Source organism: Plecotus auritus (assembly GCF_963455305.1).
Source record: "Plecotus auritus genome assembly, chromosome: 2".
Classification (NCBI taxonomy): Eukaryota; Metazoa; Chordata; class Mammalia; order Chiroptera; family Vespertilionidae; genus Plecotus; species Plecotus auritus.
This window is the reverse complement of record NC_137771.1, coordinates 88,638,272-88,765,953: the sequence shown is the minus strand read 5'-3', so window position 1 is coordinate 88,765,953 and position 127,682 is coordinate 88,638,272. Positions and strand designations below refer to the sequence as shown.

General features: G+C 41.7%; 2 protein-coding genes and 1 long non-coding RNA gene across 3 annotated transcripts in view; 2 read left to right on the top strand and 1 right to left on the bottom strand.

Annotated features, from left to right (window-relative positions):
* Positions 1-35,470: 35,470 nt before the first annotated feature.
* On the bottom strand, positions 35,471-44,215 carry GCM2 (glial cells missing transcription factor 2; the record flags this gene model as incomplete). The annotated part of the gene is made up of 5 exons (XM_080656046.1): positions 35,471-36,409; positions 37,605-37,730; positions 40,213-40,325; positions 40,458-40,710; positions 44,126-44,215. The coding sequence occupies 5 exons, from the start codon at positions 44,213-44,215 to the stop codon at positions 35,471-35,473; spliced, it is 1,521 nt and encodes a 506-aa protein (XP_080512172.1).
* A 5,475-nt stretch (positions 44,216-49,690) lies between these two features.
* SYCP2L (synaptonemal complex protein 2 like) lies at positions 49,691-116,977 on the top strand (the record flags this gene model as incomplete). Its single annotated transcript, XM_080654656.1, has 29 exons — positions 49,691-49,777; positions 51,268-51,405; positions 51,719-51,842; positions 55,270-55,430; positions 55,824-55,848; positions 59,873-59,958; positions 60,124-60,209; positions 63,400-63,434; positions 64,293-64,435; positions 65,976-66,028; positions 66,658-66,703; positions 72,542-72,634; positions 72,736-72,796; positions 74,821-74,963; positions 83,876-83,969; positions 84,441-84,538; positions 85,804-85,861; positions 85,962-86,046; positions 94,742-94,769; positions 96,345-96,474; positions 97,692-97,765; positions 97,917-97,986; positions 107,050-107,151; positions 108,150-108,256; positions 110,192-110,283; positions 112,245-112,344; positions 112,446-112,504; positions 115,591-115,653; positions 116,871-116,977. 28 exons carry the CDS (start codon positions 49,691-49,693, stop codon positions 115,613-115,615), a joined length of 2,403 nt encoding a protein of 800 aa, XP_080510782.1. The 3' UTR covers positions 115,616-115,653; positions 116,871-116,977.
* A 7,696-nt stretch (positions 116,978-124,673) lies between these two features.
* LOC308241576 overlaps positions 124,674-127,682 on the top strand; it is a 9,909-nt gene continuing 6,900 nt past the window's right edge. The window contains exon 1 of the long non-coding RNA XR_013959869.1: positions 124,674-124,989. This is a non-coding gene — a long non-coding RNA (uncharacterized lncRNA). The remainder of the gene's footprint in view (positions 124,990-127,682) is intronic.

Here is a 127,682-nt window from a genome sequence, read left to right as displayed (position 1 = left end):
TGTGGCTTAGATGAGTGGTAGATAGCGGTATCCACAACTAAGTTGGAAAATACTGGAAGACAAGCAGATTTGAAGAGAGAGGGTGGGGGAGAGAATAGGCCTAGTTTTAAAAATTTTGAGTTTGAGAAAAATCCAAATGGATTTTTGCAAATGGAACATGGTTTTTACCATGTTCACAGCTTATAGCTTTCTACCAGAGCAATGATGTTGGTGCCACTCAATGATATACAATGTCATCTTAGCTAAGTGCCACCCCAGTACTGCAGCCCTCTGCACCTACCTCAGTGATGTCCAGAGGTTGCAGGCAGAAGAGTGTTGTCTCTATAACATGTAGAAGAATGCCTGGTATATAGTAGGTGCTCAATAAACATTTTTAAAAAAATATATTTTATTGATTTTTTACAGAGAGGAAAGGAGAGGTATAGAGAGTTAGAAACATCGATGAGAGAGAAACATTGATTCAGCTGCCTCCTGCACACTCCCTACTGGGGATGTGCCCACAACCAAGGTACATGCCCTTGACCAGAATTGAACCAGGGACCCTTGAGTCTGCAGGCCAACGCTCTATCCACTGAGCCAAACCAGTTAGGGCTCAATAAACATTTGATGAATGAATGATACAGATTATTTCCTCTAGCAGTTCATGTTCTAGAACAGGAACTTGCATTTTACAGTCTGGTAGGAGCTGACTTTTAGGCTTGGTTGACTTTTGTTTTTACAGAGATATTCTTATCAAATTATTCCTTGGATTTGTTTTATTGTGCCACTGCTTTGCATTAGAAGCACTTAAATTTTATTTATTTTTTAAAAATAAATCTTTATTCAGATTATTACAATTATTTCTCCTTCCCCCCCCCCCATAGCTCCCCTCCACCCAGTTCCCACCCCACCTTCTGCCCTTACCTCCCCCACACTGTCCTCATCCATAGGTGTATGATTTTTGTCCAGTCACTTTATGAACCCCCCATATCCCTTTCCCCCTGAGAATTATCAGTCCACTCCCTTTCTATGCCCCTGATTCTATTATATTCACCAGATTATTCTGTTCCTCAGGTTTTTAATTCACTTGATTTTTAGGTTCGCTTGTTGATAGATATGTATTTGTTGTTCATAATTTTTCTCTTTACTTTTTTCTTCTTCCTCTTCTTTAAGAATACCTTTCAGCATTTCATATAATACTGGTTTGGTGGTGGTGAACTCCTTTAGCTTTTTCTTATCTGTGAAGCTCTTTATCTGCCCTTCAATTCTGAATGATAGCTTTGCTGGGTAGAGTAATCTTGGTTGTAGGTTCTTGCTATTCATCACATTGAAAATTTCTTGCCACTCCCGTCTGGCCTGCATAGTTTCTGTTGAGAAATCAGCTGACAGTCGTATGGGTGCTCCCTTGTAGGTAACTAACTGTTTTTCTCTTGCTGCTTTTAATATTCTCTCTTTGTCTTTTGCTCTTGGCATTTTAATTATGATGTGTCTTGGTGTGGTCCTCTTTGGATTCCTTTTGTTTGGGGTTCTGTGCGCTTCCTGGACTTTTAAGTCTATTTCTTTCACCAGGTGGGGGAACTTTTCTGTCATTATTTCTTCAAATAAGTTTTCAGTATCTTGCTCTCTCTCCTCTTCTGGCACCCCCATAATTCTGATGTTGGTACGCTTGAAGTTGTCCCAGAGTCTTCTTACACTATCTTCAACTTTTTGGATTTTTATTTTTGCTTTTTGCTTTTTCGGTTGAGTGTTTTTTGCTTCTTTGTATTTCAATTCTTTGACTTGATTTTTGTGTTCCTCTAGTCTGTTGTTGGGTCTCTGTATAATATTTTTTATTTCAGTCAGTGTATGTTTAATTTCTAGTTGGTCCTTTTTCATATCTTCGAGGGTCACGTTATATTTATCGGCCTTTTCTAGGATATTCTTAAAAAGCCTTATAACCGTGGTTTTGAATTCTATATCCAGTCGTTTGTTTTCCTCCATTTCTTTCGTTTGTGATCTGATTCTTTGACGCCACATTTTCACTACTTCCCTGAGTTGGTAAAGTAGATTTGTGTGCTAGGTTTCCAATATGGCCCAGTGGGTCTGCCTCCCCAGTTAACCTGAGGTGGACACTCTTGGTGCACCCCTTTGTGGACTGTGTGTACAGCCTTGTTGTAATTAAGTCTTTATTGTTGTTGGTATCACTGGGAAGAATTGACCTCAAGGCCAGTTGGCTGTAAGGATCAGCTGTGTCTATGCTGGGAGAAGTTCGGTGCTGGAGACAGACTTATAGGATTAGACTTGCCAAATTGCAATAGCCTCTGTGCTCAGCTTGGATGGGGTGGAGTCTCAGTCTTGGCTTCCCATCAGCCTTGCCCTTGCGCGCACGTGCGCGCCTTCAGACCTCTGCCTTCCCGGCTCCCGAGTCTCCGCCCGAGAGTCCCGACTCCCCCCACAAGAGCGTGGGTCCCCAGGGGCTCGCCTGGAACCGGGGTTCAGTGCAGTCAGAACTGGGGCTTAGTGCAGTCAGGAGCCTCCAACTCCCTTCCACTAGGGAAAGCCTGTGGCAACCTCCACAGCCTTTGTGCGCACTGGCATGCGAGCTCCTTCAGACTTCTGCCTTTCCCAGCTCCCGAGTCTCCGCCCGAGAGTCCAGACTCCCCCCACAAGAGCGTGGGTCCCCAGGGGCTCACCCGGAACTGGGGTTCAGTGCAGTCAGAACTGGGGTTCAGTGCGGTCGGGGGCTTCCTTCCCCCTTCCGCCAGAGAAAGTCAGCCAGGCTCTCAGCCGCCCTTCCTCTCTGCCGCACAAAGACCCTTTGCCGTACCTCCAATTCTCTGTGAGCTTTTTTCTTTCCTTCTAGTTGTAGAATTTTCACTCAGCCAGCTTTCCTGTGGTTCTGGATGGTGTCCATTCTGTCTTTTAGTTGTAGTTTTGAAATTGTTGTGCGAGGCAGCAGTTTAGGTGCTTACCTATGCCGCCATCTTGGTTTCTCTTAAATTTTATTTTAAACATAGAACAATTTATTTTCATTTTTTCAAATATAAATTATTGGAAAAATAAAAAACAGCCAAATTTAAAATGAGAAAATGAATATTATCTCCCTCTGTTTATTGTTTAATAATTTGCTATATTTTCCCAGTTTATTTTTAAACCAAAAATTTTATTAAACATAAAAGCTGGTATCACTTAAGAAGCCAGTCCTCTAAACAAATAAATGATTTTCACACTAAACAAGGAAAACCATTTATCACCATATAAATAGATTTTCCACTAAAGCAAGAATATGTGTGGATGTGTTGGTTTTTACCATGTTCACAGCTTGTAGCTTTGTACCAGAGCAAGTATGTCTGTGCTACTCAATGATACACAACATTATCTTGGCTAAGTGCTGAAGCCCTCTAGACCTACATCAGAGACTGTCCCAAAAGTTCCAGGCAGAAGCCAGGGAGGGGCTCAGATCCAAAGGCATTAAACCCAAAACACTTGATTGGAACTTTAGGCACAAAACATCCCTGTGGAGAACCATGACCATCTTGAAGGGGCAGGGTTGGGAAGCTGAGATCAGGCTTATTTATCTGTCAAGAAGCAACTACTTTACTGCATTATGTTTAAACAGACTATTCAGTTGACTTCATTCCTGTCACAAATAAGTCGAAAGCCTGTCCTGCTCAGGAGGAAGTAATAAATTATATCACCTCGAGTATGTTCGCTTCTGTCAAATGAATTTGTGGAACTGATCTTTATCTATATGTTTCTAGGTCCAGCAACTTTGTTTATATGGTACATTCACTGACTTAGGAGATTTTATTGTAATATGATATATCATCAAGTTCCTGTCCAAAATGAAGCTCAAAAGTTGAAATAAAAATTTAAAAATACTAGAGGGACATCATAAAGACAAGTGACTATTGAAATTCCAATTTTCATTCCCAGCTTTTTTGATTTCTTAAAATGCATATTTCTTGATTAGAGTAAAAAATGGAACATTTGGGGGAAGTTATGTTATAGAAGAAACCACTTCAGGAAATCAAGGAAGCTTTTTAAGAATAGGAGGTACATGTCAGGAGGTACATGTAAGCTTCCGATTTTTAAAACACCACACAAGTCTTTCAGTGTGGTTTTTAATCTGCTTCATACAGAGATTTTAGAGATATTTACTTAGATGTGATTTTATAATGTCAAGATGTATAGTTTTGTTTTTTTTAAATAAAAAGATTTTCTTTTGCCTGGCCAGTGTGGCTCAGTGGTTGAGCATTGACCTATAAACCAGGAAGTCATGGTTCAATTCCTGGTCAGGGCACATGCCCAGGTTTCTGGCTCAATCCCCAGGGTGGGGTGTGCAGGAGGCAGGCAATCGATAATTCTCTCTCCAATTGATGTTTCTCTTTCTCCTCTCCCTTCCTCTCTGAAAGTGATAAAAATACATATTTTTAAAAAGGTAGTAGTTTTAGGAAAAAATAAAATTAGCATGTAATGGTTCCCTGATCATATGTATTGCCTATGTCAATGAGAATTCTGTTATATCAAAACTAGAGGCCCAGTACACGGATTTGTGCACATTGAAAGGAAATTAATTGGAAGAAATATTTTAGAGGCCAGGGAGGGACCAAGGGAGGGCTCCAGGGTGTGTCCGGCCCATCTTGCCCAGTCCAGCTGGACCCGAGCAGCAAGCTAACCTACCGGTCAGAGCGTCTACCCCCTGGTGGTCAGTGCATGTCATAGCGACTGGTTGAGTGGTCGAATGAACAGTCAGGCACTTAGCATATTAGGTTTTTATTATGTGGGATACTGATTCTGAGGAATTCTTTGGTGTCTGGCTTTTTAGTGAATCATCTTAGAGCTGAAATATATTTAGAATTTGAATACGGTAAATATTTGCAGCTGAGATGACTCCAGCTTAAATGGCTTCTGCTGGCAAAAGATAATTTATACAGTAGAGCAAAAATAGTCCATAGTCCATAATTATTTGTGAAAAAAATGACAGTTCTGGAAACTTGCTGCTTTTTTTTAATTTTTTTTTTAGTTAGAAATGAGGAGGCTAGAAAATTCAATAGCTCTCCACTCCCCCACCTCAACAAACACAATTCCAGACTTAATCTTTTAGCCATCTGAATTGCCTCAATTTTTGTGTTCACTTTGTAGGTATGGATTTAACTTATGTTGAAGCCAAATGATAAATGCTGGAGGAGGAACATCATTGAATTTGATCAGTGGGTTTCACTGTCTTTCTGATCATTTTAGTAGAAAGTTGCAACATCAACACGTGCAGGATCTCTACATCCTTCCCTTCTCTTTGCCTCACCAAGATGTGGTGGTATGCTAAGTGATCCACAATGTGTAATCCTCACGAATACTCCTTCCATAAATCTAAAAAAATCTTTAAGTGTCTTGGAGCAACTCCAAAGTGGATACACATCTTCAACTGTTGTATTGTAAATCAGCGGGTGAGATAAAAGATGCCTTAATGAGCCAATTAATTAGGAGTCATTTATTGCGCATGGCCCAGTGGGAGGTGTCTCTTCCAAATCTCTGAGCAACACATACAGGAAGTTTCCATATTTATACTTTTCGAGCCTCTTTGTTTGCAGATATTACAAAGAGCTCTGTGTGAGTTATTGTTACAGACAGTTGTAACCTTGAATACATAATGAGTTAGTACTTGGCATAAGAATATGGGAATTATTATCAGTATTAGTCTATATTAGTCTATTACATTGGATGGCTAGCTTGCAAGGTCAGACAGTTAAGTTTATCTTTTTCTATTATTTGAACTAAAAACAAAGTCATCTTATAGAATAAGAGACTGTCTTAAAGTGACAGAGTTTACAATGACAGAGTTTACAGGACTAGGAATTATCTAACAATAGGAGAGAATTTCAAACAGCAGTTTTTTATACAAGATGGAGGTTACTATGCTTCACAAGAACATAGCAGTTTCTCATGAAAACACAGTAGAAATAAAGGACTTTCTTTAGACTATTCTTCTTATTCTGAAGTTATTTCCTTTCTAGAGGAATATTTATATAGAAGCTCATATTTTAATTTGGGAAATGCAAGGGTTTCACTTTATAAAAATTTAGGTAAGATTTATATACCAGACCTTAAGTGTATAATTCATTGGGTTTTTATAAATATATATCCCTGTGTTATCACCACCCTGATTAAGAGATAGAACATTTCCTTTACTCCAGAAAGATCCCTCATGTCCCTAACCCGCCAATCCCTACGCTTCTTCCCTATGGGCCATCTTCATTAATTTTTATTATTATAGATTAGTTTTGTCTGTTCTTTAGCTTCATTTAAATGGAATCATAAGAGGATGTACTCTTTTTATGCCCTGCTCCTTTTGTTCAACATAATGTTTTGAAATTCATCTATTTTATTGTGTTTATCTATAGTTTACTTTTGAAATTACAGAACAGCGTTCCATTGTATGAATTTACCATAATTTGTAATGACCTTCCTGTTCATTGACATTTGGTTAATATAGAGAAAACTGCTATAATAATTCTTATGTAAATCTTTTTTGTGGAAATATGCTTTCATTTCTTTGGAGTCAATATCTAGGAGTGAAATTGCTGGGAAGTGTACATTAAACTTTAAAAGAAACTGCCAAATAGTTTTCTAAAGTAGTTGTACCATTTAATGATTCTACCAGCCATGTATGACAATTCAAGTTTGCTCCACATCCTTGCTAACATTTGGCATTATGCTTTAAAAAAGAAAATTAGCCATTCTACTAATTGCACAATCTCTTACATAGTTTTTTAAAATTATCTTTATTTTTGAAAGTATTACAGATGTCCCCTTTTTCCTCCCATTGACCCCTTCCACACTCCCCCTCCCCTGCCTACTGCATTATGGTCTGTGTCCATGGGTTATACATATATGCATATAAGTTCTTTGGTGAATCTTTTCCCTCTGAGATTCCACAGTCTGTTCCATGCTTCCATGTCTCTGGATCTATTTTGTTCATTAGTTTATTTTGTTCATTAGATTCCACATATAAGTGAGATCATGTGATACTTGTATTTCTCTGACTGGCTTATTTCTCTTAGCATAATATTCTCCAGATCCATCCATGCTGTCTCAAAGGGTAAGAGATCCTTCTTTTTTACTGCTGCATAGTATTCCATGATGTAAATGTACCACAGCATTTTTATCTACTCAGCTATTGATGGGCTCTTGGGCTGTTTCCAGAGCTTAGCCATTATAAATTATGCTGCTATGAACATGGGAGTGCATACATTCTTTCTGACTGGTGTTTTGGGTTTCTTCAGATATATTCCTAGAAGTAGGACCACTGGGTCAAATAGCAGTTCCATTTTTAAGTTTTTGAGGAAACTCCATACTGTTTTCCATAATGGCTGCACCAGTCTGCATTCTCACCAGCAGTGTACTAGGGTTCCCTTTTCTCCACATCCTCACCAACACTTGTCATTTGTTGATTTATTGATGGTAGCTATTCTGGCAAGTATATGGTGATACCTCATTGTCAGTTTAATTTGCATCTCTCTGATGATTAGTGACTTTTAGCATTTTTTAATGAGTCTCTTGGCCATCTGTATGTCCTTTTTGGAGAAGTGTCTATTCAGGTCCTTTGCCCATTTTTAAATTGGATTGTTTGTCTTCCTTGTTAGTTGTATTAGTAAAAGACTGTACTCGGAAAACTATAGGACATTGAAAAAATAAATAGAGGATGACACAAACAAATGGAAGAATATGCCATATTCATGTATTGGAAGAATTAACATCATTAAAATGTCCATACTACCCAAAGCAATCTATAAATACAACACTATCCCTATTAAAATACCAATAGCATATTTCACTGATCTAGAACAAATACCCCAAAATTTATATGGAATAAAAAAAAGACTCTGAATAGCCACAGCAATCTTGAGAAAGAAGAACAAAGTAGAAGGACTCACATTACTGGATATCAAATTATACTACAAAGCCATTGTAAGTAAAACAGCCTGGTATTGGCACAAGAGCAGGCAATAGATCAATGGAATGGAACAGAGAACCCAGAAATCTACCCAAGCCATTATGTTCAATTAATATTTGACAAGGAGGCAAGAGCATACAATGGAGTAAAGACAGTCTTTTCAATAAATGATGTTGGGAAAATTGGATAGGTACATGCAAAAAAATGAAACTAGACCACCAACTTACACCATACACAAAAATAAACTCAAAATGGATAAAAGACTTAGATGTAAGTCATGAAACCATAAAAGTCCTAGAAGAAACCATAGGCAGCAAAATCTCAGACATCTCTTTTAGCAATATTCTTGCCGATACATCTCCTCGAGCAAGGGAAACAGAGGAAAAAATAAAGAAATAGGGCTACATCAAAGTAAAAAGCATCTGCACAGCAAAGCAAACCATCAACAAAATGAAAAGGGATTCCACTGTGTGGGAGAACATATTTGCCAAGGATATATGTGATAAGAGGTTAATATCCAAAATATATAAAGATCTCATTTAGTTTTAATTTTCATTTCCCTGATGACTAACAACATTGAGCATTTTTTCATGTATTTATTAGCTATTCATACATTTTCTTTTGTGAAGAACCTGTTCAAGTGTTTTGGCAATTGTTTATTGGGTTTTTGGTTTTCTTGTTACTGATTAACTTGAGTTTTAATGTATTCTGCATACAGTTGTGTGTTTTTTTGTCAGATACTAAATTTTGCAAATATTTTCTTTTTGTAGCTTGTTTTTCTTTTTCTTAGTGGTCTAATTTGCTAAGCAGAAGTTTTACATCTTGATAATGTCCTACTTATCATCTTTTCTTTAACAGTTAGTGCCTCTGTGTTCTCTCTAAGAAATCTTTACCTACCACAAGATTGCAAAGACATTCTCCTATGTTTTCTTGAAGCTTTATAGTTTTAGCTTTTACATTTAGGTCTATGATCTATCACAAACTATTTTTGTGTGTAGTGTGGTGTAGGGGTTGAGGTTCATTTTTTACCCCAGGTGGATAGCTAGTGTATTAACTTCTTGATATTAACTTCTTTTTTTTTTAAAAAAAAATATTTTATTGATTTTTTACAGAGAGGAAGGGAGAGGGAGAGAGAGTTAGAAACATCGATGAGAGAGAAACATCAATCAGCTGCCTCCTGTACACCTCCTGCTGGGGATGTGCCCACAACCAAGGTACATGCCCTTGACCAGAATCGAACCTGGGACCTTTCAGTCCACAGGCTGACGCTCTATCCACTGAGCCAAACTGGTTAGGGCGATATTAACTTCTTAAATGTTAAATCAAACTTAACCTGGGATAAACTCCACATGAAAGTGCTGTATCTTTTTAAATGAGTTGTTTGAATTTAAATTAATATTATTTTGGTAGGGATTTTTCAATTGTGTTCATGAGGGACATTGATCTGAAAATTTTTTTCTTACTATATTTTGTAAAATTTTCCTTTTAGCACTGTGCTAGACTCATGAAACAGCTAGAAAGTGTTCCTTTTACTTCCTGAAAGAATTTGGATAGATTGATATTACTTCTTTAAAAGTTTGGTAGCATTCAACAGTGAAATAATCTAAGCCAAGTATTTTCTTTGTAGAAAAGTTTTTAATTACAAATTCATCTTCTTTAGTAATCAGAGATTTATTCATAATTTTTATTTTGTGTCAGTCTTAGTAAGTCTTTTTTCAAGGAATTTTCTTATTTTGTCTCAGTTGTCTAATTCACTGGCTTCCAGTTATTCATAATATTTCCTTATTGTCCTTTTGATGCCTGTAGGATGTGTCTTCATTGTGCCTTCATTTTTGAAAAACACTTCTGCTGGATATGGAACTCTGGGTTGACATATTTTATTTTCTTTCGGAACTTTTAAGATGCTATTCTGTCCTCCATTATTTCTAACTAGTGGTCCAGTGCACAAAATTCGTGCAGGGGGCGCTTCCCTCAGCCTAGCCTGCACCCTCTCCAATCAGGGACCCCTTGAGGGATGTTTGACTGCCAGGTTAGGCCCAATCCCTGTGCTACAAAAAGAAAAACCAGCAGTCGGACATCCCTCTTGCAATCTGGGACTGCTGGCTCCTTAACTGCTCACCTGCCTGTCTGCCTGATTGCCCCTAACCTCTCTGCCTGCCTGATTGCCCCTAAATGCCTCTGCCTGCCTGATCACCTCTAACTGCCCTCCCCTGCTGGCCTGGTTGCCCCCCCAACGGCCCTCTCCTGCTGGCCTGATCTCACCCCTAACTGCTCTCCCCTGCTGGCCTGATTTCCCCTAACTGCCCACCCCTACAGGCCTGATCTCATCCCCAACTGCCCTCCCCTGCTGGCCTGGTTGCCCCCAACTTTCTGCCGGCCTGATCTCGCCCCAAACTGCCCTCTCCTGCCAGCCTGATTGCCCCTAACTGCCTCTGCCTCGGCCCCCACCACCATGGCTTTGTCTGGAAGGAAGTTGGACATCCGGAAGATGGCTGGTTGACCCAGTCTAATTAGCATATTACCCTTTTATTAGTATTGGTAGATTATATAGGATAAGATTGCTTAAATGGGGAGGGGGGAGCCTTTTTCAGCAGGAGGAGATACTCTTGGCAGACAAAAATACATAATCCCTATATCTGGACTGATAGCCAGCCATATGCACTATACTGTCAAACCAGTCATTAAAAAATTGAATACTTTCTTACACCTTACACCAAACAGCTGTTGCCCTTAAAACCCCTCCTCAGCCCCCACCTTAGGTTCTGCCTTCGCAGTTCACCCAGATTAGGTTCTGATTGGTCAGTTTCTATGCCAGTCAGCATCTCTGGGCCTATCTTCGGGCCTGATCAGAGAGGCGGGGCTGATTAACAGCCACTCCAGGCTGCTGGTGAGCAGGCTGAACTGCTGATCTCTTGGAGAGAGAGAGGCGCGGCTGTTGGTGAGACCCAGCGAGAGAGAGAGAAGCAGATCAGACCCTTCTTCTCTCTCTCTCCAGGCCTCGCCAGCAGCTGCAGTAGTTGCTGATCAGCCCTGCCTCTCTCCCCAAGAGGTCAGCAGTTCAGCCTGCTCACCAGTCCCTGCCCATCAGAGCCTGCTGCATGTACAGCCTGGTGTTCAATGGAGCCTTCGTTCATTTTGGATGTTACAGAACCTGGGTTTTTATATATTAGAATGGGAAGTCAGATTTACTCATATCATTTTCCCTCATTTTATCTAAAGATTTTAAGCTTTTTCTCTTTATTTTTCAGGTGTCTGAAAATGATGAGCCAAGGTATGATTCTCTGTGTATTTCTCTTTTTGAGATGCACTGAGCATTTTGGATCTGTCTGTTGATATTTTTCAGCTATTATTGTAAATTTAAGAGTGTTGACTTTATTTTCAGTAGTCAGTTACCAACTCATCACTTGGAACTTATGGATGCTTGGTATTACACTTTTAAAGATAGGTTTGTTTTAGTTTTGCTATTAGTTTTAGGGTAAATTCTTTTAGACCTAAGATATAACCTTTACTCTCTGTGGCCATTTTAGAGTTTTGATGGAAAGGCTATGGCCTTTACCAGACCCTTCTAACTGGGTGAGATTCAAACTCCAAATTCGGTCTCCTTTACAGTGGGCAGCAGGGGAGACTGTTGCTCAGCTTTTGCAGCTTTCCAGCTGTTGCTTGGCACTGTTCTCCTTGCAGTCTTGTCTATGCAAGTAGAGTTCAGGGGTCAGGCAAGAATTTAAAGTGAATCTATACACAGATTTTGGGGGTTACTCTCTGTGGCTTCCTCTATTCCATGATTTCCCCTCTGTTTCCAGCTACTTTGACAGCTCAGATTCCATCCTCTCACAAGCCAGCCACTGCGGTGGTAGGCTCCTGTTCTAGCAGCTGCATGTCGTGTGGACCCTTCTCTCAAAGGTCCAATCACCTCCAGTTTCTAGCTAACATGGTGATTTTTCCAGGGCCTTTAGATGGTTAAACTTTATATTTCTCCAGAGTTTATTTCTGTTAACTGAAGGAGAATTAGTCCAATATAAGCCACTCTACCATTTCCAGAACCGAAAATTTAAGAATTTACTTTTGTGTTGATACTCAAAATATTTCAGAAAAATATTGTATTTTATGACCCCAAATATTGGTAGCTTCATGGATTGATATGCAGATATGTAACAGCTAAATGACAATACATATATTCTGATTTTCACTATAACATCAAGATTTGCAGTGGCTTAATAAAATCATTATTCTTGGGATTCCTCCCTATAAACCCCTATCGTTATGTTTCCCACAAATTGTTTCATCCTCAAAATATCAAATTTTCTTTCTTTTTTAAAAAATAAATCTTTATTGTTCAGATTATTACAGTTGTTCCTCTTTTTTCCCCCCATAGCTCCCCTCCACCCGGTTCCCACCTCCCCTCTGCCTTTACCCCTCCCCCCCCACACACACTGTACTCATCTATAGGTGTATGATTTTTGTCCAGTCTCTTCCCGCACCCTCCACACCCCTTTCCCCCTGAGGATTGTCAGTCCACTCCCTTTCTATGCCCCTGATTCTATTATATTCACCAGTTTATTCTGTTCATCAGATTTTTTATTCACTTGATTTTTAGATTCACTTGTTGATAGATATGTATTTGTTGTTCATAATTTTTACCTTTACCTTTTTCTTCTTCTTCCTCTTCTTAAAGAATACCTTTCAGCTTTTCATATAATACTGGTTTGGTGGTGATGAACTACTTTAGCTTTTTCTTATCTGTGAAGCTCTTTATCTGCCCTTCAATTCTGAATGATAGCTTTGCTGGGTAGAGTAATCTTGGTTGTAGGTTCTTGCTATTCATCACTTTGAATATTTCTTGCCACTCCCATCTGACCTGCATAGTTTCTGTTGAGAAATCAGCTGACAATCATATGGATGCTCCCTTGTAGGTAATTAACTGTTTTTCACTTGCTGCTTTTAATATTCTCTCTTTGTCTTTTGCTCTTGGCATTTTAATTATGATGTGTCTTGGTGAGGTCCTTTTTGGATTCCTTTTGTTTGGGGTTCTGTGCACTTCCTGGACTTGTAAGTCTATTTCTTTCACCAGGTGGGGGAACTTTTCTGTCATTATTTCTTCAAATAGGTTTTCAGTATCTTGCTCTCTCTCTTCTTCTGGCACCCCCATAATTCTGATGTTGGTACGCTAGAAGTTGTCCCAGAGGCTCCTTACACTATCTTCATATTTTTGGATTCTTTTTTCTTTTTGCTTTTCCGGTTGGGTGTTTTTTGCTTCTTTGTATTTCAAATCTTTGACTTGATTATTGCAATCCTCTAGTCTGCTGTTGGGTCTCTGTATATTATTCTTTATTTCAGTCAATGTATGCTTAAATTCTAGTTGGTTCTTTTTCATGTCCTCGAGGGTCTCACTAAATTTATCGGCCTTTTCTAGAAAATTCTTGAAAAACCTTATAACCGTGGTTTTGAACTCTATATCCAGTCATTTGCTTTCCTCCATTTCTTTCATTTGTGACCTTTTTCTTTGTCTCCACATTTTGGCTGCTTCCCTGAGTTGATAGAGTGGCTTTGTGTTCTAGGTGTCCTATAGGGCCCAGTGTCTCAGTCTCCCCAGTTACCTGAGGTGGACACTCTTGGTGCACCCCTTTGTGGGCTGTGTGCACAATCTTTTTTTAAAAAAATATATTTTATTGATCTTTTACAGAGAGGAAGGGAGAGGGATAGAGAGTTAGAAACATTGATCAACTGCCTCCTGCACACCCCCCACTGGGGATGTACCCACAACCAAGGTAAATGCCCATGACTGGACTTAAACCCGGGACCTTTCAGTTCATAGTCTGACGCTCTATCCACTGAGCCAAACTGGTCAGGGCTGTGTGCACAGTCTTGTTGTAGTTAAGCCTTGATTGTTGTTGGTATCACTGGGAGGAACTGACCTCCAGGCCAATTGGCTGTGAGGATCAGCTGTGTCTGCAATGGGAGAACTTCTGTGCTGGAGACACCCTTATGGGGCAAGACTTGCTTCAGTGGGGCTTTGGTGCTCACTGAGTCTGCCCCTGAGTGTGTCCCTTATGGATCTGAGGAGTTGTAATCTGGATGGTCCCACTCTGACCCCTGGGTACACTGGCTCTTGGATCTCCAAGGAGGTGCTAATTTAGCCTCTGCCTGAGGCCACCCAGCAGGAGCTACAGAGAGATCTGCAGATTCCTCTTCTTTGTTTGGTGTTTGGAGGTGCCCAGATGAGGCCCAGCTGTGAAGCAATGCAAGCTGCTGTGGGGCCTTGGGCCTTCCTTTGTATGTTCAGGGTCTCTCTGACTCAGCTGTAGTTTGTTAGGTAATTTTAGATTTCAAAGGACCAGGCCATTCATATGCAAAAGCCTCTGTGCACAGCTTGGGTGGGGCGGGGTCTCAGGGTGGAGCAAACAGCAATGGCTGACCGTCAGCCCTGTTCTAAGAGGCCCCCAGGTCTCAGTGTCCCACGGTAATTGCTGCAAACACCTCTGAGAGAAAGTCGCCCTCGAGTTCCGCCCAAAGCCAGACATTCCAGTTTCTCCCCGTATGAGTCTGAGTCCCCACAGTCTGGCCCAGAACTGGAGTTCAGAGCAGTTGGGAGCTTTTCTCTCCCTCCTGATTGAAAAAGACAGCCGGGTACTCGGTTGCCAGCCCTTTCCATGTGCGAGCCTCTGTACCTCTGCACTTTACTTCTGCACCTCCTTTGAGTCTCAGTGTGCTTTTCTCTTCCCTTCTAGCTGTAGAATTTCCACTCAGGCAGCCTTCCTGTGGTTCTGGATGATGTCCATTTTGTCTTTTAGTTGTAGTTTTGAAGTGGTTGTGCGAGGCAGCAAGTTCAGGTGTTTACCTATGCTGCCATCTTGGTTTCCGAACCTCAAAATATCAAATTTTCAATGGTTAATCTTAGTAGAGGCTACTTTAAATTCTCCTAACAGGATGGAGTGTTCAAAAGTATGTATATTTTTAAACTACCAGCATATTTCTTATCAAAGATTGGCCAAATATCATTCAGTACTTGATTGTTATCAAGACAATGGCTGACCTTGCAGCTTCATGCTTCTTTAAGACTGTGCATTTCACATTCAAGCTTTTCTGTTCCTAGGAAGATAAGCCTTCTCAAAGAAGATGTCATTACAGGGCCTTCTCAGAACTTCCGACTTGATAATACTTTGTAAGCCTAAAATCAGTTAAGAACCTCTGAACTTCTTAGTATTTAAGATCAGCAATAAAATAGTTGAGAAGTAGAATAAGAAGTTAACACTTGCATATGTCTTATTTTCCAAAAACAATTGTGTACTATTAAGGATATTTTTTCAAGTATCTTTGGTGTTCTAGAGTTGTTAGTAAGCCAATGGTTGTTGCTGTATTATATGCATGAATAATTAATTACTAGATAAGATACTTTATATTTGAATAGCATTTTACAATCTACAAATGCCAAATATTCTATGATAATTTCCAAATTTGTATCTTCAAGTCTGTGTCTCTAACCTAAACTCATAAATCCAACTGCCTACTCAACACTTCACTTAGAAATCTAATAGTTTGAACTTAACATGTTAAAAACTGAGTTCTTAATACTCTCTTCTTCCTCTACTTCCCCAAAGTGCTTCTCCTTCAGCCTTCCCCATCTCAGTTGATGGCAGCTCCATGATTTCAGCTGTGAGATCTTCTCTCTCTTATTCTCCACCTTAGCAGAACCCATAAATTTGCCTTTATAATATCCTGAAGTTGACCATGTCTCACCATCCCTGCTGCTCACAACTCTGGTTCAAGCTGCCATCATATCTCATGTGCATTATTGCAATAACTTTCTAACTAGCCTCCCCACTTCCACACTTACTCTTCCTCAGTCTATTTCCAACAAACCAGAGTGATTCTGTTACAACACACACACACACACACACACACACACACACACACACACACACACACACACCAGATCAGAAACCTCCAATGTTTTCCTGTGTCACTCCAATAAAAGGCATAGTGCTTATTAAGACTTACAAGTCCACTAGTCTCCCCTCACTTACCCAGCTAGAGCAAACTGGAGCTTCCAAACATGCTGAACGTTTGATGTACCCTCTGCCTGGAATACTCTGATACCATGTAGCCACATGGCCAGCTCTGGCATTTTCTTCAGATTGTTACCCAAAGGCCACATTCTTAGTGACTCTCTAAATTTGAATACTACCTTGCAACATATGCTTTCGAATTCCTTTTGTCTGCTTTATTTTCTTTCTTATCACTTATCACTATATGCCATACTATATATGTCCTCATTGAGATCTTGTGTGCTGTCAATCTCCATAACTAGAATGTAAACTCAGTGGGGGCAGGGACTTGAGTAGGTTGTTCTCTGCTCTATCTCCAGTGCCTAGACAGGGTCTAGCACACAGTAGAAGCTCCAAACACATTTGTTGAATGATTCCACCTTCCTCCTCTCTCCTTCTCCCCGCCCTCCTCCTCCTCCTCCTCCTCCCCCTTCCCCTTTCCCTTTTCCTTCCCCTCCTCCTCCTCCTCCTCCTCCTCCTCCTCCTCCTCCTCCTCCTTGTTTTAATCCTCACCTGAGGATTAAAATATGTTTTTTACTGATTTTTTAGCACATGTGCAAACATTAATCAGATCGAACCCGCAACCTAGGTATGTGTTCTGACCGAGAATCAAACCCTCAACTTTTTTGGGTTTTGGTGTACAGACGATGCTTCAACTGACTGAGCCAACCAGCCAGGGTTACACTGCTCCACCTTAAAGTCGAGATCAGTGTAGCTTGTGAATCATCTGAAACCAAGTAAAAGCAGATGTTTTTATAAACCAAGAAGAAGGGGATTTTCAGGTGTTGCTATTTCTATATTATTATAATACTTCCACCAAACTAATAAGATTTTTAAAATTGAGGTGGGATTTACATAATATAAATTTAACTATTTGGAAGTGACCAATTCACGGGCTTCTAATAAATTCACAATGTTGTGCAAGCACCGCCTCTAGTAATACAGAATTTTAATGATAGGTTTCCTTTCTTCCTTCCCTCTTTTCTTCCTTCTTTTGTTCCTTCTTTCTCTCTCTTCCTTTTTTGTTTTCTTCAAATCATGCTATGACAAATGTAGAGAGCAGGTCAGAAGAAAACTTAGAGAATTCATATTCCTTTTCATGAATCAGTTCCTTCTTTTCTAAACACTGATGTTTTTTCTACTATGTTCATTAGACTATTTCTAGGCTTTAGTACTTTGGAAGTACTCAGAGGGCTTTGGAAGAAAAATAGCTTATAAATAGCATGGTGATATATGCATCTTTTTGATGTCTGGTTAGTTATTACTAGTCACAGCATGTTCTTGATACTTACATGAGCATTATCCATAAATTATGTGGTGTCTGTTAAGAGCTCACCTTTGTCTGTAGGCTTTCTGTAAAACTGTAGTTTTACATTTACAAAGTTTATTATTATTTTATTTTATTTATTTTTAAATATATTTTTATTGATTTCAGAGAGGAAGAGAGAGAGAGAGAGAGAGAGAGAGTGAGAGAGAGAGAAAGAGAAAGAGAGAAACATCAGAGAGAGAATCATTGATCGGCTGCCTCCTGCATGCCCCTTGCTGGGGATCGAGTCCACAACCCGGGCATGTGCCCTTGACTGGAATCAAACCCGGGACCCTTCAGTCCGCAGGCCTTAGCTCTATCCTCTGAGCCAAACCGGCTAGGGCTATTTACTATTATTTTAGTAACTACATATTATATAACTTATGGGTAATTTATATAAATGCCATTTATTCTTGTGAGTTTGTCTCAAGAACATACCAGGCTCTGTCCTGTCTTGAGTCCACTCAGCGTGTTCACTTTTCTCAAATGCCATTTCTGTTCTCTACATACCAAATTCTCTACACACCCAACGACTCAGGCTGCTTCTTCTGTGAGGTTCTCACCAGCACCTCAAAGTGTCACTGGTTTTCTTCCCCCCACTGAATTTGTTCTTCTGCTCTTATTGTCTGCACCCATGATAATCACTCCATTACATTGTCTCCTTTCTTGTTCATTATCATTTCATCACTTGCTACTCTGGGCCCCATTGCATTTTCCATAAACTGAAAAGATGAAACTAGATGCCCTTTAAAGTTTCTTCCTTTGCTGAAAAAATCTCATTATGTGAAATAGTTTTTTCTTCTTGGATTCTAGACTTCTTGAGACAGATACTAACCTAGATGTGCTATGAGGGTAGATACATAAACTTTTTAATCCCATAAGGTCTCTGTTCAGCATAGACAGGTGTTTAGTAAATGATTAGTCACTATAAGCATGCATATTGATCTGTGTGTAGAAGTGTGATCTGACTCCTAGAAATGATAATGATGTGTTAGATCAAATTAACAGACGTATAGTGTTCAGGTCTTGGAAGTGTCAGTCTTGCTACTTGTGCTGGTTACAACACACAGGGTGATGTATTCCACTCTGGCAGGCCCATGTTAGGGTAGAGATCTTTCAATTGGATACCAAATTGGATAGGCTCTGGAAACCACTAAAGGTATTTAGCCTGGATAACAAATGATTAATAGGAGACAAGAACACTGTATCCAAATGTTTACAGATATAGAATGAGAAACAATTATTCCGGGAGGTCTAGAAAATAAATCTAGGACAAACGGATGGTCTTTCATTCAGGGATGATTTCAGCTTAGCATAGTAACAACTTTCTCATAATTTGAGCTATTTAAAAATAGAGTCAGTCGTGCTCAGCTGGTGTGGCCGAGTGGTTGAGCATCGACCTATGAACCAGGAGGTCACAGTTTGATTCCCAGTCAGGGCACATGCCCGGGTTGCAGGCTCCATCCCCAGTGTGGGGAGATTCTCTCTCATCATTGATGTTTCTATCTCTCTCTCCCTCTTCCTTCCTCTCTGAAATCAATAAAAATATATTTAAAATAAAATAAAATAAAATAAAATAAAATAAAAGTAGAATGAGCTACCTGCCTCATTGGATCTATTAATTGTACAAATATTTATTAAATGTCTACTATATGCCAGACACTGCTTTTGATGTGAACAAGTAATGATAGTCATGGACCTGCTGTAATAGAACTTACATTCTAGTGGGAGAGATAAATATGTGTTTTTTTTCCACAAAGCAAATAAAATTTCCATGACAAAAATAAAACAAAGAACTGTGATAGAGAAAATGGGGCAGAAAGGGTTGCTGGGCAAGAATAGATAAGTGGCCAGGGAAAGTGCCTGTGAGGATGACATTTGAGCTGATACCTAAATGGCCAGAAGAACTAGCCATGTAATAACTCAGGGAAAGGCATTCCAGGCAGTCAGGTGCAGTAAGGGTAGATGTTGGAGGGCCCTCAGCCAATGAACCTGAGGGTTTAAATCTGACGCCCAGTTGTTTGGTCAAACACTAACCTAGATGTGCTATGATGATAGTTTATAGATGTGATTAACATTTACAACCCATTGGATTTAAGTAAAGGAGCTTACCCTCCATACTATGGGTGGGTCTCCTCTAATCTGTTGAAGGCCTTAAGAGGAAAAATTGAGGTTTTCAGGGAAAAAATAATTTTGCTTCAAGACTGCAGAATCAAATCCTGCTGAATTACCAGTCTGCCAGCCTGCTCCTCCGATTGCAGACTTACCAGTCTCTACAACCGTCAGAGGCAATTCCTTAAAATAAACCTTATATACTGTGTTTATACATATATACACTATACATGTATAAACACAAATACACACATACACGTTATAGTATTGGTGTGTGTGTGTGTGTGTGTGTGTGTGTGTCCTATTTGGTCTGTGTCTCTGGAGAACTCTGACTGATACATATATCTTCTGGGGAGTTTCTGTACTACCTGGAATGAAGTGTCTATGAGTCCACAGCCAATTGAGTGAGTATGGAGAGTAGACATTAATGGATTATGGTACCAGAATTATTTAGGGACCAAAAAAGCTATGGGTGAGACTTTTAGAAAGTATTCCTATTTCACAAGTATTTCTGCTGTCTATTGAATCCTACAGTGTAGTGGGGTGGCCTACCAGAGCAAATCTATATTATAAAAAGCCAGTGGCCATAATGCCATAACGACCAAACAACCTGTCACCAGGAGGTGCATTGATGGGTCCCACGGCAGTGGTGGGAAGGACTCTGGGTCCTGCAGCATGGCGGGACTCTGGGTCTCCCGTAATTTCATGTGCTGGCCCTCTAGTGTTTAATAAAAAATGGAGAATTCATCCCTTACTCCATTTCTGCATTTAAAAATATATATTCTTGATTTCAGAGAGGAGGGAGAGGGAGAGATAGAAAGAGACAGAAACATCAATGATGAGAGAGAATCATTGATCAGCTGCCTCCTGCACATCCCCTACTGGGGATTAAGCCTGCAATCTAGGCATGTGCCCTTGACCAGACTGGAACTGGGACCCTTCATTCTGTAGGCCAATGTTCTATCCACTGAACCAAACCAGCTAGGGCTCCATTTCTACAATTTAAAATTGATTTATACTTAAGAATTTCCCTCAGAGAACATTCAGAGAGTAAGAGGTAATTGTGGGAGTTCAAATTAGATCTGTCTTTTCTTTGCTGGATCATTTAAAGTAGACATACTTATATTTTTGAGAACAATTTTTATATTTACAGTCCAGGGGATACTCTAGAAATTCAAGGTGGAATACATGATGATAGAAGCCAGCAACCATTTTGATTTATGATCTATTACAAATACCTGTGAAATCACCTGGAAATTATTTTCCTGGCATTTGTACAACTGCTGCAGGTCACTGATAACATTTGTTATTCTGTCACCACTTGCTACTCCCTTCAAATTTAGCAAATGCCTGGTATAACATTTCACAGATTCAAGGCAACTTGTCCTCATCAGAGAACTGAATCTCCAGGGTCTCCTGGCCATAGCTGACTATCATGGGTATATCTTCAATATTTTCCACCAACAGTGCAAAATGTAGAAGAATGTCATTAGCTACCAAATAGCTGGTAGCAGAGTAAAAATTACAGATTACTATGCTAAACAAAAAATCTTACATTAGCTTGGCATATTATTAGTTTTCTTTTCCATACAAAATACATTTTATTTTTTAATGAATAATCTTGTCTAATATTAAATTGTGCTAGTTAAAATTTGTCAAAATAAATTAAGTCAGTATTCTAAGCTGTGTGTTTATGGATAGGCAGTTTGTAAGCCTGACTTTTAACTTTTGTTCTGTACAAATGCTGAAAGAATGCATAACAAGAGATGTGTGATGGAAGTCAGTATTTGAAGTTGTGGGGAGCTGGCACGGCCATGGCATACTCAGCTCTAGGGCACCTTATGTGCTGTGCCAGCTCAGCCAGGTTCAGTGAACCCGAGTGGGGCGATGAAGGATTGAGAAAAGACAGACAAGAGAATGAAAGCTGGGACTCGGTGGGACGCTGCTTCCCTGATGGGGAGCCAGCAGCGCCACGAACTACAAGCCGTGTCTTTATTTTATAGCCAGATGCCATGAGGCAAAGTAAGGGCGTGGTCAAGATGTTTACAACATTCTCGTGGGTTTCGACTCAATTACATGCACCTGATCAAGCTTTGTTTACTTGCAGCCTATATCACTTAGACTCGTGGGGCCACGTGTTCAGACCATAGGTTCAAGCTCACAACTACAGCTGTTGGCTATAATTGTGCTGGGAGGCTCTGCCCTCCAAGCTGGGACTTGCATGTGGCCACGAGAGGACTGTGCCTTCTCATCAGTCCAAGGCTTGAACCTGTCCAAACTCTGTAGCTGCGTCCCACATGAAGTGTTGGAGTGTCACCTTTTATCTTCCTCCTAAGGATGTACTAGTCCCATTTTGAGAGGGCTTAGCTTGATTCAAGAATTCCAAGGTCCAGGGAAAAGGTTCTATGATAACAAAATGCTTTTGCTTAACTGGATGCATTATTTTTCCCAGTCTTCTTTGCACCTTAAATGGGTTGATTTTGAGGAAACTTCTTAACATCCTGTTTTCTGGTTCACCTTCATCCTTAATTATCTCAGATTGTAAAGCACATATTTCCCATGAAAGTCTTTCAAGGTATTTAGAACTCCTGAATAAGGAGACATTTCAGGTACTCTGAGGGGAAGAAATACAGCCTTTAAACCACCCCCAAAAGGAACTGCTTACCTGACCTTCACAGAGCACAAAATCTCTGAGTTCAAATCCCCACTCTCACTAAATAGCTGTGTGAGTTCTGCAAAATCCATTCTCATACTCACTATTTTCAGTTTTGACTGAAGACCATGTCCCTAAACTCTACACTATACTACTTAACCCTATCTCTGTACAAGGTTACTGCAAATATTTCTAGACTTTATCATGAACCATCTGTGTCTGTCCTTATAGCTAAATATCCCCGATCCCTTTCATTTACCTTTATTAAGTATAATGGTTAATTTTATAAGGTCACATGGCTAAGTCAAGCATTATAGTTGTTTGGTCAAGCATTATAGTTGTTTGGTCAAACTTATTTTAGAAGTTTGTGAAGGTATTTAAAGACAGGAATAAACATTTAAATCAGTAGACAATGAGTAGAACAGATTACCCTCTATCATTCCATTAAGTGGATGGGCCTCCTTCAATCAGTTGAAGGCCTTAAGAGGAAAGACAGGTTGTCCAAAGAAAAAACAATTTTACCTCAAGACTGCAACAGAGAAATTCTGCCTGAGTTTTCAGCCTGCTCCCCTGCAGAATTTGGACTCAAGATTGCAAATTAACTTTCACCAGAATTTCCAGCCTATAGGCCTTCCCTACAGATTTCTAACTTCATAGGCCCCCACAATTGTATGAGCCAATTCCTTAAATCTCTCTCTCTCTCTTTCTCTTTGCCTCTGTCTCTATCTCTATATATCTTCATCTCTTCATCAAGATACTTACCTATACCTATGTATCTCTTCCTCTGGCAAGCCCTAACTCAGTGGTCGGCAAACTGCGGCTCGCGAGCCATATGCGGTTCTTTGGCCCCTTGAGTGTGGCTCTTCCACAAAATACCACGGCCTGGGCGAGTCTATTTTGAAGAAGTGGCATTAGAAGAAGTTTAAGTTTAAAAAATTTGGCTCTCAAAAGAAATTTCAATCGTTGTACTGTTGATATTTGGCTCTGTTGACTAATGTGTTTGCCGACCCCTGCCCTAACTAAAACATAAAGCAACAATTTTTTTTCACTTTTTTCAACCTCTTTATTGTTTTCTGAATATGTTCTAGGTTGCTAATACCTCACCTATACATAAGGTATGATAAGTACAAGGTGGGGCAATATTACGGTATTCCCATCTCATCCTAGCCCCGTATAATTTACAGCTTAAGAAAAAAGGCTTGTATAGAGAGAGAGAGCCACATTTAAGTCCCCATGTTACTAATTTGTGACTTAAACCAGTTACTTAATTCAATCTCAGTTTCTTCAAATCTCTACCTGAGGAAAATAATAGTAACTACATTATAGGGTTTCAGGACGTGATAATAAAAAGATACTCCACTCCAAGGAAAGAACCAGTTCTTTGGCTTTAGCAACAAGTAATTATCAGAATTAGGTTTAAACCCATCTGGATTGATCAATGACACCCTACCACAGTAACCAGTAAGCCAACCAGTGGCAGCTCACATTTAAAAACAGTTGATTAGCAGTAGCCTCACTATACTTCTAAAGGGCACCCTATCAACAACTGTCTTACTCAAATCACTATGTTTCCAGAGCTAAATACAACCAGTGCATCCCCAATACCTCTACTACATTTGAAAAAGCACCAGTCCCTGAACTCCATGCTTGCCTAAACCCTATGTAAGTGCAGCTCTTTGCTCTGCTCAGAGACGCTGCTGCTTATAAGCACAGCTCTCCCGCATTTAGCGATGCTTCCAGCTTCTTGTTTCAGGCATTTGGTCGTGGCCACATCTTTTGACAGAGAATAAAATAGAATCATATATGAAAAATATTTAGCATAATGCCTGGCATAGAATAATCAATCACTCAATACATGTTAGCTACTCTCTTAACATATAATCCTGTTGCTGTCCTCTAAAGTTACTTTGGCTTTTTTGCTAGCAAAGGCTGTCAGCCTGCGAACGAGGTTGAGGTAAACACACACACACACACAAAATGGGCATGAAGCCAACATCAAATTGGGCCTAGAGGTGACTAGACCAAGGGATGGCTGATCAGGGAGGATGATCAAGACAATAGCAGTTCACTGGGAAGGCCTGTGACCATGGCCACATCTTGCCTAGCCATGCTCCTGTCTGCTTCCTGAGTTGCTGTTTGAGAGTAATCCTATTACACTGTTGAATCCCAGCGTCAGCTAAATCCCAGAGTTCTTTCCCTCGGGGCTGCTGATGACCCATCAGTCCCAAGCTGCATTTGTATGTTTGTTAGACCCCAAACTAGCAGGATGGGACACTTATCCCATTAAGTTTTATCTTGCTAAATTTGGTTCAATGCACTAATATGATTAAAATCCAATATAAGAAAATGCCTTCAAACATATGTGGATGCAGGATATAACAAGGTTTTTTTAGACACATAGACAAAGATATGTTTGCCCTTCTAGTGAAAGGCTCTGCTCTGTTATTCTTTGTGTATGGGATCCTGCTGACAAAGATGGGACCCAGGAAGATAGAATATTTATTTTGTACTTTAAATAGACTTTTTTTTTTAAAACAGTTTTAGATTTACAAAATAATTGAGAACATAGTACAGAGTTTACCTATGTTCTGCACCCAGGTTCCTGTTATTAACATCTTAATAATGTGATGTGTGGTACATTTGTTATAATTAATTGATACATTATTATTAAAGTTCTTATTTTATCCTGACTTCCTCAGTTTTTACCTACTGTCCTTTCTCTTTTCCAGGATTCCACCCCGGATACCATATTACATGTGGTTTTCAGGTAAGCCTCTTTAGGGTCCTCTACACTGTGAGCCTCTCAGGCTTTCCTTGTTTTGATGACCTTGACAGTTTTGAGGAACACTCTTCTGTAGAATGGTCCTCAACTGGAATTCATCTGTTGTTTTACTCTGTGTAGGTTGGGATTCTGGTTTTGGGGGGAGGAAAAGCACAGAGGCGAAGTGCCATTTTCATCACATGATATCAAGGGTACATACTACCAGTATGACTTATCACTGTTGATGTTGACCTTGATCACCTGGCTGAGGTAGTGTTTGTCAGATATTCTACTATAAAGTTACTCTTTTTTCCCTTTCCCTACAGTACTCTGGAAGGAAGTCGCTATGCATAGCCCAACATAAGGAGTGGGGAATTATGCTCCATCCCTTGAAGGTGGGGTATTCCACATCAATTATTTGGAATTATTCTGTACAGAATATTTTCCTATTCTCCCTCATTTGTTTAATCATCCTAATATATAAAGAGCCAGGTGCCATCACAACCGAATGGATGACTGGTCACCATAAAGTGCATGGAGCACCTCTCGGTCCCCCCCTCCCTCTGGCCCCCGAGCCGCTCGCCATGAGGGGGGGTGGCGGTGGGCAGGATTGGGGACTGTTAAGCGGTGGTGGCGGCGGTGGGCTGCTTCATAGGGCGGCAGCGAGCTTAGAGGAGCAGTCACCAGGTGGCAGCAGTTGTGCGGCGGGGAGTTTCACGGAGCAGTGGCGGGGTGAGGGAAGCCTTGCAGAGCAGTTGTGGGGTAGGAGGAGTTTCACAGAGCAGTCAAAGGGTGGGGGGAGCCTCATGGAGCAGTGGCGGGGTCGGGGGAGCCTTGCAGAGCAGTGGCAGGTTTGGGGGAGCCTTGCGGATCAGTGGTGGGGCAGGGGAAGCCTCCTGGAGCAGTCAAGGGGCTGCGAGCATAGCGAAGCATCCCGGGGTGGGGAGCTTCATGTAGTATTGCAGGGTGGCAGAGGCCAGCGACGGAGGCCAGGCTGATTTTGTGCACGCTGGGCCTCTAGTGTATTTATATCAGGATGGACTCATGGATTTTTTTTATATCTTGGTTTATAATCCAGTACAATTTTTTTCTTAACTTTTTCCAGCTTTGGCCATTGGGGGCTCTTTCATATAACTTCTGTGTCCTTTTGACATGACCTCTGTCACTGTGGGGGTTTGTTGTTGTTGGGTTTGTTTGTTTGTTTGTTTGTTTAGCACTCCCTTCCTTTCCAGTGCTACAAGATGCTCCAGACACATCCTGTTCACCTGGAAGTAGAGGAGAACTGTTCCACTGAAGCCAGATAAGGCATTGACACACAGAAGCAGGCTTGGTGATGTCTATCTTACCAAGTCCCACACTGGAGGCTCTCCTCTACTTCCAGACTGAACCCAGGCAGCCTTCAGGGTTCTCCCCTTCTCTGTTTCAACACAAGGTCTCAAGTCTCTCAGCTTCAGCAGAGGATGGTGTACCATCTGGCAGGGGGTGCCCAATGAATAGCCAGGGGAAGACAGCAGGATGATAGGAGTGAATTTCTTGATGAAAGACATTTATTGGAAGCCAATTTTCTAAGCAGCCATTTCTCTGACTTAAAACAAAAACAAAAAGACAAAACAAAACAAACAAAAAAACAACTTATAAGGTTTATAGCAATTACTATTGGGTGGGATGGTTTTTTGTTTTTTCGTTTTAAAGTTTCGAGGACTTCTGCAAAATTTTGGGTTCCTAACAGCATCTTGAAGAATATTTAATTTGTTCCTGCCTCAAATATCTACTGCTGTGTTAGAGGGAATTAGGCAGAAAGAAGATTTTTTGCTGGGGGAAAGACAGGGAGCAGAGGTGGAGAAAATTAGGACATTAAGTGACATTCCTTACTAATATTTCCTAGTTATAAGAATATACATAATGTCCTGGCTGGTCTGGCTCAGGGGTTAGAGGATCAGCCTGCGCACTGAAAGGTCTCAGGTTTCATTCCCAATCAAGGGCATGTACTTGGGCTGCAGGTTTGATCCCTGACCCCTGTCGGGACTTGTGCAGGAGGCAACCAATCAATCAATGTGATCTCTCACAGTGATATTTCTCTCTCTCCCCCATTACCCCACTGCTGCTGCCACTGACAGCCCGAGCCTGGGCCCTTCACAGCCACACCTCGGCCCTTGCAGCCACTGCGGCTTTGTCCAGAAGGTCGTCGGGAAGATGTCTGCCCTAATTAGCATATTACCCTTCTATTAATATATTGTTTTTAAAAAATATATATTTTATTGATTTTTTTACAGAGAGGAAGGGAGAGGGATAGAGAGTTAGAAACATTGATGAGAGAGAAACATTGATCAGCTGCATCCTGCACACTCCCCACTGGGGATGTGCCCGCAACCAAGGTACATGCCCTTGACCAGAATCAAACCTTGGACCCTCCAGTCCACAGGCTGACGCTCTATCCACTGAACCAAACTGGTTAGGGCTCTATAGATATTCTTCACAAAAAAATGTAAACTCCATGGGAACAAGGACCAGGCATGGTGTCCATCACTTTATTGTAGGACCTAAAACAGCATCCTGCACATTGTAAGTGTTCAAATATTTGCTTGAATAAATGATCATACATATGTTCATTATGAATATGGACATATATAATGCCTATCTTTAAAAATTGACTCTTTAGCCCAGCTGATGGGGCTCAGTGGTTGAGCATCAACCTATGAACCAGGAGGTCACGGTTCAATCACAGGTCAGGGCACATGCCTGTGTTTTGGACTTGATCCTTAGTAGGGGGCATGCAGGAGGCAGTCAATCCATGATTCTTTCTTATCATTGATGTTTCTATCTCTCTCTTCCTCTCCATTTCTCTCTGAACTAAATAAAAATATATTTTAAAAAATAGGTTCTTTAAACATGGGAACAATATCATATTTATTCATTTTAAGTATGTTCTTATGAATGTATTAAAATATTTATAATCAAGAACATATTAATGAATATAGTCACTGAATATATTCATAATCATGAAGAATTCTTCCATAAAGAATATTTCATGAGCCGAAACCGGTTTGGCTCAATGGATAGAGTGTCAGCCTGCGGACTGAAAGGTCCCAGGTTCGATTCCGGTCAAGGGCATGTACCTTGGTTGCGGGCACGTCCCCAGTAGGGGGTGTGCAGGAGGCAGCTGATGGATGTTTCTCTCTCATCGATGTTTCTAACTTTCTATCCCTCTCCCTTCCTCTCTGTAAAAAATCAATAAAATATATTTTAGAAAAAGAAGAAAAAAAAAGAATATTTCATGAGAAAATTATTTTTGAGGTAATTTGAAGAATCTGTACAAGAAGAATTTTAGAAGAACATCTTAATAAGAAAAACACTAATGAGGAAAATATCTTAATAAAAAATGATTAATCCTATATAATAAAACAGTAATATGCAAATCAATCGAATGGCAGAATGACCGGTTGCTATGACACCCACTGACCACCAGGGGGCTGATGCTCAATGCAGGAGCTGCCCCCTGGTGGTCAGTGCACTCCCACAGCGGGAGCACTGCTCAGCCAAAAGCTGGGCTCATGGCTGGCGAGCCCAGCAGTGGTAGCGGAGCCTCTTCCACCTCAGCTGCAGGCAGGCGGTAAGGAGTGAGGGGTCCTAGACTGTAAGAGCCCCAGACTGCGAGAGGGATGTCCGCCTACCTGCTTAGGCCCAATCCCATCCCCCGAGGGGTCCCAGACTGCGAGAGGGCGCAGGCCTGGCTGAGGGACTCCCCCTCCCCCTATGCATGAATCTCGTGCACTGGTCCTCTAGTGTGAAGATAAGAAAATGTTGCTTATCTTCCCTCTCCCTTCCTCTCAGGTTGGACTCCCTTCCCTTCATCATTTCTTTGGCAGAAGGTTGCTTTGCCCAGCTCCTCCAGCTGCTGTCAAATTCCACATTCACAGCTTAATGTTTTCAACAACTCTAAATTAGAAAGGAAAGATTCTTAGTAATACTTAAAAAATATTACAGTGCACATGATAATGTAGCCTTACCTGCTATTTAACATGCTGTTTGGCATGTATCATTTCTCTTGCTTACTAGAAATTTCTTGAAGGCAGAGACCCCATATAATGCTTCTCTGTAATTCCTAGAGTGAACACTTTGCATATGACTGGTGAATGAACATACTCTGTTGAATAGGTCACAATTTTTCAGTCATTTTTGCAGATATTGTTTGAGGTAAACTTGGATTTTTCTTTTTCATTCATAAAACCAAAACAGTTTTACAGGCTCTTGTTAGAGTTCTATGATGACTGTGATATTTGTGCAATAAGGATAATAACACCCAAAGCAGAAATGGTTGGGCCTGAAGGAGCACCAGAGCCTGAAGGCAGAGACTGGAATGAATGATTTCTGCATGCTCCTTTCTGGTGTCTCATTTCAGGGTGCACTTGAATTAATGTGGTTTTTTTTTGCTACATATTGGCCAAAGCCAGAAAATGTCTTTAAGGGTGTAGTGCTTAGAGTGGTTAAAAGAAGGAATTCAGGTAGTTTATGGAAACCTGAATAAATAATAGGGTCTATTAAATAGGCCATCTTCAGGCAGAAGGCTTATTCAATTTTTTTTTTAACTATCCCTTAAGAAGCTTTAGAGCACAGCCAGCATGGCTCAGTGGGTTGAGCATCAACCTATGAACCAGGAGGTCACAGTTCAGTTCCCAGTTAGGGCACATGCCTGGGTTGTGGGTTCAATCCCCAGTGTGGGGTGTGCAGGAGGCAGCTGATCAATGATTCTCTTTCATCATTGATATTTATCTCTCTCTACCTCTCTCCCTTTGAAATCCTATCTAATAAAGAGGGAATATGCTAATTGACCCTCACACCATCACAAAGATGGTGGCGCACACAGCCAATAAGGAGGGAATATGCTAATTGATTGCCCCGCCCTCAAAGATGGTGGCGCCCACAGCCAATAAGGAGGGAATATGCTAATTGACTGTCACGCCCTCAAAGATGGTGGTGCCCACAGCCACAAGATGGCGGTGCCCAGTCCACTCAGCCTCCCAGGGCCAGCCTGAGGTGCAGGCAAGCCTTGGATGGCAGCTGCCCAGCTGCCCAGGGCCGCCTGGGGCTCAGGTAACCAGGGCTGGCCAAGGCTTGCACTGCCAGCAGTGGCAGCAGCAGAGGTGTGATGGGGCATCACCTTTCCCTGATTGCCGGGTCGCCTCCCACCCCTGAGGGCTGTGAGAGGGGGCAGGCTGGGCTGAGGGACCCCTCCCTCCAGTGCATGAATTTTCATGCACCAGGCCTCTAATATATATATATATATATATACACACACACACATACACACATATATATACACTGAGTGGCCAGATTATTATGATCTGAATGCATAATAATTTGGCCACTCAGAATATACACACACACACACACACACACACACATATATATATATAGATACATATATATATATGGCATTAGAAAAGAGAACGTTTATCATTCATAGGCAGAAACCTTCATAGGCAGCCAGTGGCATTTTTACTCAGTAATGTCTTTCTGGTATATGAGTCAGGACAGCCACAGGTGGCTGAGGTCTGAGAGTAGTTTCTTAAATCTCTTCTCTCCATGCCCCATCCCCAGAAGAACTCATCTTTAAAAAGATTTATCAAACTGTAAAACGCAATGTTATGTGGGTAGCTTAGCTATGAGAGGATCAGAAGACCAAGCTCTAATGGACTAATTAATGGGCAATCCATTACTGATATATGATATGAAGAACTCTCTTTTGCTTTAACCAAGTGATATAGAAATATGAATAAATAGAGTGACTATTAGCTGAAGAGGTTAGTATTAGAGAATCTGGTTGACTGTTCAATGTGGTTTGTAAGTAAAAATATTAAAGGGTGATTTTTGGCTGTTAAAAATCTTTATTAAGTTTATGATGTTTATACTTTAAAGGGTGATAAAATATATTCTCTCTTGTTAGGTAGACTATACAGTTAAAATAAATACTATTTCCTTGGAAAAGCTCAACAACCAAATTGTTTTATGTAAAGACATTTTTAGTCTTAGTTCATCAAATGTCGTTCACCATATTTTGAACAAGAATGAAATTGTTATATGCATGCATATAAGAATAACCAACGGATGCAAAACATTGGGGGGTGAGGGCATGTATGGGAGTGGGGGGGGCAATGGTAAGATATGTACACATATAATACCTTAATAAAAAATTTAAAAAAACCCAAAAGTAAGATAAACAATCCAACCAAAAAATGGGCAAAGGACCTAAATAGACCCCTTTTGAAAGAGGACATACAGAAGGCCAAGGGACATATGAAAACATGCTCAAAGTCACTAATCATCTGAGAGATACAAATCAAAACAACAGTGAGGTACCATCTCACACCTGTCAGAATGGCTATCATCAACAAATCAACAAACGACATGCTGGAGAGGATGCGGAGAAAAAGAAACCCTCGTGCACTGTTGGTGGGAATGCAGACTGGTGCAGCCACTATGGAGAAGGGTATGGAGTTTCCTCAAAAAACTAAAAATGGAACTTCCATTTGACCCAGTAATTCTACTTCTAGGAACATATCCCAAGAAACCAGAAACACCAATCAGAAAGGATATATGCACCCCTATGTTCATAGCAGCACAATTTACAATAGCTAAGATTTGGAAACAGCCTAAGTGCCCATCAGCAGATGAGTGGATTAGAAAACTGTGGTACATCTACACAATGGAATAATGCACTGCTGTAAAAAGGAAGGAACTCCTCCCATTTGCAACAGCAAGGATGGACCTGGAGAGCATTATGCTAAGCAAAATAAGTCAGTCAGAGAAAGATAAATATCACATGATCTCACTCATTTGTGGAATATAATGAACAACATAAACTGATGAGCAAAAATAGATCCAGAGACAGTGAAGCATCGAACAGACGATCCAACCTCAGAGGGAAGATGGGGTGGAGGTTGTGAGTGGGAGATGAGAGATCAACCAAAGGATTGTATGCATGCATATAAGCATAACCCATGGACACAGACAGTAGGGGGATGAGGGCATGTCCTGGGCGGAGGAGGGGGGGCGGCGGGGAACAACCGGGGAGAGGTCAAAGAGGGGAAAGAGAGACATATGTAATACTTTAAACAATAAAGAATTAAAAAAAGAAAAAAAAAGAATGAAATTGAATTATAATATTTTTACCAAGTAAAAGTGCCAGGTAAAATACAGGACATCCAATTAAATTTGAATTTAAGATAAACAATGAATAGTTTTTGTATGTCCATGCAATATTTGGGATCTACTTATACTCAAAAATTATTTATCTTAATTCTAATTTAACAGGACATCCTGTATATTTATTTGCTAACTCTGGCAACTGTATCACCAAGGCAGATATAACCTCCCACCTGTTAGAATGTCTATTGTAATAAAGCAATATACAGAACACACTGGAATCTCAGAGGGAAGGTAGGGGAGGGTGGGTGGGTGGGTGGGAAGGGATCAACCAAAGAACTTGTATGCATATATGCATAACCCATGGACACAGACAATAGGGTGGTGAAGGCCTGGGTTGGGGTGGGGGCAGGCTAGAAGGGGTCAATGGGGGAGGAAAGGGGGACATATGTAATACTTTCAACAATAAAGATTCAATTAAAAATAAAAACAATATAACGTCCCTGGCTGGTATGGCTAAGTGGTTAGAGTGTCAGCCTGAGCACCAAAAGGTCACTGCAGGTTCAATCCTGCCTCAGTCAGGGAGCCTTCAGGAGGCTACCAATTGATGTATCTCTCTCCCCCTCTCCCCCTCTCCCCTCACCCTTTTCTTCTACTCGCTCTAAAAATCAATGCAAAAATATCCTTCTGTTATCAGATTAACAACAACAAGAAAGCAATTGTGGGTGAGGATGTGGAGAAAAGAGAACACTTGTGCATTGGTGGGAATGAAAATTGGTAAAACCACTATGGAAACAGTATGCAAGTTCTTCAAAAAAATTTTAAATAGAAGTACCACATGATACAGCAATTCTACTTCTGGCTATTTATTTAAAGAAAATGAAAACACTAATTTGAAAGTATATATGCACCCCATGTTCATTATAGCATTGTTTACAATAGCCAAGTCAACAGATGAATGGATAAAGAAAATGTGGCATCTCTATCTATCATCTATCTATCTATCTATCTGCCACTATATATATATATATATATATATATATATATATATATATATATATATACATACACATACATGTACACACACATATACTCATATATACATACACACATATATACACATATATAAAGTATATATAACTAAATTCGTGCACAGGGGGGTGTGTCCCTCAGCCCAGCCTGCACCCTCTCCAATCTGGGACCCTTTGAGGGATGTCCGACTGCCCGTTTAGGCCTGATCCTGGTAGGCAGCCGGACATCCTCTCACAATCCAGGACTGCTGGCTCCCAACTGCTCACCTGCCTGCCTTCCTGATTGCCCCTAACTGCTTCTGCCTGCCAGTCTGATCACCCCCTAACCACTCCCCTGCCAGCCTGATTGATGCCTAACTGCTTCCCTGCCAGCCTGTTTGCCCCTAACTGCCCTCCCCTGCAGGCCTGGTCACCCCTAACTGCCCTCCCCTGGTCACCCCCAACTTCCCTCCTCTGCCAGCCTGGTCATCCCTAACTGCCCTCCCCTGCAGGCCTGATCCCTCCCAACTGCCCTCCCCTGCTGGCCATCTTGTGGTGGCCATCTTGTGTCCACATGGGGGCAACCATCTTTGACCACATGGGGGCAGCCATCTTGTGTTGGAGTGATGGTCAATTTGCATATTACTCTTTTATTAGATAGGATAATGGAATATTATTCAGCTATATAAAAGAATGAAATTTTGCTATATGTGACAATACTGATGAGCCTTGGAAGCATTTTGCTAAGTGAGTTTAGACAGGAAAAGACAAATACCATATGATTTCACCTATATGTGTAATTTAAAAAACAAAACAAACAATAGAATTGAGTTCATATATACAGAGAACAGATTGGTAGTTGTCAGAGGTAGGGGGTGGTGGTGGGTAAAATGGATGAAGGGGGTGTAAACCAAAATTAAATTTACATTGTAATAAAGAATATTTGAGTGAAAGGAGCTGTAGCTCCAGAGACACAGAGTCAAGTAACAACCTAAACTGTGCTCCAGAGAGAACAAACAAAGGCAGGGCTTATAAAAGCAAAACCCAGAAAATGTAATTCTTTCATGCAAATAAAGTATTGTAGGCTAGGTTAACAGGGATTGGTTAGTTCCAATATGTAAATGAGGGAGGTGAAACAATACTGTTAAAGAAGGTAATATGTTCTCATCTATTATAACAACTGTTTCTCAGGTCATAATATGAACAATATTTTTTTCTATTTGTTTTGAAATAACTTAAGCATCAGCTACATTACTCTAAAGCTTCTTTATTACATTTAATTGAACATTATCAATTATATTTATGAGAAGTAACAAAGGTATGGTAAGCTATTTTTGACTAAAATATCTCAATTCTAATTTTAAAACCTAATCAGAAATACTATAATTAGTATAATAATCCTATCTAATAAAGAGGGAATATTCAAATTGACCATCACACCATCACAAAGAAGGCAGCACCCATAGCCACAAGATGGCAGTGCCCAGTCCCCTCAGCCCCACCAGAGTCCCCCAGTCCTTTCAGCCCCACTTGGGGAGGGGGTGGCAGGTGCATGGAGTGGCCTGAGGGCAGGTCCGGCTGCTCCTTGCGCCTGCTGCTACCAGAGTCCCACAGTCCTTTCAGCCCAGCCGGGGAGCTGGGGGGTGGGGGGGTGGCAGGCACATGGTGAGGCTGGACCTGCCCTCAGTCCCCCAGCCACCCAGGGCCGGCCTGAGGCACAGGCAAGCCTCAGATGGCGGCTGCCCAGCCGCTCAGGGCCGCCCGAGGCTCAGGTAACCAGGGCCGGCCGAGGCTTGCACTGCCGGCAGTGGCAGCAGCAGAGGTGTGATGGGGCATCACCTTCCCCTGATCGCCAGGTCGCCTCCTGCCCCTGAGGGCTCCCGGACTGTGAGAGGGGACAGGCTGGGCTGAGGGACCCCCCTCCAGTGCATGAATTTTCATGCACCAGGCCTCTAGTAATTAGTATATTGGATTAATAGTATAATAATAATCCATTAAGTACACATCATCATTAGGCTGTCTCAGTTATGAAGACATTTGTCAATGCTAATAAAAGCTATTGAGCTGACAAAGGAAAACAAATTATCTTAAAAATAACTGCATTTTATCATTGCAATGGTGTAAATATTTTAAAAAGCTGTAGACAAAAAATTTGGAAGTTATCAAAATTACTACCTGAAACTATTTTAATATGTTTTAAATGATAAATAAAAATCCAGAGATAAGATTGTAAAGATTTCTTCCTGAAGCTGTTTGACAACCTCAAAGTGCCAAATAAAGATTCTCTAATACGGCCTAATGGGAAAAGTCTTAGAATGAGAACCAGGTTTAACTTGTATTCAGTCTTCGTGGTCTCCAGTTTGCTCATTTGTTCATTTAACAAAGTCACATTCCAGACCTTATTCTGTGTAGTATAGTGGGTTTAAAAGTGTTGTACTACATAAATTTCCCAACTCAACATGAAAGAGTTGCCATTTCTTGTTCCATTGCCAGCATGGACACCAATATTATGTTGTGAACAGGTTTGCTGTTTAAAAGTCCTCATTGTCATAGCTAAAGAATGGACTAACTCTGTCTGAATAAGTGATTCTAGACCCCAGTCCGGATGCACACAAATCCCAGGTCTCTCCTCGGTCTGTCCTAGAAGGAGCTGACTCCTGAGGAAAAGCCACAGTGGGTCTGATGGCCCTGCAATCTCCTGGAATTTTCAAGGGAAGTGACATTGATGGAGAGGCTGCCCTGGTGACCGTAGCTGGAAGGTCCAAGGCTTCTGGATAGATGGGCATCGGGGTGTTTTCAGAAGCATAGTTACAGCCTAAAAGACTCCTAGCTTCCCGCACGTTGTCACAGTATTTCAGAGCTGGCGGCTGGTAAGCCTGGTAGGACACTTTGGTGGTGGTAGTGATCACCGTCTGTAGGGCTGGAGCACCTGGTGGGGGTGTGGTGAGGTACCTACCAGGAAGCTCTGCGTTATAAGAGGGGCGAGTGGCCATGGCCTGGAACTGTCCAGGGTCAGTCCTCTCCCCAAGGCCAGGTTTTCCAAGAGCTGGTTTCCAGCCATATTGTTTACTGGTGAAATCACAGCTGCTTTGGAAGCTACTGTATGACTTGATGTTATACTGTAGCGCATTCAGGTGGATCCAGTCTGTGTCATTAGCGTTGCTGGTGGAATCTTTATACAGGGTGGAATATGCATTCGAATTTATATAACCAGGACCTGCCAATTCATAGCTGCAAGGAGACCTAGGCAAATAGATTCTTGGGTTTGGATATTTCTGAAAGTGTGGCATTATGTCTCCTTGAAAGGTGGCTAGGTCACGGGTAGCTTTATAAGCATCAGAGTTTTGGAAGGAAAAGTAAGACTGCCCTAGAATAGGAAAGCCAGTGTCAGCGATTATATCAAATTCTTCTGGATTTTCCAGGGGAGGTATATTGTTGAAATGTCCACTGTTGTCTTGATCCTCTCCTGCCTAAGAAGATATACATTTTTATTTATAAATAAAATGCAACTCTCACCTGTAATAGTAGCCAACCAACCAACCAAAAATCAACTTCCACCCAGCTTGTGCAGCTCAGTGGTGGAACATCGACCTATGAACCAGGAGGTCATGGTTCGATTCCCGATCAGGGTACATGCCTGGGTTGCGGGCTCAATCCCCAGTAAGGGGCATGCAGGAGGCAGCCAATCAATGATTCTCTTTCATGATTGATGTTTCTATCGCTCTCCTTCTCCCTTTTTCTCTAATATATGTGTGTGTGTGTGTGTATATATATATATATATATATATATATATATATATATTTAAAAAAAACTTGAATTGGTGGGTTCTGTGTTGTAAGCACTACATAGCTTAGGACATGAATTGGGCTCCTGGTCCAGGGATTGCATAGCTGGAGCTTGCTCAAGTGTGAATACCACATGGCTGCACGGGGTTCCACAGTAGCCAGGCAAGAGTGGGTCTGAGTGGCAGATGGTCCTGTTCTCCCCTATACTATGTTTGTAAGAGTGGAGATTCCAGAACCTGACACAGATCAGGGTTCAAATCCTGATTCTGTTCCTCATTAATTGAACAAGTTACTTAATATCTGTGAATCTCAGATTCCTAATTTTAAAAATGGGGCTCAATAATTGTAACCTCCTCTTCAGGCTTTTGTGAATGTCTCATGTGTGATATTTTAGACATTATGTGCCTAGCACATAGAAAGAGCTCAAACAATGCCTGTTTCTCTTATCCTCAGACTAATAGTCTGCCTGCTTGGCATACTTTGGTTGAAAAGCCAAACTGGATCTAGCTGGGCAAACAAATGCTATCTGTTCTATGTAAATAATGTAAAGGGCTCCCTCAAGAATGCATGTGAACTCACTGTTGGTATGCACATATATCTTTCTTTAGTTCCATCATATAACTGTCCTTGTATCAGGAAGTCAGCATACTCACTGTATTATTGACTGTGTATATAGTTGATTTTTTTAAAAAGAGAAGAGATGAAATTGGAAACACTATCCAAAATGTTAATTCAATGACATTTTGTTGGAGATACACAATTTTCACAGATAATCAAACCTTTTAAATTAATGTCTGACCTTAACATTTTACGTAATTACCAGTATATGTTGTGATGAAAATAAATACAGACCACAATGTAATGTCAGCTCCCCATTACCTCCGGTTCTCGAATTCTCTTTTTCTGGGTTTGATAAGAACAGGCCATTTGTCTCTTGATGGCACTTCTTCTAGCTTCTGTCTCTGATTTACTTTCTGGTCTTGGATGATCATGAACCCCCTTGGCCTGCATTAATAGGGAAGGAAACTGGAAATATTAGTAAAAATTATGTCTTTCCCAAGATCCCAAGTTGATGTCTGTTTTTTCAAACTGACAGGAAAATAAGTCTTGAACTAATAAAACAGCATCAAGATCGAAGATGGCTGCCGACAGGAAGGCAGGCTGCAAGATAGTGTGTGAGTGAGAGAACGAATGGAGAGTGTGTGAATGTATGGGGAGTGTCTATTTGTGAGTGAGGGACAGCTATATTCCAAGGGACTGTTGGGGACTGCCAGACCAGGCTCCCCTGACCAGGCAGCCTCCACTGCTGCTGAAATCTCTCCTGGAGTGACTGGCTCTGCTGCAGAGACTGCACCATCTTGAAGGGGAGAGGGTCTGTGATCAGAAGCCTAGCCTTACCTTCAACCGGAAAGAATTGGATAACTCCTGGGACTCTACAACCACAACACCCAGGGACCAGCTACGAACCCACGAAAACCGGGTCTCAAGCAGCATGAATATGTGAATTTGGACGAGCTCTGCAACTTCTCATGGAAAGGTCAGATTTCGCCCAGAGAAAGTCAATGTGGGAGAGAGAGAACTACATAACCAGACACCTGGAGAAGAGAGACCATGGGGAGACAAAGAAACAGCCCGCATACAAAAGAAAAGGAGGCATTACCAGAAAAGGAAGTAAACTAAATGGAGGCAAGCAATTTGTCATAGAAATAATTCAGAGAAATGGTCACAGGGTCGCTGAAAAGGTTGGAAGACAAATTCAACAATATATGTAAGAACCAAGATGAAATGAAGAAGAACCAAGAAGAAATGAAAAATGACATCACTGCAATAAAGAACTCAATAGAAAGCATCAACAGTAGACTAGAAGAAGTGAAGGACCGCATCAGTGAGCTAGAAGACAAGGTAGGAAAAAATAACCAAGCAGAGCAGCATCTAGAAAAAAACCTTAAAAAACAGGAGGAGAGCCTAAGGGAACTTTGGGACAACATGAAAGGAAACAACATCCACATAATAGGGTTACCAGAAGGAGAGGAAACTGAGCAAGGAATAGAAAACCTGTTTGAAGAAATAATGACAGAAAACTTCCCTGATATAGGGAAGAAAAAACTCACACAAATCCAAGAAGCTCACAGAGTCCCCAAAAAAATGAACCCCAAATGACTGATGCCAAGGCACACTATAATTAAATTGGCAAACACCAATGACAAAGTAAGAATCTTAAAAGCAGCCAGAGAGAGACAGAAGGTTACCTACAAAGGATCCCCCATCAGACTAATGCAGACTGGTGCAGCCATTGTGGAAAACAGTATGGCGTTTCCTCAAAAATTTAAAAATGGAACTTCCATTTGACCCAGTAATACCACTGCTAGGAATATAGCCCAAGGAAACAGAAACACCAATCAGAAAGGATATATGCACCCCTATGTTCATAGCATCACAATTTACAATAGCTAAGATTTGGAAACAGCCTAAATGCCCATCAACAGATGAGTGGATTAGAAAACTGTGGTACATCTACACAATGGAATACTACGCTGCTATAAAAAAGAAGGAATTCTTACCATTTGCAGCAGCATGGATGGAACTGGAGAGCATTATACTAAGTGAAATAAGCCAGTCAGTGAAAGAAAAATACCACATGATCTCACTCATTTATGGATAATAAAGAACACTATAACCTGATGAACAAAAAGATAGATACAGAGGCAGAGAAGCGTCGAACAGACTGTCAAATTACAGCGGGAAGGCTGGGGAGGGTTGGTGGGGGAAGGTAAGAGATCAACCAAAGGACTTGTATGCATGCATATAAGCATAACCAATGGACACAAGACACTGGGGTGGTGGGGCGGGGCGGGTGAGGGCATGTGCCAGGGGTAGGGAGGCCAGGGGAAGGTCAATGGGGGAAAAAAGGAGACATATGTACTACTATTTGTAATACTTTAAACAACAAAATAAAATAAAAAATAAAAAACAGCATCAATAATAGACATCTGCCAACTGGTGTGGCTCAGTGGTTGAGTGTCAACCTATGAACCAGGAGGTCAGTTTCGATTCCTGGTCAGGGCACATATCTGGGTTGTGGGCTCAGTCCCCAGTAGGGAGTGTGCAGGAGGCAGCCAGTCAATGATTCTCTCCCATCACTGATGTTTCTATCTCTCTCTCCCTCTCCTTTCCTCTCTGAAATCAATAAAAATGTATTTTTAAAAATAAGAATAGACACCTTAAAAGATTACCAACAGTCCTTTCACCATATTAAATCAACTCTAACTACAACATGCTCACTATCTGTTGCCCCTGCAGAGCACACAGTAGGAAGGAGCACACTAATTATCCAAGGAGCCTGAAAAGGCCCTGGGAGACCCAGCTCCTACTTCTGGCCACCGAGCTGTATTTGGTTTGGTCGAGTTCCTAAGGCACATGGCAGGTGGTTTGGTCTCTACTGTATGATGAAAATATGCATCAGAAACGGTGGTGTCCCCTCAACCACCTGGAAAAATATGGCGTTGCCATCAAGCCTCCAGAAGTTGGTTACTGGGTATCCGCTGTGTCCTCGACAGGGAACCAGTTCCAAAGCAGAATGACAGTTGGGGCATGCTTTCTCTGCAAAGCCAGAGGGGAGAATATTAATAACAGCTCAACTCCAGACCCTTTCAAAAGAACAAAAGGGAAATTATTGGATGGAGGGAACTCATGACTGCAAGGCCGCCCCCGCCCCAGGCCTCGGGGCCTCACTCTGCTGCTTCAGCCGCGCCTTGTCGCAGATGGCCGGCCGCAGCTGCAGGCGGGAGCCATCGGGCAGGGCACAGGCCCGCGCACACACCACCACGCCCAGGCAGGACTTCTTGAGGATGTGGCCATTGTGGTTGTTGGTGTTGCGCATGGCCCAGCCGCTCAGGTGGCGCTGTGCCTTCTTCTCATCGCTGCGATAGATGAAGCGCACGTAGCCGTCAGGCCACTCGCAGAAGTGGTCAAAGTGGGCTGGCTCCTGGACAGGCGCACAAAAGGGAGGGCGGTCAAGTCTACCAAGACCAAACCCAACACATTGCGCTTTTAATTTTCTCCAAGCATATCAGAGTAAAAACTGGTCCCTTTTAGATTCAGAAATGTTGTAAAACTCAGAAACGATGCCATCACAAATGCTACTCATCCTGTCTGTAACAGTTTACTGACACTTGGCTAATTGATGTTAATATAGTGCTTATCTTCTAAATGCTGTACATGTATCAATTCATCTACACTTCATAACATACAGGCAATAGATAATATTATTCTCCCCATATTATCTAATAATAAATGGGGGCCAGAGAGGTTAACTGACTTGCCCTAAGTCACACAGCTAGTAAGACCTGGCTCTAGGATTTGAGCCCTAGCAGTTTGACTCCAGAGCCTCTTCTCCTTGTCACCATGTTATACCACTTTTTGTGTGTTTAAATGTTGAAAACATTTCCAGATTAAGTATCAAAGAACCAGGGCAAAAAGTGATTGGGATGCTCTCTTACTGGCCTGCAATTGAGACTGTAAATAGCTTTACTTCAATCCAGCACTTTTTCTTCAAAACTCCTGGCTCTATTCCAAACCTGTCAGTCACATCAGCAGTGACACTCAGAGCAACATCAGAGAGACAGGAACAACTTCCGACGTTCCTCCCAATTTAGCTCTCCAGGTTTTCAAGGACGTTGTGATGAAGGGCCTGACCATCAAGGTAAACCCCGGCACTGGGAAGAAGCCTGCTCAGAACTGGACCTCTCCCCAGAGCAACCGGGAATGTCATTCTCAACAAAGAGCCACATGGCTGCAATAATGTTGTATCATATTATGCATTATTAAACTGCAATGTCTTCCTTACATATAAGTTTAATATAAAATTACCCTTCAATTAGTACTTACTGACCCCTGCCCTAAAAGTACCTGGTATAGACAGAGGTCAGTAGACAAGGGACTGTGGGCCAAGTCCAGCCTGCCACAGGTTTTAGTACAATCTACAAGCTAAGGATGGTTTTTATATTTTTTAATGGTTGGGGGAATTTTTTTAAGTATTATATTATTTGATACATGAAAGTTATATGAAAATCAAATTTCAGTATCCATAAGTAAAGTTGTATTGGGTATGGCCATGTCCATTAGTGTATGTATCGTCTATGGCTATTTTCACACTACGATGCAGAATTGAGTATTTAGGACAGAGAGAGTATGGCCCACAAAGCCACATTAATGCAGTATCTATAATCCTCACAGCAATGCTGCATGAGGTGCATTGTTACTCTTATGTATTAGATAAGGACGTGGAAGTGAGAGACCTTCTACAGTGGCATAGCTGGGATTTAAACAGAAGGCTGTGCAGCCAGGCCCCACTGGCTTTACTGGTATGACAGAGGCTCAGAAGAGTATTACCACAGTAATAAGACATTTGCAACGTCTCTCCCTCCCACCACCCCAGAGAACTGGATCCAACATTTGCAGAGCAAAAGTATTTTCAGTTGGACAATTCAGACTTGCACACATTGTTAGTTTTGTACATTTTAACAGTAATAAGTAAATGGGCAATTTTGTTTCCAAAGCAGAGATATTGTTGAAATCATTATTATTACTAATAGGCATTATTATCTTTTCTAGAAATATTATAATTGAAATAAATTAATAGATTGACTTAGGTCAGTGACAAATGAAATATACAATGATGTGCTATCAACTCTAAGTTCATACTAAATGCTAATATCTTGTTAAAGTGAACATTTCAATTTAAGGACCTTAATAACAAATTGAAAGTTTTCCAGAACAGATTATTTTTTTAGTGCTGCCCTGTATACAGACTACCTAGGCTCCCATGTCTCACACCAGCTACTAAAGTAATGACAATGAAAATGAAGCCACAGAGACGGTATTTTTAAGTCAAAACAAGAATGGAGGACTCCAGGATTGGGTTTCATTTGCTCTAATGTGTTGGCACGTGCGAGTGCATGCACTCAGACACAGACAAACATGCACACGCTGAACACCACAGCCGACCTGGCAGAGAGCTTAAGATTGTTATCTAGTTTTGCCCCTTGATGACAGGTGAGTAGCCTGAGACTAAGGCAAATTCAATAACTACCTCAAGGTCATACAGCCAGTTTAGCTCTTGCTCCTTCAATTAGCCAAAAACAGGGCTAGAAGCCTAAATTTTTCCAGTTCTCTTTATATAGCCCAGTGCAACTGCCCCCTTTGAGATGTAACACGCACTCCCTTGCTTAACAACCAGTCTCCAAAGGAAAAATTACTCACATTTATGGAAGTCTAGAAAATGCTTGTGAGGGGAGCCATATTTTCATTATTTGGCTGTGGCTCTAAAATGCAAGATTAGCTTTTTTCCTATGAAAATTTATGTGGACTGAAGTCAGCGAGAATCAGATGCCCTTGCTGTCCTGTGGTCTACTCTCACAAAAATGATACAGTTTGACGGTAAAGTAGGCAGACTTTAAAACAAATAAGAACAAACTTTCTACAAAAAACACATCCAAAAACGAGCTGATCTCTTTGAGAGGCTACATAACTTTGCTAATGAATTGCTATCCATCTGAACAACTATATGGCACATGTTAGATGCTTAGTAAAAAGAAGTCTCTCACTCCCATGCCACAACAGTCCACTTCTGTAAATGCTTGGGAGGCCACTCCCACTCTCCCTCCACCTACACCTGGGACTTTAATTTAAAGTCACTCCTCAGTTTTTGCCCCAAACCAGTATGACAAAGCATAAATTCCCTGGACTTGGCTCCAAACCACTTTGTTTCATTAAAAAAACAAAAAACAAATCCATCCTAAAAGGACAGAGATTTTCTTGTCATTAAAGTAAATCCAGAAGTTATGTCCAAAATCTGGATTCCAGGGGCCTTGTGGGCATGACTGGTTTCCCAGGAGCCATGCTTCATCCAGACAGCACCCCCGGGAACCTGAATAAATTGCCTAAGGCATGCTATTTGTTCACCATTCCCCTCACAGGGATTACAGTCCTGTCTCACATGTTTGCTGCATGTGAAGCAGTGCTATGAGATTCTCCCCTAGCTTTCTCATGGATTTCAAAGAATGGAAAAGGAGAGAATCACTTGATTCCTACCTTGGTTAAAGGAAAGTGAGGAACAAGGCATCCCACCCCTCGCCCCCTAGGACTGGAAAGATGGAGCCTGATGGACCGTTTCCACTGCTTTCAGTGTTTTTGGACAGGCCATAGCAAAGAGCTGGCAAAGATACATCTAGAAACCCAACTCTGCCCTTTGTAGAGTCCATCTACATTTGAGGACTCTCATGCGTTTCTTGGCATGTGTGTTTGTGTATGCTCTGTCCAGTCTCTGCCAGGACTTGAATGCCACCCTCCTTCTTTGGATGGACAGCACTGCCTGTGCGCTCACGCCGGGTGTCACATACCTGAGGCATCTGCGGGTCGTTGATGTCCCAACTGAGCTTCATCCCGTAGGAGCGCACACAGTCAGCCTTCTGCCCCGCTTCCGTTGGCATCTCCCGCAAGGATCCTGAAAGATACCAAGAGGAAAACAAATCTAGAGGCACGCCAGGTGAATTTTCCCCATCTTAAAAAAAAAGTGGAGATTGGGAGAGAGGGAGTGGGAAGGAGAGGGAGGAGAGAGAGAGAGAGATAGAGAGATTGGAAATCCACGGGGGTTAAGAACAACCCGGGTAGAGCCCAGATGTGGGCCTCGGTCCTGAAGGCACCAGACAGCTGCCCGCACACTTATAAGGAGTCCTCTCCCCCTGCTCCGCCTTTATTCTCTCTTTCTCCAGCTCTCAGGTCCCGCACCAGCAGGGCCCGTCACCCCCTTCCGGACAGAACAGGAACAGGAGGGGAAGGTTGACCTGAGCCCTAGGGGACAGAAAACTGAGGCCAAGATGTTAAGGGGCGAGGGTGGAGGTTGGAATGCCTCATTTATATTGAAAGTCTTCCTTTATTTATTTATTTATTTTTTTTGTCTTTCTTTTCTTTCTAACCCCGCCCGGCCTCTGGGGTTTCCGGAAGCTTTTGAGACAGTGGCTTTCGAGCCATCCCCCAGAGCCAGTACTCAATTCTCATGCCGCTGGGGACCCATAGGTCACTGCCGCCTAAGTCTGAGTAACTGTGCCCATCTTTGGGCCTTTTTTCTGGGCGTTTGTTGTAGCTGCTGTTGTACGTGTCTGTGTGCGCTTTTGTGTGTGTGTGGGGGGGGGGGGCGGGGGGGGCGCCGAAGCTGATGTCCAAGGGAGTGCCAAAGGTCCCTGTGTGCTCCCGGGCCTGGGTGCACCCACCCCGGGGCTACGGGGGCACCCTGCCCAGTGGGAAGAGAGTCCCGGAAAGTGAACCTGGAGAAAGTTGGGAAGATCAGCTAGGGGTAGGTGGAAAAAGAGCGGGGAGCTCTGCGCCCCTCGGGTGCAGGAGCTCCCGCAGAACCGTAGCTTTCTCTGTCGCCCGCCGGAGTTCTGTCTGAGCCAGTTTCCCTATCTGCTTACTGGAGGGATTGGGGCTCGGGTGAGTTCTCAGTCGCCATCCACCTGACATAACCCTTTTAAAAAATCATCTTTATTACTTTGTATGCATATATGGGGTGCTGAAGGCCTGCGGGGGGGCAAGCTGGAGGGAGTCAATAAGGGGGGAGGGGCATATGGAATACTTAAAAAAATCATCTTTATTGATATTGTTGTGGAAATACCACGGCAAAATTGTTGCCGTGTCACCCACACAAGGGGGTCACTGTTAGAGGAGGATGTTCCGAACGTACACCCTCTAGGGGAGTCTAAATCACGAAGCTGGCGCGCCCTGGACCTTGGTATCTCCGGGCGCACGCTGGGCGCACGGACTAATGCCGTGTGGGACCCGGCTGGTAGGGCGCCCACGCCAGCGCCTCTTGCAGGATTAGTCTTTTCCTTTGATGAAACTTAAACCCATCATCTGAACAACCATCTACACTCCCGATCCTCTTACCTCTCCAGTCAAGGGCACAGTCAGGCGTGTTAGCAAAGTCAATCCAATTGGCAGTTGATCAGCGGAGAACTCCCGTGACTGGAAATGCCATCGCTGGGCAGCTCTACGACTTATCTTTCTCTAGATTCAAGTTCGGATACTCCTCCCAATCAGAGGAGAAATATCCCCGCAGGAGAAAGTGACATTTTCATCCCCCCAGCCTCCCTTGCCCCAAAGTCGTCTCCTGAAAGGTCGCGTCGGTCTGGGTTTGCGATTAAAATCACTCTCAGATAATCGGCAGGAAGGTCCGCGAGGAACGGTAGAGAGGGTCCACGCTTCACCCCTGGTTTTATCCTCAGACTTTCATCGTATTAACTGACCACCGAAAGTCATTGCAATCCTGTCATCCAGTTGCTTTTTACGTTGCTTTGTCTTTCAGAGGTTAAAACAATTGACACTTGATTGTTTTACAAATCGACATTTCGTTAATTTGATAGTTTAACCTAATGTATACTTTAAAATGTTTTTAATATAACTTCAAAAATAATTTATAATTACCTCTGAGAATGCACAGGAATTAATTTCTGGTCTTCCTGTAAACATTGTTAAAATATTTATTGTCTATAATTTTGGGATGTTCCTAGAGAGCCCATATCTTTCAAAAACATAAATACAAGTTTTAATGTTAAAGCAAATCAATTAATTGTGTACTTATTTTCTAAATGGATTCTGGTATCCAAATAAATGTCATAGAGTCTGCACCATATTCCATTTACAGAATTAAAATACACATATTCCAAATCGCCCTAAAAATGTGTCTGGGTAAAACATGTTAGTAAAATGAATCAGAGTGAAGATATAACAAAATAAAAATAAACAAATCAATGTGTTCTCTATTTTATTATCTTTCATTTCTCCTGAAAGACTGAATGCATTAACAACCATATGGTTTGGAAAGGCGTATTTTTCCTGAAAAGTCTGAAGATAATGGATCATAGAGTTTTAAAGTCTAATATTAACAGTTTTATTATATTATGTTATATTGTTATATAACCATATTGTTTTATTTCCTACAGTAAAATATATTTAATCTGTATTTTGATTATTGTTTATTCTTCTTCAATTCTTTCCCGCAGTTAATATTTGCCCTGATTCAGAACACTTTCTTTTCAAAGCTGGCTCTTCCTTAATTACTATTTTGATATTTTAAAAGCCCATTAATTCAAAAGCAAGGAAGAAGGCTTTGAATTTGCTAGGTTGATATTAAAATTGATAAATTAACATAAGTGCATTTACATCATCTTTCCCCGGAAAGGGATATAATGAGCTTTGAAATAAGTATCATTTCACATGAACTGGAGGTGGGATGCACAGTCCTGGGCTGACAGCTGAGATTCTGGTTCTAGTATGTTTTGCTTGGATATAAACAAATATCTTCTGTAAATGTCATAACATGAAATACCCTTAACATCTAGTTATAATTCAAGTTGATTTACACCTAAAGAATGTTTGGAACTGAGGGGTCTTTTTTTTTTTTTTAAAGAAAGCACCAGTCCAATTTATTTTTGCCACCGTGTTCACATACCAGGCCATTAGTACACATACTTGTCGGGGGCAGAAAACAAACTGGATGAAAATATTTGCTTGCTTTTTTGGTTTTGTTTTATTTTGACTGAATACACCGAGTTGTGTTTTTTGTTTTTGTTTTTGTTTTTATAATAACGCCCTAACCGGTTTGGCTCAGTGGATAGAGCGTCGGCCTGTGGACTGAAGGGTCCCAGGTTTGATTCCAGTCAAGGACATGTACCTTGGTTGCCGGCACATCCCCAGTAGGGGGTGTGCAAGAGGCAGCTGATCAATGTTTCTCTCTCTTTGATGTTTCTAACTCTCTATCCCTCTCTCTTCCATTCTGTAAAAAAAAAAATCAATAAAAATTAAAAAAATAACCTTTTTTGTGATATGAGGAATATACTCAAATTTGGTTCCTATGGTGAAGTTTCAGCCTTAATTTATATCAACATTAATGGACCCAAAACAGCTCAAAAGCTGTTAAAGATGGAGAGGAAACTGCTCGCTGAGGCAAAGGGGCACCTCTCAGTGTAGAATTTTGCAAATATAGGATGTTTAAGTAACGTTGTTCACATTCTTTGAGTAATCTCTTAAGGTGTGTGTGTGCGCGCGTGCGTGCGCCCAGGTGGCCTGGCCAGGATTGCTAGTTCTTTGCAAGCGTACCTTGCATCTCAAACACTGGATTCCAGTGGGCTTCATGGGCGGGTTCAGCAATTAGACTTCCTGGCCGAGACTGGAATCCTAGAGCCGTGGTCTATCCGGGCTCTCCCGGCAGCCGCCCAGCCCGCGCGGGTCTCAGGAGGCAGAATCGCGTGAACTTGAGCGCGGCGTCCGCCGGGAGCCTCGGGATGCAGGCGGTGAGTGACACAGGGAGAACCCCGACGCCCTTGCAGTCCCGGCCTCCTCTCTGCGGCTCAAGAGGGGCGCGAGGGCGCGAGGGCGCGCGGGCGCGCGGTCCGCCCGGCTCTGGGCGCAGAACCTCGCGGGCACGCCCAGACAGCGGCGCGGGACGCCGTGCCCCAGCCGCCGGGGGAGGAGCCCTTCGGGGAACCTTTGAGCGCTTCCTCCTCTTTAGATTTGCGTGAAGTTTATTGGCAGCTTTCAGTGCGAAAAGAAACCTCTGGTCCCTTGCTAATAGAGCGCCGGGGAAGGAGAAAGTGGATAATTAATGCTTGGAAGGCAATGAGATGTTTCTTTGCAAGTTGCTTCGGATGTTTGCCGAGGCCCTAGCCCCTTCCCCACCTGGCTGCGTACGCAGTGCGGTGATGTTAACCCACCGGCCGGGTGTGTGGTTCCGAGCGCCGGGACTTCAGCCAGCCCGGGGAAGTGATAATCCTGAAAACGCAATCGGAGTGGGGCGTGGATTGGCACTACCAGAGCCAATACTTTCCAGCATTTATTGAACGGAATGCACGGTTGGTGAGGAAAAAAAAAGTTTAGGTTTGGGTTTTAAAATTCACCGTGTTTTTCATATTTATAAATAATGACAGTATTGTAAAATATACTGACGTTTAAGGATATGGGGCAAGTTCATAGAGAAGTAGGGTTGTCCGCCCAAGCTAGATTTTAAAAAAACTTTAGGAGAGATTTTTAAAAAGATTTCTTTTTGTGTTATACTTTTCAATTTAATTGGGAAGAAGCGAGCAGATGAGATGCGATGCTGTCACTTACAGTAGTACAGTGTGTTGTGGAAACCATGAGGGCAGACCCAGGGACCACTTTTTGAAGAAAATGTGTAACCATGTGCTGCTGTTTTGTAAATTCCTGCTGTAGTTGTTGAAATGCCTCTTTTAAAACCTTATTTTACAAATTCTTGACAGCCTTTCTTCTATTTTATAGTTCTCACTATAGAGTTTAAATTTACCTATTTTGTGTGTGTTTATTACAATGATATTTGCTTTGCTTCTTGTGATAGTTGAATTTCTCATAGATAGTGCTAAAGAGGTTGGCTGGTTGTTTTTTTTTTAAGTAGTATCTTACTTAGACTTAAAATCAGGGGCATGAGCAAACAAAAATTTTTGTTCAATAAAATAATATGAACCTTTATTTCTTTTGTTTTATTTTAAAAACTTGAACTGAATTTTTAAAAGTAAAAATTAAAACAAACATTTTTATTGTACACAGGAAAAGGAAGGCCCTTTGCAGCCTATTAAGGAAGACGATGGCAGTGGAATGGCCCAGGATGCTTTCTATGTAAAGATCAAGTTAATTTTGTGGTGGTGGTGGTGGTGGTGGTGGTGGTGGTGGTGGTGTGTGTGTGTGTAATCTTCCTAGTTCTGTGTCCTGGGCTTTCAGCACAGTTGTTCCTCCAGTTGACAGAGAAATCACCTTTTGCTGCTTCTCATTCCCTAATCTCTGACAACCAGTTATCATGGGGTCTTGTGATAAGTCTAAGGTAGTCAAGCCATCTTGTGCCAGGCACTATTCTAGATGTAGGTAGACTGTATTGAACAAAGCAAACATAGTGTGTCCTCATGGAGCTTACAGCCCAGCAGAGAGCCAAAGAAACAGGTTACCAGGGTTACCAACTAAAGGAAGGCAGAAGGAGGAAAAGGAACAGGGTATGTGATGGAGACTAATTAAGGGTGGAGGAAGGCACTTGGCTTACTTTAGATAAGGTCCTGGAAGGCAGACCTGAAAATGGGATACTGAAGCTGAGATTTGAGGGGTGACAAGGAGCCAGGAGGGTGGAAAGTTGTGGGGAGATGAGTTCCAGGCCCCTAATAGCCAGTGCAGAGGCCCTGAGGCAAGGAAGAGTTTGACTCATTTGAGGACTCATTGCCTGGGAGGGCAAGCAGAGGAAGCTGACAGAGAACAAACCAGGCAGAGCCCTGCAGACCAAGGCAAAGGGTTTGGGTTATTTCCAAGTGCAGAGAAGCCAGGCAGAGTGTTAAGCACGTGATAGGCTGAGGTTCTGAGTCAAAGAACTTGAGTGTGAATCTCAGCTGGGTGATCTCCGGCAAGTTCTTAGCCTTCCCCAGCCTTGCTATTATTATCCCCAGATAAAGAACCGAACCTCTTCGAGTGGTGGAGAGGATTAATTGGGAACATCTGCAGAACCCTTAACACACTTGGCACAAAAAGGTTCACTATGTGGTAACTTAAAGAAAATAATGTTTAAATATTTAATTTCAAATGCTGTCCCCCCATTTAAATCTGTACTGAGGATAAGTGCAATTTTGGGCAGTATATGGCAAAATGTCTCTTTATTAAAATAACATTACATGTTATAATTTAGTCTGTAAGATTGGGTTGGATTTTTAAAAATAAAAAAAATCATATCTGTGGCACAGGTATTAAGGAAGTGTATTATTCAAGTATATACTTAGAAGTATGTCTTGGCTAATGTTCAGAAAAAATCAGTTTCATCCTGGCAATTTACATATTTATCAGCTTTCATTATCTGTCATTATTAGTGTTGGAGTAATTTTCTTCCTTTTATGATCATTCATGTCTCTTGGATGATATTAGGCTTGAATTTTTTAGTGTTTTAGGATTTCTAACATTAGTGATAATTAACACTTCACCCTCAGATATCTGTAACTCAAGTGCAATTTCTCTTAAGTCAGTGGTTCTCAAACTTTAGCCTAATGATAATCACCTGAACAGCACCCTCAGCGTTCCTGATTCCTAATAAGGCCCCGGTTGATGCCCATGCTACTGGTGGTCCATGAACCACATTTGGAAACTGCAGGCATACCTCATTTTATTGTGCTTTGCTTTATTGCACTTCACAGGTGTTGCATTTTTTACAAACTGAAGGGAAGACCTTCTACCAGCAGAAAGGTTACGACTGGCTTTGTTGCGATACTTGCTTCATTGGGGTGGTCTGGAACGGAGCCTGCAATATCTCTGAGACGGGCCTGTACTGTCTCAAGCCAACGAACTTGCTCACTGGCTACATGACTACTGCTCAGGATATAACTCTCTGTTTTATATTTACCTTTTGTTATTTCCACTCTGAATTATTGTTGAGAATACTAGTTACAAACGTTACTACAAAATTAATGTTTTTGGGGAAAAAGTAATTTGCAAACTATCAACTTTCCAGCTTCAATCACTTATTATTGATGCATTCCATGGTAAAGGATTTCAGAAAATAAAAGAATATTTTCAACAGAGAGGGAGCCACATTCCTCAAAAATATAATCATCTTAAATTATACCATCTTGACAAATCTATAAATAAGGCAAGTAAGTTGTTTTGTTTTGTTATCTGACCAGAATACCAGTGTGTAATGATACTTTGTCAGGCTTTCCCTCTAGTTTTATTTAAATGTAATTAACATACAGCACTGTATAATTTTAAGGGCTATGGTATAATGACTTGACTTACATATGGATGTGAAATAATTGCCACAATAAGTGACAATCTGTCATCTCATATAATACAAAATAAGAGAAAATTTTAAAAATATGTTTTTCCTTGTGATGAGAACACTTAGATTCTACCCTCTTAACTTTCACTGTAAGACTTCTAACTTAGTGTGGTCTCATACCTAGGAACTGGATAAAAATGAATTTCAGTATGTTTCACTGTTGCTGAAATGTATTCAGCGGTTCTTCATTGATGGCCTCAAAGAAGATGAGCCTTTGCTAATTCAGCAGGGACTGATCCCAAAGATAAGTGTCCTGTTTTAATTTTGTTTTGGGTAACTTAAAGAACAAGAGTGGATTCAGTTATCTCATTAAGTTTGGTATTTTCTGTTCCTTTAAAATCAAATATGAAAAGAAATTGGTAACAAAGTTTATTGCCCACTAGAGGCCCAATGCACGAAATTTGTGCAAGAGTAGGCTTTCCTTCCCCCAGCTGCCGGCACCAGCTTCCCTCGCAGCCCCAGCTTAATCCAGAAGGTCGTCAAGAAGGATGTCTGGTCTAATTAGCATATTACCCTTTTATTATTATAGATATCCAATCAAAACTTGAGTTCAACATATGTTTCCTGATGGAGGTGCTGGCAGGGCACTTTGGGAGCCTACATCAAGGAGTCAGACACCACCCCTTTTTCCCCTTGACAAACCAATGCAGTGATCACATGTTTTTTATTATTTTAGTGAATTTGACTCAGGAATATAGGATGAGAGGAGTAGACTATTCCACACTTCTTCCCCACCAAAGGCTCTAAAAGTGTTTTAATAGATGTTAGTAACAAGATTGGACCTAGATAAGTTATCAAATACTTCCCCTTGCCACAGCCCACTTTTCCAACTTTTTAAAAATCCCAGTTAAAGCAGAAAAAAATGGCAAAAACATTTTTTGCTTATTCTAAGTCATCCCAATTATGAAATTCTATTCTGCTTTTTAATTAACTAGAAGGTAACATTATGGGTGCCTTATAATGGCATCTGGAAGCAAAGCAGAGTTCCCTTTTCATGATGAGATTTTTGCAGCCCTGGACAATTTATTGGTGAGGAGATGGCGGGAGATAAAGGTGTAGAAGGGTGATCTGGCTGGTAATAATACCTTTGGTTTACCCCCTGGACTGGACTGCCTGAAATTTGTTAAGATCTGGTTGGGTCAAGGAGATCTGTCTCTGCCTCCCCCTGGCCACCCGTCCAGGGGAGAAAGAGTAAACACCAGGCTTTTCCTAAGCCCTCTGGGAGGATGGGGATGGGGGTGGTGGTGAAGGACTAAGGATTGTTCTTATACAAACTGTATGTATTTAATTTTGCATTTATTTATTTTGTTCTTAATACCCACCTGAGGACATTCTTCCATTGATATTTTAGAGAGAATAAAAGGGAGGGTGAGAGACAGAGAAACATTAATGTGTGAGAGACACATGGATTGGTTGCCTCCTGCAAGAGTCTGCAACCCAGGTACCTGCCCCTGACCAGAACCAAACCGAAGACCCTTCTGTCCATGGGCCTACTGCTCTATCCACTGAGCCAAACCAGCCAGGGCTCATTTTGCATTTAGCCTCAACTACCTCCCTGATACACACTCATGCAGAAACAAGAAGTAGGGAAGAGAAGTTAAAACTTCAAAGGAAATGGAGCGGGACTTTCCCAGGGGTACCTTGGAACTTTAAGCTGGTTGTTGGGGGGGGGGGGGGGTGTGATTTGCCATCTGCCCCAACTTGCATTTTCTATTTTGATTTAAGATACCCTCCCAAAAGTTTAAAGTGTCAGAGCAAATCTACACTGGCATTTTGAAATAAAATAGAAATTTCTTATTCCATTGGAATCCTGATTGGTGATTTTTTAAAGCATGTGCTGTTGTTCATGTAAGTTTTGCCCAAGAAAAATGGACTGATATTATCAAAGTAGATGGGATATTAGACTCTGTACTTATAAAGCTAGTTGTGTTTGCAGGTCAATAAAAAATGTGCTGGGATGTTACTCTACACAGAATAAGAATTTCCTACAGAAAGGAATGTACTTAGTCCTGTACCCTAAGATCCGGGAGGATTAAGCAACTTGTCCTATACCATGTACATAATGAGTAGTAGCTATTGCATCTGTAAATAACTATTTCGACTGGACTTCTGGGAATGACACCGCTGTGGAGGCAGTTAGACTATGTAGGTAGGATCATGGCATATAAATGGGTTCAGGAGCGACTTCCTGGTCCTAAGTCTTGATCAAATAATATGGCTTTTCCCCTACTTGTCTGTATCTCTACTCAACCAATATGTTTTGATGCACTGGGAGGGAGGATAGGATTTGGGGAATAAATAGAACGATGAGCAAAACATATTTAAAAGCATATACTTTTGAGTACGGATATAGGGAGGGAGAAACTACGCCTTAGCAGTGAGTTCTGTATGGAGATGTATTTCTTTCCTCAGACTGCTGGAGAAAAGTGCTTCAGGAGGTGGATGATCTAATCTAATGCAAACATTTGTCTGATTTGAGATAAAAGAAACATTAGTTGGAACACAGTAGTGGCTCTCAACCTGCTTTGCATTAGCAATGCTGGAGCCCTAGCTGGTTTGGCTCAGTGGATGGAGCGTCAGCCTGTGGACTGAAGCATTCTGGGTTCAATTCCAGTCAAGGGCATGTGCTGGGTTGTGGGCTAGATCCCCCGTAGGGGGCGTGCAGGAGGCAGCCAATCAATGATCATCTCTCATTATTGATATTTCTCTCTCTCCCTCTCTCTTCCTCTCTGAAATCAATAAAAATATTAAAAAAGAAATGCTGGAGAACTTTAGCAGGCACTGCCTGGTCCCATCACCAGAGATTTGGGTTTACTGGGTTTGTGATGGGTCCCAGGCCTGCGTGTTTCAGAGCTCCCGGGGTTCCCCTAATGTGCAGCCAACGGTGAGAGCTGATTGATTTGTTCATAGTCTTCAGCTGGTGTGCCTTGTGTTCTTGGCTCCAAATTGGACAGCTTCCAAGCACCACTCCTATAAGAACTGTTCATCATGAGCTTGTGTCACCAACTTTGAGTTCAACGGATAACTTCTAAATATGCATACTGGGCTTTTCCTTTTTCTTTTCTTTTTTTTTTGTAAGAGTGAAAATGGCCTTTGCTTAATTGAATAAATATGTTGTAGGAGGGTTTATAGAAGTTTATTTTAAATCATACCAATCCAAGCAATTTAATTGAGTGAATATATATATATATATATATATATATATATATACACACACACACACACATATATATATTTATATATATATGCCTGTAGAAAAGAAAAATCTCCAAGTAGCTGGAAAAGAAAGGCAAAAGAAATGTAGCCATATGTAGGCATATGTAGGCATAGTTACTGTACTATGTGTATTTCTGGAGCACGTACCAAATTCTGCATCTCTTTGGATAGCTTGTCTTCTACAGCTTCCCAGAGGACAGGAACTCCTCGTGTGCTGGGAGGCTCATTTATTGCGTCACCCTTCCTCTGCCTTTCTGGCATTGCTACTGGCCAGGCCAAGTCTAACCATTCTTGCTGGTATCTGAGAAGTTACTGCAACTCAGTAGCAGTATGATATCATCCTGTAGTGTTCTAAATGGAGGCCTCAGAGCCAGGCCCAATGGAACTGATGGATGGGAAAAGGTCTTTCAAATTATTTGCTCTAGTGAAAGAATTACCTTATGAAATTTTATGGAATAGGGAGTAGTTATGCAGTCATGGGAGTTCCATCTGTGTTTCTTCTTCTCGTGTACATGGCTACCTGGTTTGAGAGAACAGTAGAATTTCTGACCATGGAAGAAGATCTAGCTTCAGACACACCCCTGACTAATGTCACAGAAGACTTCTTTGACACAGTGCTGGTAAGGATGGGGGTGGATGCTTCGCTGAACAGATAACATTGGTAATTTGCAGGAATCTTTGAGTTATTTCTAAAACTTACATTTTTCTAACGTGGATTTTACTAAAAATGTTATTAGAATATTATGTTAAATAGAAACAAGCATTAATATAGATAATCAATGTTATAAAAAGATGAGGGGTTTAGTTTCATACATACTAGTATATTATTCACCTGATTGAGAGGGATATGCTGATTTTAATAAAGTGAAGATCAAATAGGATTTCTTTAAATTTTTTTCTACTGAATTTAAAGTCAATTCTGCCTGTTAGAGAAATGTCAGCATTAATGTATTAACATTATAGTTTATAATGTTTTTTTTAAATACAAGCTTTACTTTTTCTTGTTTTATTATATTATTTCCAGGAGGAGTAGTAAAGGTAAGTGAACTATTTACCATTAATTGCCTATTTACTTTTTATTAATAGAATATTCTGTTACAGGGAGAATATTTATTGAAATGCAATATAAAAGCAAAGTGGGTTTAACTGTTATATTTGCATTTATTGACCATGATATGTGATGTTGTTGTTGTAAAGTATGTCTCAGCCTGAGGTCCACCTTAATTTAGCTGCTCCTATCCCATTGACTACCTGCTCTATTCAGATTTAGAGAGCCACTTTTGTCACGAGGAACCAGCAAAGTTTAACTCTTACTGATTTGACTTGTAGCTAATTCAGATGCCTTCTCTGTCTTTCAAGAGTGTAAAAGGCAAATTTTTAGAATATTTGGAAGTTATACTGATAATTCTGTTTCATTTACTCAAGTTAAAGGTAATTGGATATCTTGAATTTTGATACTATGGATTCAAACACACTTAAAATATTTGAACATTTCAGAAATTGAGGCCATTTTAAAATGGATATATCCTCTTCCTATTGTCTAACTTCTTATTTTTCTTTTGAAAAGCTGTTATTAAATTGAGATTATATTCGACAATGGGTATTATCTCATAAGAGAGGAAATTCAGTGCTTAGAAGATTAGGTATATGGTGTTTACTTGATTTTAAAAAAAAGTCCCCCCTATTCTAAGTCAGTGGATCCAAATACTTTCAAGTCAATTTTTTATGAACTACATAAGTGATAGTTACTGTCTCTAAAATTGATTAATGAAATACACAATGGTAAAACTACTTTGAATTTTGTAACATTTAAAAATAAATTTGTCACCGAAACCGGTTTGGCTCAGTGGATAGAGCGTCGGCCTGCGGACTCAAGGGTCCCGGGTTCGATTCCGGTCAAGGGCATGTACATTGGTTGCGGGCACATCCCTGGTGGGAGGTGTGCAGGATGCAGCTGATCGATGTTTCTCTCTCATCGATGTTTCTAGCTCTCTATCCCTCTCCCTTCCTCTCTGTAAAATATCAATAAAATATATATTTAAAAAAAATGAGAAAAGGCCTCCTGTGCCATTATTAGGTTTAAAAAAAAAAAAAGAAAAGAAAAATAAATTTGTCTTTTATTACAACAGTGGATATCACTGCATATTTGAAAAAAAAAATATGAAAGAGATCTAGTTAGTACACTGCTCTAGATGTACTAACTGTTTTAATCAGCCCCAGCTGCCATCATAAAATACCATAGGCTTACACAACAGAAATTTATTTTCTCATAGTTCTGGAAGCTGGAAGTTTGAGATCAGGGTGCCAGGATGTTGGGTTCTGGTTAGAACTCTATTCCTGGCTTGTAGATGGCCACCTTCTTGCTGTGTCCTCACATGGCAGAGAGCAAGTCAACTCTCTGGTGTCTCGTCTTATAAAGGCACTAATCTCATCATGAGGACCCCACCCTCATGACTGCATCTAATTCTAATTACCTTTTTTAAGGAGCCCATTTCAAATGCCATAACATTCAGGTTAGGGCTTCAACCTATTAATTTTGGGGGGAAACATGTAAATCCATAGCAATGACAGTTTGTGCTTGGAGCCCATTCTGGCCACATGTGAAAATCTGCAAGTGTCACATTTTCACATGTGACCTCTGACAGTCATTTTGCCATGGGTATTGTCCAGGCTTTACAGAATTGGGAACTAATCTCTTTCTTTGAAGTACAAAGATGTTTTCACTGACATTTCCACATCCTCCTGCCATTGATAGAATTATTCCTTCCATTTTGTTCCAAGATTTATGTCATCTTACCGGATTGTTCCATTTTATAATTCCTTTGTTTTGTGCTTCACTATATGGATTATATTTTCTTCCACAATTTGCTTCTCTCTAGTGATTTGAATGGCTTATGTTCGAGTTTTATTGTACTGGTAGTTACTCTTAATCTAATTATCAACATCAAAATTATAGTACCGTATTGTTTCTTTCTACTATATAGCAAGGAATTCAACATGTTTTTATTCCTTCTCCATCTTTTACCCAGACTTATTTAGTTTAATCTTGGTTTTAGGCTTGGATAATGGATATATCTTTGTAAACAGTATTTGCTCTTTGCGTTGTGCTGCAGTCCTATTTACAATAATTATTTAGGGTCACTACCAACCTGTTTATACTATGATGTTCTCATTGTTCTGTGTTATCTCCATCTGCTATAATATATTTGGAAGAGTGTTATTGGTGTGTGTGGGTTGGACATAGTCAGAGCTTCTTATTGTTTAAGAATGCCTTTGTGGCTTTTATACACTCTTGCTTTGTAGATTCTCATTGTCTTCTAATATTAAGTGTTGAGAGCATTGCACACACAACAAGTTTGTTTTAGGTGGTTCTTGATGAGTTATATTGAATCAAATCTTACTTGTCCCTTTTGGAACATTTTATTCTTTGATAACTTTATCAGTTAGAGCAGCGTTTCTCAACTCTGACATTATTGGCATTTGGGGCCAGATAATTCTTTGTTTGGGGGTGATTGCTGTCCTGTACATCTAGGATGTTTGGCAGTCTCCATAGCCTTTATCTGCTAGATGCCAATAGCAGCCCCTCCCACTTCCCCAGTTGTAACAAGCTAAAAAGATCTCCAAAAATTGCTAAGTGCCCCCCTGGGTGAAGGTGGGGGTAAAATCATCTCTAGTTGAAAACCACTGAGTTAAAGTGTTTTTTGGTATATGTCACAATATCTAGTTCAAGTAGGCTTGGATGATAAAGATGAATTTCAGGCACAGGAGCTAAAAAGTCCAGAGACTGGAGTTTCAGGAGAAGTTTGGTTGTGGCTATGTGCCATTCACTGAAGTTCTTTCAATTCCGCCTTTCTCAGAGTCTCGAATCTGATGGTTGTTAGATGGTGGCCAGTAACCAGCACTTAGTGCTTCTAGGTTCATGTCCAGGGAAAGAAACTTTCTCTTTCTTCAACCACCAAAAGAAAGCCCTAGCTTTGTTCTAACGGGATGCCCCCCTTAATGAACCAATCACTATGAAAAGATGAGTAGGATGTCCCATCATAGCTTAAGCCAATCAGGATCCACCCCTGAAGCAAGTCCACCTGTCACATAGAAAGACTGCTACATAACAGAGGAAGGGGAAAGGATGATGGGAAGGCACCAAAAACTCCCTTACAGTTACTCCTTCTATTCTAGTCTCTTTGTAAGATTATCTGTTGTTCATCCATTACATCTTTTTTGTCTTAATATGCATCATTTTTTTTGTCATTTTCCCCCCATGTATTTTGAAAGCAGTTCTTAAGTTTTTCTTGGAAGCCATCGCTTGAACTAATTCTGCTCACTGCTTCCAGTGCAGACTTGAATTCTGCTATTACATCTTTGCGTCCTTTGTGTGGGTGTGATCTGCCTCTGCTTTTATATCCATTTCTCCCTCCCTTCTCCCTCCCTCCCTTCCTCCCTCCCTCCCTCCCTCCCTCCCTCCCTCCCTCCCTCCCTCCCTCCCTCTCCCTCTCCCTCTCCCTCTTTCTCTCCCCTTTGTAGTACACTTTGTATTACAGAGAACTATTTTTCTTGGGTTTTCTTATCAACTGACTGCCTGCTAGGTTTAGCCAAAGGAAAGAAATTAGAAGCAGGAAGGAGCAGCGAAGGCATTTCTCCCCTCCCTTCTGCAGAGGTGCCACCTCCAGGAGTCTGCAGAGTCTCTGTGGCTCTGGCCCATTCATGTTACTAGAGCCTTTGCTATGTGACCTTGACTCCTGGGATCTGGTAATACTTCTTACTTTCTCTAGGTGACTTTGGGGGAGGGTGCGGCTGGGAGGGGGCTAGTAATTATGTTAATGATGTTAATTTCTGGGCCACCTCATTGTTTCCAATTTGACTTCTTAGTTTTTTTCATTGTTTTTGTAATTAATTTCTTATATTAAGTTTCCTCAGATTGAAATATCTAGAATAACTTCAATTTTCATATTACATGTTTCTTTCTCATTTAGTTCTGTGTTCTCTGTGTTCATCTTAGACTGTTGCCTTTTCTTGCCTTATTCTTTCCGGCATCCATTTGATTGTTTTAAAATTATATTTTCAGGAAAAATTCAGATGTTGGATTCCTTCATGTTTACCTTAGGATTTCTGGTGACAGAAAAGACAGTAAATCATTTGATTCAACAAGAGGTAAGTTGCAAATAACAAAACAGATAACAACATCATCTTAAAACAAACAAAAAATGTAAGCATCTACAAAGTTTAAGGTAAAAGCAATTTTATAAACAGTAACTGCAGTAACTTGGTCCCTGTTTTGTTTCTTCTCTATGGATGCTTTTCTCCAACTCTGAACAGGCTTTGATGACTTTGAACAGCATTTTGCAGGCTGTACCTTGGGAAAAGAGAAAACTCCCCTCATTAGAAGACCAGTGTCATCTCATGTAAGTGACCTTGTACTCAACTATGTGATGATGTCAGACAGAATCTCTCTTTGTTCTCCTCAGGCCTGATCACTTCATTCCTTCCTTCAGCAAATGCTTTGCACTTATAAGGAGTCTGGCACTATGCTAAGCAGTAAAGAAGGACTGAGGAAAAAGCTAGCCTTTGTTAAGCTTTTCTTTTTTTAGTAGTATGGTGTGTGTGTGTGTGTGTGTGTGTGTGTGTGTGTGTGTGTTGTTTTTTATTTTTATTACCTCAGTTTTTTTTAAAAAAATACATTTTTATTGATTTCAGAGAAGAAGGGAGAGGGAGAGAGATAGAAACATTAATGCTGAGAGAGGACTATTGATCAGCTGCCTTCTGCACGTCCCCCCCCCCCCCCCCCATCAAGCCCACAACCCAGGCATGTGCCCTTGACAGGAATCAAACCCGATACCCTTCAGTCCCCAGGCTGACGCTCTATTCACTGAGCCAAAACAGCTGGGGCTGTTTTGTTTTTATTTGTTTGATTTTAGGAGTATGGATTTTTTGTTTTTTTGTAGTATGTTTTGTTTTTGTGTTTGTTTGTTTTTAGTAGTATGGGTTTATAATTTTTTTCCCCATCAGGTTTGTGAGGTAAAATGCTTTCTCGGGCTATAGATAATTTTTTCACTGTCACTGTAAACAAAATTGCTAGTTACTCATGGGACACTGTTGAGTACAGACCCTGCTGATAAACTTCTTGGCTTCAGATCCTGATTTTGCCATTTATGCTCATTGCATTATCTAGAGCACAGTCTTAACCTCACTGTACATCGGTTTGCTTGCCTATAAAATGGAGCCAACATTAATACCTAATTGATAGTTAAGTACTGGTTGAATCAGGCAATCCATTGAAAGTGATGAGCACATTACCTAGTAGAGAGGAAATATCCAAACGTTACCAACTATTAACATACCAATAGGGCATGGAATTTATATTGCATTTTGGTGCCTCACTTACAATTATGTAGTTTGGGGACATTGAAATTTGGAGTGAAGGTTGTAATGTGTGACCATGGAAAGAGCAAAACCAGCCCTTGTTTTGAAATTGAACTTAAACCTATGACTGTGAACTAACCACTAACTAGCATTGGTGATGTCAGATGGCACGCAGTCCTTCATGTGACAAGCAGCCATGACTGCGTGAGGAAGGGCGACCAGGTTTAGTGTAGGCCTGGAAGAGGTGACTGGTCGGCATGAGCTCATTGCTATCATGTTTGTCCATTTAGCTAGTCTTTGCAGGATGCAGTTTTTCCACTAAGGTTTTCCTAAAAAATATTTATTGAATACATTAGGGAAATCATTCTTCTTTTTAAAAAATCCTTACCCAAGGATATGTTCTAATTGATTTTTTAGAGAGACCCCTAGCCAGTTTGGCTCAATGGATGGAGCGTCGGCCTGGAGACTGAAGGGTCCCGGGTTGAATTCCGACCAACGGCACATGCCCGGGTTGCGGGCTCGATCCCTAGTAGGGGGCATGCAGGAGGCAGCCGTTCAATGATTCTCTCTCATCATTGATGTTTCTATCTCTCTCTTCCTCTCTAAAATCAATTAAAAAATATATTTAGAGAGAGAGGAAGGGGGAGAAAGAGAGAGAGAAACTTCGACGCAAGAGAGAAACATTGATGGTTGCCTCCCTTAAGCATGCTGATCGAGTATGGAACCCAAAACCTTCAGGTGCAGGGAACAGTGCTCCAAACAACTGAGCCACCTGGCTAGCACACAATCATTATTCTTAGTGGTGTATTTAGACTTCGATAATCACCAAGTTATATATGAAAGTCTGGTTACTGCAACCTTTTTTCAAGTGTGTTAAAAAAAAAAATCACACTGCCTGTTAGACCCCTGAGTGTAATCCGAAAGAAGACAATGATACTTTTAGCTCTGCTCTGAACAGACTTAAATGCACAAATTACCATCATCTTAAAACAAACAAAAAATGTAAGCATCTACAAAGTTTAAGGTAAAAGCAGTTTTGTAAACAGTAACTGCAGATGACGATGTTATTGTAAAATCACAGTTTATTTAATGTCCTTCAAACTGATCAGGAGGTTCTGGGTTTGGAGCTGACTGAAATTTTCTCCTAAGCTTTCAGTCTAATCCTATGATCCTACCTTATTGTTTGTGTGTTCCAGAAAGTTTGGAGTATTCTAGATTTTAAGTAAAATATGCAAGTATAAAATTAAGCAGAACTCTCAGTGGTGCTGTATTAAGGCTTCTTTTTAAGTAACAAATCAATCTTTTATTATGAGAAACCGAAGTACTCCAAGATTTCTTAACATGTTCTTTAAAATGACAGTTATTTCAAACATTAAAAAAAGTCTACATCACACTTGTTAGCATTTAATTAAAATTATTAAATACAGATGCTCCTCTACTTTGGATGGGATTATGTCCCAATAAGCACATCATAAATTGGAAATATTATTAGTTGAAAATGAATTGACTATACTTAACCTACTGATCATCATAGCTTAGCCTAGCCTACCTTAGATGTGCTTAGAATACTATGGTAGTCTAAAGTTGGGAACAATCATCTAACACAAAGCCTATTTTATAATAAAATGTTGACTGTATTATGTAATTTATTATGCATGTGGTTTTTGCACCATTGTGGGTCGAAAATATATAAGTCAAACCATTATAAGTTGGGGGCACTCTGTGTACAAATGGGAGTCTGTGTTAGTTACAATAATGTAATAACTTAATCCCATTATACCTGTAATATAGTCAGTTTTAAAAATAAGTTCAAAAAACTCACTGGAAAGACTCACAGCACCTGTTGTTAATATTTCTTCCAGATGTTAAACTATGTTAAAAAAGGGCACACATCCTCACAAGGTTGGTGAGATGATTATAAAATCCAGAATCTTAACATTTGATGAATCCTCAGAGATCAGAAGGAGAAACAACTGCAGCGGTGTGTGTGTGAGTGTGTGTGTGTGTGTGTGTGTGTGTGTCTTAAAAAATGCACATTTAAGTCATTAATATACAAACTTGAGAAAAATTGCCATAAAAATCTATTTTTGACATTCAGAAAATGCTGATGCTGAATTGAAATAAATATTTCAAAAATATAAATCTTGGTTTTAAATTCTAATGTCAATAGAGTGAAGTTTTGCTTACTTAGGTTCATTTCTGTAAAATGCAGTTTTTCTAAATGTTTTTCAGGAAAGATTTTGCAAGAACAATCTTGACTGTGGGTGGTAAGAAATGTTTAGAATTTTAAATATAAGAATATTAATATTGGACATTGTTGTTGTTTTTTAAGCATCTTGAAACTATGGGGAATAAATTATGGCCAAATTGAAAATAAGAATTAGGATTTTGTTTTTCATTTACTATGAGAAATTTCAGCATGCTAAAAACCATAAAGAATAATTAAAGAATGCTCATTTACTCACCAACCAACTTTATCAAATATCATTTTTGCCACATTTGTTTCAAATATTTAAAAACTAAATCTGTGTCCAAGTCGCTGTTCCCAATACCCTCTTCATTGGTGGAGGTAATCCTTGACTTAGATATGTTTTTCATTCCTAAGTATATTGTTTTACTTTTTCACTATGTATTCAAAAGCAACATACATTATTATTTTGCGATTTTAAAAGCATTTTCTAAATCTCATCCTGATGTACATATAAAGCTGCAACTTTCTTTTTATCCTTAGAATTATTTGAGATTTAAACATGTTGAAATATGTAGTTTTTATTAATCTGTGAAATTCCACAATCAGTCTTGAAATTTAATCTTTGTAGTAGAAGTATTTTTAAAGGCTATTTGATGAACGGCTTTTGATGAATGTTTAATATATGTAATATAAAATGCAAAGATATTTATTTAAAATTGTTATATGCTGACATATTATTTAGATTTTCTCCTACTATTTCTTAAATATTGAATTTATATTATTGTAACTACTCCAGGATACATCTTGCTGCTTATAAGACAATGCTAGGCTTCTAAGATGGAATTTCTTAGAGCAAGTACTAATCTTTGGAACTCATTTATTCTTTTGTTTTGAGCCCAGAATTACCCATGTCTGCCATGTTTTTAATCTCTAGATTATGGTCAGCAGGTTGCTCTTTCTGAAGCATTGTGTAGACTGACAACTAAAAAATCAAGGGGTGACCTTGTCCATCAGTGGTTTGATGATGACATCATTGCTGAAGCTTTCAAAAAAATTAAGGATCAAGAATTTGAAACGGTGCGATTCCTGGTCCTCAAAATTCTGTTTATATATTTTTTGTTGTTGTTAATTCTTACCTGAAGTTATTTTATCCATTGATTTTTAGAGAGAGTGGAAGGGAGGAAGGGAGGGAGGGAGAGAGAGAGAGAGAGAGAGAGAGAGAGAAATCAATGTGAGAGAGACAAATTGATTAGTTGCCTCCCTCCCTCATGTGCCCTGATGGGGTGGGGCAGGGAGCTAACGGCAACCCAGGTATGTGCCCTTGACCTGGAATTGAAACAGAGGCCTTTCGGTTCTTGGGCTGGCACTCTAACCACTGACCACACTGGCCAGTGCAGAAAAGGTAAAATTCTTTATAGCTGTATTCATGTTGAACATATGCTTTTTGGTAAATGGCTATGCAGTTAGGATTTTGTTAAATCCAAACCTTTAAATATATAATTAAATATATTATATTTGACTTTGAGCCTATTGCCAGATCTGCAATAGCCAGGATACAGTTTGATCTATATAGAAACACCATGAGCCCCGGGAGTCCCACCTCCCTGATTTATATGTACTAGTATTTTGATACTTGCATTTTGTCAAGTTGATTTAGGAGAAACCTGAGTGGCTTTATCTGTAAAATGAAAATGAAGCTGACCTCAATATTTAGAGAATTAAATGAGAGAAAATGAAAGTGCTAGGCATGTTGTGGACACTCAGATATTAGTTTCTTTTCTCCTCTGTGTCATTCCCTCATCTGCATGGAAATTAGATGAAAATAGGAAAAAAGTAATTATCTTGGTTTTCAAGTCATACCCCCCACTCCAGAGCCATCAACTCCTTAATTGAACTGTTTTTATATGAAGACTTACAATACTGTTGTATATTTCGTGCTGAATATAGACAGAGGGTAAGGACTGAAGACAACAGCCAGTCATTGCTTTGACATAAGGGACAAAAATGCCTGTATCAGAGTCTCTTTGGCTTTTGAATTTTGGAGGCAACACATTTACCTTTCTAAGAGCTGTTGGATAGGAGAACTCTAAAAAGATTCTTTATTCTTAGAACATATACTGGGACAGAAAACTCAGAAATTGCAGGAAAGAGTATTCTGGATAAGGAAAATTGGCAGGTGATAATATACCCAGGTAAACCCAAAGTCAGTAAGTTTTATGGTTGGCTTATGCTGGGCAGATGTTAGGGAAATGGATGCCCAGTGGGTTAGTCAAATATTGTAATCCAGCTCATCAGTAAGATGAATTTCTATTGCTACTCTTTTCACCAGGAGAGAAGAGTATGTAATTTCACATATAACTTTTGGAGACCTACATATTCCTCAGTTGAAAATCTCCTGGCTGGGGGACTCCTTCTGGAACATATGTCTGGAGCCTCCTCTTTGTGACACAAAGTATTATTTTAGTTAGCACATAATAATGAATCCTTGTGAAGCCTTGTGATATTACTAGATCCTGGAAATTTAGAGGCAAACACTGGCCCTTACATGCTGGTGAGGGTAGTACTATTTAAGACATCTTGGTGTTCTATTAAAAAACTTGCATTATTTACTTTGAAGGACAGTAGGCTGTTTCTCAATTACCTAAACAACAGACTTGGTGACCAAAGAAGGTAAGATGTTTCTCTGAGCATTATTTTATTGGCTAGTTGTATTTGAAAATGTCTAATTTCAAAAAAATCTAGGATTTATTTTATTTTATTATTTTATTTTAGGAAAGAATATAGGACTCATAATTTATTGAGTACTACTGAGTTATTGAGTAGAAACCTCAGAAGATTAGACTCATTCTCCCTATTGATTCATTTGTGTTTGGAAAAATAATCTCTATCAGTCTTTTAGCATATTTATGATTTGGAGTATTTTTAACATTACGTCCTCTGGGAAGATTTTATGAAGAGTGATCCCCTACATACTTGAGGCCACTAGGGATAGGTGTATTATGGACAGTAAAGTACTTGATGAGAAGATATTTGCCAAATTCACTTCTTTCATTGGGGATTTTGCCAAGTGACTGAGCAGAGATATAGTATTGGTAAACCTGGCTTGTAGGCTAACAGATGGAGACTTGAAATCTAGCCAAAATGGATCTCCACTGGCAGGTTCAAGGTCCTCTTCAATACTTGGTACCAAGAGACTTGATGTCATCCCCTAGTTATAAATGCTTGTTTGTAGAACATCTGTAGGTGGTGCATGGGTTTCATCCATATTATTGCTTTTTTAATTGTGAAGTGTTTTACAGGGTCTATACATTTCCATGTATTGCCGCTTTTGCTGATTGGCATGAGGTATGTTTGTATTTCTTGCGGGCTGTGAGGGTGGTGTGTAATGAAACCCATGGTTAGGTTTACTTAGTCATGCTGCTCTTACTTCTCAGAAGAGCTCTTTAAAAAGGAAGCTTACTTCTTGTAGAGAGGTCTCAACTCTGAAGCTTATTGCCCCTTTCCCCTGTCTTCTCTCATACTGTAACTATGGTGCATTACCAGTAAGTTTAAGTGCCCTGCTGTTATTATTAGATCAAGACATTTTAGGGTGTATATGTGTTCATGAGCTCAATTACAGGAACCTAGCCTTATTTTTACTCTGTTAGTAGTTAACATTATTCATGTCTGGATAAAAAAGAGCAACTATTTTGCTTCTTTCCACACAGTTGATGATTCCTACTCCATCTCCAGCAAATTGGGGACACTTTCCTTTTTTCTAAATAATTCTATTTTGTACTTTATAGTCTATAATTGAGCAGCTTCTTTTTACTACTTCCTTTGATTTCCAAGGTCCTTCATATTCTGGTGTCCCACCCTGCAACAGATATCTGAACCTTGACTTTATTGGGGGTTTCCTAGACCAAGTCTTCAGAATGTCCTAATTAACCATTTATTTGTTTTGGGTTCAGAACCCCCTTCTTGGCCTCTGCGAACTGCATCTGTAACTCATGACTATACTACAAATTTCTCTCTGGAACTGGTTTTGGTAGCCTGACTTCTGTATCTAAATTCTATTTTTCCTTCTAATTGTCTGGGGAGTCTAATCTCTGTTGGGTTCTTCTTTCTTGGACTTCAGATTTTCCATCAGCTACAATCATGGCTCTTACACTGGCTTCCAGTAACATAAAAACCTTTATTTAACTCTATAGCTATCAGAAAGTAGGTATATGTGATGAAAAGGTGTCCAAGATTTACTGTTTTGTGGAAAACCAGGTGGTAGAATAGTAAGCCTCGTGTGTGCTTCATTGTTGTGGAATAAAAACTATATTTCCTGATATATGTCTACAACATGTATGGGAGAAAACAAAGGCATTGTTAATGGTGCCTATGTGAAGGTACCTCTGGGAAGTAGGGGGTGGCAGAGAAGGAGATATTTGCTGTTTCTATATAAACACCATGCTGTTTGACTCTTTTTTTTTTTCTTTTGTGTTTTTCTTTCTTTTGGTCTTCATAGCTTTATTTAAAAAAATCTTTATTGTTGATATTATTACAGATGTCCATCTTTTTTTCCCCCATAGCTTTCTTACACCCAGTTCCCACCCCAAACCAGGCTATGGCCACCCTACTGTCTATGTCCATATTTAATGCATACATGCATATAAGATCTTTGTCTAATCTCTTCCTGCACCCCCCCACACACCTTCTCCCCTCTGAGAATCGTCAGTCTGTTCCATTTCCATGCCCCTGATTCTATTCCATTCACTGCTTTATTCTATTCATCAGATTTTTTATTCATTTGATTTTTAGATTCAACTGTTGATAGATATGTATTTATTGTCACTTTGTTGTTCATATCTTTTATCTTTTTCTTCTTCTTCCTCTTCTTAAAGAATACCCTTCAGCATTTCATATAATCCTGGTATGGTGGTGATGAACTCCTTTAGCTTTTTCTTATCTGTGAAGCTCTTTATCTGCCCTTCAATTCTGAATGATAGCTTTGCTGGGTAGAGTAATCTTGGTTGTAGGTTCTTGCTTTTCATCACTTTGAATATTTCTTGCCACTCGTGTCTGGCCTGCATAGTTCTGTTGAGAAATCAGCTGACAATGGTATGGGTGCTCCCTTGTAGGTAACTAACTGTTTTTCTCTTGCTGCTTTTAATATTCTCTCTTTGTCTTTTGCTCTTGGCATTTTAATTATGATGTGTCTTGGTGTGGTCCTCTTTGGATTCCTTTTGTTTGGGGTTCTCTGTGCTTCCTGGACCTGTTTGTCTATTTCTTTCACCAGGTAGGGGAAGTTTTCTGTTATTATTTCTTCAAATAGGTTTTCAGTATCTTGCTCTCTCTCTTCTTCTGGCACCCCCATAATTCAGATGTTGGTATGCTTGATGTTGTCCCAGAGGCTCCTTACACTATCTTCATATTTTTGGATTTTTTTTTAATTTAATAAATCTTTATTGTTCAGATTATTATAATTGTTCCTCTTTTTTCCCCCCATAGGTCCCCTCCACCCGGTTCCCACCCCACTCTCTGCCCTTACCTCCCCCCCACTGTCCTCATCCATAGGTGTACGATTTTTGTCCAGTCTCTTCCCGCACCCCCCACACCCCTTTCCCCCTGAGAATTGTCAGTCCACTCCCTTTCTATGCCCCTGATTCTATTATATTCACCAGTTTATTCTGTTCATCAGATTTTTTATTCACTTGATTTTTAGATTCACTTGTTGATAGATATGTATTTGTAGTTCATAATTTTTATCTTTACCTTTTTCTTCTTCTTACTTTTCTTAAAGATACCTTTCAGCATTTCATATAATACTGGTTTGGTGGGGATGAACTCCTTTAGCTTTTTCTTATCTGTGAAGCTCTTTATCTGCCCTTCAATTCTGAATGATAGCTTTGCTGGGTAGAGTAATCTTGGTTGTAGGTTCTTGCTTTTCATCACTTTGAATATTTCTTGCCACTCGTGTCTGGCCTGCATAGTTTCTGTTGAGAAATCAGCTGACAATCGTGTGGGTGCTTCCTTGTAGGTAACTAACTATTTTTCTCTTGCTGCTTTTGATATTCTCTCTTTGTCTTTTGCTCTTGGCATTTTAATTATGATGTGTCTTGGTGTGGTCCTCTTTGGATTCCTTTTGTTTGGGGTTCTGTGCGCTTCCTGGACTTGTAAGTCTATTTCTTTCACCAGGTGGGGGAAGTTTTCTGTCATTATTTCTTCAAATAGGTTTTCAGTATCTTGCTCTCTCTCTTCTTCTGGCACCCCCATAATTCGGATGTTGGTACGCTTAAAGTTGTCCCAGAGGCTCCTTACACTATCTTCAAATTTTTGGATTCTTTTTTCTTTTTGCTTTTCCGATTGAGTGCTTTTTGCTTCTTTGTATTTCAAATCTTTGACTTGATTCTTGCGATCCTCTAGTCTGCTGTTAGGTCTCTGTATAATATTTTTTATTTCAGTCAGTGTATGCTTAATTTCTAGTTGGTCCTTTTTTATATCCTCGAGGGTCTTGCTAAGTTTATCGGCCTTTTCTAGGAAATTCTTGAAAAACCTTATAACCATGGTTTTGAACTCTATACCCAGTAGTTTGCTTTCTTCCATTTCTTTCATTTGTGACATGTTTCTTTGCCTCTGCATTTTGGCTCCTTCCCTGTGTTTGTTTCTATGTATTGGGTAGCTGCTAAGTCTCCTTGAGTTTATAGAGTGGCCTTGTGTGGTAGGTGTCCTATAGGGCTCAGTGGCTCAGCCTTCCCCATCACCTGAGGTGGACACTCTTGGTGCACCCCTTTGTGATCTGTGTGCACAGTCTTGTTGTAGTTGAGCCTTGATTGCTGTTGGTGACACTGGGAGGAACTGACCTCAATTGGCTGTGGGGACCAGCTGCGACTACAGTGGGAGAGTTGCTGTGCAGGAGACAACCTTATGGAGCAGGACTTGCTTCAGTGGGGCTTTGGTGCTCACTGAGTCTGCCCCTTGAGTGTGTCACTTACGGATGTGAAGAATTGTAATCTGTATGGTCTCACACTGACCACTGGTACACTGGCTCTTGGGTCTCCAGGGAGGTGCAAAGTCAGCCACTGCCTGGGGCCATCCAGTAGGAGCTACTGAGAGATCTGCAGATTCCTCCTCTTTGTATCAGGTTTGGAAGTGCCCAGACGAGGCCCAGCTGTGAAGTAAGGCACTGGGGTCTTGGGCCTTTTATTGATTGTTTTGGAGCTCCCTGACCCAGCTGTAGCTTGTTTGACAAGAGTTTTAGCCTCAAAAAGGACAGACTATTCATATGCAAAAGCTGCTGCGCACTGCTTGGGTAGGGTTGTAAATTGGGTGGGTGGGGTCTCAGGGAATCACCAGGTCGGAGCAAACAGAAATGGCTGCCAGTCAGCCCTGCACAGGAGAGGTCCCAGCACAGGAACAGTGACTGCTGCAAGCACCTCTGTCTGGAAGAAAGCCGCCCCCGAGTTCCTGCAGACAGTCCAGTTTCTCCCCGTATGTGCACTGGAGCTCAGGGAGTGGGAGCTTGTAAATTCAGTTCGTGGTGCCGGCCTTTTAAGAGGAGCAGCTGGGTCTCTAGCAGCCTGTGTGTCACTCAGCCCCAGTCCACACTGGTTTTTACAGTTCGTAGTTCTTATTGCCCATAGGGACTTCTTTCCCCAGCTCTGGGACTCTGGCTGGGGGGTCTGGCGTGGGGCTGGGACCCTTCGCTCCTCCTCCGTGCAGCCTCCGCAGAGGCGATCTCCCTCCTGATTAAAAAAGCGGCACACGTGGGTGCCAGACCAGCCTGTTCTGTGCCTCCACACCTCCAACCAGTCTCAGTGTGCTTTCTTCTTTACTTCTCTCATTGTAGTACTTCCACTCAGCCAGCTTTCCTGTGGTTCTGGATGATAGTTGTAATTTTGTTCTTCATTTTAGTTGTAATTTTGTTGTGGTTGTGGGAGGCAGCAAGTACAGGCGTTTACCTATGCCACCATCTTGGTTCTTCTGTTTGACTCTTTTTACTATAAGCATATATTGATTTTATAATAACTAAATGAAGATAATTTGAAATATTTAGGTCTTAGCTCTATTCTAATAGATCAGTGGTCGGCAAACTCATTAGTCAACAGAGCCAAATATCAACAGTACAACAATTGAAATTTCTTTTGAGAGCCAAATTTTTTAAACTTAAACTTCTTCTAATGCCACTTCTTCAAAATAGACTCTCCCAGGCCGTGGTATTTTGTGGAAGAGCCACACTCAAGGGGTCAAAGAGCCTCATGTGGCTCACGAGCCGCAGTTTGCCAACCACTGTAATAGATGGTAAGTTAGAAGGCAAATAATCACTTATATTTGATCACAGTACTTCCTGTGATAGAAGTTTCCATCCATATGCAGTGTGAATTGTTACTGTTTAGACATAAAACAGTTGTCTCTGTGATTTCACCAGGAAAAAAAGTTTGTGTGAACAGAATCCTCTGCTCTGACACATTTGAACATATATTAAATAGTTAAGGATAGTGGTGTTTTTTCCAGAAATAATTTAGTTGTATAAAATTGTGACCTTCCTTTTGTTTGCAGAAATGAGTAAGGCAATAAAGAGATATGTGGTGAGCTGGCATCGCCATGGCATACTCAGCCCCAGGGCGCCTTATGTGCGGCACCAGCTCAGCCAGGTTCAGTGAGCCTGAGTGGGGGCAGTGAAGGATTGAGAAAAGACAGACAAGAGAATGAAAGCTGGGTCTCGGTGGGACACTGTCCTCTCTGATGGAGAGCTAGCAACAGTGTCACGGACTACAAGCTGTGTCTTTATTTTATAGCAGGATTCCACGAGGCAAAGTAAGGGCGTGGTCAAGATGTTTACAACATTCTTGTGGGTTTAGATCCTATTCAATTACATGTACCTGAACTCTATCAAGCCCACATCATTCAGGCATGTGGGGCCACATTTTTGGACCATAGGTTCAAGCTTACAACTATAGCTGTTGGCTGTAATTGTGCTGGGAGGGCTCTGCCCTCCAAGCTGGGACTTGGCACGTGGCAATGAGAGGACTGTGCCCTCTCATTAGTCCGAGGCTTGAACCTGTCCAAACACTGTAGCCGCTCTCCATAGAGATACTCTGTAATATTAGGGTGGTGTTTAAGGAAAAGCACTTCTGTTTTTAGTGGAAATTTTTTCATTTGACCCTTTGACATGGTACTTATGTGTATAATTTATGCTGAAATTATATCTTACAGTTGAGAAAACCAGCAGATGAAAAATTAGAGAAATTTTGGATTGATTTCAACCTAGGAAGTCAGAGTGTAACTTTTTATATAGATAGTACCGAGGTAATCACGTTTGATTTATGTTTAAACTTAAGCACTTAGAGATTGTTCTTATGCAAGTATGTATTATATGCTCATGAATTTCACTTATTTTTTCCCCCAAGAGTGCTCTGTGGGACTCAGTAAGACTTTTGAAGGAAGCAGTGATTAATTTCAGCATAATAGGTAAGATGATAAACTATCAGAGTATTATTTCTATTTATAGTTGCAGTATATGTTTAGTTAATTACAGAGCAGATTTAGTGCCTTGGGGTGGAAGTGTGGTGGAAGGAGCACTGTGCTTAGGACCAGGATGCAAGGGAACGGAACTGGTGACTTCTTTGCTTTGTGACTTTGGGGTTCAATTACATGCCTGGTTTTCTCATTGTAGAAATGGTTTAGTTTTTTTAAAAATTAAAAATTAAATTACTATGTGATCTAGCAATATCACTTCTGGGTATATATCTGGGAGGATTGAACACAGGACTCCAAGAGATATTTATACACCCCTTTTCATTGTAGCATTATTCTCAATAGCCAAGAGGTGGAAGCAACCTAAGTGCCTATCAGTGGATAAATAAACAAAATGGGGTGTTTACATACAGTGGAATATTATTCAGCTTAAAAAGGAAAGAAATTCTGACAACATGGATGAACCTTGGGGACATTATGCTAAGTGAAAAAAGCTAGTCATAAAAGGACAAATACTGTATGATTCTACTTATATGAGGTATCTAAAGAACTCAAATTGATAGAGGCAGTAGAATGGTGGTTATCAGGATCTGTGGGGAGGGGAAAATGGGGACTTGTTGTTTAATGCGTACAGTTTCAGATTTACAAAATGAAAATGTTCTGGAAGATCTGTTGTACAACAATATATATTAACAAATGAACTGTACACTTAAACATGGCAAATGTTATTTTTTGTACCATCATTTAAAAAAATGGCTGTGGGACCTGTCCTTCCCTTCCCACCCCACAGATTTATGGTAATTATCAATGAGTTTATGTGGGTATGTGCCACCTCTGTCTAAATAGCATCCCTCTGACCCCGTTTCTTAAACCTCTATCACTCACCTTCCTTCTCAGATTGCAAACAGTGACATTGAATTTGAATTTTAGAAATAAGTGGGATCTGGGAGAGAGATAGAATGAGAATGAATGTTGTGCTTAATATATTGGGAAGTTAAATACCTGTTGCATATGATAGCTTTGTATTCACAAAATGCTCTTTGAAAAATGGTTTTAATAGATAAGGATATCTCCATTGCTATGCTGCTAAGATTAGTTACTTTCTATTTCTGTCAGATTAACCACTTCATCATTTGTGTGTCTATAAACACACATGTGAACCTAATAAAAATAACTTCAAAGTAACTTTTTAAAAATTATTTAAACTTGGTTGCTTTATTTCACACTTCTAAAATCCACAAAGCTTCACAGTATCAGTGTTTGATCATCAAGGCTTTATAAGACAATGAAAATTTTATTGCATCAATTGGGCATACTCAAAAACAATGGATAATTTACAAACAATTTTTTTTAAATGAACATTTTGCAAAATACACACTGGTACACATCTGAATTAATCTATTCTAAAATTAGACTTTAAAGTAAAAAAAAAACAAACCAACCAACAAAAAAAACAAACCACAGACAGATTTAACACGGACAAGCCTACCAGAATAATGCTGGTGGCAAGCTATAAACAGCTTTAATGTTGAGTGTAATTTGGGGGCAGCAGGAAGAAAATATTATCTGTTCAACCTATATTTAAATGCATCTGTGAATAAAAGTTCTATAATTTAACAAATTTCAAAAAAGTGAACAACTCTTTTGCCTCCAGGTTAGTTTCAGGTTGGTTTGTTTGTTTTTAATTGTGAAATTTTGACAAAGAAAATGGATCCTGGAACTAGAATCCTTAAGGAGAAGAAAAACATGGGAGCGGGGGAGAAACAAAATCAGTACTTTTAATCTTTCTAAGGTGGTTGTACCAAACAAAATCATTGTTCATATTAAGAAAAAATACCAGAGATGATATATGGGGTTGAGTTTTGGCTTATGTAACTTTTAAAAATATGATTTCTTTTCAACTACTCATTGCAGAAAAATCTGGACTGTTGACAAATATCTTGGTGTACTTATTTAAAATTATAAAATACAAACTTTTAATGTGTTGATATACATTGGTATATTTTATTTTTTGCTAGAAACTGAAAAGAAAAAGATGTTCATCATTTACTTGAAGCCTATTAATATTGGAAACAAGGAAGTGAGGAAAGTAGAAATTCATTTTGATTTGCAATTCAACATATCACAAGCTTCCATTAAAGCTTTAGGAGAAGACAAACAGGTGGCAGGTTTAATTCTCTTTAATTATTTGACTGTGTTTTTGTATGTTTTCATGTCTCTTAAATTTCCATGTTGGGTTTTTTTAAAATTGAAGTATAATCAACATAATATTATACAGTCATGTGTCACATAACAATTTTTCAGTCAGTGACAGACTCATAGATGAGGGTGGTCCCATAAGATTATAATGGAGTTGAAAAACTCCTATCACCTGGTGAGAGCAAAGCACTCATAACACCATCATAGTGCAATGCATTTGTAATGAAGTGCATGTAAACAAACCCACAGCCAGTTGCATAAAAGTGTAGCACATAATCATTAATAATGATAAACAACAATATCATTGATTTATAAATTTACTACACTATATTTTTTTGTCATTTCTTTAGAGTATTCTTTCTCTTTATTATGAAAAAAGTTTGCCGCCCTAACTGGTTTGGCTCAGTGGATAGAGCATCGGTCGAGGTTCGATTCTGGTCAAGGGCATGTACCTTGGTTGCGGACACATACCCAGTAGGGGGTGTGCAGGAGGCAGCTGATCGATGTCTCTCTCTCATCGATGTTTCTGGCTCTCTATCCCTCTCCCTTCCTCTCTGTAAAAAATCAATAAAATATATTTTTTTAAAAAAGAAAGAAGTTTGCTGTAAAACAGTATGCTGTGTTACATTGGCAACAGCGTCATACATCTGAGACTTACTGTGTCTTTTGATTGAATCATTTTATGTTGTGTTTGTTTTAATCTCATGTTGTTTTATACAGTAACATGCTATATAGGATTGTAGCCTAAGAGCAATAGGCTATATAATATAGCATAGGTGTGTAGTAGGCTATACCACCTAGATTTGTGTAAGTGCACTCAATGATGTTCGCTAACAAAGACATCACCTAATGATGTATTTCTCAGAACATATCCCCGTCATTAGTGGTGCATGACTCTTTAGTTTCAAGAGTACAACATAATGATTCAACATTTGAATATATAGCAAAATGACCACAACAAGTCTAGTTAACAGCTGTTGCCATAAAGATTATTTTTCTTGTGATGAGAACTTTTAATTTACTTTCTTAGTAATTTTCAAATATGTAGTTTTTGTCTATTTCTCCTTTAGGTTTGTTAATATTTGCTTTATATACGTAGGTGTTCCTATGTTAGATGCATAAATATTTATAAATATTGTGTTGTAGGATTGATCCCTTTATCATTATATAATGACCTTCTTTGTCTCTTATGATAGTCTTTGTTTTAAAATCTATTTTGTCTGATGTAAGTATAGCTACCTCAGCTTTTGTCTGGTTTCCATTTGCATGGGATATTTTTCCCATTCCTTCACTGTCAGGCTATGTGTGCCCGTATAGATGGATCTCTCTCTCTTCCTTAATTTATTCAGCCACTCTATGTCTTTTGACTGGAGAATTGAATTCATTTATATTTAGATTGAGGAGAAACCAAGATGGCGGCATAGGTAAACACCTAAACTGCTGCCTCGCACAACAATTTCAAAACTACAACTAAAAGACAGAACGGACACCATCCAGAACCACAGGAAAGCTGGCTGAGTGAAAATTCTACAACTAGAAGGAAAGAAAAGCTCACAGAGAATTGGAGGTACGGCAAAGGGGCTTTGTGCGCGCAGAGAGGAAGGGCGGCTGAGAGCCTGGCTGACTTTCTCTGGCGGAAGGGGGAAGGAAGCCCCCGACCGCACTGAACCCCAGTTCTGACTGCACTGAACCCCAGTTCCGGGCGAACCCCTGGGGACCCACGCTCTTATGGGGGGAGTCTGGACTCTCAGGCGGAGACTCGAGCTGGGAAAGGCAGAAGTCTGAAGGCGCACGCGGGCCAGTGCGCACAAAGGCTGCGGAGGTTGCCACAGGCTTTCCCTAGTGGAAGGGAGTCAGAGGCTCCTGACGGCACTGAGCCCCAGCTCTGACTGCAGTGAACCCCAGTTCCAGGCGAGCCCCTGGGGACCCACGCTCTTGTGGGGGGAGTCTGGACTCTCGGGCGGAGACTCGGGAGCCGGGGAAGGCGGAGGACTGAAAGCGCGCGCGTGCCAGTGCGCACAAAGGCTGCGGAGGTTGCCACAGGCTTTCCCTAGTGGAAGGGAGTCAGAGGCTCCTGACTGCACTGAGCACCAGTTCTGACTGCAGTGAACCCCAGTTCCAGGCGAGCCCCTGGGGACCCACGCTCTTGTGGGGGGAGTCTGGACTCTCGGGCGGAGACTCGGGAGCCGGGAAGGCAGAGGTCTGAAGGCACGCACGTGCGCGCAAGGGCAAGGCTGACGGGAAGCCAACACTGAGACTCCACCCCATCCAAGCTGAGCACAGAGGCTATTGCAATTTGGCAAGTCTAATCCTATAAGGCTGTCTCCAGCACCGAACTTCTCCCAGCATAGACACAGCTGATCCTTACAGCCAACTGGCCCGGAGGTCAATTCTTCCCAGTGATACCAACAACAATAAAGACTTAATTACAACAAGGCTGTACACACAGTCCACAAAGGGGTGCACCAAGAGTGTCCACCTCAGGTTAACTGGGGAAGCAGACCCACTGGGCCATATTGGAAACCTAGCACAAATATCTACCTTACCAACTCAGGGAATCAGTGAAAATGCGGGGTCAAAGAATCAGATCACAAACGAAAGAAATGGAGGAAAACAAACGACTGGATATAGAATTCAAAACCACGGTTATAAGGCTTTTTAAGAATATCCTAGAAAAGGCCGATAAATATAACGAGACCCTCGAAGATATGAAAAAGGACCAACTAGAAATTAAACATACACTGACTGAAATAAAAAATATTATACAGAGACCCAGAAACAGAATAGAGGAACACAAGAATCAAGTCAAAGAACTGAAATACAAAGAAGCAAAAAACACTCAACCGAAAAAGCAAAAAGCAAAAAAAAATCATTTATATTTAAAGTTATCGATAGGTCCATACTGATTGCCATTTTGTAAATCGCTTTCTGGCTGTTTTGTACATCCTCTGTTCCTTTCTTTTCTTGCTCTATTCCTGTGTGATTTGCTGGTTTTCTCTAGTGTTATGCTTAGTCTCCTTTTCCTTTATCCTCTTTGTGTCTACTGTAGGTTTTTGTTTTGTTACCATGAGGCTTATATAAAACAACTTATAACAGCCTATTTTTAAGTTGATAATTTAAGTTTGATTATATTCTAATGCTCTGCATTTTTACTCTTTTCCCTACATTTTATTTTTTGATGTTAAAATTTACATCTTTTTATTTTGTATTCCCTTAACAAAGTATTATAATTAGCTTTATAAATAATTATATTAGATTATTCTGAATTTTACTACATATTTACTTTTATCAATAATTCATAGTTTTATACATTTTTACAATTGATTTTAGAGAGAAGGCAGAGGAAGAGAAAGAGGAAGAGAGAGAGAGAGAGAGCGCGAGAGAGAGAAACATCGATCCGTTGCCTCCCCCACACACCCTACTGGGGATCAAACTTGCAACCAGGGTATGTGCCCTGGCCAGGAATTGAACCCACCACCTTTTTAAAAAAATATTTTTATTGATTTAGAGAGACAGGGAGAGGGAGAGGGAGAGGGAGAGGGAGAGAGAGAGAGAGAGAGAGAGAGAGAGAGAGAGAGAGAAACATCAATGATGAGAGAATCATTGATCGGCTATCTCCTGCATGCCCCACACCGGGGATTGAGTCTGCAACCCGAGCATATGATCTGACCTGGGGATTGAACCGTGATCTTCTGGTTCATAGGTTGATGCTTAACCACTGAGCCATGCCAGCCGGGCTATATATTTTCCTGTTACTAATTAGCACCCTTTCTTTTAAGCTTAGAGAGTCCTGTTGACATTTCTTGTAAAGATGGTTTAATAATGATGAGCTTCTTTAGCTTGTCTGGAACACTTTATCTCCAATTCTGAATGACAGCATCATAAGTAGGGTATTCTTGGTTGGAAATTTTTGTCTTTCAGCAATTTTAATATATTGTGCCACACACCCTTGGCCTGCAGTTTAATTGAGAAAACTGATAGTCTTAGAGAGGTTCCCTTGTATGTAACAAATTATTTTTCTCTTGCTGCTCTTAAGATTCTCTTTTTGTCCTTAATTTTTGATACTTTACTTATAATGTGTCATGGTGTGTGTCTCTTTGGGTTTCTTTTTTTTTTTTTTTTTTTTTTAACCTCTTTGGTTTTCTGAATCTGAATGTCTATTTCCTACTCCAGGTTAGAGAAGTTTTGAGCCATTATGTCTTCAGATAGTTTCTATCCCTTTCTCTCTTTCTTCTCCTTCTGTAATCCCTGTAATATGAATGTCTGCTTGATGTTGCTCCATAAGTTCCTTACACTATCCTCACGTTTTTTCATTCTTTTTGTTGCTCTGGTTGGGTGAGTTCTACGGCCCTGCCCTGTCTTCAAGTTCACTGATCCTTTATTCGTTTCATCTAGTCTGCTGTTGGACCTCTGTAGTGTATTTTTCAGCTTAGTTACTGTATTAAGGTTTGTGACTTCTATTTGGTACTTCCTTATGTTTTTTATGTCTTTTTTTAAGGTCTCACTGTGTTCCTCCATTATTCTCCCACATTTGGTGAGCATTTTTATGACCATTATTTTGAACTGCTTATCAGGTAAATCACTTACCTTCTTTTCATTAAGGTCTTCTTCTAAGGTGTATTTTGTTTTTATTTGGAACATATTCCTTTGTTTCTTCATTTTCCTTAACTCTCTGTGTTGGTTTCTATGCATTAGATCAAACATCCACCTCTCCCAATCTGAAGGAGTGGCCTCATGAGGAGATGAGCCTTGTTGCTCAACCTTGCCCTTGCTAGCTTTTAGTTATCTCTCAATCCTGTGGTTGTCCAAGCAGCCTTTTTTATTTTCAGTGGCTCCTAGTATTTGAGGTTGTGTCAAGAGTTGTCCATATCTCAAAAGGAAGATTTCAATCAACACCTAGATTCAGGCTGATTGGAAAACAGACCATCAACCAGCAGTTTATATATATATATTCTATAATAATAAAAGCATAATATGCTAATAATAAAAGCATAATATGCTAATTAGACTGGACAGCTGAATGACCTTCTGGATGTCATTCTGGACATCCTTCCTGATGAAGTCCTGGTGGTAGGGGCCAAGGCAGAGGTGGTTTGGGGTGATCAGACAGACAGGCGTGTGGTTAGGGGCGATCAGGCAGGCAGGCAGTGGGGTTAGGGTCAATCAGGCAGGCAGGCAAGCAGTTAGGGGCAATCAGGCAGGCAGGCAGGCAGAGTGGTTAGGGGCGATCGGGCAGGCAGGTGAGTGGTTAGGGGTAATGAGGCAGGCATGCAGAGTGGTTAGGGGCAGGTAGGCAGGCAGGTGAGTGGTTAGGAGCCAGCAGTCCCGGATTGCGAGAGGGATATCTGACTGCCGATTTAGGCCCAATCAGGCCTAAACTGGCAGTTGGACATCCCCTGAGTGGTCCCGGATTGTGAGAGGGTGCAGGCCGGGCTGAGGGACACCCCCTCCCCATGCACAAATTTCTTTCACTGGGCCTCTAGTATTATATATACATATACTAGTAGCCCTGTGCACGAATCCAGGCACCAGTAGCTCTCTGTGGGGCCTGGCTGCTCCGTGCCCACTGCCCAGAGGCTCTCCGCGGCCCAGAGGCCCATCGGTTTTATCTGTGTTATACAGTCTTGGTTCTGGCATTTGCATGCTCGGTGTAGCAGGAACGGGAAGAAAACACCCCATTCACTAGCGAAGTGCCCAGAGTGGCTGTGCCTCCATTAGCCGTGTCTTTCGGATTTCCCCATGTGGAGTTCTGTGCATCTCCTTGGGCCTCCAGCACTGCTAGCTTGCATACCTCTTTCCCTCCAATTAAAATGAGTAGGTCACAGGGATGACATGCTCCTGTCAGCACTCACTCAGGTAAATTGAGTGAGTGCTGACAGGAGCCCATCTGCAGCTGGGCGTGGAACGCTTGCCTCATCACCGGGTCGATGACGCAAGCGTTCTGGGCCAGGGGCCCATTTGCAGCTGGGCGCAGAATGCTTGACTTGTTGCCACGGCAACGAAGCAAGCATTCTGCCAGGCCGCTCATGCTGCTCGCTCTCAGCGGCTGCCCCCCCAGGACTGGGGGACTCCGGCGGGGCTGAGAGGACTGGGCGCCACCATCTTGTGGCTATGGGCGCCGCCATCTTTGTGATGGAGTGACGGTTAATTTGCATATTAACCTTTTATTAGATAGGATATACATATATATATTCCTATGGGACTGTGAGTGTAAGCCCCTCTATCCACTAGAGCTAGGTGATCTAGAGGGGTCCCCTGGGTAGCAGCCACAAAAATTGGGGTGCTAAGTGATGGTACAATCTCCTTTCTGGCAGATACTGGTGAGCTGTAGTGAAGCAGAGAAAGAGTGCAAAGGTGGCATCTATGGGCCTCTGTTTTAGGGAGTATCTCAGTCACCACTATACATGTGCCTATTCAGAAAATCTGCCTCTCTTGTCAGGAAAGCAAATAGGCCTTTTTCAAAGAAAGACTGGGGGTATACTTTAGTTTGCTGAATGTGCTGTGCTCTAGGGATGGTCTCTCCAGTTGTTATAGCCCTACGGGACACAGGAATGCAAGCCCTGCTGGCCATCAGAACCAGGCAATCCAGTAGCATACTCTGAGTGGCAACCTCCAAACCTGAGGCACCAGATGCACGTACAAGCTGCCCTGTGGGAGATACTGGTGTTCTGGAGCACGTGGATGCAGAGTATGAAGGTAGCATCTGCCCTCCAAGTTCTCTGGAGAGGTTTACAGCTGGCCCTAAGGTGTGTGTTTAATTAGAAACCTGCCTCTCAGGCAGCAGCTATGAAGATAAGCAATAGGCCTCTTTCAGAGAAGGACTGGACATCTCAGTCTTTTGTGTCTCTACTGTGTCCTGGGTTGGTAGCTGGTTAAGAACTCTCTCTTCAATGGCTGCAGTCTGGAGGGACCCATGAGATTAAGCCCTGCTGGCCACAACAGCCAGGAAATTTAGAGATGTCTCCTGCATGGCAGCTGCAAAAATCAGGGCACTAGATGAGAGTACAAGGTCCTTTCTAGGAGACATTGGCAACCTAGAGAAAGGGACTCTAGAGTGTAAAGATGGTGCTTTCTGGCTTCTGTCCCTGGAGAATATTTCAGTAGCCCCCTAGATGCATGTTAAATTAGATGCCTTCCTCTCTGTCTGATGTTTCAATATAAGCAAATAAGTTTATTTCACAGAAAGTTTGTGTTTTTTTTTAAGGATTGCCTCCATGCTGGGCCCTGGGGAAGGTGAGCCTGCATGTGCAAGCACTTTAAGGAACTATGTCTCAGTTTGTTACAGACTATAGGTCTCTTGGATTTTAGTCCTGTTGGCTTTCAAAGCTAGATACTTGGGGGCTTGTCTCTCAGATGCAGGTCTTAAAAGTTGGGGTACCAGAATTTCTTCTCTTTTTTCAAGAAGAAATTGGGGTTTTGAGTTCCTTCCTGATTGTGGGTTGCCAAGTGGTAGGGTGTATGGTGAGATTGTGTCTCAGCATCTCATGTCTCCTTCAATGTGGGCTTTTCTTGTTCACCTAATCTATAGGAATCATTCAGCTAGATTTTTTCCCCCAGAGGAAATTGTACTATGTGTAGCTGAAGATCAGTGTGTCTGTGGGAGGGGGTGAGTTTAGGATCTTCCTACATTGCCATCTTGAACCAGAACTCCTTGTTGGGTTTTGATGTGGATATTTGATTAAGCAGAAGGGTTGATCTTTTGCAGATCATAATAGTTGTGAGTTCTAATCCCAATTCTTCCTTTTCATTGATCATTGTCTTAACTACATAGGACACAAAGTCTCTTTGTGTCTCAAAGAGCTTTAGTTTTATTTATTTTGAACAGTTGAAAATTTTTCTAGGATAATAACACCTCCTTAACCATATTCTTCCAGAAATTCTGAGAATTCTTGCTGTGGACTTCCTGGCACTTTCTTATCACTGAGCTCCTTGAGTATAAAAGGAATCACTAGGAATGGGGTCTCTTTGGAAGTTTTTCAACAGTTCTATCTACTGGTCTTATGTTGTGGAAATGATATGAGCCTTGTGTAGACTGCTATGGTCTCTGTCTTGCTGAGTATAATATTTCCTATTTATCCACAAGAACAAGGAGTCTTTCTCTACCATAGACAGTAGGCAGCGCAAAGAAATTTGTGACAAGAAGACAAACACTATGGTAAGGTCAGTAGGGGTGTAATTAAAATGTCAGAGACCTGAGGGAGTATGTGTCAGGCTGGTTTCCTTTTGGCTTTGAGTTGTATATAGAATCATTCTATAGATGCTAAAGTGCTCTGCAAATATAGTTTCCAAAGACCTACCTATGAGAAGAGGAAGACCATTTTATGGGTGAAGATGAGAAATAAAAGTAGAATCAATTAATTAATAAAAAAACACCTCCTCCATCATACTTCATATGAGTTGGCCGAACACTGTAGTTTTGCCTTCATTCATGAAAAACATCAGAATTATATGTATGTACACATTCTCCCAAAATACTTTGGGGGAAAATTGGGCTTTGCACACTATGAAGCCACAGTTCTTTGATCACGAAACCCTGTGAGGAAGGGGTGGGGATGATGAGAGCCTGCAGTTGGGGACTCAGCAGACTCATCCTGAGAGCTTCAGTCCCTGAGAAAGCTCAAGTGGTCAGACTTGGGACAGAGGAAGCAAAGGCTGTTACAACTTCAGAGTAGGAGTGACTGAGAGCAGGAAAGTGGTCAGCCAGAGCTGGTTCTGAAAGGAGGAGGTAGAGAAGCTGGAAACAGTGAAATATTCCTTCAAAATGAAGACCAATTTCTAATTTTTCATATAGTATTTCTGAGCTTTAAATTTTCCTTAAATTAAAAAAAAGATTTCTAGTTTTAGAAGTCATGTGGCTTTTGGCTTGCCTTTCAGATATTGTTTGACCAGATAAAAATCTCCTCACAACTTCTTGATAAGTTTGAAAAGGAAGAACCTGAGAGTCCTATCAACCACAAAAGAGAGATAGGTATATTGGGAAATAACCAATTTTTGTACTCTGAAAACCCTATAAAAATAATGATAAAACCTTACTTGGAAGAGGTCACTGAAAACCTATGATCATATAAGAGTAATAAATGTATTATTGTGCCTTTGGAGAAAGAAAACTGCTAAGAGCCTTGAATCATTTTGCCCACCTGATACAGTCTCTCTTCTGGGTCAATTGGAAATAAAGGAGAAAACATGATGTGGGTGGCAGGCAGCAGGAGACAGGTTGTGCAGGAGCATCTACCTACAAAGCTGACCCCACACACATCACGTACCCCTTATGAGTTACAGCCCAAGGCTGCTTTCTATAGCCCCAATAGAGTTACCAGCTCTTACCAAAATATGGTGATGTCCCTACACTGAGGGTCCCACGAAGAGCACTTGGAGAGCGTGCCCACTGTCAAGTGTGGATATTGTGATCACCTTTCTATGCTCTTTCTTAATGTGATAGACCAGGCAGAAGAATCCACCAAGCTGGCAGAGATAACGCCTGCCGAAGTTGACTACTGCCTAATAACTGTCCCCTTAAACGACCAGTCTGAGCTTTCTGTGAGTATGGGGTGTGGGGGACAAGATTCTGAACTGTGTCAACTAGGATGCCAACAGGTGGAAGCACTCTCCTGGCTTGTAGTCCATTTTCTCCAGGCTAACCATCTGTCTCTGTTTTGACCATCCCCTCCTTTAGATTATTTTTGCCTGTCATGATTATGTGATCTCTCTTTTCTCTCAACTTGGCTCTCTTGTGGAATGAGTGACTTGGCAGGCTCTGCCTCATTCCCTCATTTGGGATCTGGTGACTGAGATGTAGGGAAAGGAGCCTAATCTTTGGGGATATACCTGGTTTTTACTTACTATCTGTGGGAACTTGGGCAAATTTCCTAACATCACTGAGCCTGAAGATTCCCATCTCTAAAACAGAGGTGATAGTTGGTTCTCAATGTGGATCTCTGCGATTAAAAACAGAATGTGCGTACAACACCTAACACACTGCTTAGCATGGATAGGTATTCTGCCCCTTCTCCTTTGCTTATATTTGACTAGAGGCCCGGTGCATAAAAATTCATGCATTGGAGGGGGGGGGTCCCTCAGCCCAGCCTGCCCCCCTCACAGTCCGGGAGCCCTCAGGGGCGGGAGGCGACCCGGTGATCAGGGGAAGGCGATGCCCCATCACACCTCTGTTGCTGCCACGGCCGGCAGCGCAAGCCTCGGCCAGCCTTGGAAGCTGGGGGCTGAGGGGACTGGGGGACTCCGGAGGCAGGTGTGTGGAGCGGCTGGGCCTGCCTGGGGGCAGGCCTAGCCTTGCCACATGCCTGCTGCCCTGGCAGAGCTGAGGGGCAGTCAATTAGCATATTCCCTCCTTATTGGCCGTGGGCGCTGCCATCTTTGCGATGGCATGAGGGTCAATTAGCATATTCCCTCTTCATTAGATAGGATTATCTGGACACATCATTCAGTAGTGTGATGACATTGTAATGATTTTTTAAAAACAAACATACCAAAATTACTCCTTTAGATAGCCGGTCTCTTTGGCAGGTTATGCATTTATCCCAAACAATTTTGATGCTATTAAAGACATTTTTTGTAAGTTTTCCTTTGATGTTTCCCTTAGTAACTTTGGAATACTTTTATTGTCTTTGATAGTGGCAAATTTTTGCCTCAGAATGAAGAACAATTTGTTGGAATAGCCAACTGTAATAAATAAAGAGCCTGTATCTTAGAATTCAATGGAAATGTTTTTCTTTGGAGGTAGCTCCAAAAGAATGATAAAAGAGGGCTTCAAAGACACTATAATTAAACACATATTTTTTCTGCAGCAAACAAAGATAGCTGATAATTCACCTGAAAAATTGAAACTGGGTGATATACAACAAGGTCAGATTTTTTTAATCTATCATAAATAAGACTTGAATGGTATTTTATATTTAAATATTTAATTGAGAAACATTTTGTTTTTGTTTTTAATTCCCATTAGAAGTTACTTCAAAACATGAGTATTCTTCAGATTTACAAGAGCAATCAGGAAAAATTCTGGTTCCCAAATTTAAAGATAAATCCAGGTAAATGATTTTCAAAACTAACAAATTATGTAGATTGCTGTTAATGTGACTAGTTAATGCACAAGTCAACAGTCTAGGTTATCCCTCTTTCCTGTACCTGGCCACGTCCCACAAGAGGAGAGAGCACTGTGTGCAGTTTTCTGTAGAATGATTTGAGCAGAGGTGGAATGTTCTCCTGACCTATAGGTCTCTACTACTATACCCCCGGTGCTTTATTTTGTGATGTATTTTTCTGCAGCAAAACATTGAATATCCCCAATCAGAAAATATATATCATTGGCATTGATTAATTGGCCACTTTTCCATATAGACCTCTGAAAAATAGATCATAAGACAAGTGATTTTTTTAATGGTTTGAGACATAATTAAAATGAATTAAACTGTACATATGTTAAGTGTATAATTTAATGATTTTTGACATATGTCTATACCCAGGAACCATGACTACAAGCAAAGAAAAACATTTCCATTGAATTCTAATGACCAATCATCACCAAGAATTTCTTCCTGCCCCTTTGAACTCCCTCCCTCCTGCCCTTCTTTATACCCCTCGCACCCCCACTGCAATCACTGATCCATTTTCTATGACAGATAAGTTTGCCGTTTTAAAAATCATATAGAAATGGAATCAAACAGAAGCTATTTTTCTAGATTCCTTTTTTAAGTGTAATTATTTTGAGATTCATCCATGTTAATGTGTCAGCTGTTCATTCTTCTATGTTGCCCAGTAGTGTTCCACTGTATGGGTGGATACACTGCAAGCTGTTTATCCATTCACCTGTTGATTGACATTTGAGTTGTTTCCAGTTTTTTGTTGTTACAAGTAAAGTCTTTAGGATTCATGTATAAGTCTTTGCATGGATGCATGCTTTTTTTTCCTCTTGGGATGGAGTAGAATGGTTGGATCATTGTTGGTGTATGTTAATTTTTTAAAAAAATACTGTCAAATTGTTTTCCAAAGTGGTTGCAGCATTTTACATTCCCACCAACAATTTTTGAGAGTTCTAGGTGCTAGACATTCTTGCCAGTAGTTGGTAATGTCTTCCTTATCTTGCCATTGCAATGGAAGTGTAGTGGTATTTCATGTGGTTTTAATTTGCATTTCCTTTTTTTATAACAGATCCAAACTAGAAACAACCCAAATGTACATCAATAGATGAATGGATAAACAAATTTTGTTATATCCATACAGTGGAATAGTACTCAGAAATAAAAAGAAATTAATTATTGATATCAGCAACATGAATGAATCTCCACATAATACCAAGTCAAAGAAGTCAGACAAAAAAGAGTAAATATGGTATGATTTCATTTACATAAAATACTAGAAAATGCAAACTAATCTCTAGAAACAGAAAGTAGATCAATGATTGCCTGGAAATGGGGGTTCATTGGCCCCCTTTTTATTGTGATAAGAACACTTAACATGAACTTTGCCCTCTTAACAAAATTTGATGTGCCCAATACAATATTGTTAACTGTAGGCACATTATTATAAAACAAATCTCTAGAACTCATTTATCTTGTGTAATTGAAACTTTATACTTGTTGAATAGCAACTTTGCATTTTCTCCTCCCCTCAGCCCCTGGAACTCACCATCCTATTCACCCTTTCTGTGGGTTGACTTATTTATTTATTTATTTATTTATTTATTTATTTATTTCCTCACCCAAGGATATGTTTTATTGATTTTAGAGAAAGAGGGAAAGGAGAGAGAGAGAGAGAGAGAGAGAGAAAGAAACACTGATGTGAGAGAGAAACATAGATCAGTTGCCTCCTGTACATGCCCCGGCTGGGCATCAAACTCGCAACCTAGGTATGTGCCCTGACCGGAATTGAATTCACAAACTTTTGGTGTATGGGATGATGCTCCAACCAACTGAGCCACCCATCCAGGGCTGAGTTTGACTTTTAGATACCTTGTGTAAGTGGAATCGTGCAGTATTTGTCCTTGTGTGACTGGCTTATTTCACTTAGCATAATGTCATTCAAGTTCATCCATGTTGTTGCACATCGCAGAATTTCCTTCTTTTTTAAGGCTGATGAGTATTTCATTGTATGTATATATCACATTTTGTTTATCCATTTATTCATCTATGGACATTTAGATTGTTTCCATATCTTGGCTATTGTAAATAATGCTGCAGTGAACATGGGAATGAAGATATTTCTTCAAGATCATGATTTCAGTTCCATTGGATATATGGGATTGCTGGATCATAGAATAGTTGTATTTTTAATTTGTTTTAAAAAATGCCATACTGTTTTCTATAGCGCCTACACCAGTTTACATTCCCATGAATTATGCAAGGTTTCCAGTTTTTCCACATCTTCAACAACACTTAGATTTTATTGTTGTTAATCCTCACCCGAGGATATTTTTTCCATTGAATTTTTTTTTTTAGAGAGAGTGGAAGGAAGGAAGGGATGGATGGATGGAGGGAGGGAGGGAGGGAGGGAGGGAGGGAGACAGGGAGGCAGAGAGAGAGAGAGAGAGAAGCGTCAACATAGGACCAACCAGGACCAGGGATCAAACCTCCAACCCAGGTACATGTCCTTGACTGGGAGTTGAACCCAAGACCCTTTGATCCATGAACCAATGCTCTAACCCAGTGGTCGGCAAACTCAAACTCGCGAGCCGCAGTTTGCTGACCACTGCTCTAACCACTAACATCAGCCAGGGCGAAAGCTATCTTTTTAGCACCCCAGGGGATTCTAAGGCAGACCCAGGCAGGAAGCACTGCTCTGCAGCTTTGCCAAAGCTGGCTGCTTATCTGTGGGTCCTACCCTGCCTTCCTCTTTGTATGCCTGACAGAGAAGGGTTCCACAAAGGTTTGTTTTGCTTTAAATAACTAGTTGTCAGGCAGAGGATCTATGGAAATGGATTGCAAGGTAAGTTCTCTACAGATTATGGTGCTTCCCATGCACGGGGCTCACATCAGACAAAGGGTATATGAGGGGGGGAAAGTTAGGGCTGTGAAAGGAGGGAAGGAGAAGGTGATGGTTGTACAGTTCCACTGATGTGATATATTTTGTTTTAGGAAAGAATCTACTTTCAAGAGTGCCAGAAAGCAAGAAAGAAGGATGTCGGTAATGAAGTAACTTTTATTGTTTGGAGGCATTACTTCCCACATTTTAGTTATTTGCATACCATCTTCAAAATCTGTTATGGCTCTGCTCTTTATCTCTATTTTTCTCCATTAAATTGATCTTAAACTTATTTTAAAGGAAATTATTTCAATTCCAAATGGAAAATCAGCATGAGTTGTAACAAATAATAAGGCCCCAAATAAATACAATAGAAATAACAGTTATCATATCAAACTGTACTTTTACTTGTATCGGGCTTTGAGGCTAAAGCCTGTTCTTGCTTTTAAAGAGAAGGGTTCAAGACCTGCTGATGCTTGAGATCTATCCTGAATGGAAGCAGATGTGGCAATGAAGTGAAATAAGTGTTTTGCTCTGAGTCAATGGCATGGTTTTGTTTCTGTGGGCACCAGCTTACACCTCTCCAGCTTGTCTCCCACTTTGGCATGGGCAGTGCTCTAAATCTGTAGCCACAGCATGAAAAAAAAGATCTCTATAATGAATATTAAATGAAATTTTCTACAAACTTGAGATTATGAGCTTCAAACAAATGAGTTAAGGCTTTTCCTGGCTTGCTTTTAGCAATGGCTCTCACTTTCCACTGCCCATCTGCTAGTTGGAATCATCAAGGGAGCTGATACAAACACCGCAGCCTGATGGTTCTGACTTAGTTGGTCTAGGGGAGAGCTTAGGCATCGGGATTTATTTCAAAGCCCACTCCTGGTGACTCTAATGTGAGCCAACTTGAAAAACAGCTGCTCTGGGTACTTGCACTTTTTAAAATAACTTTCAGCCCCCTGAAAGTTATGTATATGTATATATGTGTACACACACACACACACACACACACACACACACACACATATACATATTTTTTTAAAAAAATTGATTTCAGAGAGGAAGGGAGAGGGAGAAAGAAACATCATTGATGAGAGAGAATCTTCGATTGGCTGCTTCCTGCATGCCTCCTATTGAGCATGGAGCCCACAACCCGGGCATGTGCCCTTGACTGGAATTGAACCCTGAACCCTTCAGTCCACAGGCCTATGCTCTGTCCACTGAGCAAAACTGGCTAGGACTTCAGCCCCTTTTATAAAACTAAAGAAGGTGGGAAAACCTTGCTGTGAGATTTTTTTGATTGGGTGCATTCAGTGAAGTGATGCTTGCTCCTTTACAAGACACTGGCTGAGCAACTCTGGAACGAATGTGGGGGTTCTGTCAACCTTTTTTATTTTTCTCACAAAAGGAAGATGCAGATAGGCCTGGCTCACAGAGTGCCTTTCACACATGAGCTTCTCTACAAAAAAGGTGAACTGCAAAACATTTTAAATTGGGCCTTCAAAAATAAACTCATTTGGAAAATAGATAGTTCACCATCACCCACCTTAAAGGTTATGGGTTGTGTTACCATAAACAAGGGTGACACTGCTTCCCACCCTAAGCTGCTTCTACGCTTTGCCATTTCAGGCACAGGGTGGATCCTCCAGCTGACATGTGTCAGGTCCAGAAGAGCATGGGAGGTACTGTCACCACTTAATACTTTGGGATTCATGAGAATGCTCCCTGGCCTGAAATGGGAATGAGCTGTTAAGAGCTGAGTGGAGCCCCTGTTGAGAGGCATGGCAGCACCAGGACCAGGTCTCCAGAGGGCACAGGAGACAGGGCTCAAATAGAGATGTGTTTTATTAAAGTCAAAACATACTTCATGTTGAAATTTCTTTGTTTCCACATTTCTAAAAATGAATCCAAAACTAGAAAATTTAAAGAAAATATTTAAGTGTCATTGTAGAGTTGAATAATCCACCAGAACAGATTAAATTGTCCTTAAATCTCTAACCTTTACAGTTCAGGCTCACTTTCTTTCTTCTTTTTAAATCCCCACTCAAGGATTTGTTTTTCATTGATTGGAGAGAGAGGGAGAGGGAAACATTGAAGTGAGAGAAAAACATCGATCAAATTGCCCCAAGGAAGCAAACCTGTGACCCTTCAGTGCATGAGACGACACTCTAATTACTGAGCCACACCAGTCAGGGCCTGCTCAATTTCAAAAGGCCTTAAGGTTTAAATAGAAATGACCCTCTTATTTTTATTTTGGTCCCTCTAAAATGTAGACAGGCATGTCTTTGCAAAAAATCATTGTTATACTTTATTTTTTTATTTTTTAATAAATCTTTATTGTTCAGATCATTACAATTGTTCCTCTTTTTCCCCCCATAGCTCCCCTCCACCTGGTTCCCACCCCACCCTCTGCCCCTACCCCGCCCCCACTGTCCTCATCCATAGGTGTACGATTTTTGTCCAGTCTCTTCCTACACCCCCCACACCCCTTTCCCCCTGAGAATTGTCAGTCCACTCCCTTTCTATGCCCCTGATTCTATTATATTCACCAGTTTATTCTGTTCATCAGATTTTTTATTCACTTGATTTTTAGATTCACTTGTTGATAGATATGTATTTGTTGTTCATAATTTTTATCTTTACCTTTTTCTTCTTCTTCCTCTTCTTAAAGAATACCTTTCAGCATTTCCTATAATACTGGTTTGGTGGGGATGAACTCCTTTAGCTTTTTCTTATCTGTGAAGCTCTTTATCTGACCTTCAATTCTGAATGATAGCTTTGCTGGGTAGAGTAATCTTGGTTTGTAGGTTCTTGCTATTCATCACTTTGAATATTTCTTGCCACTCCCGTCTGGCCTGCATAGTTTCTGTTGAGAAATCAGCTGACAATCGTATGGGTGCTTCCTTGTAGGTAACTAACTATTTTTCTCTTGCTGCTTTTGATATTCTCTCTTTGTCTTTTGCTCTTGGCATTTTAATTATGATGTGTCTTGGTGTGGTCCTCTTTGAATTCCTCTTGTTTGGGGTTCTCTGTACTTCCTGGACTTGTAAGTCTCTTTCTTTCACCAGGTGGGGTAAGTTTTCAGTCATTATTTCTTCAAATAGGTTTTCAGTATCTTGCTTTCTCTCTTCTTCTGGCACCCCCATAATTCTGATGTTGGTACGCTTGAAGTTGTCCCAGAGGCTCCTTACATTATCTTCATATTTTTAGATTCTTTTTTCTTTTTTCTTTTCCTGTTGGGTGTTTTTTGCTTCTTTGTATTTCAAATATTTGATTTGATTCTTGCGATCCTCTAGTCTGCTGTTGGATCTCTGTATATTATTTTTTATTTCAGTCAGTGTATGTTTAATTTCTAGTTGGTCCTTTTTCATATCTTCGAGGGTCTCACTAAGTTTATCGGCCTTTTCTAGAAAATTCTTGAAAAACCTTAGAACCGTGATTTTGAACTCTATATCCAGTAATTTGCTTTCTTCCATTTCTTTCATTTGTGACCTGTTTCTTTGTCTCCACATTTTGGCTGCTTCCCTGAGTTGATAGAGTGGCTTTGTGTGCTAGGTGTCCTATAGGGTCCAGTAGCTCAGCTTCCCCAGTTACCTGAGGTGGACACTCTTGGTGCACCCCTTTGTGGGCTGTGTGCACAGTCTTGTAGTTAAGCCTTGATTGTTGTTGGTATCACTGGGGGGAATTGACTTCCAGGCCAATTGGCTGTGAGGATCAGCTGTGTCTACAATGGAAGAACTTCTGTGCTGGAGACACCCTTATGAGGCAAGACTTGCTTCAGTGGGGCTTTGGCGCTCACTGAGTCTGCCCCCTGAGTGTGTCCTTTATGGATCTGAGGAGTTCTAATCTGGATGGTCCCACTCTGACCCCTGGGTACACTGGCTCTTGGATCTCCAAGGAGGTGCTAATTTAGCCTCTGCTTGAGGCCACCCAGCAGGAGCTACAGAGAGATCTGCAGATTCCTCTTCTTTGTTTGGGTTTTGGAGGTGCGCAGATGAGGCCCAGTTGTGAAGCAATGCAAGCTGCTGCAGAGCCTTGGGCCTTCTTTTGGATGTTCTGGGTCTCACTGACTCAGCTGCAGTTTTTTAGGTAAGTTTAAAATTCAAAGGACCAGGCCATTCATATGTAAAAGCCTCTGTACTCATCTTGGATGGGGCTGAGTCTCAGGGCGGAGCAATCACCAATGGCTTCATTGGGTGGGATCTCAGGGCGGAGCAAACAGCGATGGCTTCCTGTCAGCCCTGCCCTAAAAGGCCCCTGGTTCTCAGTGTCCCATGGTAATCGCTGCAAGCACCTCTGAGAGAAAGCCGCCCTCGAGTTTCACCCATTGCCAGACAGTTCACTTTCTCCCCGTATGAGTCTGGGTCCCCTGGAGTTCAGAGCAGTCGGGAGCTTTTGTCTCCCTCCCGACTGAGAAAGCCCGCCACATACTCAGTTGCCAGCCCTCTCAGCACGCCTGTGTACCTCTGCCTTCCGCAGCTCCTGTAAGTCTCAGTGTGCTTTTCTCTTTCCTTCTAGTTGTAGAGTTTCCACTCAGCCAGCCTTCCTGTGGTTCTGGATGATGTCCGTTTTGTCTTTTAGTTGTAGTTTTGAAATTGTTGTGCGAGGCAGCAGTTTAGGTGTTTACCTATGCCGCCATCTTGGTTTCTCCCATTGTTATACTTTCTTTTGTTGTTTCTGGTAGTATTTTGAAGTTATAGTGTTGACACGATATTGAGGTGCATCAGCTTTTAAACAGCTACCTCACATCTCTTCAGTTGCAAGTATCTGACTAGAGAGGATTTTGTCATCCTTTACAACAGCCACTTGGTTGAGAATTGACTAATGAAATAATCTGTTTTTTCTTCCCCTCCTTACTTCGGTGCCTTTTTATTATGTAAGAGTCCCTGTTACTCCTCCTTTGTCTAACTTTGTAGAGGTATGTTTAATTGTACATAATGGGTACTGACACCCCTTTAATAGGGTTCACTTACTATCTGTGTTTGTAGAAGTTCAATTATAGGAAACACCTCTTCTCGGAGAGTAATCGAAGTTCAAGTTCTAGTGCTACTGTACTATCTTGGGCCATTAACCAAGACAGGAAATCCCTAAAACCATATGCTGGTGGAAAAAAGACAAGAACCAGAAGTAGCTTAAAAAGTAAGTTTTGTGCCTGTCTTCTTTCGAGTCATTTTTCAAGTAAATCAACAGGTGTTTATTTCTCAGTATGTGATGAGAGAGGGTGCCAAAGAGATGTGTGATCCTGGGATTCTCCTTTCCTGCTACAATTACATTGAAAAGACAAAATGTGCATGTGTGAAACAGTACAAAAACATGGAAGGGACCATAACTGTTAAATCTGAGCTGTAGGTAAGTGGAGTGGGAGTTCAGATAAGAGGAATCTGATAAGAGCTGGAATCTTCAGGAAAAGCTTCAGCAAAGAGGTGTGTAGGGCCTGAGCTCATCCTTGGAAAAAGAATAGGTGTGCAGAAGGGGGAGCATTCTAAGTCAGGTAAATCTCCAAGGACAGACGGAGGACTCCAGGACCACATTCAGGGACATGATCTGGAGCCGAGAATTTGTGCAGGCTGGTGAGGAACAATGTTGAATCATCACAAAGGCTTCTTAAGAGACAGACATCTGAGCCAGTTGTAGGAAACAGGAATTGCTTCTCGCCTGGACATGTATAATTGAGAGAGGGATACATGAATTTTTGTATTTCTCATAAGTAAATGTATCCACTTGTACACATTTTCCTTTCGTTTTAGTCTTGCCGCTTTTCCCTGCCAGTCCTGCCAGTGACCGTTATAAAGACCAAGTAAGTCAATTTTACCTGGGCTGCCTTGTGCCCTGTGGCATCAGCATGGCCCAGGTAGTAGATCTGCTTAGGGTTAAACTGTATTTATTTCTTTAAAAAAAAAAAAGCAGTGGTTGTAATCCACTGTCAGTAGAAACTGCAAGGACTTCTAAACATTTAGTATGACCTTGGGTAAAAACTTAGGATCTTTTTTCATTGTTCCCAGATGTTGCTGAAAGATTATAATAGTGCTTAAAATCTGGGCTGTTCTGATTTACTACAAATGTGTGCTCTTTTGAGTTCACTTTTAAAAATAAACTTCTTGGTTTAATTTTCCCTTAGTATTCAGTTTGTTGATACTTCCAAAGCTTTAAATGATTTAGACATTTAAACCTTTATTTTGCAAGTGGTTGAAATGCCTTCAGGGTTATGTAAATATTGAATAAACCCTCAAACTTTCTTAATTTCCTTCAATTATCCTTGTTTTATAGCAAAGTAGTTAAGAATAGGTACACCAGTGTCCTCCAGACCAATGCAAAGCCTAATTTTAGCTGAATCACCTCTCTCAGCAGCTGGCTTTTGTTTCTTGTTAAATGAGAACCATCCAGTCTGGCTGCTGGGATTCTGAGGGCACCTACAACCATGTGGTTAGTGCTCCAGTCATAGCTAGTTATCTGCCCCCCCACCTGCCTTCCTCCTTCAGCCAGGGGAGTGCTGCCCACAGTGCATCTCAGGGCCTCTCTGGTCCTCTCTGACAGATTAAACCTGTCAGCCAGAGTAAGTACCCACATATTTATTCAACCTGAAATAATGAGTTATCAGTTAGAAATAGACCTAGAGAACAGTGTTTAGTAAATACATTTTATGTTTTAAATAAGCACCAAAGAAACTTCAAAGCTCTGAGAACCCATAAATTGCAGCTGTGCAAGTGATGAGAAGTCTATGCTGACTTTCAGTGAGGGCATTGCTGACTTTGTACAAATATTGATATTCAAAATTCACTTTTCTGTGTTGGAGTATAAGAGAATAATTTAGAGCAGGAGCCAGCAAACTTTTTCTGCAAGCAGCCAGAGAGTAAATATTTCCAACTCTGTGGGCCATATGGTTTCTGTGGCAACTATTCAACTCTGCCATTGTAACATGAAGGCCCTGGACAACACTGAAACAAATGGGTGTGTTGTGTTGAAATAAAATGTTATTTACCAAAACCTGATTTAGAGCAGTGGTTAACTTTAGCAGTCATCAGAATGACCAGGAGGGGTTGTTAACATGCAGGTTGCTGGGTTTTGTTCCCAGAGTTTCTGATTGAGTAGATGGGGCTTGAAAATTTGCATTTCCATCAGGTTCCCAGGTGTTGCTGATGCTGTGGGCTGGGACCACATTTTGAGAACTTTGAGTTATTTTTTATTTAGAATTATCAATTGATATATGACCTCATGTGCTCCAACTCTGGGATCTTATAGTCTTGGGGTTTCAAATGGAGCAAAGCCAGTACTTAAACTTTTAAAAAGGATATTGGAAATGTCTTAGAATTTTTTGATAACTTGTCTTGAGTGGTTATGAATGTTAACACTTCTAAAATGTACTATATTTTAGGCTAAACTTTTAACACCATTATGGAAAGGTGCCTCCAGGCAAAATGACGCCATACATCCAAAAATTTCTGAAACAAAATTTCAGGGTAGTTCTGCACATTTAACTCCTGAAACCTCTGCCCAGAAAACAGGTACCTGATTTCTGTTGATTTACATAGAAAACAATTATATTCTGGGAAAGGTAGTTTGAAATAAATAAAATGTTTTTCTTTTACTGTCTGTTAAAGTGTGAAAATATGCTGTTCTTCTCTTCAATATTCTCATTGGCAAAAGATGGAGGATGATTAAGTTGTAATGTTACTTTAACAGTTGAGATCAGCTTGTGTAAAAATGAATGCTTTGTTCTCTTTTAAAGAAATAAGAAACTCAAATGATGACTTGCTAGCAGGGAATGGTCAACTTTTTTGGTAAAGAACTGGACAGTGAATATTTTTTGCTTTTTGGCCCCTATAGTTTCTGCTGCAACTATTTAATTCTGTGGTTGCAGCACAAAATCAGCCACAGGTAAGATGTAAGCCAATGGGCATAGCTGTGATTCCATAAAACTTTATTTATAAAACCAGGCAGCAGAAGCGGCATAAGGGGCCAGAGTTTGCCAGCCCTTGACCTATCGGGTTTATCTTAACCACCACTGTATTTTATTGAAACTATTTGCATCTTTTAAACTTATAAGAGTAGGGGTTTTGTTTCTCTCACCTTTATCATTCTGCAGCTTACTTACCACATTGCTAGGCACATAAAGGCACCAAGAAAGGCAAATGACAACCTTTCAGCTTGGCTGCCACTGGCAGAAAAGAAGGAAGGAAAAGAAAGAAGGAGAGAGGAAAATTAGCAGTAGAGACTAAGAGGAAATAGGGGAGTGGAACTAAGAGAGAGAAGAAGAGGGATCACAGAGTTGAAGCAGTAGAATACTGGCCCATGAATTTGGGGCCAGAGAACATCTATTAAAAGTGCTGATCTAATTGAAGGAACTGGCTATTCATTTTATCTGCAGTGCATCTTAGGGCCTCTCAGGTGAACTCCTGACCCAGTGGCCATACATGCCATGGGAGATACAAAGTTTGGGGGTTTTCTTTCTTTCAGTTAGTACTGTGTCCCATTGTTTTTGATGGATTTACTATATAGAGCAGTGGTTCTCAACCTTTCTAATGCCACGACCCTTTAATACAGTTCCTCATGTTGTGGTGACTCCCAACCATAAAATTATTTTCGTTGCTACTTCATAACTGTAATTTTGCGGCATTAGAAAGGTTGAGAACCGCTGATATAGAGGGATAGTGAAATGTTAGCGCCTGAAGTTGCTTCATAGTGTGTTCATTCCCTTGAAACTGTTCTCTCTGATACTCAGAACTTGAGAGCCCCCTCCCACTGAGCAGTGTCTCTTCACTGGAGCACTCAGAAGTTGAACAGAATGTATCTAAGGTACTATTTAATTGTTGGGTTTTCCAGAAGTAATGTTATATTTGTGTAATGTACTGGCTTATTCCTTCTTAAAGGATAATGTAACATCATTTGTGTTTTATTTGGAAACAAATATGTACATGTATTTGTGGTCTGCTTGCCTTTTTTCAAGACTGTAAACGAAGACTCATTGATGAAAAGTGCTAACCTCAAACATAAACTGGAAAACCTGGAAGACAGAGGTGAGAGAATACTAAACTCTTTTTGCAGAATTAGACAAAGCAAAATTAATCAGATTTGGGGGGCTGTGAAGTTATTCAAATTACATCAGATAAACATTGATGTGAGAGAGAAACATTGATCGATTGCCTCCTGACTGGGGATTGAACCCACAACCTAGGTATGTGCCCTGACAGGGAATTGAACCTTCTGGTATCCGGGAAGACACTCCAACCAACTGAGCCACCTGGCCAGGGCTGAATTATTTTCTCTCAAACATCATTTACCCTTGAAACAATGAAACCCTCTAGAAAATATCCATCTATATTTTTCAAACAAATGAATATTTACCACAGGGCTTTTGTTTCTCTCACCTTTACCGTTCTGCAGCTTACCACATTGTCAGGCACATAATGGCACCAAGTAAGCATGCAACTGACAACCTCTCAGCCTGCTGATGAACTCTTTTAGGTTTTTTTTTTTTTTTTTTTTAGGGAACATTTTTTTTTGTAAATCTAAGAGCAAAGAGAAGAGATAGTGGCTCCTATGGGAGTTGAGAGTATTTGAGAGTTGAAAGTTGAGAGTATTTCTTAGGATTTAATTTAATTTTTTTTTTTTACAGAGAAGCTGGATATGGGCTCTTTCTTTTCCAAGTTCTGCAGCAGGAATGGGATCTTTAAAGAAGTTTTTAGTTTATGAAGATTTTATTATAGCAAACCATGAACATCATCACTCATTGATCATTTTATTTATACACTGAGTGGCCAGATTATTATGCTCTCTGAACGCATAATAATCTGGCCACTCAGTGTGTGTGTGTGTGTGTGTGTGTGTGTGTGTGTATATATATACACACACACACATATATATTAGAGGCCCGGTGCATGAATTCGTGCATGGGTGTGGTCCGGCCAGCCTGGCCAGGGGGAGGGGACATGGGAGGTTGGCCAGCCTGCCTGCTGGTCGAACTCCTGGTCGAGGGGACAATTTGCATATTAGCCTTTTATTATATAGGACTAGAGGCCTAGGGCATGAAAATTCATGCACTGGGGGGGGGGGGGGGGGGGGGCGGTCCCTCAGCCTGGCCTGTTCCCTCTCAGGGGCGGGAGGCGACCTGGCAATCAGGGGAAGGTGACGCCCCCATCATACCTTTGCTGTTACCACTGCTGACAGTGTAAGCCTCGGCCAGCCCTCGTTACCTGAGCCTTGGGCGGCCCTGGGCAGCTGGGCAGCCGTCATCCGAGGCTTGCCTGCGCCTTGGGCTGACCCTGAGAGGCTGGGGGGGTGAGGGGGCTGTGGGACTCCGGAGGCAGGCGCACCTGGGGGCGGGCCAAGCCTTGCCACGCACCTGCTGCCCCAGCGGGGCTGAGGAGACTGGGCGCTGCCATCTTGTGGCTGTGGGTGCCACCATCTTTGAGGGCGTGGCAGTCAATTAACTTATTGCCTCCTTATTGGCTGTGGGTGCCGCCATCTTTGAGGGCGGGACAGTCAATTAGCATATTCCCTCCTTATTGGCTGTGGGCGCTGCCATCTTTGAGGGCGTGGCGTCAGTTAGCATATTCCCTCCTTATTGGCTGTGGGTGGTGCCATCTTTGCAATGGTGTGAGGGTCAATTAGCATATTCCCTCTTTATTAGATAGGATATACACTGAGTGGCCAGATTATTATGCGTTCAGAGAGCATAATAATCTGGCCACTCAGTGTATATCTGGTATACAATTTTAACATTGACTATTCTCTATTTAGTATTATTTTAACAGCAAAATTCTTTTCCTTTTGTCATCTTGAAGTCTATAACTGGTTTTTCCTACTGTGGTGTTATTTCTAAAAATTGTGTATTTACAATTCCTCCCAAAAGGTAGTTTTAGTAGATCTTAAAATGCTAAACTTTATTAATTTCTATTTATAATTTATGTAGCGGGCATTTCGGTCTCTAAAGTTTTTTATATTCCTCAATTTCTTTATTGGTAATATGAGATAACTAGAATAAATTATCTCTTTTTCAAGATTCTCTTCTAGGATATAAGATGTCCTTTTACTAAATCATTTTTATTTTTTAATTACATTTTACATACATTATTATATTAGTTTCAGGTGTATACCTTCAGTGATTAGACATTACATAACTTACTAAGTGATCATCCTGATAAATCTCACACGCATCTGACACCATATAAAGTTATTAGAATATTATTGGCTATATTCCCTATGCTGTACTTTACCTCCTGTGACTATTCTGTAACAACCAACTTGCACTTCTTAATCCCTTCACCTTTTCACCCACCTCCCTATCCCCCTCCCACCTGGCAACCATCATAATGGTCTCTGTTTTTATGAGTTGGTTTCTGTTCTGTTTGTTCATTTATTTTGTGAGGGTTTTTTAGATTCAATCAGTGATAGATATGCATTTATTTCTATTTTATTATTCAAAAATTTTCTCCTCCTCCTTTCCCTCCTCCTCCTCCTTCTTCTAGACCAGCCTTGGGCAAACTACGGCCCGTGGGCTGGATCCGGCTGTTCTATCTGGTTCTCTTGCTCTCCCCTCTGCTCCTTTACTTTGAATTTATATTAGTTCACACAAACACTCCAACCATGCTTTTGTTCCGGCCCTCTGGTCCAGTTTAAGAACCCATTGTGGCCCTCTAGTCAAAAAGTTTGCCCACCCCTGTCCTAGACCCTTTAACATTTCTTGTAATACTGATTTGGTGGTCAAGAACTCTTTTAGCTTTTTTTATATGGGAAGCCCTTCATCAGTTTTTTAATTCTAAATGATAACTTTGTTGGGTAGAATAATCTTGGTTGTAGGTTCTTGCTTTTCATCACTTTGAATATTTTGTTCCACTTCTTTCTGGCCTATAAAGTTTCTGTTGAGAAATCAGCTGACAGTCTTTTTTTCTTTTTAAGTCAAATACCTAGAATATCCTGTATTACAGTACTTTTTTTAAAAATATGTATTTTTATTTCAGAGAAGAAGGGAGGGAGAAAGAGATAGAAACATCAATGATGAGAGAAAATCATCCGTCAGCTGCCTCCTGTATGCCCCCCAGTGGGGATCGAGCCCACAACCTGGGCATGTGCCCTTGATTGGAATTGAACCTGGGATCCTTCAATCCACAGGCCGATGCTCTATCCACAGAGCCAAACTGGCTAGTCAGCTGACAGTTTTATGGGAGCTCCCTTATAAGTAACTAACTGCTTTTCTCTTGTTGCTTTTAAGATTCTCTTTGTCATTGACCTTTTGTATTTTAATTATGATGTGTCTTGGTGTGGGCCTCTTTGAGTTCATCTTGTTTGGAACTCTCTGTGCTTCCTGAACTTTTATGTCTCTTCCCTTCACCAGGTTAGGGAAGGTTCCTGTCATTTTTTCAAATAGGTTTTCAATTTCTTCCTCCCTCTCTTTTGCTTCTGGCACCCCCATGATGTGAGTATTGGTATGCTTGAAGTTGTCTCAGAGATTCCTTACACTATCCTCATTTTTTTCTTCTTCTTCTGGGTATTCTTTGCTTCCTTATATTCCAAATTGCTAATTTGATTCTTGGCTTCATCTACCCTACTATTGATTCCCTGTAAATTATTTTTATTTCAGTTAGTGTGTTTTTCATTTCTGACTGGTTCTTCTTTAAGCTCTTAAAGCTTATTGAGCATCCCCATAACCAGTGTTTTAAACTCTGCATGTAGTAGATTGCCTGTCTCCATTTTGTTTAGTTATTTTTCTAGAGTTTTATTCTATTCTTTCATTTGTGATATGTTTCTTCATTTCCTCGTTTTTGCAGCCTCCCTGTGTTTGTTTCTATGTACTGGATAGAGCTGCTATGTCTCCCAGGCTTGGTAGAGTGGCCCAATGTAGTAGGTGTTCTGTAGGGTCCAGTAGCACAGTCTCTTTGATTACCCAAGCTGAGGTGTACCCCTTGTTTAGGCTGTGTACACCCTTCTCTTGTAATTGAGCCTTGAGTGCTGTTGGCATATTAATGGGAGGGTTTTACCCCTGGCCAATCAGCTACAAGGACTGGCTGCGACCATGGACTACCATGGAGGATAAGCTGTGCAGGGGCCCATCCAACATAGTAGAACCATTACTTCAGTGGGGCTCTGGTGCCACTGAGTCCACCCCTTGACTGAGTCACTTGTGGGGGTGCTTGGGTGGTGATGCTTCAACATGATCTGAGGCTATCTACTAGGTGTCTGGCTCAGGGGTTTTCCAGGAGGTACAAGCCAAGCTCTGCCACTGCCTCTGTTCTGCCTGGGGCCACCTGGCATGAGCTAGAAATCTGTAGATGGCTGCTACTGGTGTGAGCCTGGAGGTGCCCAGGCAAGGCCAAGCTTTGAACCAAGGTTGGAAAAGCCACTGGAAACAGCTTGGGTGGGCCTGAAAGTTGAGTGGTGTGTGACCTCAGAGAATCACTAGGGTGGGGCAAACAGTATAGCCAGTTTGATGGAGTCTGAGTTATAGCACCCACCTGGTGGCTCTGTGGGAGGAGGCCTCACTGAAGGAACAATGGTCTCTGCCAGCACTTCTGTCTGGGAGAAAGCTGCCACCCCAGCATTGGAGCTCAGAGGGAGTAAGTCTGAGTAAGTCCATGGGTAGGCCCTTTAAGAGGTACTGCCTGGGACTCCAGCAACCTCCATCTCACTCAGCCTTAATTCCTGCTGTTTTTTACAGCCAGAAGTTATGAGAACTTCTCTTTCTCTTACTGGAACCCTGACCTAGGAGGCCTTGTGTGGGGTGGGGACCCTTGCTCCTCAGGGTGTTCATCCACAGCCAAGATATCCCTCCCAATTTTTATGGTATCCAACACAAGTGGGTTTAGGACCAGCCCATTCTGCGTCTTTTCCCATCCTACCAACCTTTCTGTGGCTTTTTCTTTAATTCCCTAGTTGTAGGACTTCCATTCAGTCAATTTTCAGTGTGTTTTGAATGGTGATTTTGTAGTTTAGTTGTAATTTTGATGTGGTGTGGAAGGATGTGAGTACCATGTTAACCTACATCACCATCTTGACCAGAAGTCAAGATGTCACTTCTTATTCAAGATCTTATTTCATAGTGGCTTGGATATTCTGCAGCATTCAGTCATTCCTTTACTCTATGAATGTCTACTGAATGTCTGCTATGTGTGAGACACTTTTCTACATGTTATATATTCTAGAGAACTAAACAGAAATAATGCCTGACCTCATTGGAGCTTACCTTCTAGTGCGGGAGACATAATACACAAGAAAAGTAAAACATGTAGTATATTATATTGTGATAAAGGCTAAGAAAAAATCAAGGAAGGAGATTAATAGTTGGGAGTGGTATTAAAATGTTATATTTTGATAAAGGCTAAGAAAAAAATAATTAGGAAAGAGGTTTAGAAGTTGGGGGTGGTATTGAAATTTTAGGTTGAATGGCCAGAGGAAACCTTAATGCAGATATGTGGCAGGGGAAGGACTCAAGTTAGAGAAATAAGTACAAAGGTCTTTAGGTGAGAATGTGTTTGGGGTGTCTGAGGAACCACAAGGAGACCAGGGTAGAGGAGCAGAATGGAGAAAGAGAAACTTGCCTCTTTGCTTCTCTACTGTCTTCCTACCATACTGTAAAACTCTTTGCAATAGTAACATTCAATTATTTATTAAGCAAATTAATTAAATTAGATTCTAGAACTTTCAGAGGGAAAACCAATAGTGATTAAGCTGGATATGTGAGGAGAGGGGGGAAAGCAGATGACTTTGCAGGGAAGTGTGTGTGTAGGGGCTAAGTATATGGTGGAGAAGAAAGTGGTTAGGGTGAAGAAGGATAGGAAGGTTCAAGGTGGAGCTGTTGAGTAGGCAATTGGAAACACAAGTTTGCTGCTTAAGAGAGCTCAGTCAAGAAAGGTATTTGGGAGATGACAGTTGAAGGTATGGGATTGATGAGATCCTCCAGAGTCACGGTGTAGGAATGTAGAAAGAGATATGGATTCATTCTACAGGCAGGACCTCAGACCCTGATGATGGGAGAGAAGTAGACAGTAAAGAGAAGCAGGAGTCAGGCTGAATGCTAGTGTACTCTTGACAATGGTGGTGCCTTTGATAAGATCAGGAAGGCCTGGATGGGGTGCAAGTGAATATTAGAGTAGAAAATATTTAGTAAATGCCTAATTAAAAAGAGAATATCTATTTAAGGCTCATAAGCTGAGGCTCTGAAAGTCTCAAGCTAGTGAGGAGCCAAAATGACCTCATTTATAAGGTAGCCCTCAGTACAACCCTGAATCTCCAGTGTTACCAGCAGGTGGCGCATTCCACAGGGTGCTAGATGAGCTTCCAAAGCCCATTCGCCTGGAAACCTTGCTACCTTGCCATTTAACCTTGAGCCTGCAAAATGTTTGTTGTTGTTGTTGTTCTTTTGTTTGTTTTGCAGGACATGGAGAGGAGCTGTATTTTTTTTTTCCACAGGGATTTCCAAGAGTTTTTATTTTTTTTTTAAATAAATCTTTATTCAGATTATTACAATTATTTCTCCTTTTTCCCCCCATAGCTCCCCTCCACCCATTTCCCACCCCACCTCTGCCCTTACCTCCCCCCCACTGTCCTCATCCATAGGTGTATGATTTTTGTCCAGTCTCTTCATGAACCCCCCATACCCCTTTACCCCTGAGAATTATCAGTCCACTCCCTTTCTATGCCCCTGATTCTATTATATTCACCAGATTATTCTGTTTCTCAGGTTTTTAATTCACTTGATTTTTATGTTCACTTGTTGATAGATATGTATTTGTTGTTCATAATTTTTATCTTTCCTTTTTTCTTCTTCCTCTTCTTTAAGAATACCTTTCAGCATTTCATATAATACTGGTTTGGTGGTGATGAACTCCTTTAGCTTTTTCTTGTTTGTGAAACTCTTTATCTGCCCTTCAATTCTGAATGATAGCTTTGCTGGGTAGAGTAATCTTGGTTGTAGGTTCTTGCTATTCATCACATTGAAAATTTCTTGCCACTCCCGTCTGGCCTGCATAGTTTCTGTTGAGAAGTCAGCTGACAGTCGTATGGGTGCTCCCTTGTAGGTAACTAACTGTTTTTCTCTTGCTGCTTTTAATATTCTCTCTTTGTCTTTTGCTCTTGGCATTTTAATTATGATGTGTCTTGGTGTGGTCCTCTTTGGATTCCTTTTGTTTGGGGTTCTGTGGGCTTCCTGGACTTGTAAGTCTATTTCTTTCACCAGGTGGGGGAAGTTTTCGGGCATTATTTCTTCAAATAGGTTTTCAGTATCTTGCTCTCTCTCTTCTTCTGGCACCCCCATAATTCTGATGTTGGTACGCTTGAAGTTGTCCCAGAGTCTTCTTACATTATCTTCAACTTTTTGGATTTTTTTTTTTGCTTTTTGCTTTTTCGGTTGAGCGTTTTTTGCTTCTTTGTAATTCAATTCTTTGACTTGATTTTTGTGTTCCTCTTGTCTGTTTTTGGGTCTCTGTATAATATTTTTTATTTCAGTCAGTGTATGTTTAATTTCTAGTTGGTCCTTTTTCATATCTTCGAGGGTCTCGTTATATTTATCGGCCTTTTCTAGGATATTCTTAAAAAGCCTTATAACCGTGGTTTTGAATTCTATATCCAGTCGTTTGTTTTCCTCCATTTCTTTCGTTTGTGATCTGATTCTTTGACGCCACATGTTCACTGCTTCCCTGAGTTGGTAAGGTAGATTTGTGTGCTAGGTTTCCAATATGGCCCAGTGGGTCTGCCTCCCCAGTTAACCTGAGGTGGACACTCTTGGTGCACCCCTTTGTGGACTGTGTGTACAGCCTTGTTGTAATTAAGTCTTTATTGTTGTTGGTATCACTGGGAAGAATTGACCTCCAGGCCAGTTGGCTGTAAGGATCAGCTGTGTCTATGCTGGGAGAAGTTCGGTGCTGGAGACAGCCTTATAGGATTAGACTTGCCAAATTGCAATAGCCTCTGTGCTCAGCTTGGATGGGGTGGAGTCTCAGTGTTGGCTTCCCGTCAGCCTTGCCCTTGCGCGCACGTGCGTGCCTTCAGACCTCTGCCTTCCCGGCTCCCGAGTCTCCGCCCGAGAGTCCAGACTCCCCCCACAAGAGCGTGGGTCCCCAGGGGCTCGCCTGGAACTGGGGTTCACTGCAGTCAGAACTGGTGCTCAGTGCAGTCAGGAGCCTCTGACTCCCTTCCACTAGGGAAAGCCTGTGGCAACCTCCGCAGCCTTTGTGCGCACTGGCACGCGCGCGCTTTCAGTCCTCCGCCTTCCCCGGCTCCCGAGTCTCCGCCCGAGAGTCCAGACTCCCCCCACAAGAGCGTGGGTCCCCAGGGGCTCGCCTGGAACTGGGGTTCACTGCAGTCAGAACTAGGGCTCAGTGCATTCAGGAGCCTCTGACTCCCTTCCACTAGGGAAAGCCTGTGGCAACCTCTGCAGCCTTTGTGCACACTGGCGCGCGTGCGCCTCAGACTTCTGCCTTCCCCAGCTCCCAAGTCTCCGCCTGAGAGTCCAGACTCCCCCCGTAAGAGCATGGGTCCCCAGGGGCTCGCCCGGAACTGGCTTTCAGTGCAGTCAGAACTGGGGTTCAGTGCGGTCGGGGGCGTCCTTCCCCCTTCCGCCAGAGAAAGTCAGCCAGGCTCTCAGCCGCCCTTCCTCTCTGCGCGTACAAAGACCCTTTGCCGTACCTCCAATTCTCTGTGAGCTTTTCTCTTTCCTTCTAGTTGTAGAATTTTCACTCAGCCAGCTTTCCAGTGGTTCTGGATGGTGTCCGTTCTGTCTTTTAGTTGTAGTTTTGAAATTGTTGTGCGAGGCAGCAGTTTAGGTGTTTACCTATGCCGCCATCTTGGTTTCTCCCAGGAGCTGTATTTTTGATGCCAATAATTACTGCTTTTTGTTTGAGTCAGTATGTACTTATTCCTAATGTTACAGAGCTCACCAAGGGGAGGCCTGTTCCTGTGTGTCCTTTTTAGGCATCAGTAGACTTAGTGTTTTGATACTTGTTGAATGTGCCAAATGGTAAGTAATTAGTAAGAAGTTTCATTTCCTGATCGTCAAGGTTAGATATTAACTGTCGAAAAGAGGACAAGATGAACTTGGGATAAAAATAATGTGTGTGTGGTTATTAATGTGCTGTGCTTGCCTTTAGACATGTCGGATGGTAGTTTTGCTAAGTGGAAACAGTCAAAATTGAAAGAAGATGATGCTCTAGGATCCCTTTCCTCCATGACAGAAGAAGCAGACTTGGCAGGTAACGTTATGCATCCAGCTAGCCAGTCAAGGAAGAATGTGAGAAAGTGTAAGCACTGAATGTACCAACACGAATGACCAGGGAGTTACAGTTTGAAGATCATAGCAGCTGCAGAGCCCTAAAAACTAAGCGTTCTATCTTTTCAGAGACACATAAATTGCTGCACAAATTACAGATAAAAGCCAGCACATCTCCTTCTAGCCTTTAGATTTCTGCCTCTTAACTCGTCTTTATGGCAGTTTTCAGGGCCTAGGCATTCCTAAACGTATAGGTCTCTGCTTTAGTTGATAGTTATTAACTAAGTTTCTGTGGTGGATACATTCACTCTATACCAGTGAAGGAGGAGGATCTGAAATGTCTGCATTTTGGGAGATGGCCTTCTGGATGAGTGACGCCACTATATTTTGAAACACAAGGCTCCAAAAAGGCAGATTTGGAAGCCAGAGGTACTGGAGGGTGGTAAAGAGCCAGGCAGCCTGGCTTCCAGTCCTGAAGCAGCTGGTGTGAGCTTGCACAAGGTATCTGATCTTCCATAATTTATTTTTTATGAGGATTAAAGGAGTTGACACATACAAATCCCTTAGAATGGTGTCAGACCCCTCATGTGCTCTCAGGAAACTTCTGGCATCCAGAGTTGTTATGCCAGCGTTTCCCTCATAGAAATGTCCTACCCATCACATTCTCCTTAAAACTTACCGCACCTCAGCCTGCTTCTCAGACATCATATCAGTTGCACTGATGTAAAGTGCTGGGAATGTTTGGATGAAGCGGGCACTTGCTGGAGAAGGTTTGGTAAGAAGCAGCATGAAGTGCCTGCCGTGGGGACTGAGCTTGAGTTGGCCTTGTCGGCATCAGCCAGAGTCAGCCCTCTGCAGTCAAGCCAGGCAGCCAAGGGCTTCGTGGATTGGATGTGTGCTTCTGCCTCACTCCATCCTCTGGGCAGCTGATGGACTGAGCACTTTGTTAATTTTACTTAATGTTCTCTTTTTATTGTTCAGAAAACATTTCTACTCCACCCCTGGCCATTGTGCCAGAGAACTTGAATAGCTCTGCTGTTATCACAACCTTTGAGAACTTCACTAGAGAACTGGAAAGAAAATGTGAGGTAATGGTCCACTGACAATGAAAAGCTAGTTATGAGTTTAAAGTAACAGGTTCATATTATTTATTAACTAGAGGCCCGGTGCACAAAATTCGTGCATGGGGGTGTGTGTCCCTCAGCCCAGCCTACCCTCTCCAATCTGGGACCCCTCGAGGGATGTCTGACTGCCTGGTTAGGCCTGATCCTGGTAGGATTGGGCTTAAACGGGCAGTCGGACATCCTTCTCACAATCCAGGACTGCTGGCTCCCAACTGCTCGCCTGCCTGCCTTCCTGATTACCCCTAACCGCTTCTGCCTGCCAGCCTGATCACCCCCTAACCATTCCCCTGCCAGCCTGATTGATGCCTAACTGCTCCCTTGCCAGCCTGTTTGCCCCTAACTGCCCTCTCCTGCAGGCCTGGTCACCCCTAACTGCCCTCCCTTGCAGGCCTGGTCCCTCCCAACTGCCCTCCCTTGCTGGCCATCTTGTGGTGGCCATCTTGTGTCCACATGGGGGCAGGATCTTTGACCACATGGGGGCAGCCATCTTGTGTGTTGGAGTGATGGTCAATTTGCATATTACTCTTTTATTAGATAGGATAGAGGCCTGGTGCACAGGTGGGGGCCAGCTGGTTTGCCCTGAGGGTGTCCTGGATCAGGGTGGGGGTTCCCTTGGGGTGTGGGGCGGCCTGGGCAAGGGGCCTGTGGTGGTTTGCAGGCCAGCCACGACCCCCGGCAACCCAAGCGGAGGCCCTGGTATCTGGGATTTATTTATCTTCTACAATTGAAACTTTGTAGCCTTGAGTGGAGGCCAAGGCAGGCCAGGGCTGCGGGAACTTGGCTTCCTCCATCACCGGGGGAAACCGAAGCCTCCTGCTCTCTCCAGCTCTGTGGCTGCCACCATTTTTGTTGGGATTTATTTATCTTCTATAATTGAAACTTTGTAGCCTTGAGTGGAGGCCTGGGCCTACCAGGGTGTGCAGAAAGCTTGGCTTCCTCCATTGCCAGGGAAACCCAAGCTTCCTGCTCGCTTCATGGCCATAGCCATCTTGGTTGGGTTAATTTGCATACTCGTTCCTGATTGGCTGGTGGGCATGGCTTATGGGTGTAGCGGAGTGATGGTTATTTTGCATATTACTCTTTTATTAGATAGGATACCATTATCTTTCATGTGTGCAAGTATTCCTGAGTCTGTCTTAGCTGTGGCCCCTGACTTCAGAGTCTTGGTGAATTGTGGTTTGTATTTATAAGAGAGCTACTTCATGTTCATTTGCTGCCATGGGACCAGAAGGACTATGTGGAAATTGGACTCATGGTTAGGTGTCATTGATGGCATTCTCAGATAGCTACCAGGAAGCAATGATTTTGTCACAATGAGGGACAAGGAGGAGGGGGGAGAAGAAGGCATGTGGATAAGAGAGGTGTCTGGGAAAAAGATGGAGTTAGGCTGTGGGAGGGTGTTCAGCAGAGTGGTGGCTTATCTGACACTGCACCTGTAGGCTGTCCCAAAACTGTACCTGCCAGATGAATGTTGGAACTATTTCAGTCTCCTCTTTCTTGTCCTATTTTTGTATACTCCTAGAATTATTTAATAGCACATTTGAGAGAACTATCTTACACTAACATACATTCATTTAAATAAGTTGGAAGATCTCCAAAGTCTTATTTTCTACAATATTCTATAAGCTAATTTATAATAGAAAGTTGTACATGATATTCAATATGTATTGCAATAGTATGAATGCAAGTTTTTCTATTTTAGCTTATTGTTCTGTATTGGTACTGGCCCTGAGGTAGAACATGGGAGGTGTGTAGCATTGCACTTTATCACTGTTCGTTAGCAGTAATGTTTGCTATGAATGTTGTGTGCTGTCAAAATCTTTTTAATACAAAGCCTGCACTCAGTTTGTGTAGTTATGGTTAACCCAAATGTGATCTTGTATTGTTATTATGGTTTAGCTTAGGTACAGAAGGAGTGCACTTTATTCAGAATATGCAAAGCAAGCACCGAATTGCCTAATAAAACTTTTAAACCAGATACATCACTGTAGGTAAGTATTGGCTTTCAAAACAAGTTTATAAAAGTGTGATTGCTCACAAATGTTTGTCTCATGACCACTGTGCTGGGTCGTGAGGAGTTGGAGGGGAAAGATGTGAAGTTTGATACATTGCTTAACCCTTCCAGGTGTTGGTTCTTCATAAGATGAGGGGCTGAACTGAAGGCCCTCCTTAAGCCTCTTTATGGTACTATCATATGGTTCTAAAATACTATTCTTAAAAAGTTCATAATCCAACTGTGAAGACAGGGCAAGCATGTAAAATGCTAGATAAATGATATGTGGTATAGACATACAGTGGGATATTCAACTTAAAAAAGGAATGGAATTCTAATCTAAGTACAGCACAGGTGAATCTTGAGGACATTATTTTAAGTGAAATATATGGAAGGACAGTTATTGTATGACTCCACTTCTATGAAGTACCTAGAATAGGCAACTTCATAGAGACACAAAGTGGAATAGAGGTTTCCAGTGGTTGGGGGAGTGGGAAATGGGTCGTTGTTGTTTAATCAATAAAGAGTTTCTATTTGGGATGATGGGAAAATTCTGGAAATGGGGAGTGGTTACACAACATTGTGAATGTCCTAACACTACTGAATGGTACACTTAAAATGATCAAAAGGGTCAATTTTATGTATATTTTGCCACAATAAAAAAAATACTACACACTCATGCACACACAGACCCTTGTCACCATGTAGCAAGAAGTAAAAAGGAGCTGAGATTTCAGACAGATGTGAAGGACAAGAAGTGTGAGTGGAGAGATGGGTTTCTGTAGTGACTGGAGTTGATTCAGAGTGATTACAGTGGGAGTGCTTCTGGAGTGAGGTTTTGGAAACAGAGATTTGAATGGTGTAGGGAAGGTGAGTATAGAGATGGTTCCTGTTGGGGAGAATGGCCGGTAAGGGAAGGTGGGGAAGAAAGTGATGGCAGGCCGGTTTGCTTAACTGAAGTAGAAAGTTTCTTAGGGCAGAATATATAACATGAATAGAAATTTATAATTTTTTTCAAACATTTATACATGCACTGTCATTTGAGTCTCAAAACAAGCCCATGAGGGACTTTGGACTTGTGGAACTTCCATCATCTTTTAAGGGGCATACATGTACTCATTTAAAAAAAAATAGTTTTATTGATTTTTAGAGAGAAAGGAAGGGAGAGGGAGAAAGAGAAACAGTGAAGTGAGAGCAGAACATGGATCAGCTGCCTCCTACACGCCCCCTACTGGGGATGGAGCCCCGCAACCTGGGAACGTGCCCTGGGTGGGAATAGAATCTGTGACCTTGTTGGTGCATAGGATGATGCCCAACCAGCTGAGCCACACGGCCAGGGCTTTACTCATCCTTTGTTCAGCAAATGCACACAGCAGCTCTCGCTGGGTGCCGGGTTCTGCGCTCCATGCAGGAGTGCAGGGAGAGCACACTGTAGGGCGGCTTGCCTTCGCGGAGCCTCCCGCCTAATGGAGGAGAAGACACACAAGAAGCGAGAGAACAAATAAGCAGTTTAGATGGTGGCTAGACACAGAATAGTGACTGTTAGAAATTTCAAAACAAAAACGTAGAGATGGAAAAAAGTTAGTTAGCCAATTTCAGTTTTCAGAGCCAGCTTACGCAAGAAAAGGGGGAGCCGTGGTCAGTGGTCAGTGGTACAGCGGCTGCTGCTGGCCCAGGCCTGGCGGCAGCCCCCTTTGCCTGCGTCCTCTCTCCTTTGCTCTGCAAAGTATGATTTGAAATACCAGCTTCCTCCAGCTCCTGTTAAAGGCTAAATCAAAGTTTGCATAGTACATTTCAGGGTGAGGATAGGCAGGCATTAGGGGCGGGAAGAGAGACATGTCTTACTAAAACAAGAACTGTCTGGAGAAGAACATGACGTATTCTTGCAGGAAGAGGATTAAGAGGGTCTTTGCCACAGCCAAGAAGTTCAGTGAGATCTGTTGCTTTTACCTTTATCAGGCTGAATAAACTAGAGCAGTTTAACAATTTTGTTCTTCGAGAGCTGACCAGCCTTGAGAAGGATATGCAGGCTCTGAAACACCTTGAGAAGGATGTTCTGGTAAGTTCTTTGTGTTTACAACATTCTCTGTGACTTATGAGAATCTGTTCCAGGGTGGAATAACAGCTTACTGCTTAAAGACACCTTTTGTTCAATTTTAGGAGTTTTGGGGAAAACAGGCTGCTGATCTGAAATCATTCTGCGATATGCAAATGCTGAGGTATTTTTTTTAAAATGTTCTTTCCAGAAGTATCTTAGCTGAAGTGTGAGGTAGTGGGGGTTGATGTTGGTAAAACTTCACACAGGAGCCACGCAACTGCTGCTTGTTAAACCAGCCACTTCGGTGGCGCTCTGAGCAGAGTATGGCTTGGGACTTCCACCTAGAAGTGTAAATTTTGAAAAGCAGAAACAGGGTCATCCAAATTGCAGTGTTTTTGATCCAAGTTCATTTATTTTAAGCAACATTGTAAAAAATTAAAGTGAGTAGATTTTGAGCAAAATATTTAGATTTGTGAGTAAACAGTTGATTTTCAGTTGTATACGGAATTGTGTTCTTGGTACCATCGATTCGGTCAAGAGCACCCACGTAGAAGACAACAAGTGGGGTTATCCTCCTCACATTCTGCGGCTGCAGCTTTTGTCCCTTTGCAGTCCCCTCCAGCTGCGTGTGGGGAGGGCAGCGCTTCTGCCTGGGAGGAAGTCTAGTGTTTTCTCCTGCTTGAATGATCAGAAGGGATCCCTGTGTAAACTTGCAGTGGCTAAAGCTGTGTCTGCCAGTTGAGAACCAGCTCTGTCACAGAAATCTAAGTCAGATGGTTTTAGGATAGACAGTGTTCTGCTTGCACCATATATTTCAAACAACACTTTAGAAATTTGAGTTATCCCTCCTCCGTTATTCCATTTAGCACAATAATAATGACAGTACAGACCATGGGTTTTCAAAATGCTTTCACACGCATATCACTCTCCATGTATCCTCATTCGTGATTAAAGGGCATATGCTTTTAGAACCTCTTCACTGAGTGCCCCAGGTTTCAAATAATTCTCAAACTTCTTGGAATTAGGACCTCTTAAACTTAAAAAATTTTTTAAAGTATAATTTCCATTTTATTTATTTTTCCAGAGAATTTTACTTTAGTCCTTAAGGACCTAGCTCCTTACATGGGCTTTGGTGGAGGTCGTGGGGCAGCACCTGTAGGTCTAAATTGGGGTGAGGGTGTTCGGTCCTTTCCAGCTTTAGGAGAAGGACTCCTGACCACCTTGCCATGAATGGCACAGCTCACACGGCGATGGAGTTTCACATACAGCTTGGGAAGTACTTAGGTGGTGAGGACATTCACTTTGGAAATAACCTTAATGGCTGTGGCTGAGACCTCAACTGTGTTTTGAATGAGGAAACGTTTTAAAAAATTGATTTCAGAAAGGGAGGGGGGGAGAGAGAGAAACATCAATGATGAGAGAGAATCGTTGATCAGCTGCCCTCTTGCATGCCCCCCACTGAAGATCAAGCCAGAAACCCAGGCATGTCCCTGACCAGGAATCGAATTGGGACCTTCTCGTTCATAGGTCAGTGTTCAACCACTGAACCATACTAGCTGGGCTTCGAATGAGGAATGTCTTAATGGACTTCTCATTGGGCACGCATCGGGCACAGTTGGTGCAGTGAATAGGCTGCACATGGCTGTGGCCTTTTTTGGCATGACCATTGTTCCTTCTTTTCTTGGTCGTCTTGGAAGCAAGGACCCAAGAGAGGCTTAAACTTTTAAAATTTATTGAGGATCCCTAAGAGCTTTTGATTTATGGGTTATATCTGTGAAAAATTTCCATATTAAAAATTGAAACTGGGCCCAGCCGGCATGGCTCAGTGGTTGAGCATTGACCTATGAATCAGGAGGTCACAGTTTGATTCCCGGTCTGGTCAGGCCATATGTCAGGGTTGCAGACTTGATCCCCAGCATGGGGCATGCAGGAGGCAGGCAATCAATGATTCTCCCTCATCATTGATATTTCTCTCTCTCTCCCCCTCTCCCTTTCTCTCTGAAATAAATCAAATAAATATATTTTTTAAAAATTGAGACTGGGATTTAAAAAAATAACAAATAAATCTGTACATATTTATATAAGTAACATGTTTTGATGAAAAAATAAGCAGGTTTTTGAAAGCAGGAAATGTGAGAAGAATAGCACTTTTTAATATTTTTTGCAAATTTCTTTAATGTCTGGCCTAATAGAAGATAGTTGCATTCTCATGTCTGCTTCTGAATTCAGTCTGTTGTGATATCACCTCCTGCAGCCTCTGGAAAATTCAACTGTATATTCATGAGCGAGTAAGAATAAAGAAAGCAAATAATGTCTTATTATTATTATCTTTTGCCAAAATACATTTTGACCTCACAGAACCTTTGAAAGCTTAGTTTCCTTAGAGGTCCCCAAGGAAAGGAGGTATGTCCCTTTAGAGTTCCAGAGATTCACACTTTGAGAAATGCTAACATAAAGCAACACTATAATAAGCATTAGAGAAGATTATGCCCCCTAGTCTTCTGAAACCTGGAGAAGTCACTTATTTTGACTGAAGCCAGGTTTTAGATAACTGTCTCTCTAGTTCATACAGATTACATTGTAGGATGCTAATTACTATTTACATTCATCTGCCTTGATAATAGGCCCCTGTGTGAATTTAGAATACCTCAAAGAACAAAACTGCTTCTAAATATACATCCCTCTGGGTTTTGCATTTGCTCTGCTTTCTTCCAAACACCCAAGGAAACCACCCTGTGGCTTGCATGTGAGAGAGGATGGTGATGCTCTTAGCTCACACTGAATGCTGACTGGGTGTCAGGCTCTGAGCTAAGCGCTTGAAGTGCCATGAGATTTAGAGAAGTTAATTAGCTTGGTTGATATCCAGTATCTGGATCTGGTCAGTATCCAGTGTTTGTCCCTTTGTCATGTTGACACATTTGTGTTGGCCTTATATAATTTTCTAGGGAGATAAGGACATTTTTCAGACTAGATTATTTCAGCCCCTAGCACAGGGCTACAAAGAGATTTGGATTCAGTGATTTGAGTTGTGGTCATGAAATACCTCTGCATATGTGTGGGTTAGTGGTATTGGTAGACGATGCATAAAATAGAATCAAGTTTAATATTAATTTGTTATGTCAGTATCCTAGATTGGCCATTGACTCTCTCAGCCAACATAGATAACAATCTATGAAATAACTCTATGTTTATGTATATACATAATATGTATATTCCTACTTTTAATTGCCTAATGTGAATATAATGAGATGGACTAATTTCTTCCAGGCTTAATGCAATTCAGCCTTCCTGAAGAAAGCCAACGTCCAGTTTTATTATCGCATTCCTGGGGTAGGTACAAGACTGGCTTTGTTCAGATGATGTGTACTGGAGTGGAGAAAGCAAACACTAAAAGATATGTCCATATTACAGCTCTTCACTGAGCTTTCTCCTCTTTCACAATATCTCCCATCTTAGCTATTGTCCTCTTGGATCTGGGTCATTCATTCACTAAACATTTACAGTTGAGTGCTTGCTCTGCTGTCAAGCACTATGCAAAATGTGGAAATACAATGGTTATCACACAGACATGCTCCCACTCCATTAAAAATAAATTCCCTGAAGGAATACAGAAAAAAAGACAAGTAACCAAAAATAATTGCAAGTTTACTAAATGCTTTGAGGGTTATTAACAAGGTGTTTTGGCAGAGAGTAATAGTGTAAAGCAGTGGTCAGCAAACTCATTAGTCAGCAGAGCCAAATATCAACAGTACAACGATTGAAATTTCTTTTGAGAGCCAAATTTTTAAAACTTAAACTATATAGGCAGGTACATTGTTATTAACTTAATTAGGGTACTCCTAAGCTGGCCTTTGCTAAAAACTCAAGGGACCAAAGAGCCGCATGTGGCTCGCGAGCCGCAGTTTGCCGACCACTGGTGTAAAGTATCAATTTCAAAGGTTTCCCTAAGGAAGTGACATTTAAGATGAATAGACTTGGGAACAGTTAGGCAACCAAACTGGGTGGGGGAGAACTTGACATCTTTGAGGAACTCAAGTTCTTGGCTCACAGTGGTATAAGGGACAGTTATTTGAAATGAAGTTGGGAACATGGTCAACTCTCAATGAGGTAAGGCCTCATTGCCCTTGTTGAGGAGTTTGAATTTTATACTAAAGGTGAAGGAAAATTTGGATGGGTTTGGAGCAAAAGCATTGAGGGTGAGGGTAATATAATCTGATTTATATTTTAAGAAAAATATTCTAGCTACTGTGTTGAGAATTGATTGGGGAAGTAAAGAATAGAAGGCGAGAGGAAGAATAGAAGAGGAAGGTGTTGGAGGTGGACAAAAATGGAGATTCCAGATCCTTTTTGGAGCTAGAATTAATAAATTCCTGATAGGTGGAAGGAATCGGTAAAGGGAGGAGAAATAAGGATGACTCCTAGATTTCTGTCTTTTAGCAATTGGATGGGTGGTGATGCCAATTAGACAGATAGGGAAGACTTGGGGTGGGAGGAATGTGTGGGTGGAACAGAAATTAGAGTTAATTTGTTAACATTTTAACTTTCAGATGCCTATGCAATCCAAGTTTTGATGAGAACCTGGAATAATGGACAATTTTCCAGGAAAATATAATTTAACGAAAGAGACTCCTGAATACATGGAATAATAGGCAGATATTCATAGAAGAAATAAAGTTGATAAAGAACTACCCTACAAACATGTATGGTCCAGATTGCAGCACGGAGTTCTGTTTGTTTAAGGAAATGGTCCTATGACTTACTTCTGGGGTAGGAACTGCTCTAACCCAAGGGCAGGGGACACTAAGATACATTTAGCTTCTTATGGTCATGGGCTTCTGGGGTTGAGTCAGACCAGTTTTACTCCTCTGTGAGGTCTTCAGGCATCACTTTATCTATTGAGTATGTTATATTCTCTGGTTCAATTTATCCACCTGAATGTAAGATTCACTACATGAGAATAGAGACTGGACCACATCTGTATTCCAACCAAAAAGCAGACTGCCTGGTATGAAATAAAAACTTTGGGATGGATGGATGGATGGATGGATGGATGGATGGGTAGATGGATATTTAAAAGAGAAAGAATGCTGCCAGAGATGGAAACTCTGAATTGAGGGGTAAGAAGGAGGCAGCTGAAAGTGAAGAACGACATAAAACTGCTTTAAACATTGGCACAAGAACTCAAAAGGCAGAACAGTCTATGACAATTTACTGTTCAAACAACCAATCATACCTTCATGGCTCCTGAAAGTACTATACCCTTCAAACATTTTACCTAATAAAAGAGAAACATGTAAATTAACCTTCACTCCGCTACGCCCACAGCCAATCAGAGTGAGTATGCAAATTAACCCAACAAAGATGGAGGTTAATTTGCATATGCAGGCACAGAGTGGTGTGAAGCCTGCTATGAGGGGAAGGGGGGCAGCGGAGGGAGCTACTGGAGTGGTGCTCCAGACAGAAGCGAGGACGTGTCTGCTCTGGGCGGCCTGGGAGCAGGGACATGCCAAGTGCCAGGCCCCAGGCAGCTGGGGAGTGGGGTCTTGCCGGCTCCCAGGTGGCTGGGAGTGAAGCCAGGGGCCTATTTTTGCATATATATATATATATATATATATATATATATATATATATATATGTATATGTATGTGTGTATATATATATATGTTATAGTCTATATGTAACAGTGAGCTAGATATCTGGAACTCTAAGAAATTGGTCTTAGATATAGTGGTACAAATAATGGTCTTGTTTTCAGAACAGCCCTTAGGAGTCAATGACCTCCATGATACAACTGAAATATTTATAAATTGCAGTAAACATTACAAAAAACAATTCTAGAGCCATTGTTCTTTTAAACATATGAAAGCCATATTGTAATTCTAATAAAAAAAAAAAGGTCCAAATCTTGCGATGATCCCCAAACTGCTTGTCTGGTCCAGAGCCCAGGCCTTGGTGGAGACTGAATCTCCCTTAGGCCAGTGGCTTTGTTTTTTGTTTTTTTAAAAATATATTTTATTGATTTTTTTACAGAGAGGAAGAGAGAGGGATAGAGAGTTAGAAACATCAATGAGAGACATCGATCAGCTGCCTCCTGCACGCCCCCTACTGGGGATGTGCCCGCAACCCAGGTACATGCCCCTGACCAGAATCGAACCTGGGACCCTTCAGTCCGCAGGCCGACGCTCTATCCACTGAGCCAAACCGGTTAGAGCAGGCCAGTGGCTTTGACTGATATCCCACACAGATCACTGGAATCTGAAATGGAGAAATATGGCTTTATGTGAAAGAATAGAGGGAGGGCTAGCACTTGCCTGAATTAGGCCAAAAGATATCCGATTCACCACTAGGACAAGGGTCAGGGCATTCTCATTAACTTGATGCATCCAAAGTGCATCCATTCTTTACAAGACCACCCAGAGCAGTCTCAGACCCTCACTGTATCCCCAGCACCTATTGACTGGGACATGTTTACAATAAATGTATTTTGAGCAAAGGAAACAATGAATGGATGATATATTGTCCTAAAGAAAAGCAGCCAGTGAGAGAGGTATGATCATCCTAGCCTAGGGATGAGAATCTACTTCCCCATCGCCTACTCACAGGATGTCTAAGCGATGGGACTAGAAGCGAGCGAGCTAGGCTCAGAGCAGCAGCTATGAGACAGTAGGAGCCCAGCACCCCATCCAGCCACCCTGTTGGAAACTTCATAACCGCCCAACAATGCATGCCTCCCACAGAAAGTCCTGCTACTATTGAGAGAAACTGGAGCATTTCAAAAAGGAATGTCTAAAATTACAAAAATCACTCCAAACCAGCAATAATCAATTTTAACCCCAAACATTTCAACTAAAGGCTTCCTTTGGCCAAACCTAACAATGGGGCAGCTGAGAGAATTTAAGGGGATCGAGATCTTTCCTTTTCTCCAAACGAACACCTTGGGGAAAATTGACTTAACTGGAGGGAATGAGGTGACTAAGGTTCTGTTAGATACAGGAGCTACTTTATCAATCTTTTATCAATCTTTAGCCCCTTCAGCCTCACTAGCCCCTTGCCTCAAAGTACTCAAGTCAGGGTCTCTAAAATTGATATTAATAATTGTGCAAGAGTAATTAAGAAATGCATAGGGTTAATACTGTTCAGAATTTCTCATATTAGAGGCGTGATTATTGATCATAAGGTGAGGTTTGTGTATGGAAAAATAAAAAGCTACCCACAGATCCCAACTTGAGGATTCTTTAAGTCTGGTTTCTCAATCTTAGTACTATTGATACTTTGGGTGGGGAAATTGTGTGTGGCTGTCTGTGCACGTAGGACGTTTAGCAGAATCCCTGGCGTCTACCCACTAGATGCCAGGAGCATTCCCCAGTCATGACTATGTCTCTAGACATTGCCAAATATCCCTTGGGGGCAAAATCACTCCAAGTTGATTTTAAAAGGCAGCTTGATCCTTATGGAAGAAATGGTTTCATACAGCAGTAAGGAATTGTTCTATACATTTTTTTTCCCAGAACCATGTAATCAACCAGCAGAAAGATTTGATTTGGGTAAATAGATTGCTGGTTCACCTTCCAGTGTTAAATGTATAGCAGGGTAGTAATACTGATGAATTAACCATAGCTCACTTTAATTAATAGAGTATCAGAAATAAGGTCTTACAAGGCCCTACCAGTCAGTCAAAATTATTAGTAGACAATAAACCTGCCCTCATGGAAAGGGGATGAAGCAAATGCAGGCCACAAGTTAAGGCTCTAAAGACCATTCTAAGGGTGTATAATGGGAATAATAGTACCCACTTCTTGCACTTGTTAGGATTAAGTGTGATAACATCTGCAGAGCATTTAGCATGGAGCCTGGCACTATTATCAATAAAATAAGAGGCTGGGTGCATGAAATTTGTGCACTCGGTGGGGGGGGGGGGGGCGGGGGGGGGCGGGAGGGGGCATCCCTCAGCCTGGCCTGCATCCTCTAGCAGTCCTGGAGCTCTTGGGGGATGTCCAACTGATGGCATGGGGAGCAGGCCTAAGCCAGCAGTTGGACATCCTTAGCGCTGCCATGGAGGCGGGAGAGGCTCCCGCCACTGCCGCTGCGCTTGCCAGCCATGAGCCCAGCTTCTGGCTGAGTGGTGCTCCCCCTGTGGGAGTGCACTGACTACCAGGGCGCAGCTCCTGTGTTGAGTGGAATCGGGCTGAAACCGGCTCTCAGACATCCCCCGAGGGGTCCCAGATTGCTAGAGGGCTCAGGCCAGGCCGAGGGACCCCACCAGTGCATGATCGGGGCTGGGGAGGGACGTGGGAGATTGGCCAGCTGGGGAGGGACTGCGGGAGGGCTCCAGGGCGTGTCCGGCCCATCTTGCTCAGTCCCGACCCCAGCAGCAAGCTTAACCAACCGGTTGGAGCGTCTGCCCCCTGGTGGTCAGTGCATGTCATAGTGACTGGTCAACCAGTTGACTGTCTTCCCCCTGGTGGTCAGTGCATGTCATAGCAAGTGGTAGAGCAGCCTTAGCATATCATTAACATATTATGCATTGATTGGTTGAACAGATGACTGGATGACCAGACACTTAGCATATTAGGCTTTTATTATATAGGATATGCAAATAAAATGTCATAGGAACACGATATTAGCTACCATACCTATTTCTAAATTACCTAAAGTATATGTTTCTATATTAGTCTTAACTGCTGGATAAAACAAGGACAATCCAAACTCTAGCCTGAAGTGCATTTGAGCCAGCACCACTCGCCTCTGGCAGGATCCCCAAATCTATTCCAGTGTTTGATTTGTAGTTCTGTATAGCTAGCCTTGGGAGTCCCCTTCGAAATGACCACACTGAAGCAAAAGAGAGGAAGAGGGAGAGGGAAAGGAGGTGGAAGTGGAGAGCTTTTCCTGCTTCACTGAAGTCCAGCCAGACACACAATGGTGCTGTGTATCTCCCTAGAGCCGTGGTCAGCAAATGGCGGCTCGTGAGCCACATGCGGCTCTTTGGTCCCTTGAGTGTGGCTCTTCCACAAAATACTACGGCCTGGGTGAGTCTATTTTGAAGAAGTGGCGTTAGGAGAAGTTTAAGTTTAAAAAATTTGGCTCTCAAAAGAAATTTCAATTGTTGTACTGTTGATATTTGTCTCTGTTGACTAATGAGTTTGCTGACCACTGCCCTAGGGGATCCTACACCCCAGGATTAAGGGAAGTGCCATTGTGCCCTGTTGCCCGTGTTGCTCTCAGACTGGACTATGCAGGAGCCATCAAGGGGGTGAGGTGCCCAAGGCCCTCACCACCAGTTACAGTGCAGGATGATGGGCTCTGCCCCCTGTGATCCTTCATTCTGGCCCTGAAATCTCTTTTCCAAGGATATTAGTTTTTATGAAAGAGGAAAAAATGAGCCCAATGTGGTTCGTCCCAGTGTGAGTAATCTAGAAAAAAATTTTAAAAATTGGGCGGGTTATTAAGATTATAAAGTAGATTGATCTCACCTTTGTGAGATCCTGAAAGTGGTCCAGCATTCAAAAACTTTACTTCCGTTTAGCACTGGCCGTTGGGGCTCAGTTGGTTAAGAGCTGCCCCATGCACTGGCAGGTTGCTGGTTCCATTCCCTGTCAGTGCACATACCTGGGTTGCAGTCTCAGTCCCCAGTCGGGGTAAGCAGGAGGCAGATGGTCAATGTTTCTCACATCAAGGTTTCTCTCTCTCTCTCCCTCTAAAATCAATTTAAAAAACGTATTTTTAAAAAACCTAAAAGAAACTATATTTCCCTTTATTCAGTACTTCCTCATTTATAGTTTTTTTTTTTTTCTCCTTGCTATCCATTTTGTCTCAAGGTTCATTGCTATTGTGACTTGAAAGAGAAAGATTTATACAAGTCAAAATTTAGGACTATATTGGTGGTAGCGTGGGGTGTGTTAATAAATCTCCATCTGGGTGATTCTCTGAGATCAAAGTTTGGTCCTGGAGTCACTGGAAGTTTGCATCCCAGCTTCACGTATGAGCAGTGGGACCTTAGCTAAGTGAGGACTTCTTTCATGCCTCATCTATGTAATGGGGATAAAAGTATCCACTTCTTGGAGTTGTTAGAATTACGTATGACAGCATCTGCAAAGCATTTAGCATGGTGCTTGGCACTATTATTAAAAAATCTGCAAATAAAAAGTGTCATAGGAACATGATGCTCATACCATTCCAAGGGTCAACATAGTCCTCAGCCCCAAGAGTCACCAGTGGGATTTCAGAACATCCATGAGAGACACTGGGCATCATTGGCAGACCTAAGGAGAAGGGTTAAGTGGGGGCTGGAATGAGAAATGATTGCAGGATGGATAGAATGAAAAGAAAACAGAGGCACAGACAGAATTCTGTAGAACCGTGCTAACTCCCAAAATATTGAGCCAGGTACTAGCCTATATAATAAAAGCCTAATATGCAAATTGTCCCCTCCACTGAGAGTTCAACCAGGAATTCAACCAGGGGGCGGGGCCAGTGGTGGTGGCAGGTGGCCAGGGAAAGGGAGGCGCCCCCGGCCAGCAGCTGCTAGGGACCCTACCTGTGGACGAATTTTGTGCACTGGGCCTCTAATGCATCTACACTAATAAAAGGGTAATATGCTAATTAGGGAAGACATCTTCTGGACGTCCATCGGACATCCATCCAGACAAAGCCACAGCTGCTACGAAGGCCTAGGGCCGGCGCCACGTGGGAGAGGCGGGCAGGTCCAGCGCCACATGGGAGGGGCGGGTAGGTCTGGTGCTCACACGGGAGGGGCCGGCTGGTCCGGCACCACCGGTCCAGTGCTGTGGCCCCTTTTGCAGAGGCGGCTTGGGACAGGCCGTGGCGGGTCCAGTCCCAGTGCTGTCCCTTCTGCAGAGGCAGCCACAGAGGCAGCAGCACAGCCCGGTCCAGGCGCCACACCTCTGCAGAGGCTGGATGGGGTGCAACCTGCTGTGCCTCAACCTCCCACAGCCCCTCCCCCAGCAGGCCTGGCCCCAGATTGCCCCCCACCCACCAGTGGGTGGGGGGCAGGGCCAGCGCTAAGAAGTGAGGGCTGAGGGCCAGCAGCTGTGGCAGCTGGCAGTGGCAGCAGCAGCAGGGTGATGGGGGCAGCACCTTCCCCTGATCAGCCTGGTTGCCTCCCGCAGAGGAGGACATCCCCTGAGGGCTCCTGGACTGTGAGAGGGGGCAGGCCAGGCTGAGGGACCCTCCTCCAGTGCACGAATTTTCATGTACCGGGCCTCTAGTTCTATAAGAAAAAGATGGTCTCTGCCATCAAGGGCTTGTAGTTTTTTGAATGAGACAGTCAAGTGAATAGAGTGAGATAAATTGTGACAGAGAGGGTACAAACTGAACTACCAAGTGAAAAAGAGACAGGCTCATAGATAGAAAGCAGGCAGACAGTTCTGGAGGAGGCTGGGAGGGGGGGAGGGTTAAAAAAAGAACTCATGAACATGGACAGCAGTGTGGTGATTATGGGGTAGGGGGTAGAAGTGGAAGAGGGCATAGAGAGGAAAGGAGAGGGAGGAACATCAATTGGTTGCCTCCTGTATGGGCTCTGAGCAGGAATCGAACCCAGGACCCTTTGATGCACAGGATGACCACTCTAACCATGGACCAACACAGGCCAGGCAGCTGTTGTGATTTTTTTATTTAACAATCTAAGGGGAAAGTAGTCAGTGCCCCTGACTCAATAGTCAGGTACTGTATGTTTTAAAATTATTGCAGCACACCATTGAAAATCACTGCTCTACATTAAGACACTTTACAGATAGAGAAGAAAAGAGAAAGCTTTTAAGTTCAGTGAAAGTTCTTGCAGTCAACAAGAATTGTAGGGTCTCTGCAGGGCACACTGGTAGGTGTGGGACCAGGCTCCATCCGGAGGAAGCAGGCCACCCAGCACCGCAAAGTGCAAGACAACGTTCAGGGCAGGGGGCTCTAAACTTGTCAGTCCTGGGCCTCCGCAGGTCTAGGGAGACTCCACGGGCGCGGGGGTCCCGTGTGCGTTTCTCTTGGGACTGAGGCTAGAGAAGTCACTCCCAAGCGGACGTCTCCAGAAGAGCGACTCCCTGCCTTAAGGTCTCGTCCACGGCCACACTGTCACTGCTGGGAAAAACAACAGGTCAGGTCGAACACCCGCTCCTCCCAAGCAGGGGAAGACAGAAAAACCAGAAGGATTCACCCAACCGCAGTTACTTCCCACTACCAGACCAGGCTACAAAGCTGGGATTTGCATGCCCGTCGCGGAGCATTGTGGGGCTGGTAGTCTAGGTCTGGGCGCTGGCGTCAGGCTACGGGATCCACAGAACTACATTTCCCAGGAAGGACCGCGACGGGGGCGAGCGGTTTGTTTGACAACGAGAATCCCCGAAGTCCCCGGGGCGGACCGCTGGCTGAGGCTGGGACCTAGCATCTGGGAGCAGCGCCCTGTGCTTTTCTGCACCCTCTATGGGCGGGTCCTGGCCCCACTACCTTGGCGGTGGGGGCGCGGCCTCTGGAAGAGGCGGGAACATGTCCTGGGTTCTCACCTGCCGCATCTGGGTGCTCGCAGTCCGCGACCCGCGGTGCGAGAGACTAACAAGGACCAGCGGCGTGGAAGCCAACCGCGTCTTCCTGGCCCCTCCGCGATGGGCAAGGTGGGGAGGCCAAGAAGGTTGCAGCCACGCGGCGGTGGAGATTCACGTGAGGGTGAGCAACTCCGGGTGGGCTCCGCTGGAGCGTCCTGGTTCCTGGAGGGGCGTGGGCTGCGTGAGAGGGGAGAGGGTGAACATTTTCCCTGGGTTACTTTTCTGCTCCTTAAAGGCCGTTTTGATTTGGGATCTACTTGGGGCCAGCTTTCTAAAGACCCCTTGTCTGCTCCACAACTTCAGACACACCACCTGGCACTGTGGGTGGAGCCAGGTGGTGTGTCTGAAGTTGAGTGGGGCTGGAAGGGACCTGCCTCTGGTCTCCTTACCAACAAAGGGAAACTGATGAATTCTGGGCTGCAGAGAGGTCTTCTCTTCACTTTCCTGTGAAGCCGGTGGAGCGTTGGCTTGAAAATGGCTTTGAAATTTCACTCCAAGTAGTTTTAGCTTGGCGCGCCCGCTCCTGGGTGTACTCGACGGAGTGCCGGGGGAGAGAGTCAGAGGGGAAGGCCTGAGCTCTAAATGGCCCTGTGGACACCCGGAGATGTTCAGCTGCTAGTGGGGAGATCGTGGCCCCACTTGTTTGTTAAACGGAGAGTGTGATGCTGTTAGTGGAGTCTTTTGACCTGAGTGGATTAGCTGTTGCCAAATCAAGTTAATTATCTTAATTATAGTATTTTGGGAGCCACGTTGGGTATCTCTGCCCTTAGGTGGAGTTTCTTTGGCTTTATTGGCTTTTTGTCTTTCTTTTCTACTTAAAAAAAAAAAAGGTATCTTCTAATGATAATTCTTTGTATTTGATAATGCATTAGCTTACCAAGTTATTTTGCATAGATAGATGATGTTGATCCCTACAGACTGGATAAGTGGGAGGGGCCAGTGTGTTAAAGTGGCTCAGCATGTCTTGTAGAAGGAATGGCCAAGGATCCTCCAGAACCGAAGCCAAGTGACTCTTGTTCCTATCCTCCCACCAGTTCCAGGGCTACCCTGTCCTGGTGTCACTTATTCCAAATCTGGTTAGCAATAGGATTTTCTATGGGAATTCACAGAGTTAATGTAAAATGTGTAATCTGGCTCTACTTTTAGGATTCAGTGCCTCATCTGAAAAATTGGGACAATAAGCTGAGATTTCAAAATACCTGGATACAGTGAATAGCTAATGGACAAGTAAATAAAATCGATACAAGTAGAAAAGGACCATATCTTAGTATTCGTATTAACCTGTTTACATTAATATTTGGTGACGCATGTCTCCCTGACTGTTGTTTTATACTTTTGTATTTTCTTAAGTAAAAATCTGAAAGCCTTCCCCTCAGGCTAAAGCCCCAAAACATCTGATTCCAGCTACATTATTCCAAGAAGTTACCAGGTGATCCTGTGGAGATCTCCATTGGCTTTTTAGGGTTACCAATCTCAGTGGCACCCCATTTTCCCTACCAACATTCTTCCCTGAGATGCCAACACTACTTGAATTTTGTATTTTCTGTTCTTCAACATTGATTTATTCATTTAATTCGTTTGCCAGGTATTTATTGAGTGCCCAGCAGTGTCAGACAGTTGGTGTGGTCACCAGAAATGTGGCTAGAGCAGGGAGGAGGAGAGACTGGTCCTGGATACTTTGCAAGTGGGATAACTAATTCAAATCCACACATTTATTAAACATATCTATGTACTTAATTGTCATGTACTTAATTGCTCTCTCCAGGGGGTATCCCTTGCTCCATCTAAGGCCATGTTGTCCTCTAGCACTTTGTGACTTGGATTCCTTTACTCACTTGTGTAAGATTATCGGGGTAGGTTATGTGCTAAGTCTTGTTGGCTCCACCTTTGGAATGTTCTTAGAGCTGACCCTTCCCTTTGACCTACCAGCTTGCCCATTTAGGCTCTGCCCAGGGCCAGATGACAGCAGTTGCCCTTATCTTGTCCCCTCTGTCTGCATCCTAAGTGGTGCATTATTGTCTTCTGAAGATTTCATCTGCTCTTGTGACAGTGGCCCTCACGTGCCTTTATCCTGACCTTCATGTGACACATCAGGAGCATTTATTGTAAACTAGATACTCAGCCAGGTGGGGAGGATCCATTGACAAGAGACTGGTCCTTGTCCTCAATTCCACAATCTTGCTTCCTTCTATGTTCCCTTTTCCCATGTACCAGAACATTGAAAAAGACTACTGGCATATGGTGTGTTTTAACATCATTATACTTGACCTAACCTAGAATGCTCTTTCTTGTCCTCTATCTCATGTATGTCCTTCAGGATTTGCTTCAAAGGCCGTTTCTTCCTTTCAATTTTTCCTTATCCTCATAAGGGGAGGAGGGTGAATTCTCTTAGATTTTGTAGCATTTTATACCTCTTAGGTGCCTTATGCAGGTGTTTATGTTCTGGTCATCTCTGTGTTTGTGTCTCCCAGCCCTGTAAGGGATAAGCTCCTTGTAGAGAAGTTAACCTTACCTTCATGCAGTGTCGGTACAGTGGGGCATTCCTAGTAAATGTTCAATGAATTGTGTGAAGTGTGGACATAAATACAGAGGTTGTGGGGTTATTGGTGGATTGAATCTCTGGGTATAGGTCCAGTTTCGAAGTCCATTGGTGTTCCAGTGTTGTTACCACCTCCACATTTGGGTGGATGGAGAACTTGGAGTTCTCAAACGAATCCTTTGGGTAGCCACTCTGCATTCAGATCTGCCTGTTTCTGGGAGTTTAGTCACCCCAGATGGGTAACCTTTCAGGGCCCAGCCCTACTGAAGGTCCAT